Source organism: Symphalangus syndactylus, chromosome 17 (genome assembly GCF_028878055.3).
Source record: "Symphalangus syndactylus isolate Jambi chromosome 17, NHGRI_mSymSyn1-v2.1_pri, whole genome shotgun sequence".
Lineage (NCBI taxonomy): Eukaryota > Metazoa > Chordata > Mammalia > Primates > Hylobatidae > Symphalangus > Symphalangus syndactylus.
The window spans coordinates 69,606,516-69,750,694 of NC_072439.2; the positions used below are offsets into that span (position 1 = coordinate 69,606,516).

A 144,179-nucleotide genomic window follows, 5' to 3' on the forward strand; every position below is an offset into this window, starting at 1 on the left:
AGAAAAAAAAAATATACTCTTCTCCATCCCAAGTGAATGCAAACTATTTCTGATTGTCTTCCAGATAGGGCTGGAAAACAATGTATCACCAGGTCACTGGCAGCATACAACACACCTCAGGCCAGTAATTCTGCTCTGGCAAAGATAACACATTTAGCACAGTTCACTCTCATCCTTCAGAATTTGTCTGGTTTAAAGAGAATATGGTAGGAATCACCAATTCTGCATTCTTAAGTATTTAAGGGCAACTCTAATCCCTGCTAATCCCCAATGGGACATAAAAAATGTAGTAATTTACTGCTTTGGGATGGGTAGGGGAGCAGTTTTAACTCTTATTCCACAGACCAAGGAATCACTGTGGAGGATTTGCCAACTACTCTGTATGTCTATTGTAATTATTCATTTAGGAGTGGGAAAATGACAACCTGTGGTTCTCTGGATCACTATGAGGCAGGACCTGGGCCAAGAGTTTATTTATTACCCAACCCTTCAACCATACCCACTATAATAGGGGCATTACGTTGCTACTTTGTAGCCAGTTCCCAAAGGGCAATGTGAAAAGGGTTAGATAGTGCCTGAACATGCAGCAGAGTTTAGCAAACAAGAGTATTTTTTTAAATTTCAACTTTTATTTTAGATACAGAGGGTACATGTGCAGATTTGTTACATGGGAATATTTCCTGATGGACCTGAGTCTTTTACAATGGGCAATAAGCATGCCTGCCCTTTGCTCTGTGGGAGGATACTGTCTCAGTCCTCCAAGACTGTTGGTTACACAAACATCCTTGAATAGATAGTTTATACAAAGGGCAGTCAGCACCTCACTTCTCAAAATGTGGAGAAACATAACAGACTCATGGAGAATTGTGTCTGAAAACTGACAACATACACTTTAAAGATTCATGATATTTGTTCAATTAAATATGTAGGATCTGTAGAAAAGTTACAGTGTTGGTCCAGGGAAGTAAAACCTTGATGAAAGAATCACAGTGTTTATTCAGGGTAGTAATTTGTTAACGACTACTTTGTTAATTGAGATTTGTAACTTATGGATTATGTGATTTGAAGCCTTGTTTATTATGGAGAGGTTAATTTCCTTGATTCTATCTGAAATTATATTTCATTGAATCTAAGATCTCATAGATGTAATGTGTACCATTATTCTATTTACCACTAAGAAAAAATTGTCTAATAACTAAATGTTGCAATGCTTTATCACATTCAATGTAAAATGTATAATTATTTTACAGGCATTAAATTATGAAATATATACATGTCTTCAATTAAATATAAAAGAAGACATACATATGGCCAATGGGAATATAAAAAATGCTCAACATCACTAAACATCAGGGAAATGCCAATTAAAACCACAATGAGATATCACCTCAAATCTGTTAAAATGGCTGTTGTCAAAAAGACAAAAGGTAAGTGCTGTCGAGGATGTGGAGATAAGGAAACTCTCGTACACTGTTAATGAAAATGTAAATTAGTACAGCCATATAGAAAACAGCATAGAAGTTCCCATAAAACTAAAAATAGAACTACCATATGATCTAACATTTCTACTTCTAGATATATATTCAAAGGAAGTGAAGTCAGCATGTCAAAGAGATATCTGCACTCCCGTGTTCATTGCAGCATTATTTACAATAGCCAAAATATGGAATCAACCTGTGTCCACCAATGTATGAATGGATAAAGAAAATGTGCTCTATATATACAATGGAATACTACTCAGCTATTAAACAGTAAGGAAATCCTGCCATTTGAACGACATGAGTGAACTTGGAGGACATTATGCTCAGTGAAATAAGCCAGGCACAGAATGACAAACACTGCATTATTTCACTTATATATGGAATCAAAAAAGTTGAACTTTAGCAGAGAGTGAAATGGTGAGTGCCCAGGGGCTGGGTTGGGAGAAAGGGGGTGATGTGGATATGTTGATCAAAGTTACAAAGTTTCAGTCAGACAAGAGGAGTAAGTTCTGGAGATGTATTGTATAGCATGGTAACTACAGTTAATGTGCACTTGAAAATTGCTAAGACAGTAGGCCTAAAATGTTCTCACCACAAAAAATGATAAGTATGTGAGGTGAAGTATCTGTTAATTAGCTTAATTCAATTATTGTACAATGTATACACATATCAAAACATCACATTGTACACTATATGTTTGTCAATTAAATCTCAATAAAGCTGGAAAAAATCAATAAAATATGTATTTGTTTATTGCCTTTTTCAACTAGAATGTAAGGTCAAGAAAGGTAGGAATTTTGTTGACATTAGTCATTAATATATGCCTGGTGCCTAGCACAGTGTCTGGCACATAAAGAATATTCATGAAATATTTACTAAATTAATATAGGAAAAATTGTAGGCTCTATCTCCCTCCTTGTTTCCTTTCTCCGCACCCCCGACTTTGGTCTATAATAGTAGTTCTCAATTCTACCAACATATAGAATCATCTGGGGAGCTTTAAAAGTGTACCAATTCCTGAGCCTCATCCAGACTAATTAGATCAGAATTTCTTGGAGCAAGGCCAGACACAGGTGGACTGTAAAAGCTGCCCAGGTGAATCTAATGCACATTAAGACATTCAGAATCACTGATCCATGCTGTTCCATTAGTAGCATATATATGTGCAGCAGCCAGGTATCTCCACATTGCATCTTCTCCTCCGTATGTAGATACTTGGTCACTTGCTCAGTAAGAAAACGCTTTCTAAAGGAAATTATTGATATTCCCTCAAAGGATAATAATCCAGTATGATTGCATAAGACATCCATATTAACTATACCCTCAAACAGTCAAGTGAGGAGGGTAGGGCAAATATTATATACTAAAATTAGAATCTGAATCTCAATGATTTGCTCAAGGGAAAAGGAAGAGTACACTTTTCTCCTCTTTTGTTTTACGATTAAAAAATTGTTCTAAATTATCATTTTATCTCAGTATTGAAACAGCATTTCAGATCTGATTACTGTGAGCCATTCATTCATTTAACAACTACTCATTGAATAGTGACTGGTTTGTTGAGTGCCTACAATGTTCCAGCTGTTATTCTAAGGTAAATTGAGCTTTCCTTTTAACATTTACTCCGTCCAAGCGACCTGTACCTTTTCTCACTCTCCTATCTCTCACCACCTTGACCTTCTTTAACCTACCCTGATTTACGCCAGTGCTTTAGATCAGCAAATAATACAAGTCTATTAACAATTGTTAACTTATGGTGTCCTGCTGTCTTCACGCGTTATTTCACAATTCTCATCTCTTTTCTTTCCCTTGATAGATTTTAATCAGCGAGTTTGGGGCCTCTTGAAAACAGATTAAAGAATGCTAAGAATAATATCCTATTAACCATTGGAGGATTAACGCTTGAAAACTGGGGTCAATTTTGGTTTTTGTCTTTCCAGAGAAAGCAAAGTCTCTATATCTCAAATGTGCTGGAAACCATTTTTCCTCAAGGGTGAAGTGAACCATTAAACTCTCATTATCATTTTACAAAGTAGGAAACATTCCCCAGCAACAGGGGAATTTGTACTTAAATGATCTTATGTCCATAAATGAATAAGACTTACAATAAAGCATTTTCCTGAAACAACCATTAAAGACTCTTAAAATCAAAAGTCCTCATGATGAAGATGTAGGCAAAACAGGCAGACTGTTCTAATGATCTTTAGGGGCAGACCTAATTTTCTTCTGTGGTATTATAGCATTATTAAAAAGTTAATGAGATATCAGCCATCCTTAAAAACCTTTAATCCCAAGGATGTATATTACACAATTAAGGTCCTCATTAAAGAATCTAACATCATCCATAGACATTTGAATTTATATGGAAATGATAATGCCTTCTTTTGATTTTTATGTGGTTTCCTTTAAAATTTGAAATGAGGGGGAATGTACAAAATCCATGATTTCTAAGTACATATCTAAAACCAACATTTCACAAACACTTTTAAATACAGACCTTCGACATATTCCACATATATTTTGGGGAGATGGTATATACTATTTTCTTCCCAAGCAAATGTTTATTATCATTTTAAAGATTCTAACATGACATACAATGAATTGGGTGACCATACTTCCATAGTTGCCTGGAACAATCTGATTAATGCTTCCCCTGGCATAATATCGATAGTGCTCCCTTTTACTCTCTCTAAATTATCCCAGTTTGGACAATAGATCATGTGGTCACTCTCCCAATCTTAGTTTAGCATAATATAACCTAACATTTCCCAGTCTTACTTTTCTGTGGAAGCATTTCTCCTGTAGTACTTATCAACTTCTCAGGGAAATACTATTTTACAGATTTCCTACTCAATATCTGACATTAGTTTAAATTTACAAAAATTTCTTCTCCCTTTTTGGGTAGCAACTGTAAAAGTAACTTACAGGAAGCAGATGGGGTAGAAGAAAAAGAAGACACATTGAGGCATGTGGGAAGAAGAATGCAGTGTGCACTCTACCCTTTTCAGGTTGAGGACATTGTTAAATTGTAGCTGTGGAACAGCGAGTGGTGGAACCAGGCCTATTGCAGGTTTCCCAACTCAGTTGAACCATAACAAATACACTTGGTGGAATACAGCTGCAATCTGTAGCCAGCAGGTTTCTTCATGTCCTCACCTTAATTACCCAAATGTATTTCCTCCCACTAGCTGCAGCCTATTAGCCCCCTTAAAATATCATTCATCCATATTAAAAAAAAAAAAAAAAAGTACTGCTCAGTAGCCAGTAGTGAAGTTGTACTCAGAAGCTTTGTGATTATCCAGCCTCCATTCAATTCCCACTCTAGACTTGGTTGGTTTGGGGAAAGAAAACATCAGAATCAGAGTAATTCAACTGCTTTCCATGGTATGGTTTTGTCTGTGGCAGTAGATATCCAAGGAAGTGTGGTTGTCCTGAGAAGTCAACAGCGGCAAAGGACTCCTCTTTGGAGACAGGAACGAACACGAGACCAAGGTATGTTCAAGGTGAGTATTCAATCTCCTTCTATATGTCTTTTCCTATGGGGTGCAAGCGAGAGAGTTTCATAACCATTGTCACAGGACCTCACAGGGGGAACCGTTCAAACCCACATAGGTCAAAAAAACACACCAATAGCATTCAAATTCTTCAAATATTTTAAGTTTTTCCACCTGATTTACATTTAACAGCAAACTCAACACCAGAATAAATCATTACATTCTCCAAGTAAAAACCAATCATTACATTGAAATAGACAAATGATACCTGCCAATAAAAAAAGCAATTGCTATCTCAAATAACTTGTTTATAACCACCAAGTTACCCAGTGTTTATTGGAAACCATTTTCTGGAGATTATTTGAATTTAAAGACTTTAAATATTGTCCCACGCCATTATTAAATATCTATATGCATTAATTTCCCTTGTAGCCATAGCTATCACACAAAGGTTTATGCATCTAGGTACCATTCTAAACACATTTCATGCATATAGTCATTTAATCCTTCTAGCAATGATCTGAGATAGATAGAAATGTTACTGACCCCATTTATAGATGAGGAAACCAAGATGCAGAGAAATTTACTAACCTGCCCATGGTTATCTGGCTAATAAGTAGCAGTTTGTCTTTTCCTCACCAACTGCCTCTTTCTCTTTATATTTTATAAAAATGCAGTATATTTTTATTTTAAAGCTTTTGAGGAAAAGTACTATTTCTTCTTTGTGTTTGTTTTCAATATCTCATGCCCTTCTTTGGATATTGCAATCAATCAAAAATGAATATGATAAATATTTCTATCAATAGTAATCTTGTTTTAGATAAATGAAAGACCAATATTCTATGAAGTGCCTTGGGCGTAGTAAATGTTCAATAAATATTTGTTGATTCTTTCTGCTAAGGTATATGAAGACTATGCAAACATTTTCTAAAATAGCAATTATTATTATTCCCCAATTCTTTAGTTTGATAAAATTTAACAAAAATTAAACAATGTATTTCCCAAATGTAATTGTTATCTACCAGTTCACAATATGAACACCAAAAATGTATTTTGGGCAGTTTTTTTAAAGAGTCAATTGTTCTTTGCAAAAGATACAACATTGTGCTTTGTTGAATAGTGTCCCCCAAAATTTGTGTTCACCCAGACACTCAAAATATTATCTTATTTGGAAACAGGGTATCTGCAGATGTAATTAGTTAAGATGACCTCATACTGGATTCAATTGGACTCTAAACCCAATGACTGCTGTGCTAATTAGAAGGCTCAGCTGGGTGCAGTAGCTCACGCTTGTAATCCCAGCACTTTGGGAGGCTGAGGCAGGTGGATCACGAGGTCAGGAGTTCAAGATCAGCCTGGCAACATGGTGAAACCCCCGTCCCTACTAAAAATACAAAAATTCACCAGGTGTGGTGGTGGGTGCCTGTAATCCCAGCTACTCGGGAGGCTGAGGTAGAGAATTGCTTGAACCCAGGAAGTGGAGGTTGCAGTTAGCCAAGTTCACACTACTGCACTCCAGCCTGGTGACAGAGCGAGACTTCATCTAAAAAAAAAAAGAAGGCTCTGTGCCAACACAGAGACACAGAGGCATACAGAGAGAACACCACGTGATAATAGAGACAGAGATTGAAGTGATTCAGCTGCAAGTCAAGGAACATTAAGCGTTGTCAGCAACTACCAGTGCCAGGAGAGAGGCATGGGACACATTCTCCTTCAGCCCTCCAAACGGAATCAATCTTGCTCACACATTGATTTCAGGCTTCTAGTCCCCCAGAACCGTAAGAGTATAAATTCTTACTGTTCTAAGGCACCAAGTTTGTGATAAGTTTCCCAGGTAGCCCTGGGAAACTAATGTAGACACTAATGTAAAATTCTAATATTCGCTCATTGTTAGATAGAAATTTGCTGATACTTCAATTGCCTAGACATCAGCAAGAAAAAATATTCTATAAATATTATTCTTGATTTTTAAATATATGTTTTTTAATTTATCTAAAATGATCACTTTTCAAAGCAGTATTTAAATACCTTCTTTAAGCTTTTAAATAAGCTTAATCTCTACCAGTTAATTATTATTGCTATATAGTGATATGAAACTAGAGTTATATTTTCTCTGTTAACATCTATTATGGTTTGTTTTATTTCTACCTCATAGGTAATGTTTTTAGATTCTCATATTGTACAATTAATTTCATAGAGCCCTTGGTAGAGGGCAATTCAAACCTACTCCCATGGTCTTTTCAAAGCAGATAACCTTCCTTGCCTTCTTGGTTATTCATGAAAATAATACAATAGCTTTGGAAATAATTTCAAAAGCTACCTTTAAACTATTCATTAATTAACTGTGAATAATAAATGTGTCAACTACTTTTTAAGTTGACAAAAAAATTACTAAAGTCAATTCTAATTATATTAAGCCATTTTGTAATTATACAAAATGTTGTAATTACACAAAATGGCTTAATAATTTGTTTTATTTGCTCACAGCAACCCTTCCTTTTTTGTCACCCTGAGAATGTTTACTTTGAAACAAGGACAAAAAATATTACTCATATTTACATTTTGCTTTCGATGCGACTTGGCAACTGCATTAAATTCTGAAAATATAACTCAAAGATACTTTAGATAATGACAATGTCAATTGGAATCTAGAGCTATAAGTTATGTTTTAATTATAGTAATTTCTTGGTTTTCTAAGAAATACCACTTAAGAGGCTAAGGGTATTTCCAGGCAACAGGAAGAAATATGTGATTTTCAGTTGGTACAAAAGTAATATTTACCTTTGGAATTTTTTTCCAAATTTTGCATTTGGGACTTAAGTGTGTTTGAATCACTGGACAAGTTTCTGGCTCTTTGGTATCACTTACAGATTTAAAGATACACCAGAACTGTATCCTTAGGGAAATAACAGAGAAAAAGAAAGGAGAGAGGATTGTGAGTTGAAGGTGCTGACTAGTTCTTTATTCTAGTCATAAAAATACAAATGACAGTTTATTAATTTTTCATATGTAAGGTAAAGATATGATCATAGTTTCTAACCTGAAAAAAATGTGCTTAAAGAGGCAGTATAAAATCTCATGATTTCTTTTCAAATGTCGGGCTGGGAAACACATACAAGTAAATGTTGTAGTCCCTCTTAATTCATCGGTTCTATATATGGATAAGGATACTCAGATCAGTTACTTCTTCATTAAAACTGATCATACATTCATATCAGAGTCTCAGCTACACATCAAATTCGTACTATACTATTCAGTTTCCATTAGTAATGCCTATGACATTCTTTAATGGCTATTGAACAGTCTATGCTAAATGAGAAAATTCTCTCTATCGTAGATATCATATAAAATCAGTAGTACCATCAAGCCATAGAATGTCTGCTTTTCTAAGCTATCAAGAAACCTGAATTAGCATTAAGATTCCTCCCAGAAGTCAATCCCTGGCATAATGTAGACTTTGTCTTGTTATCCTTATGACATCAAATATTTTAAAAATAAATAAGGTCAGGAAACTATGCGATGTTGGCTGGTGGCTAGTTGATCCTCCACACTGAACTTTGGCTCACAGCATCTTGACGTCACCAGCCTGATAGTGCAAGGAGAATGAATGGTAGAGTGAGGAGGAAGGAAGCAAAGCCAAGCTTATCTATCCACAGGTAGCACACATCAATTCAAGGGCTGAGCACAGGCCACAGGGAAACACCAAAAGGATTAAAGTGCATATATTCCTCTGCTCTATGTGCATACAAACAGGCATTTATTAATTCAGCTGTTCTGTCCTCAAAAACCAGGAATATTTCCAGGTGTGGGGCTAACAGAGGAAAAAGCGGAGGAGAAGGATGGGAATCACAGTCTTTATTCTATTAACCTCTACTGTGCCCATGTGCCTTCTTACAGCTCTGAGGAAATGGAAGCTGAGATACTATAAAAAGAGAAGATAGCAGAAACTCCCAGGCGCTGTTAACACCCACTCCAAAGTAGGGATGCAGAATAAAGCTTCGAAAGCATTTGAAAAATCAGGGTCAGCGATCTGTTGGGATGAAAGTAAGAGAGTTTGCAAAGAGCCAAAATCTTTAAACTGTAATGCAAAATATTTTTATTACTTTACTCGTAGCTAGGGACAAACAGGGTTGGCAGCTTTAGGCACATGAGTCTTCAGTCCTCTGTCTTCATTCTCCCACCTCTTGGCAGCCAGGATCCTCTGGCTCTTTACGCAGCGGCACCCCAGCTCCAAATTACAATGGTTCAATGGTATGCATTTTAGTTACCTGAGATTCTGTGGAGATGAATAACCTGCCTCATCCAGACAGCACACTATGTCAACACGTTCATCCCTGATTGAAGACTTCAAGTCTTCGAGTCTTAGTGTTCAGTTAAGAAAATTTTAAATATTGGTAGGCTGGTTAGCAAACAAAGAAATAAAAACAGGAAAAACTAAACAGGAAATAAAAAGTGGGGAGGCAGAACAACTGGGGAGCACCTGCTATGGTTCATTGAGTTTTATACAGCCCTGTGAGATATTGCACTGGTAAGGCTTAGGGAGGATGAGGAGGTGGTTCCCAGGACTTTCAGACAAAGATGCTTCCAACCCTGGCTATGGTATGGCCTAACCAACTCTCCACAGAGACTGCATGACCATTTCCTTAGCTAGGATAGTCATCTTATTTTCCTAATGTATTATTAATTTTTTGTTAGTTAAATCCATGAAAGTGAAACTTTCTTGCTTAAAGTAAGGCTGTGGATGGTCAGGTCAGTTTGGATTATTGCTCAACCCTCTTTGGCCAGAGCAACTGCTTAATGTATTAATCTGTCTCCAGCCAGAGTGTCCAAATCACTGAAGATTAAAGGATGTTTACTGTGGTTGAGATCACTAAATAGTTCATATATTGAAAGCTCTGATATGTCCTAGCTACCACATGACATCATTCAACGAGAAAAGATGATAAATCCGGATTTAGTCTTCTGGCCTCCAATGTAAGAAATAGTACAGAGCTTCCATTTCCAGTCTCTTTCTCATTGAGTCTTAAATGTAAAGGAAGAAAAGAGGAAGAGGAACTTAGGAATTGATGGAGTCACATGATCCAGTGATTCCAAAAACAACCTGAACATTTTTACAATTATTCTTATTTGCAAGTGAGAAAGTGGAGACACAGAAAGATCGAGAAGCTCGTCTAACTTCCGGAAGCTAGTGAATGGTATAGCCATGGGTCAAATTCCTATCTGTCTCCTTATGTCACAGCAGGGAGAAGCATAAATGCCTGGGTCTATTATTCCAGAGTAGAACCTGGTTCTAGTGTCCAGTCAACTGTAATTGGCTCACCATCAGGGAAGCATGATGTCATGATCAACACGCCATTGAAACACAATAAAATAGGAAAGGCCTGCCTATGTTTCTTGAAACTTTTATTTTATTTAGACAATATATACACATATATTCATACACGTTGTTTCATGATACATTTATTTCTTCCTGTGGTCTCAGTTAGAAATAAAACTAATTAAACTGCCAAACGGCTCTCCTATTGGGATTCTGCGTTATTCTATAAAAGCCAGAGTTAATAGGTTTGAGAAACATTGTTTTGAGGGAGAGCAACCATACTAGTAGCTTTTTCGCTAAGAGCAGAGATTAATAAAACTACTGACACATGCAATTTCCCATTGCCATACTCTGAAATTCCTCAGTGCGAATCTAATCTGTGAAAGACAGCTGTATCTCACTTTTATATAATATTTGTAATTATTAAAAAACTACTTCACCATAGACAATGCAGCGTGCCTACAAACAAGGGTATGGGCATGTGTGTGGTTAGTGGTTAGAGGATAGTCAACTTAGGAGGTTAATATTGGCGGCGCCTAATTATGAATACACACCCGAGCAATGGCTGACCAGCTCTTAAAAGAATCTAATACAGTGACTCAATCCTGGCTCTACATTGAGATCATCAGAGGGCTCTCAAAAATATTTTAGCAGTTATAGTGTTTTATTTTTAAATTATCATACAATAAAATCAATATTTTATTTATTTGTTGTACAGTTTAATATTTTATTTTGTTGTACAGCATAGTTCTTTTGTTGTACAGTATAATATTTTATTTCTTTTGTTGTACAGTTCAATGAGTTTTAATACATGTGTAGATTTGTATAACTACCCCCACAACCCAAACACCATTTTACTACCCCCAAAAATTCACCTGTGTGTTCTACCCCTTCAGAGTCCCAATCTTCTCATAACTATTACCCCATCAATCATAAGTTGTTGAGAAGCTTTTAAAAAATATTAATGTCAAGCTCTGCTCTCAGAGCTTCTGATTTAATTAGACTGGGGTGGGGTCTGGAGGTCTTTTTTAAAAATGTAACACACAGCCAGTGTTGAGAAACTAGTGCTCTCATCGAAGTCCGCATTCTGAAGGCTGCTACCATAAATGCTTCCACTATCTTTATCTCAATTCAGCATTAAGTGTTTCATTGGCCAGCACTATGGATATTAAAGACTTCTTTTCATTGGGGAAATATTGTTCAAAATATGTGAATGAGTTGTAGGAAGTATGGTACAGGCACCTCTACCCTCTCACAAAGAGGTATGAGGATCTGATAACTCCAACACCCATTGCAGAAGAACATATGCCTCTTAAGGGAAGGCGTGGGCACAGGATGTAACTAGAGGTTTAACAGAATTCTGCTCCTGAAATATTATAGGATTTGTCCTGAGCAAATCCTTCATGCCTCATGCCTGTCTAGAAAGCCTGAAAAGATTGGGAACTATAATTTCATTGGGGCTTCAGAAAAGTTTAGATATCTGTTTTGACTTGCCTGTAAATATTTGCTTTGCAGATTTGGTCTGAGACTTGCTTTCGTTGTAATTTGCCATCTGGTAGAGAAATGTTGAGGTGGGAAGCTTACTCTTTCCAACTCCTAACTTACAAAGCAGTAGTTCTCAATCTTGGCTGCCATTAAAATCACCTAGGGAAATTTAAAAATCCTGATGCTCAGACTGCAATGCAGAGCAATTAATTCAGAGTCTCTGGGAATGGGATCCAGGCATCATAATTTTAAAACTTTCCAGGTTTGTAGCCAAGGTTGAAAGGTTACTAATATCTGCCAAAATATTATCTAATAATTTTGAACATATAAATTGGCTTAAATTTATTCAGCTCATTAAGCTGAATTCCATCTTCCTTCACCAACACATCTAAACCTGTCTTCCAGCAGAGCAGCTGGCTGGCTGCCCAGTAACACCATACAGCTGCAGATCATCTTTACCCCTGACCTCTCCCTTTTGAGTCATAAATTCTGCCTAGAAGATATATCAGTTATCTATTGTTGTGTAACCAATTACTCCCAAACCTAAAAGAATAAACATTTATTTTCACATAGTTTGTGTGGGCCAGAAGTCTGGGATAACTTATCTGGGTGGTTCTGGCTCAGGGTTTCTAAAATGGCTGCAGTCATGTTGCAGTCATCTGAAGGCTTGACTGGGGCTGGAGGATCTGCTCCATGCTCACTCACGGCTGTTGGCAGGAAGCCTCAGCTCCTCACAGGCTGTTGGCTAAAGGCCTCAATTCCTTGCCACATGAATGAAGGTCACATTACAAGGCTGTTTGAATAGCCTTATAACATGGTAGCTGGCTTCCTTCAGAGTCAGTGATCCAACAGAGATAACATGGAGGAAACTAAATTGGCTTTTGTGACTGGATCTCTGAGTCATACATGGTCACTTTCCTTCAGTTTTATTTGTTTGAAGCCAGAAACTAAGTCTAGCCTATGCTCAAGGGAAAGGGAACTAGGCTCTATTTCTTGAAGGGAAGACTATAAAAGATTTTGTGAACCAATTTTAAAACCATTACAGAAGATAATTGACCAGGTTTTATGGAATATAAAATGTATTTTGACTCTCTTTATGAAATAGAGTCTAATTCTACCAGGGTATATAAACTTAACAGGAATTAGATACCCACAGAACCCAAAACACTCAGAGCTAAGACCACAAATTTGAATTTAATGTATTAATACACAGCTATTGTAATTGGTATCCATACTTTAAATTTTGAAAGAAGAAAGGACACACCAGATCAAAAGATATCATCTCATCTCGTACAAGCCCATGTTCCAATGAACCAGTTCTTTAAAAGACGTGTACTTTATGAGACATGCTATGTATGTGTTAATAACAGATAAACAGAAATGACACTGAATTTCCAGCTCCATTAGTAACATACAGGGAATGGGGAGAACAAGCTCGGCCAAGATGGTAAAGGACAAAAGGATTTCATTTCCAATTACTTAAAATAGTGAATGTAGCAACAAAGATAATGTTGAGTGCTTGCCAAGTTAAAATGGAAGGGATTATAACAAAGAACCAGAAAGCCTTAATAGCTGATGATCTCAAAATCTTCTATTGTCTATAGAAATAACTGTTTTTACAACAAATATTTGGACCATGTAGACCAGGTGTTTACAGTCTGAAGACCAAACCTGACCTGCTTTCTGTTTATGTAAATAAAGTTTTATTGGCACACAGCCATGCTTATTCCTTTACGTATTGTTTCTGACTGCTTTCACAGTACAAAGGCAGAACCGAGTAATTTCAAAAAAGGCTTCATGGCCTGAAAAGACTAAGAGATTCACTGTCTGTCTTTTACGGAAGAAGTTTGCCAATTTTTGATGTAGACGAAAGAATGGGGATACAAGAGCACTCATAACTTCATTAACGATAATCCTTAAAGCTTTTATCACAGATCCTCTGTGCCTCAAAGACAGATCCAAGAAGAAAAAAAGATTTTTTTTTAAATAACCATGTCATTATTTATTAAAACTTACTACATTTGAGGCCAAAGGACTAAAAGTTAATCAAAATATTTCCTTTGTCACGCTAATATTGTTCTGCTTCATAAAATACATAATGCTGAAGTAAGTCAGTTTTCTTTAGTTTGGTCAGTTTAAGATCAAACTAGTTAAGTTATAAAAAGGAGGGAGATATACTGGCAAATAAAATCACAGGAAGGCAGAACATGGGAATTTGAACACCATTTACTTTCTTTGTGCCTTTTTCTGACTCTCTCCTTTTCCTGCCTTCTCCTGTCTCCTCCTTCACTCCATTCCAACTCCTTTTTATGTATTGGCATCATTCTTTTTTGCTGCAACTTGGTTTTCTCCACGTGATGAGGACTATGACTCCTGCAATCTCCTGGTGTATGTGTTTCCCGCCATCTCCAAAGCATCTAGACAGCATTTGTCTTATTCAGCCTCAGTGCAGAAATCTCAGACTGAGAAATTGAAGGGCTACTTTGGGACATGCTTGCTTTCCTCCATCAATCACTGTGGTCTAGAAGATGGGGTCTAGAAGAAGATCAGGTTTTGGCCTACTCCTGTGGTTACAAGACCTGCTACAAACGAGGGGCAGAAGTGATAGTGTGGAGACAAAAGGCCAACCAGTGGATGAGTACATATCCTATTCCACCATAACAACTGGCCCTCCCATCACAGTCACAAGACCCAAGGAACGTCTCGCAGATATAGCATCTATTCCTCAGCTTAGGCAGGCCTCTTAGCAATCACAATTAATTATTAAACATATTCTAATCTGAAAACCTCTCTAGATTTCACAGATTCATTCACTTGTTTCTCAAGAAATTCTTTGTTCTTTATGCTACAATTGATGATTCAAAGAAGACAGACATACAATGTTATTTCTTTCTTTGACTATCTCTTTCTTAGATCAAGTAATTCCAATTTATTTGCTCCTCCTCCAGAGCCTGTGGCTGAGACTTCTTTCATTTTTCGACCCTCTTAGTACTTGTTATTGCAGAATTTAATATATACCTTCTTAATATATGAAACTCAGAATGTGACAATGGACAATGATCCAAACAATCCTTGATATATTTGAAATTAACAGTGGAATCAGATTGAGCTAGGAAGAATTCCTAGCTCTGCCATTTATTAATATGTGTCATATGGTCTTGAAATAATCAATATTTCCTTTTTACAGATGAGGACTCTAAGCTATCAATTTAAAAAATATTTATTGAAAATTTACTATATGCCAGTGCTTGGGATACAATAATGACAAGAGAAATATGGTCTCTACTCTCAGAACATACATGTCAAGGAGAGTATAGACAAATGTATAGACTGCTTCCATGCACTGTGATATCATATGGATAACATGGGTGCTATAGAACAGAAGGGTATGCATCCCAGACTTAAGAGTCAGAAGAGTGGGAGGTAGACTCTTCCCAGAGGAATTGGTATCTAAGATGACACCCAAAGCAACCAGCCAGGCAAAAGAGAGGAGAGCAAATAAGGGTTGAACAGTGTTTCTGGGGAGGGTAGGTGGCAAATATATCATGATATAAGAGAACATGATGCTTTAAAGGAACTGAATGTAATTCAGGTATTAGTCAAAAATCTTCAGGTGGCAAGTGACAGAAATGCAACTAGGTCAAATGAAACAGTAGATTTTATTAGATCATTAACTAACCTATAGAGAGATTTGGCTGGCATCAGGGATGGCAAGATATAGGGACTGGAAAAAATGCCACAACTCTCTCGTCATCTCTGCCTCTAACTTTTGCATCTCTTTATAGGTAAAATTTGTTGTCTGCTTTTATAGACTATTTTTTTTCCCACATAACAAAGTAAATGAACACCACAAGCCCTGATTTCATGACATAGTAGTTTTACCATTAGGAGAGAAAACAGAGCTGCTCTTTTCTATCGGTCACAGCCTGCAAAAATGCCAATGATTGTGCAGAGTATGAGATTTTGTCCACCTTACAACTAACAAGTTTGCCTGCTACAGTTTCGTGGATGTTGGCAGAAGGAACTACACTGCTGGGTCAGAGACAAAGGACTCCATTTCTCATGATCCAGCAGCAGTCGTGAGCTTCATGATCACATCAGTTCCCCTTAGTCTCCGGGTGTCATGAGGTCAATGCAGAGCAGCCCAAGTGGATGTTGCACACACAGTGGGCATCTGTCATAGCTGAGGATCCCTGATCTTAGGAAACCCTCATCTTACAAAGAAGCTGCTGTCAAACCTGTCTAAACTTTTTCCCAAAGGAAGACATCATCTTTATTATTCAAGTCAAGAAACAAATCTGCCCTCCGACCCAGAAGGAGATACTGTCTCTAGCTTCCAATGCTTTTTGCTGTGCACATATCATTGAAAACACAGTCTAGGATAAAAACTGTCACAAGCTGCGTAGGAACTCCATGGAGGGATTGCCTTCCAACAAAAAATTCCAGGGAAGGAATTGAATTGATGTATTTTAGGTCAAGTGCCTGTCCTCTATCAAGCACTTTGTCCAAGGAGATGGGGTAGTATTACTAGCTCTGCAAAAGTCAATTTCCCATCCACACATGGGTTAAGGTCAGACACCAAGACATTAGGAGACGAATGTGCTTGACAAAGATTAATCACATTTATTATGATTCAGTATTAGAAGGGATAAGATGGGGCCAGATCATAAAGAATTATGTAGGTTATGTTAATTAGTTTGGATTTTTTCCTATGAGCAATAGCAATTTGTTAAATTTTATAATGGGGTAGGTGTGGTATCCTTAGAAAAATCACACTGGTACAGATTTTAGGGATTGGCAGTAGAGAGTAAATGAAGAAATGAGTTAGAGAACAGTTATATTAGTCCATGTAAAAGGTAACAGGGGTCCGAACCAGAATAGTGAGTATGCAGAGAAGTGGGCAAAGCTGAGGATATTTTTGGTATCAGTCAAAAGGAGAGAAGACAGAATCAAGGACAACCATCATGTTTTTGTTTTGGGAAACATCATGAGTTGAGACACAAAGCCTAGAAAGACAAGCACGTTTTAACAAGGCAAATTCAGTTTTGAAACTTACGTATTTTACATAGGATGGGACACAGAAAACTAGGCTAAGGAAATGGATTCAAGACATTTGTATAACACACGGATGGGAAGAAGATTGAACAGAAAAAATACCTCTAGTACAAAACCTAAGGAACACTAATATTGAAAGGGCAGGCATTAGAAGAGGAACCTGTAAAAAAGATAATGTCGTCAGTATGCTAGGAAAAAAACAGGAAAAAACAGGAAAACAGAAGCCACAGAAGGTGATTTAGAAATAGAATTAACTCACTCTTTTTAATGGCTGTGTAAGATGCCATAGTATAGATGTACCATAAAGTAATAGAACTAAAAACAAAACTAAGCATTAAAAGAAGTTAAATGTTAAGTGCTTTGGAAGACAAGGTTCTTCAGTTGTGAGAAGGGGATTCCATTAATCTTACAGGAATACTGTGGGAATTAAAGTGGATCCTATTCACATACTTCTTACACTATGAAGGCATTCAATACACATCAACAGTTTTCCTTTGTAAAATTAAGTCACTGGCACATGTGGCTAAGATTATGCTTTTACTCCTAGATCTCTTCCAAATCACTCTTGCAAATAACCAGTCATTGCATGTGTACTAGTTTTGTTGTGCCCCATTATACTCATTGCTAATAAACGTGCCTTCCTCCCACAACCCCCACCCCCACCCTGACTATATGCCTGGTACCAAATCCTTTGATTTATTGCTTGCACCAGTCACAGACTAACTGGCAGGATAAATACTGGTGACATTTTATTTCTTGTCACCTCATTAACGTAGATCAGCTCAGGCTGATTAGTTCTCCTCTAGACATTAGTTAGAATGGCCCTATAACTTGGTGCTGTACAGAGTAGAATGGTTTGTGATTGTTGCTTTCCTAGGGGGATTTAATAGTTTTTCATTTATTTTGTGTGTGTGCATGCACATGACACTCTCATACGTTCTACGCCCCCATTTCTTTTTTCTTCCCTCAGAACTAGCTCAAATAAAATAAACATCTTTAGCTCTTTCTTTAGAAAAAGAAGGGAAAATCACATGCCAATCCAAGTAGAGAAAGATACAGAAAACAGAAGCAGGTGGGAAAAGGCACTTTATAATTCATTAATTTATACTGGTATCTCTTAAAACTTTTCTTTTTATGAAAAAGAAGTGAAGAATGTTAGAAGGTCATAAACTAATAAGAGACCACATAGTTTAAAAGATTTGCCACTTTTTTTTAGCTTTATTGACTGTTACCAACTTTCGGTACGGTTCAAATAATTAAATACAGCAACTGGGACATTAAAAATACAAGCTAATTTACCAAAATAATTGTATTCTGAATATTATGTACAATATTATACATTTTACATTACATAATGGGTTTTTATACATAAAGGTAAGATTTCTGATTATTGGAAACACAAAGTACATCTGAACAAAACATTTCTATGTGTACATACACAATCACTCAACTGGAACAATCAAAACCATCTGTGTGGTTATTAAAAAATAAAATTACATTCATACAATGGTAGGAAATGAAATATTTTTATTAATTTGATTAATACAAAACCACACACATATGGATTATATAACCTAGTGCTATATATTTAAAAATCTTTATGCTTGCAACTGAAATGTCTCTACTCCAACGGAAGTTTCTGATTTTTAATTTTCTTATTTTAAGGAATCTATTATATTCACAATCATTAAAATGCCTTACACATAGGCAAAAAGCAGACCCAACCCCAGCAAACAAAAAAACCATAAGAGTCTATCGTATCACCATATGTTTCACCATATAGTTTTGAAAAATAATCCTATTTGCAGTTTGGTATGTCTTCATATTTATACTTATTATCAAAGTGATTGCATATTGAGGCACAGAGCTTAAAGAGGAAATATATATTACTTGTAGGGAACCAGACACTGAAACAAGAATATCAATCAATGGCTTCAGACAAAAAAAAAAAAAAAAAAAATCGAGAACGGGTGCTCGCATAGACAACACCACACACAAACACTCATTAGTTTTTAACCAAGTCACTGGTCCTTCAAAAAGGTGAATATGTTGATGTGTCCATACCTTGTTTGAATGCTGCAATATCTGATTAAGACCACAATACTGCCACATGAGTTTTAATACTCTCTCATTTTTAAATTCAATTCCTCTTAAACAGAACAGCTATGATTTTAAAGCAATGACAAACATTTTTCTAACTGATCTGAAAAGTCTGAAAAACAATGTCTTTACAACAAAAATGGATTTCCAATTGTATGTCACTTTGTACATAGATCTCACTCCAGAGATACATAGACTGGTGAAAAGTCTATCAGAACTATACATAAAGACATCTGAAGGGCAGCAATTAGTAAATGGGCCATTCTCTTTAAAGTCTGCATGGCATTTTGCAGTACTCTCTGTTCTTAAATCCTGTATTTTATCAAAGGCAAACAAAGAACACCTGGAAACTGGCAGCCAGAAAGGTAACACGCTGAAACATATACAAAATCAATGACCTTTCCAACATCACATAATCTATTAAAAAAATTGGGACTTGGGGGCTCAGGTTTACTTTATTGTTTTTCTTCTTTTTCATGTTTAGCTTGAATATAAAAGAAGCTCTAGACCTACGTTATCAAAATATATTCATATAAATGTATGCGCATTTCTAATACAAAAGTTTTTAAAAAGTCTAAGTTCTTAATTTTTGTAATTAAATATCCTAGAGTTCAGTAGGCGGATTTATGTTTGAGCAGCTTGAAAAGAATCCGTTGGCTGAGCGTTGTCTAGAAATTGGGCACAGCTACATTTCAGCTCTTCGATGCGATTTCTCAGCAACTGCAGCCCCGTCTTCTTCCTCCTCTTCTTCCTCCTCGTAGTGTTCCTCTCGGCCTTTGGGGCGGTTGTCATCTCGAACTTCTTGCTCTTCTCCATCATTGTTTTTATCATCAGGCTTAAAGTTAAAAGAAAAAAGAAAAACTAAGAGATAGTATAGTGATAAATAATTCTCTCTAAAAACTGGATGAAAAATTATTCAATTTTGGAGGAAAAAAACAAGGAAGAAAAATGATATGTAAGCAACAGTGCTGCTGTCTCTCCTACTTTTCATGTTGTCACAGCTTTTCCTAATTTCAGGTGGGCCTGTTAAATTCAGTGGTAATTCAGAGGTACCATTACCCACTGGTACCTATCCCAAATACATACATCTCTCCTATACACATGCACACCCACAAACACTCAAGTGCTCGATAGAAATAGGTATCCCAGACATACATTTTCATCATTTTCACCATAGGTCTCTTCAGCATTATGCTCTAGTTCCCTTTTTTTCTCTTCAGTCAAATCTTCCTGAACCTAAAACAAACCACAGATATCATTTACACACTTTTGTCTTTTAAGCACTTGCGACAACATATTTTGACACTGTTATCATTTAAACACTTGCAATAATATATTTTGATTTCCAAAAAGTTCGCTCAAAATAGCAGAAGCAAAATTAAATATACAATTGAAAAATATGTCAAGGATTTATCTACTAGGTGTGAAGAAATGTATAATACACCTATTACAAAAATCAATGTGATTGATCCTGACTGTAGGACTTTTCTGTTTGAATTTCTGATTTATTTGAATAATGGTTAAAATTCCAAATATAAAACATCTGAAGAAATTTAGCTTATAAAATCAAAAATTCTGGCCAGGCGTGGTGGCTCGCACCTATAATCCCAGCACTTTGTGGGACTGAGGCAAGAGGATCACTTGAGCCCAGGAATTTGAGTCCTGGGAAACAAAGTGAGACCCTGTCTCTACAAAAAAGAAAAATTTATAAAATTAGCTGGGCATAGTGGTGCACCCCTGTAGTCTCAGCTACTCGGGAGGCTGAGGCAGAGGATCACTTGAGCTCTGGAGGTCAAAGTTGCAGTAAGCTATGTTTGTGCCGCTGCACAACAGCCTCGATGACTCAGCAAGACCCTGTCTCCCCAAAAATAAAATAATAAAATTAAAATTCCCCTTTCTCCATGTGGGAGAACTGTAGAAATTTGAGAGCTGTGACACAAGGTAAGTTCTATGGAGGCAGGAACTGCCTGTCTTATTCAAGTCACTATCTAGATCAAGCTTGTCCAACCCGTGGCCTCTGTAAATCCTCTGTAAAGGCACAAAAAGTAGACACCACTGCCTACATACAATGTAGTAGAAATTTTATGTATCTGTTCTATACTTAAGAATATATTTCTCTGGCTAAAATATCTAGAAAATAATACAATCATTTCAATTTCTTCACGAAATAGTCTATTGAACTGCCTCAAAAATTCCTCTCTCTCTTCAGTATTCCAATACAGCCTTTCTGTTTTAAGTAGTTTTTATTTATGTGCACTATTATTACTGTGTAAATGATCCCAATATTTATCTCAAAATGTAAACTAAAGCAAGCATCCAAATATTTGTGCTAAATAGTCTCTATTTAATGATCATATCTCACAGAAATACAGGGTAGGGCATTTTCTAACTTGTTAACTATTTTGAAAACCATACATATGTCAAAATGTTTAAGTCACTCGAATGCATTTCAAAAAAACTGCTGAACATTGGTTAAGTATAATGCAGTCTCCTAATACCAAAGAAAGTCCGATCTGTTCTAGGATCAGAGAATAAGATCCTTGAATAACACAAAAATCACTTACTTTGGTGGGGGGAGTGGAGGAGACTGGGAAAAATCTAAGAAATGAACAAAGGAAGAAAAGTATACAGATGCTATAATTCAGAAGAAACAAATTACGTGCTGCTTGAAGGTGTACAGCCCAGGTGAGACAAGAATGAACTGCAGCCTCATAGAAGAGCTTTGGACAAAACTTGGCCTGTCGAGAGCCTACAAAGGTGACTCTTCAAAGATACCCTGGGCAGAGCCAAACCTTTGTGAACCTCTTCTAATCAGTCCAATGCCAGTTTGACCCACAGCCTCTAAACTAACCTGGTACCAAATAAATACATTTTGAGGACAAAGGCATTGAATATCTATTGTATTCATATTTCCTGGCGGAATGAGCTAAAGACACCTATCTTGTCTCACCTTATGGTTCTATCAGTGGTCCATAACATCTCCTCTGCCCATAGTCGTAGAACCTCATAGTAACATTCCACAGAACATTGGGATGAAAACAATGAAGCACTTACTTCAGGCTATCTTAAGGTCCGACTAATTGAAATGTCATTAAATTGCTGAAGTGTCCCTGTCAATTTTGATTAACAAAGACATGTCTTTCACTGCCTTAATAATGAAAATAAATTATTTATAAACATTAAAATGTTGTAGTTGAGACTGGGGAAAAAAACAGCCTTGAGTCTATGCCGTATGGCAGGAAGAATATCTAAATCAGAGATCAGCAAACTTTTTGTGTGAAGGGCTGGACAGCAAATATTTAGGCTTTCTTGGCCATAAGGTCTCTCACAATACAACTTGACCACTCTATGTAGCACAAAAAAAAAAAAAGAAAGAAAGAAAAGAAAACAAAAAACTATAGACAATATGTAAACAAGCAGACATGTTTGTGTTTCAATAAAACTTTACTTATGAACTAGGCTGCAGCCTGTAGTTTGCCAACTCCTAACATATACTATGGAGTCAGAAAGATCTGGACTAAAGCCTTGGCTCTGCAACTTTTCTGACTGTATAAATCATAAGGTCAATTGTTTTGGTTATGAAAATCTTCAAGCACATGCAAACAAAGAAAATCATTCAATAAACCCCTTAGAGCCACCACCAATGTTCAAAAGCTATTTCGATATTGCCACGCCTGCATCATCTATCACTTTTCTATTTTTTACAGTGAATTATTCTTAAAAATTCTAGATATCATGTAATTTTACCTTCACATATCACAGTATATATATCTAAAAACAATAAACAACTTATATAATCATAATGTGATTATCACACCTGATAAAATAATTCCATAGTAGCATCTGATGTCTCGTCCACACTTACATTTTTATGATTGTCTTAATGTCTGTTTACAGTTGGTATGTTCTAATCATGATTTAAAGGAAGAGAACACATAAGATGGGATTCACTCTCCCTTTTTCCCTACTGCTATGGATTTGCAGTCCCGTAAAATGACCCACATGCTGAATTTATTTGCTTCTTTATATCACTTAACTCATTTCTCTAGTCCCAACACTTCCTATAAATGGAAGTTAGCATAAAAGTTTGAATGAACTCAGGTTTGATTTTAAAAATAAGGGTATTTCAGAGGTGATGGTGTACATTTCATATATTTTTTAAATCACATCAGGAGGCACACACATTTATTTGTCCCACTTTTAGTAAGGCTAAGGTTGGCCAGTGAGCTCAGGTGGTGACAGCCTGATCCCTTCATGGTAAAGTTCTCTGACCTCTGTTCATCTAGTAACATCATTCATTGATGACTGTTGCTTAGATCAATTGCTTCAATTAGGGGTTACAAAAAAAATGGTCACTTTCTATTTCCATCATTCTGTCTATATTCACTAATTTCTGTAAAGAACTTCCCCATATCAGCTATATAGTTACTGTGCATGGTATACTTAATTATGGTAGCCTTTAAAATCAGACCTAGGTGAGCTCTAATCATGTTTCTAACAATAAATAAAAGCTACGCAACCTTCAAATTTTTAACTAACCCCTCTGAAGCCAAAATTTCTTATATGTAAAATAAAAGCATTGGGTGAAAAATCAATGATCCTTAATTTCCTGTATGTATGTGTGGTTGGGGAGTCATGGACCCTTTTAAGACTTTGGTTAGAAAGTCTTTAGCAAATGGGCATATATACACAGATAGGAGTTTCAGACTTCCCAGATGCCATCCACAACTGCCTGCCCTAGGACTACTTCTCTAAACAGTATGATCCTGAGCCGTCAGAATCAGCTGGTGGTGGGTGGGTGAAGGGGCACTTGTGAAGAACTCTGCTTTCTAGGTTCCATAACAGATACGATCAAAATCTCAAGGGTAAGGGTCTGGTCCAGAAATCTATGTATGCCACAAACTCTTCAAGGTGATCCTTATTCACAGCAAAGACAAAGAACTATTTCCTTGAGTAACGATGGATGCTAAGTTATCTCATTAGTCTCTGGAGATGGGCTATGGAAAATTTAACTTGTTTACCGGTTGTCAGTATAATCTTATTTAGAGACCACTGATTTCAACAACTCTTTAGGGAATCCACAAATGAAAATTTTCTAATTTTCCACACATATAGAGAACAGACTCTTAGTTAAATACACATTATTATTCTAGTAACATATTACTGATATTTGGGGCAAAAGCAATGCAAACTCATCTTAAAGGCAGTAATGCCTTTAAGTAATGCTTCTCAGTAATGTAAAGGAACAAAATGATATGGAGGTTCTAACTGATCTTTAAAATATGACTAGAATAATAAGCAGAAGCCAAATGATACTCTTTTATAATGTAGACATACAGATTATGTCTCCCACAACTGGCCCTCTTAGTATCCTGCTAAAGCTGTCACAATGCTTTGTCAGATTTCCCAAACAATGCTTCTTTTTACTTATTTTTATCTACTGAAATATGTTTTAGGCATTTTAGAAATGAGCCTTATCTGATGACACAAAGTTTAATAAACGGCCAAAGCCAAAATAAAACAGGTCCACTGAAAAGAGTTTGAAATGGGCTTTGGCTAGATACCCTCTCTTGGTGTCTATTAATACCTTTCTTTTACATATTGAGGATATTATGGGTGCGCCAGGGCAGAGAGCTGAGCCTCAAGTAGGTAAGAACAGTAGGATCCAAAGAGATAGATAGAATGTGATGAACAAAAGGCCTTCAAGCAACATTAGCTATAGTGACGAACACCCTGCTTTAACAACAGAGTTTCTCCCAACTGAAAAGCTTCTTGGCCAGACATGGTGGCTCACGCCTGCAATCCCAGCACTTTGGGAGGCAGAGGTGGGAGGATCACCTGAGGTCAGGAGTTCAAGACTAGCCTGGCCAGCATGGTGAAATCCCGTCTCTACTAAAAATACAAAAATTAGCCGGGTATGGTGGCAGATGTCTGTAATGCCAGCTACTCGGGAGGCTGAGGCAGGAGAATTGCTTGAACCCGGAAGGCAGAGGTTGCAGTGAGCCGAGATCACCTCATTGCACTCCAGCCTGGGTGACAGTCAGATTCCGTCTCAAAAAACAAAACAAAAAAAAAAAAGAAAAGCTTCTTGACACGGTGATTCACAGGCCGGTAGTCTCATGTAGGTGTATGTACATATTTGGCCAGTGAAGGTGAACAAATGCCTTGTACTTGTTCTCTTCTGCACGTTCAGATTAATCTGTTTTCAGTTACATTGAGGGAAATTAAAGTATTCTGATTTTTTGGTCATTTAATCTATATATTTTTGAACATGTAAATAATTTTAAAGCATACACAGCACTTTTTGGCAATGCCATAAATTGTCTTGTTTGCTTACAAGGTGATAAAACGTTTGGAATGTAAGCAACGTAAGGAAGGGATCATGCCTTCCACTCAAACAATCCCAAACAAGAAACAAGAAATGCTTGTAAGTAATAATAATTTTTATGTCTTAGAAAGGTAACACTACTGCACTAAGATAAAAGAAGGCAGGGTAGTATAAATTTCCTAAAATCATACTTCTTTTGGGTCCTCTGAGAGGCCAAGTCTGTAAGTTTGATGGGCTACACCTCTGAACAGGTGTGGCTCAGGCAAGATGCAATTCTTCCCCAGGAGGAAATGCTGACAGGAGGAAATGCTGACAGTTTGTGTGCTGTAGGGGAAGGGAAGTGATGGCAGCCATAGGCCTTGCATTCTAGTGGTTAGCTGGGGCAGCTGCAAGACTCTAAGGTTTAACGGAGATTAAAAAACAAAAACCAAAAAACAAAAAACAAAAACAATGCACAGTTCCGTAACATTTCATGAGTTTTCTGAGTGCTTCCACCAATGAGGTTTCATACACATATGCACTTATAAACAATGCAATATGTGTTTCCATATTCTATGTTCCCCTTTATTTTTCTCATTTTGCCATGGTCTGACAAGAACTTTGTCTCTATCACTAGTGCTTAAATGGTATTTGGGAACCACTCTTCTCCTCTCTCAAGGGAAGACCTGGGAACGATGGACAGAAGTGGGAAGATGCAAACATTAATCATCTCATAACCACAAAAATACAGCACAGCATGAACAAGGGACACTCGGGGGCAGAGAGGAAAGTTCACACTGGGAAGAAAAAAAGGCACGTGGGACTTCCACTAAGAGCACATGGAACAACAGTTCTCAGTGACGGGGTGGTAACCTGGAGCACATGCCAGAGGAGGCCTGAACACTGCTTTAAGAATTTTTGGCAGGGAACCAGGTAAACAGAATTAGGACCTGGGGCCAGGTACAGCAAGAGGAAGAGTCCTGTCAGTCCAGCAGATCTGAAGGGGATGATTGGCAGGATGGGGAGCAGTTGCTGAATTTAGGCAGTACTCAGCCAGGGCAACCTCCTCTGTCTTAGCACCATTTCTCCTTTCCTCTTGCTTCTTTCTTCTCTTTCTACTCTTGATTCCTCTTGGATCTCAGGATTTCTCTCCTCTAACTTAACTGATCATAATATAAAATTGAAAAGGAATCAGTAAACACTGATTAAAATTTTATGTTTAACCTTCTGAATTTTTAAAAAGAAGCCAGGTAAACCTTTTCTCTTTTAATCCCTCAAAGATTCCTAGTATTGGACATAATAAAACAAAGTGGTATTAGTCTAGACATCCTGTTATATGAGAAGCCTGGATGAATATCTTTTTCTTGCCAAATGTCTTAACATTCAAGGTCGCTATTTTCTCTGCTGCTCTCTTTCTGACAAGACAGCCAAGGGTCCTGATTAGGATGAGAAACCAAAGAACAAAAAGATCAAGCCAGTTAAAGTGCATGTTATTAGTGATGTTGCCAGTGACCTTAAAGAGCAACATCCTTTTCTGTTTTCCTGGTATAAGCACAAATTTTATCAACAGCTCTGAAAAGCTTACAAAATCAGTAAGAACAAGAAAGCAGACCTAGTCGAGGGAACTGTGTGTGTGAGAGCACAGCTCATGATTTCTGCACGGGATCTCCAGTGGTGGGGTGTGTCTGTTTAGTCTGCCATATGTCCATCCTCCCATGGGGTTCCGCTTAGGGATAAAACCACACATTTGCAAGACACCTGGCTGAGAAGCAGCTCTGAACCAGGGTTTTAATTTGGGAACTACTTACTGGTCCATAATGAGACTAAACACAGGGTCTTGGCCTAATTTGTATCAGACTCTTAAATACTGCAGTTGTTTATGCAGCGGAATGCTGTGATAAAATGGCTACAACAAACAGCATTCACCAATTACACCACGTGTAGCACCACAATAAATCAATTACACCATAAGTAGCACCACAATAAATGCTACTTATATCTAATTAACAACAAGATGCCCGAAGTTTACAATGAAAAGCCAACTAAAATAAAATACTAAGAAACTCTATCCAAATGCCTTTTATTCATCAGAGCTCTTTACATCTTTTTCCTCCTCTTTATTGTTAAATTTAATTAAGACACTGAATTCTTACGAGGGAAGAGGCCAGAAGGAGAGACTGTAAAATTTACAAAAATGTTTGAAGGGTGTTAAGTGGATTCCGATAGACACTGTGGGGTATTCCTGTGAGGTAGGCACTGGGGAGATGCCTGAAGAGAAAGTTACAGGGGCAGTCCAGATTCCCTCAATGTGCAGAGGGAGACAGGAGAAAATATTCTTACAAAAGATCACACAAATCTAAGTCCACCGTTCCTGGAAAGCCAAATGCCATCTTATTTCAAAATTGCAGATGAGAGCCAAAGAGATGGATTCTATTACCCTGCCTTTGTTACCTTCTAACCAGAGGTCTCCGGTGCCATGATCCATTTTTGCTTTAAACCACCCTTTCTTATCCTGCTTAAATCTTTCTGAACATTTCTGTGGAAGGCATGTCAAAGTCGATACTGCTGAGGTTTGTTTAAGGTTAACGTGTGTGATAGACCAATCTGATCAGTCTCTGGGATTCAATTCTTACTACCTCCTCTTCTGCCTCTTCCTGGTACTGTTCATCAACATTATCCTCCTGCTGGTCTGGATTTCCGGCCATCTGTTGAAACAAAAGGGCAGGTTCACGTTACTGTACATCAGAGATGCCTTTTACACAGTACTCTGGGACAAAGGACAAGCATGCCACCATGAAAAGGGCACTTTCAAAGCATCTGTGGCCAGGAAATGATGAGTAATCACTTGCAATACAAAGCCCAGGATGTCCGTTACCCTCTCTCTCAGAGTACAGGCATATCATGTCATAAAGTGGCCTAAAAACCACCAAAGGGGCAAACCTTCCGTCAATGTAGAGTATGACTAACCTTTTACATAAACCAGATGTTTGTTAAAATAGCCCAGTTAAATCCACCCTTCCTCGTGGCATCTGCTTACCACCAAATGTTCCTCCACTTCTGTATTCTCTTGCTTTTGATTACTTTGTTTTTGCTCTTCATTTTCATCTGGCAAATTTTCTTCTCTCACTTGCTCGGCTTCTTCAAATTCATCCTCACCTTGATTATTAGGGTCATCTGCTGGGTTTATATCCTCTACAGCTGCCCTCTGTAAAATTTTAATAAAAAGCAACTATCACTTCAAAACTGAAGATCAAGTTTAATTTCATTTGAAAGGCTGCCCACTGGCAGAAAATGAAATTGTCCTTCCCTGAATTGTTCAGATCTATCCTTGCCAAGACTCACAAGAATCAAGCATCACACTGTCAAAAGAGAAAACTCCTGCTTTACTTGTCAAAGGCTTGATGAATCAGAATGAGGTTCAAATAGCACTTCTTTCCTGCAAGTAATTTCAAAATAGTCCTCAAAACTCTACGGACACAAGTAATGTGAACAGAACTGAATAAACAAGAAAATAATTAATAAAAGTCAGAGGACCAAGTGAGAAAAAAAAATACTAATTTAGGTGGGGGATTTAGATGGGCAATTAACTCCTTTCGCTGCTATGTTGATTTTTATACTAACTTCCCTGTTCAAGCAATTTTTAACATGTCAACAGGTGAAAAGCGGTTGATGGGAAAGAAGGCCCATACCAGAAAGGACCCATAAAAAGGATGCGAAAAGGAGACAAGACAAGAAAACAGCTAACTCAGAAGGAAATGGTCATTTTCTAGTATGGATCCAATTTCTTTATTAACAATCACTCCCATGAAACAGAGAGATGTTGAACCGGCAAGGGATGGGAGTAAAAAAGGGCTGAGCTACCTAACTGCCCAATAGGGCAATATATTATGAAAAATGTCCTCCCCAACTCATCTCCCAAATTACTGTGCTCAACAAAGGCCCTTCATATTATCAACTTTAGAATTATTTCAATTTTCCACTTAAGCTCCCAAAGCACCTTCCAAATAATACACATCCTAGTAAAGATTTAGATTTTAGAGCCTGAGATGGGGAGGAACAGTGATGCTTGTCATGAGCTTCCCCAATCACTCCCAGGTCATCAATAGGACACTTACTAAAGCTGTAAATGCTTCCAAGGGACAGTAAAGCCAAAGAGTAGGATTTGGCCTCTATCAGTCTTCTCCAGACAAGATTCCACTTCAGTTCACTTAGGAGTCTTGAACATGTTTGAGAGTTCACTGCCGTCTCAGCTGATCTATTATCTGCACATCCCTTGCCATGAATGTTATTCCAGTGCAAATGGCACTATTCTTGGGAATGTAGAAACTATCAAATTACCACCTTCATACTAAACTCTAATTACTCCACAATCTCTTGTCATATGGATTTTCTTTAGTGCACTATCAAAAATTTGTATGGAAATACAGGAAAAATGTAACATATTCTTTTCAGAAAAAAGTACCAAATATCTTTTGCAAACGTTCATAAAATTGACTAGCTCAACTCCGACCAAGTAAGAGGTATGAATTAGCAGGCACAGTTGTTACATTCAAATAAAACAGAAAAAGAGAGGAACAAGTGGGATTAACCATTTCTAATTAAAAGGAAGAATGGTACAAGGCCAGTGTTTCCCAGCATGTTCCCCAGAACAAATAAACAGATGACAGGAAAGTAAAGGATCATATAGTCAAGTAATCAAAGCCTACAGCAGTTCCCAAACAAGTGACTGAAATGCCCTTCCTCCCACCCCACGCACATTGGCAGGCCTTTGTACACTTGCTTTCTTGCTCTCTCATGGATAGTCTCTTGCTCTCTCATGTTTCTGCTCTCAAGTATTTGCTCTTTCCTGAAAATATTTCAGGACTAGGTTCCCTGGAACATATTTTCAGAAATCTTGATGCAAGAAATGCCAGGGAAAGGTCTTCTGCCACATCTCAGTGCAAGCTAAGTGGAAAAGCTGTTTCCAGCAAAAGGGCTTTAAGTAGCTAGCAGGATGACTTTCTTGACGATTAGCAAGGTCCTCCTTGTAATCCAATGGATCGATATAAACATGGCCTATGTGATAGCACAGACTGACTGTTATAAACACGGTAGTTGATCTATTAGCAAGAGATGACAGGGCAGCTAAAATAAGTTGTAAAAGTCATCTACACATACACACAGGAACAGGCTCACTAAACATTTGCTTGCTTTACTTGTAGGCAGGGCCAAGGATCTAGCCCACTCAGCTGAACTGGAGGTCTCAGTCTTTTTTGGTAAACACAAACAACAATGCTGGTTATTAGATGTCTACCTACTTATATTATAAATTTTCTCTACCATTGCATACCTGAACAACTCTTCATGTCTTAGACCACATATCCTTATCCATATATTTATTAAAATGGTCACTAGACTGCTAAGAGATTACAGAGAGTCACACAACATACCTAACACTAGCAGACTGCTCAACATGCTCCGGAAGGGTTAGCTTCCTTTCTCCGGTCCCATCTCCAATTTCCACACTTGCCTTTTATTCCTCCTATCTTTCAGAGTTACTACATATTTCAATGTCTCTCAATTTTGCTTTTCTAGGTTTTAGTTTTATTAATCTAAAAGTCATCAGAAAAAAAAATCCTGGTTTTGTTTTTTTTTTCCCCAGAACAACTTTTAAACCAGCTCATCACATACCCGTACACCATGGTTTACAGTTAAAAAGACTGCCCATATATAATTATGCAAGCCATTTTCCTTCTGGGCTGAGGATATAACAGAAATATCTGGGGCTGGAGGCTGGCATCAGGCAAGTTTTCAACTCTGTTTCCCACCTTATGAGTTTACATGTGTCAGGGACAGAAGAGAGGATACTTACATCTGCCTCAGATTCTGGGTTGGCTTCTCGGGGTCTTTGTTCATGAGGCTCATGTCTATTACCTGGATCTCCTTCTGCTTCATCTTGGTGCTGGTTGTCTCTTTCATAGGCTAGCAAAAAAAATCAAAGGAACTAAAATCAGCCCAAAATGAATCAAACAGGATTTCCCTTTCAACTCAAAGAAAAGCCACCAGTGGACTTTTCTACAGACTATAATACCTCCACCTCTGTTAACTCAACATAAGGCCTATGTCTTGGCTTTTCTGAATAAAGTTATGTTCTCTTCATAGACTGTGTGTCTAAAGAGATGATATGGGTCAGACACTTTTCTGCTAAAATAAATATTTGTCACAGGGGCTGTAATTTTTCCCCCATATGCAAGAAAACAACAACAATCAAAACTCTCTTAATAAAAGAAAGCCCAGTTGATTGGACACTGCTGAAGAAATCAACTAATGTTTGATAATATCAGAGGAAGTGGCTGGGCTCCAAAAGAAGAAATTGATAGTTTCAGGAAATGCAAGGAAGAACAGCCCCATCTGCGGAGCTCAGAAACAAATATAGCCCATCACATGTTTTCTGATATAGTAATGATGACGACCGCCACAGCCCAGAAACAGCACACATTCATACTCAGACATTTACTTGCTGCTTTTTGAAAAAATATTTAGATAAACAGAATTGTACGAGCACAAAAAGAGAAGAACGAATCACTTTTTAAAACAAGTACGATAGAAGAGGAAAGTTTAAGTATATGGAGTACACTAAGTCTAGAGAAAATAATGATACAGGGTAACTTACCATCAGGTTTCAAGTGCACAAAGGGGTTTACTACATAGAGAAGAGGACAAGCCATTCTCTAGTTTTACTGATATTAGAACAAAAAAGCTTAAAGTGCCACATGGGGGACATAAGAAAAACAATTTCTTGACTGTAAGAGCTGTAAAATATCACAACAGGCTATTGAGGGAGGTTGTATGTAATCATTTTCTTTTTGAGTTTTTAGAAAAAGATACACATCTAAGTGTTAGTGGTGCCAGAGAGACAGTTAGTTACATTCTGGTTCTATTATAACAGTAAGCAATATTAGATAAATTACATATTAAGTGCTTATCATAAATGAAAGCTACTATTGACTTAATTTGAAAACATTTTAAGGCAATGATGTAAGCACTTCCAAGGTAAGGAGAAAATGTAGATGTTTCCCAAAGCATAATAATCCTATAATAATTTGTCCGAAATATTATAAATATTTAGTATACAAAAAGCTTAAACTACAGGGAAAATGATAGAGAGGAAACAGATTATCTTGAGCATTTTTCACTACCAGCATATACTGTTTAAGAGGATTAAGAAAAAGACACGATTCACAAAACTCCTTTGCACTTAGGTATGCATATAGCTCACTGATGTTATATAATATTGGCTCATTGATAATATACAACGTTATCAAGTAATTTATTAAAACATTCATCCTCTAGGAAGTCTCACCACCTCCTTCCTCTTCTTGGATTCCCTGGTCCTCTGCTCCCTGAACAATATCATTATCCATAGCATCATAATGAGCTTGCTGCCTACGAGAGACACAAACACGATAAATCCAGTGAGACAAATTCAGAGGCACAGTTTGACATAGGTCATTTATCTTTAAAGACAGTAATAAGTAATATTTCTCAACATTTTTAAGAAGCCATGAAAAATTTTTAAAAACCTCTTATGTATGCAATTAGGTATAATAAAAATTCCAGATACACTTTCAAAGGTATCTTAAAAAGATAAAATATCTTTTAATGATAAAATAAAATAAAGTTGGCACAAAGCCTGCAAGGCTATTTGGAGACCTAACCTACCACTTTTTAGCAGAAAAAAATATTATTTTTAAAATTAAATATTTGGTATTTAATTTTCAAGTAGCTGTCCTGCCTTGGCTATTTGAGCAATATGAGCCCCTTAACTTCATGAATCACAAATGCACAAAACTGTTTTTAATTTGCGTATGAAAACTGGAGCAGAGGCTGTCTTCGTTCATTGAGGAAGGGGAAGGCTACCGGAGCTGCTCTTGGTGCTGCGGCCGGCCCTCCTCAAGCTCAGCCTGCCTCTGCAGGGCCATCTCTCTTGCCAGCTGCTGCTGCTGCTGCTGCTGCTGCTGTTGCTGCTGCCATAATAAGTGCCCCTGCAGCCTCTGCTGGTGCAAAGCTTCTTGGTGTTCCCGCAGCTGCTGGGCCTCCTCCGCCTGCTGCACTGCCAGTCTCTGCTGTTCCAACTGCTCCTCATAGGGTGATTGGAATTTGATCATTGGCTTAGCTGAAGGGTACACCTAGGGTGAAAAAGAGTTGGTGCAGAGCAAGAGGGGTTAGCTCCTCTGGGTCTTCTCTTCGTTTGTTTCTCCTGACAAACTCGGGAGGCAGAGCTGGTTTATTAATGACTATTTGTCAGGTGAACTGTGATTATACATGAAGTCCAAAAACTCCTATTTCCCAACTTTCTCTGAATCACCCTTGGCTTCTTTAACAGCTGATATTTCCAACTGCTGCTATTAAGGCAGATTTTCAATGTGCTCTCTTCTCAAATGGAACAGAAGGCACAACAGAAGACAACAATTTCAAACTGTAAAATTTATGTTCACAAGGCTCTGATAAAAACAAGTAGTTGGTAACTTTGGTAACTTCACATTAACTGGGCAATCTATGACCTGATGCTATGCCTAAGGCTTTTTCCGTGAACAGTTAAAGACGAAGGGATGCTAATTAACTCTAGTAATGTATATACCAATCCCAGGCTAAGCATAGCCAAAAAAAAAAAAAAAAAAAGCCACATTCCAGATAACAGTGGAAAAGCAGATATTCCATTTTTTTTCAAAGAATCTAAGAATGGCTGAGAAGATGGTGCCTTCTGATTAAAGGGAAATCTGATAGAGCAATTCTTAAAACTCTGCTTCCCTGAGATATTATCTCACCCCAGTTATAATGACTTTTATCAAAAAGGCAACAACGAACGCTAGTGAGGATGTGGAGAAAGGGGAACCCTCGTACACTATTGGTAAGAATGTAAATTAGTATAGCCAATATGAAAAACAGTATGGAGGTTCCTCAAAAAGCTAAAAATAGAACCACCATATGATCCAGCAATCCTATGACTGGGCACAAATCCAAAAGAAAGGAAATTGCTATACTGAAGAGATACCTGCACTCTCAGGTTTATTGCAGCATTACTCACAATGGCTAAAACATGAAATCAACCTAAGCATCCATCAACGGATGAATGGATAAAGAAAATGTGGTACATATACACAGTCATAAAAAAGAATGAAATCCTGTCATATGCAGCGACATGGATGGAACTGGAGGCCATTATGTTAAGTGAAAAAATACAAGCACAGAAAGACATACATTGCATATTCTCATTCATGTGGGAGCTTAAAAAAGGGATCTTGATAAGATAGAGTGGATTGGTGGTTACCAGAAGCTGGGAAGGGGGATGAAGAGAGACTGATGAATGGTACAAACATATAGTTAGAGAGAAGGAATAAGACCTAATGTTTGGTAGTTCAGTAGGGTGACTACGGTTAACAATAATCTATCTTATATTTCAAAACAGCTAGAAGAGAAGAATTTGAACGTTCCCAAAATAAAAAAGAGATAAATGTTTGATGTGATGGATATCCCAATTACCTAGATTTGATCATTATACATTATATGAATGTTTCAAAATATTGCACATACTCTGAAAATATATACATATATTATGCATCAATAAAAAGTGTCTGTACCCCATTGAGCTACTCCCCATCCTCCTTGCCATACCCCAACTAACAAAAGCACACAGAATTCTCACTAAAGGAAAGAGGTAGAGGGTTGGGAAGTAAAGCTGGTGGGGAATTACTTCCCCTATTGGGGAAGGACACAAGACTGGAAGAAGCTTTCTGAGGTTAAGTTTGCAACTACCTAAGAGGGCAACTACAGAGGTCTTCACACCTGCTTAGCCTAAAGCCTCAAGCAGCTTGAAGTCTCAGAAAATCTGAGGCCAAATAAAACTTTAGAGTTATAAATAGAAGGTGATCAGCATCCATGTAAAGGCCAGGTAACCTACTATTGAGAATCAGTTTAGAGACAGTAAAAGAAAGGCATCTAGCTGCACTAACTGCTGGTTTAAAAGAAGAAAGGGTAGAGTTTTCTTTTAAAGCATCATTTATAATCATCCTGGCCATTTTTTTTAAGAAAGGAAAAAGTCTTACGTGTAAGTGGCGTGCCTAGTAAGGGATCCTGAGCAGAGGCTGTCTAGATATGCTCACCTAGTAGAATATCTCCAAGTAGTAAAATCAGATTTTTGATAATAACCACCTTGAAGGTGAATACAAAAGGCAACATACTGACAATAAATGAACAGGGAGAGGAGGACGCCCAATCATAGAAAATGAGACTTTTCTCTGCCTCAAGATGCTCAAGACAAAACTTGGGTACAAACTGGGAAGGTGCCCCATCGGGTGCTCACCTGTTCTACTCCATTAAGGTGATGTGAGAATGAATCTCTGACTGTGTACAACTGACAAAAAGAAGAATGCACATATACAACAGCTGTGCTCTCTCATCACCAATCATCTAAGGTATGCGAATAGCTATGCTATTAATATTACAAGAGAAAACTTAAATATGAGCACATAATGTTAAGTAGAATCACTCACATTTCTATTTTAGAGATTGTGATATATTACCTTAATATGTAAAAATAAAGCCAGGTTTTCCATCCCAGTACACCATACCAGAAGCGGGTGACCTCATACCTCAGCACGTGCGTGTCCTTCCAGGAGGTTGGCTGCTTCTCGTTGCTCATGCTGCTCTTTCCACTCCCGATCCTGCTCCTCTGGTGATGGATCGTGTTCCTCCTCAAGATGTTCTGCTTGCCCGACTTGCTCCATTTCTTCCTCCTCCAGGGCCTTTCTGTGCTCCTCTTCCACCTGATGCTCCTCAGGTTCTCTGCGTTCCACTTCTTGTTGGATTGGCTCTGGGGGGGCCTGAAATTCTGCCTCCTTATGGGTGGGAGCATAGAGTTTTGTGTCTTCTGCTCTTCCAGGAATTGCTTCATGGTTGTGCCACACATCACTATTTCGAGACACCTAGGCCAAGCACATCACTGGGAATGACACTCTTCCATTTCAAAAGTAATGATGTAATTTCTTTATTTCCATGTCTATGCGGCATGGGGCTACAACAGAAGAAGGTGTCTAGAAATATATACAGTCCTGGCTTTATGGCTGCAATGGAGTCATTTAAGTTTCTTACTGTGTAATCTCACTTATAAAATAGAGATAATATAAGCAAAACTTCATCTGTGAAGAATACAGTAAATAACCTGGAAAATAAAACCTCCAAGTAACCAATATCTCAGAAGTACTCTAATTCCTATTTTCCCTTAGAATAAAAAGGAACAAAACCTCAAACTTCAAGTGATGAAATGTTTACGTAATTTTCTTCAATGTAAATTTTGTTTTCAATAATTATTTGAAAAGAGAAGGATAAGATAAAATTGAGGAGTTGGGTTTAGTTTTTACTAGTTTGGTTTACTAATTTAAAAAAGAATGCCATTACTAATGAACATCCATGTTAGTTCAACATAGTGCCTGTTAAACAAGATACAATAAAATATTTTTAATGTATTAAAGTAGTAATTCTTTGTAAACCAGCAGGAGTCTTTTGCAAACATTTTGTATTGCTAATATTGAAAACCCTGAGCAGAAAAAAAAGAAATGTCTTTTTCAGCATATCCCTCCTCTAAAATTAGTTGACTCAAATCAGTTCTCCCTGTAAGTTTCAGTGATCTCTATATGATCTGCACTACCTAGAAAGCGAGGAAGAGAATATAGTGTATCGACAGAAACAAACATCACCCTTTTTTTCTCTTTAACCTTCAGTATCAGCAACAAAACAAAACAAAACAAAAAAACATCTTCTTTGGTCAGATTGCTCTCCCAAAATTGAAATAAATGTGAAATCCTATTCTTAAATTAGCAGAGATATAATTATCAAATCTGAGAAATTGGACTGTATTAATAAACTGGGGAGAAAAGTCCTTTCTCAGACATTTGAGGACAACTGGAGTTGCACGTTCCACCAACATCCTCACATATCTGGCAAGTTTGATATAATACTGCCCCGGCTTCACAGAAAAATATTTCTCTAAAGAGCTCTAAGTACTTTCAAACACTTGTCATTTATCTTCACAATATCCTAGCGAGGAAGGTTAGTGCAGATAACTCCTATCTCCACCTCAGAGATGGAAAAACTGAAGATCTGAGTCACTGGAAGATTAATCCAGTAAACTGGCAGTCTGACAAGGGCAGAAAACAGAACCAACTGCCAGTGATCTGGTCATGCTCTCTTTAGTTATTAACATAAAAGCCTGAGAAAGAATAAGAGTCCATGAGGATACTGAACCTGTCTGTTGAAGGAATACCCTGAACAGAGTGAAAAGGCTCATATATGAAGTCTACTCATATCAACTTTATTATTTCCATAACTTGGAGGAAAGTTTTCCCAGTCTTCTCTTTAATGTTAAAAACCACTTTGTGAGCAAAGGACAAGAACAGACACTTTTCAAAAGAAGACACTGATATGGTTTGGCTGTGTCCCCACCGAAATCTCAATTTGAATTCCCACGTGTTGTGGGAAGAACCCAGTTAGAGGTAACTCAATCATGGGGTCAAGTCTTTCCTGTGCTGCTCTCACAATAGTGAACAAGTTTCACAAGATCTGATCATTTTAAAAAGAGGAGTTACCCAGCACAAGCTCTCTCTCTGCCTGCTGCCATCCATGGAAGATGGGACTTGCTCCTCCTGGCCTTCCACCACGATTGTGAGGCCTCCCCAGCCATGTGGAATTGTAAGTCCAATTAAACTTCTTTCTTTTTTAAATTACCCAGTCTAGGGTATGTCTTTATGAGCAGCATAAAAACGGACTAACACAAACATATATGTGGCCAACAATCATATGAAAAAAAAAACAACTCAGCATCACTGATCATTAGAGAAATGCAAATCAAAACCACAATGAGATATTATCTCACATCAGTCAGAAGAGCTATTATTAAAAAGTCAAAAATAACAGATTCTGGCGAGGTTATGAAGAAAAAGGAATGCTTATACACCGTTGGTGGGAGTGTAGATTAGTTCAACCATCATGAAAGACAGTGTGGAGACTGCTCCAAGACCTAAAGATATAAACACCATTTGGTTCAGCAAAATCCCATTACTGGGTACATGCCCAGCGGAATAGAAATCATTCTATTATAAAGACACATTCACTGCAACACTATTCAAAATAGCAAAGACATGGAATCAACCTAAACGCCCACCAATTACAGACTTTGATAAAGAAAAATGTGATATACACCATGGAATACTACGCAGTCATAAAAAAGAACAAGATCATGTCCTTTGCAGGGGCATGGATGGAGCTGGGAGTCACCATCTGTAGCAAACCAACACAGGAACAGAAAGCCAAATACTACATGTTCTCACTTATAAGTGGGAGCTAAATGATGAGACACACAGGCACATAGAGGGGAACACCACACTCCACGGCCTATCAGAGGGTGGAGGGAGAAGAGCAGGAATATAGCTAATGGATACTAGGCTAAATAGCTGGGTGATAAGATAAATCTTTACAACAAACTCCCATGACACAGTTTACCTACGTAACAAACCTGCTCATGTACCCCTGAACTTAAAAGTTTAAAACAACCACTTTGTCAGAAAGATAACCATATTGCCTATTTTATATTACAGATGATTGAGAAAAAAAAAACCTTTGTAGAAATTAATGGTAATGGTAACTACTACTAATGTCTCACTTATGAGATATTCTTAAGTAAGGCTTAATTTTTATAAAGAACAAGAATATAAAAAGGTGTATTGTTTGACTAGCACTCATAAGAGTGTCAAACAGGTCATTTAATTCAAAGTTTGACATGCTCTGTGTAGACCTAGCACTGCTCCAAGTTCAAATATATTCTTAACTTTAACATTTGAGTGGGTTGACTGTCACATGAAATCCTCATGATCATTTAACCTTCTCACCCTAACCCCCCCAAAATCCCCAACCTTGAAAAACTCAGATACTACAGCTCCTTGAAGACAAATAAACCTACATGAATAAAGACAAAGCCATTAAAGTCTTTCTCAGAAAATACTAGCAGCGGCCGGGTGCGGTGGCTCACGCCTATAATCCCAGCAATTTGGGAGGCCAAGGCGGGCAGGTCACCTGAGGTCAGGAGTTCGAGACCAGCCTGGCCAACATGGCGAAACTCTGTCTCTACTGAAAATACAAAAATTAGCCAGGCGTGGTGGCGGGCGCCTATAATCCCAGCTACTCGGGAGGCTGAGGCAGGGAGAACTGCTTGAACCCAGGAGGTGGAAGTTGCAGTGAGCCAAGATTGTGCCACTGCACTCCAGCCTGGACGACGTGGCATGACTCCGTCTCGGAAAAAAAAAAAAAAAAAAAAGAAAGAAAGAAAATACTAGCAGCAGTTCTCAAAGTGTGCTACTCAGACCGGCTAAATCAGTTAGAAATGCAAATCTTTAGGCCTCACTCCAAATTAACTAAATCAGAAACTCTGGGCCTGGGGCCCAGTAATCTGTGTTTTATCAAGCCCTACTGGCGATTCTGATATACTAAAATTTGAGAACTACTGCTCTCTGAGAAAAGTTGGCAATATTAAAAGCAGGTCCCCTCTTGGCAGCTTGACAGAGAAAGTGACCTAACCATAGATTACCAGTTCACGCCTCTTACCTCCTGCACCTCTCGGGTTGGCTTCTCCCTTGCTGTGTTATAACCTTGTGGAGAATGTGCCACCTGGGTCACATTTTGCTGTTCTGCTGGATCAGGTTTTCGAAGGCTTGGAATCCTATTCAGAGTATCTTTCAGTTGTTTATATTCTGCAACTTGAGTCTGCATATAAATTGCACAATTTGAGGAGGGAATCTATGAATGCCCATTCATAGATGGGCATTTGGGTACACTGTAAAACTAGACAAAAATATTGTACCTAAATACAAGTTAGAAAAATATACAGATTGTTTCCATGCATTCACTATTCTTACTTGGGCATGCTTAATCATTTTTGAGCACATGCAAATTAGAAACAGAGCTGAAGGAAACAGAAAAAATATCTAAGACAGATGTTAGTTTCCCATACTACATTGAAGTCAGAACTTTTGTAAATAATTTACTAATATAAATATCACTATTAAAAGACCATTATGTGATGTTTTATCACATTAAAAAATCCATTAAAAACTCACACAATTATAAAAACACAAGTGCAGATACCTTTTACTAATATGCTCTGAGTAAAATCTTTCAGTAGAAAGGAGTCATAGGTTTAAAATAAATTTTAAATACACACACACACACACACACACAAACACACACACGTATAAATTACTCAGGCTACCATTTTCCCCCTCAGTTAATTTGTGCTCAAATAGAATCCCTTATTGGCTAGAACGTTTCCTACACTGTGCTCTGTGGTTTCTGGAAAACAGTGGCACAGCTGTGATATAGACTGGATTTTTTATCCTTGATTGTGAATGATCTTTTCTTCTAAAGTGACAAAGGTACTAACACAGGTACAGGACTAGAATCTGCTCATACAGCTGCATCTGTGTGTACATGGGGTGGGATGTGTGGATGTCTATGTAATATTTTTAATACAAGGAGCTAGAAAAATCAGAAAAAAATCAATTACTTTAATTAACAAAATCAAGAGACATTGTGTATACTTTGCTCATTCTATACACCCACACTGTTATCCTGAAAACAGAAATGCTGTGTGTGTAAACAGACATATAAACACATGCAGAGAATACAGAAGTCTTTTTCTCAACAAGCTTCCCAGACAGGGCCACCTCCTCAGTGTGTGGGGCACAGCAGGTGAGTGGAGCCAGAACCCACCAGCATTCCTGCTGCCATAGCTATGCACCATGGCACACTGCTCTTCCACTCCAAGAGTGAGGTGCTTTTTTTTGCGTCTTTCTAATATACACTAGGGTAATGAAGTTTGCTTGCTAAATAATTCCCAGGGCACTGCCTTTTAATAATTTTGTACAAAGGTGCACCACATGATTAGCAATGGCCTTTATCTGAGAAATCTAAATATTTGCAAACCAACTTTGGAGGTAAAAAATAAATGACATCCACATAGCAATGCTTTTAATATTTTAAGATAAATATGCAACAATACACAAAACTCAATTCTACTCCTTCTTTCTCCTAGATACATAATCTTTGAAGGCAGAAATTGTGTGTTGCACAATTAGGGACCATATTTAAAATGTAGGTTCCTGGTCCCCTACTCTTGAAATTATAATTCAACAGGTCTAGGGCAAGGCCCAGGTACCTGTGATGCAGGAAGTCTCAAAAAATATCACTTCAGAGTTGAGCATGATTTCAAAGTCAGGATAACCTGAGCTTCAACCTTGGTTCTGGTCATTGATTTTGGGCCAGCTACTTTACTTCCCTTTTCATCTCAGTTTATTTAGTTACAAAAGGGTACAATATTATATAACTCACAAGGTTGTGAGGATTAAATAAAATACTCAACTACATTTAAAAATCAGGTTGTCAAGGCAGAATCTCCTAAGATGATTTACATGAGAAATGCAGATGCCTGAAACAGCATTTTTTTTTTCAAAGGAGATTTGGGGAAAGTCTTAATACGGTATTACAGACTGAATGTTTGTGTCCTCTCAAAATTCATATGTTAAAATCCTAACCTCCAATGTAATGGATCAGGAGGCAGGGCCTTTGGGAGGTAATTAGGTCATAAGGGTGAAGCCCTCCAGAATGGGATTAGTGCCCTTGTAAAGGGACCCAGGAGAGCCTTCTTGGTCTCTTTCTGCTACGTGAAGATACAAGGAAAATTCAACAGTCTGCAGCCTGGAAGAAGTGGGCCCTCACCAGAATCTGACCATGCTGGCACCCTGATCTAGGACTTCCAGTCTCCAGAACTGTGAGAAATACATTTCCATAGTTTATAAGACACCCAGTCTAGGGTGTTTTGTTACAGCAGCCCAAAGTAACTAACACATATGGCTCTAATTAAGGATTGCACCTAGTTCTGACACTTTTTTTAAAGGCAGGACAAACCTTGAGCATCCTCCCCAAAAAAGATATTTCAATAAATAGAAAACTGTAACCACAGGTTAAGTTAAGAAAAAAAAATTTTTTTTTTTTTTTTTGAGATGGAGTCTTGCTCTGTCACCCAGGCTGGAGTGCAGTGGTGCAATCTCGGTTCACTGCAGCCTCCACCCCGCTGGGTTCCAGCAACTCTCCTGCCTCAGCCTCCTGGGTAGCTGGGATTACAGGTGCACACCACCACGCCTGACTAATTTTTGTATTTTTAGTAGAGAAGGGGTTTCACCATGTTGGCCAGGCTGGTCTCAAACTCCTGACCTCAGGTGATCCACCCGCCTCGGCCTCCCAAAGTGCTGGGATTACATGCATGAGCCACCATGCCCAGCCAAAATTTTTTTTTCTATTATAAAACCCTGTCAGTAATACTGTCAGAGTGCTACTCCAGAATTTGGTTTTGGTCATCAAATAAATGATTTTACTTATCTTTCTATGGATTTTCAAATTGTTGCTTAGTCCAACATTTATGGCCGTTACAGCACACAGAGCACTCAAATCAGTTTGTCACATTTATAGTATGAAGAACAGCCTCATATAAAATAATACTTGACAAAAATTTTTATAAAGAAGATGTGAAATGAAATGATCCCTGATGTCAATTTCATTTATACACATGTAAAAAATCACTACACAGCTACAACTTAGGAGGAGACACCTAATCAACGACTGTCTAGAAAAGGAATCTCACAAACACAGATGCTACAGCCTCTGAGATGGGTCAGGGACAGAAAATTAAACCTTTTAATAATTTTATAAAAAAAAAGAAAACCAACATGGGTTTCCTGATGAGCATAGATAGTTTACCTTTGCTCTTTTATCATAATTCTTCCAGTAAGAATAAAAGTGAAGATCTAGTTTACAGCAGCAACTAAACTAGCCATTTCTGTTTCCTTCCTTCTACTAGAAATCTGCATAACACTTAGCATGAAATCACTTTAATAAGCTCTCCAACACTTGTATTTGTTCCCTTGTTCATTCAGTAAATACATACTGAGGGCCTGCCTTGTGCCAGGGGCTGTTCTAGGTTTGAACAAATGGAGCTTATGACTCTTATTTTTCCTTCTCTGTTGACTCTTCTACTTTTCTATAATTTGACCAACAACCCATAAGCCTCGTTCCAAAAGGAGGGTGTGTAGGCTGGAATGCTGGGAGCAAGGCAGGCACAGAAGAAAAAGTCTGACAATAGTTTATTTAGGTAGCTAGTAGCATAAAATCCTACAGATACTACACCAAGAGTCAACACAGATCAGATAGTTGCAAAAGACCATGTATGTGAGATCATTTCTGTGATTTAAACAAGTATTAGACTACTGCACGTAGGGACTAGAGTGGAAAGAAATGATCATTTATGTACCGCACAACCAGTGCAAAAAATAATCAAAAGTTTAATATTTTATTGATTGAATTTTGAAAGCATGCACGATCCTCAGGATTAGGATAGCTCTGTCCTAAGGAACTCACTGAAGATTGGCTTGTAAGAGACTACATGCATAAAGGAATTGAGAAATGTTAAGCAGACTTGTAAAAGAACCCACAGAGGCTGCTACCCTTCTAACCTGTGCAGCAGCTAGTGCACTCTTGTGGTCTTCCAAAGTCACTACAAGTTGTTCATGCTCGGAGAGTAAATTCTTATGCTGTTGCTACACAAAAAAGAATTTTACATGTTGAGCTTTAACATTCTACGACAAATTCTTCTTTGGCTGATCGTGACATGGCTACCCAAACGTTACTTGCTTGTTTATTTGTTGCTGTAGCAGCATGTGTTAAGTTTAAAAATCAACGTAGAGAGAACACTACGCTTTATGTAGTATTCCAAAATCTAAAACGTGCTACCCAAATATCATAATCATTTATTTACAATGAAATCAAAACCAAAGAAACAAATCTCTCACTATTAGTAAACTTTTATAAAGAAAAAACTTATTAATGTGTAACTATTTAGCATGAGAATAACTTCAGTACTAATGAGAATATTCAGATTTTCAGACCATCTTTTAGCTTACAATGCTGAAGTGGTAAAAATATTAGGTACACTCTAGTTAATGCAAAGCCCACAATAACAACATGGATTTGTAAAGCAGGCCAATTAGGGAATGACTTTCAAAGTCATTCTACCAAATAAAGCAGGCAAACACTAAATAGTGAAACGTTTGGTTTTCTTTTACCTTGACATCTTGAAGCTGTGTATGTATGTCTTGGTGTGCCTTCCTTAGTTGTCTATTCTCTTCTCTCAAATTGTATACAGTTTCTATTTTAGAAAAAGAAGGATCACACATAAAGCCTTGAAACTTTCAGGATTCTGTTTCTATTATTTTCATATCTAAAGCCGCCTATAACTTATTTTAGAATTTATTTTGAGCTCAGACAATATAATATTCAAAATCAACAAAAACTATATTGTATTGGGATGTAGCATGGTTTTAGCTGGACATCTCAATCCACTCTGGTTCAGTACTTTAAATGCTTTTAAACAACTTTTGCATTATAGACAAAAGATAAGGAATTTTTGTTACCTAGGAATTAAAAATGAGGTGTTAATGTCAATAAGCATACCCTTAGGAATAAAATATAATGGGTAGGTGTACTCAGATTTGAGTCTCTTCACAAATTAAAAACAAAGCTTCAGCATTTCAGTCAAATTTTAAAAAATAATTTAAAATTTTAAAAATATATAAAAATAAAATAATCAGAAAGTATAGACCCTTGACCCTTAACCCTTTGTAGTACTGCCTCAAGACTATGTAACTCCTGCATGACTTTTTGTTGTAACTTACTTTTTTTGAAATGCTGTATTATAGAGAAATGCTGCAAAAAACGTATAGAGTGGTCCTAAGAACCCGACACCCAGTTTCCCATCATGATGACATCTTATATAAATACAGTACATTACCAAAACCAGGAAACTGTTTGGGTCAGTACAGTGAACTAGACTACAAACTTTATTTGGACTTGACCACTGTTTTTGCATGCACCATATGCCTCTTAAAACCAATTATCTCACTTTAAACTTATTTAGCACCTATTTTTTTTTTTTTTTTTTTTTGACAGAGTCTCTCTCTGTCACCCAGGCTGGAGTGCAGTGCAATGCCCCAGCAATGCATTTAATTTTAGTGTGATCTTGGCTCACTGGGAGAACCTCCGTCTCCCAGGTTCAAGCAATTCTCCTGCCTTGGCCTCCCGAATAGCTGAGATGACAGGCATGCGCCACCATGCCCAGCTAAATTTTGTATTTTTAGTAGAGACGGGGTTTCGCCATGTTGGCCAGGCTGGTCTCGAACTCCTGACCTCAAGTGATCCACCCACCTTGGCCTCCCAAAGTGCTAGGTGGCGTGAGCCACCGTCCCGGGTAGAAAGTGGGGAAGACGTGTGTCTTGTGATTAATCTGGAGTTCACCTAAATATTTGATTGCAGAATGCACTGGTTTCTTTCTCCAGGACTCACATGCACTCAGAAAAGTGACATATTTTGTTCCATATTACTATGAAAATATCTGACACAGATGTTGATGGGTAGCAAACTTATGAGCAACTATTCTAGATGCTTTATGTAAATTACTTCTTACACCAATTCTACAAGGTTGATATTTTTATGATTATCTCAATTTTACAGATAAAACAATGAAGCCCACAGTTGTCACACAACTTACCCGTGGTCACATAGCTAGTGAAGAAGCCAAGATTCACCTGGGCAGTCTGACTGTAGAACTTGAGTTTTTTTCAGTTACTATTGGCAATCAACAGCAAGTCTCGGCTCCCTTGGAGATTTTTAGAAATATATGGAGCAATTTTTGATTGTGGCAATAACTGAGAAGCATTATAGCATTTAGTGGGTAAGGATCAGAGATGCTGTATGTCTCGCAACCCAGTTAAGAGAAGAATCATCTTGCCCAACAGGGCCATGTGCCCTACTGAGATACAAGAGAATATGCTACGATACAACAGAATACACAACATATTCTATTCTGCTTCCCTAAACAAACCCAAATAGATGAAGACACATGTGTTACAAAGAAAAAGTGGCTGGTAAAGGACCACACGATAAATGTAAATCAATCACCACTCAAAACAACAGTCTATAGTTGCACTGAAACATTAATATCAGTACTTATTTAGAGATAAACTGGCTAATCAGATTTCCAAATACCTTTTAGCTTAGAAAGTTCTTGTTCTTTTTCTTGTTGGAGCTGCAAGTATTTTTGCTTATGGTCATTAAATGTTCTACTGAAGTCTTCCCCTTGTTTGCGATGTTCCTCTTCCAAGTCACTATGCTGTTTCTTTAGCTCCTCGTGTTGGCTCTGCAAAGATGAAAACTTGAGTAGAAATATACGTTCTCTGAATTATATGAGAGTCTATTTCTTGACAGCACAGTAAACAAAAACAAATGAAAGCAAGAAAGCACAAACACATGAAGAAATAGGCTTCATTTTTCTCAAGTTGCTTTAATTTGTGCAGCTTCCCTCCATTTCCCCTGGATTTCAAATGAACAGTTGGGATCACAGCCAAAAATAATTTTCCTCTTAATTTTTAAGACGTTAGCATGAGAGATGGAAAGGGGAAAAATGTGGGAAAATTTCCAGGGACACATATTACTGTGGAAACAAGGTAAAGCTAATGGCAAAATTATCCCTCCCTGGGTATTGTGGATTTCCTCTTTCGATCTGATGTTTTCCCAGCAATGCATTTAATTTTTCTTCTTTGGTATTTCAGCCTTTCTGGTAACTCAGTTTAAAAGAGAGAGAGTAAATGAGACTTTTCCCTTTGGGAACAGTAATCAACTGTTTAGAGAATTGTCTTTTATTTACCTTATTTCTGATTATAATCCTACAATGTAATCATGATCTAGATAAACACTACAGTCTCCAAGTGCTTAATGTGAAAGCATGGTTTGCTTTAATTCATTTACTGCTCTCTTGATAATAAGAAAAGATTCCAGTTTCAATAAAAAGTGCATGCCCTACTGATATTAGAGGGAAAGACAATAGCAAACAAAAATCGAGGGGGAGGCACGGTGGGGTGGAGATGCTGGCATGATCTGCATCCTGCGAGAAGGGCATAACTGCATGCTGCCCGGTCTCTTCCAGCTTGACAGAAACAATGATCCTCTTCCTGACACACAATAATGAGTTTTGCTCAAGGACCAAGGAAGGAGAATCTTTAAATAATAAATTGTGTTCCTGTGGTAAGTAAAAGGACATTTATTAAATATTAGTAACAAGAAGGAAGCATTTTAATAGTTCTACAGCCTTCAGTCTGTGTAAGATAAAAGAAAATGTCTAAGGAAAACCACTGTGAGAAAGTAAACGAACATAAAACCCTAATGGATACAGAGAAGAAGAAAATTAAAAATGAGGTAACCGAGAGCCTGACTTATAAGAAAATGTGTAATAATTAAAATGTTCTATGTAATCGAGTGATAAATATGATGAGCTATTACAACTATATATAATTTTTAGTCAAATATGATTTTAATATGCCATATTACAATACAAATCAACTTCTGTAAACTTTCTTTAATCATTTTAAAGGCCATTAGTCAGTTCAAGTATTAGTTAATCCTTTCTTTTATTCATAAATAACAACTTTAGATTACTCACTTTCAACATCTGATGTTGGACATTCAGTGCACTGTATCTGCTATTGGAATCTTGCTGTAAATAAAAAAAAAAAGAAAACACAAAGATAAATATGGCTCTCTTGTTAAATACAGCTTAAAGCACTTTAAAATATAACTTTATTTATTTCACTCGTGTACAGTAAAATGAATTCTACATTTGAACCAAGATGTCGCTGGAGCCATCGATTTAACACAGAAATGAAGTTTTAACAATCCCCTTAGTTTGCTAGATTTTAGAATAAAAAAGCAGGATATGAAATCATAAAACGGTAGCTTGAAAGAACCCTTAGAGATGATTTCCTTCCACTTTCATATTCAGAAGAACTGGAGCCCAGACACACGAACTTGTCCTGAGACACAGAGTCACCGCACAGGGCTAATATATGCGCTGGGTGCTTGAGGTAAGAGGGAAGAAGAAATAAACCGATGCGGAGCGGGCCTCACAAGCTGAGCATGGCTTAAAGGGGGAAGAGAAAAGGCACTTTCTTTCCCTGAACTTCAGTGGGTAAGAAATTCTACATACATGATTTTACCCCAGTGAAGCTCTATTTTGCAGAGTGAGAAACTGAGTAAAGATTAGGAACCCGCCAAGAGCAAATATTTCATTAAGTAGCAGAGCCGGGATTGAAACTTGAGCCTAAGTCTCTGGCTGAACTGCATGTCCTGAGCTCCAGGTTCCAGGGGTATATCTTTGTGCTCCTATGGGGCATCTTCACATATGGACCCAACGGTCCCGGGTGGCCATAACCAGTCAGTATGCAAAAGACACCTGATTGTTTTCCCTCCCTATGCTATGTTGTCCGTTTAGGTACCATATCCCTCACTTTACCCTGCCAGCACAAGTATACACTCATGCATTTTTTTCATATTTTTATTAAAAACTTCTAAAATGAACTGCATTTTTGCTTCCTCACTTTACTGCTTTAATTTGTAAGGAAATTACAAGTGCACACAGCTTTGGTTAGTGCTGTTAAAAGCAAGCAACAGTTGAAAGCTGATGGCCTCCTGGGCTATCCAAAGAAGTAACTCTTCTCAGTTTTTTTATTTTGAGATAGGGTCTGCCCTGTTGTCCAGGCTGGAGTAGAGTGGTGGGATCATAGCTCATTGAAGCTTTAAACTCCTAGGCTCAAGTGATCTTCTGCCTCAGCTCTCAAGTAGCTGGGAATAGAGGCATGTGTACCATCACGCCCAGCTAATATTTTGTACTTTGAAGTCTTGCTATTTTGCACGGGCTGGTCTCAAACTCCTGGCCTCAGGCAATCCTCCTGCCTCAGCCTCCCAAAGTTTTGGGATTACAGATGTGAGCCAACTCGCTTGGCTTCTTCTTAGTTTTAATACCCCAAAATGTCAATGTTTTTCAATTAATGCTTATATACTTTTCTTAGAGTAAGAAAAAGAGTAGCTTTTATCCAGTTAATTTGGACTTTAAAATATTTTTAAATGCCAGTATCATTCATCCCTTCACCCATTCCACAAATGTTCTTAAATGCAAACTCTAGGCCAGGTCCTGTGTTGGATGTTACACATGTGAAGGCAAACCAAAACAAATCTTACATTCTATAAAAAAAAGAGAGACTGCAAACAAATAAATGAAATAATCTTCTTTTTATAGTTGAACATTAAGGTTATTCCCAGTTTATCCCTATTATCAACAATGTGATAAGCAAAGGTAAGTTTAAAGTCTTCCTCTTAGAATTTTTTGGCAGTCAAAAAAAAAAAAAAGATGTCAGTCCTATAATCCCAGGGATCAAAAAGTAAAAGAGTTTGCAACTGTATTTCTCTCTCTTTCAAGTTTTATGAAAACAAATTAAGGAAAACAAACAACAACAACAAAAAAACAAAACTTACCCTTCCTTTATTTAATGTTTCTTGTGCTTCTAACTTATAAACAAGAAAATCTAGAAAATACAAGATGGAAAAAAACAGTGATAATTCACTACACAGATTTTAAACATCTAAAGAAATACACGCAAACTTTACTCATGCTTGCAAAAGTGTTTTAGGTTTAAAACAATCTACTTGGTGATTTACATACTTTATTTTGGCTCTCATTGCTTTAGAAAGAATTGGAAAAAACATACAGCTTCCTCTTTACCTTACAGCTGTAAATCTTGCATCCACAAAATCCAAATTATAGCCAATTGATTAAAAGTGCTTTTAGAATATCTCTGTGATTAACTCTCCTTGAAATTTAGGAGGGAAAAAATGGAGCATATCTGAAGACAAAGGTGATTTATTGCTATCCACTAGATGGCACACTAAAATCATTCAGTTCCTGAAAACAGAAATCAAGCCAGCCAAGCCATCTTTAATGCTTTGAAAACCTTATTATCCACTAGATGGCTCTATAAAATCACTCTGCATTTGAAGACAAGGAGAATCCAAATCTTATCAAAGCATTTTAATGATGTTGAATTTCTATTCTTCACACAGGCTCAATCCAAGGGTTAGTAAAACATCCTAACCAATACTGCCCCTCCTCTGCTATCCTCTTCCTTCCCACCAAGGTAGGCAGACAGAATATGTAACTTAAATTTCAAGATTTATCATAAAACATGAATAAATAAATATCAGAATGCAGATAACTTCAAATCATCAGCTGTATAAGGCCTGTGTTTTATGGAAAAATTTGAATAAAAATTGACAGCATTGCCTAGTGGCTGTCCTAAATGTTAACTTTCAAACTGAATCAACTGATGTGTCAATAAAAACTTTCATAAGGTAAAAACACGTGCATAACTTAAAATATAATGGACAATGGGATCAATTCATTATGGTATAAATATATATGTATGTGTATAAAATTTGTCATATTCTGGACAATGCATCCTGTTACTTCCCCCCAACCCCAGCCCCCTCAATATCTGTGGACAGAAGTTCCAGGTGTAAGTAATATACCTGTTTAATACTCAGATGAAAAATTATATAGTATTCCTGAAATAATAAGTGTAACCAATATATGAGCTATCACAAGGTGGCATAAACTGAATACAATATTCTAAATCCAATCTTGTATAGGGATTCTTGCACAATGCATAATATATTACTTGACATGTCTTTCTCTGTCCACCTATCTGACTTTGGGTTGATTTGAGAACTATCTTAGCCAAAAAAAAAAAAAAAAAATTGTAAACCAAGTATATGATATGTCAAAGAAGAGTACTGGAAAAACACAGAACACAAATTATGTATTTACTTACCTTCCTTTGCTTTTTTATGTTCAAGTCTTTCCTTTTGCAAGGATTTCTCTAATCTTGATCTGTGTTCATATACAACTGGAAAAAAAGAGTTAACATTTTTGTCTTCAAAGAATTAGAAATTTAAAAGTAAAATTAACATCAATTTTTAAAACAGGAAGAAAACAGTGTAGAGTCTTTACACAATTTAAATAAAAACATATGTGTTTTAAGTTCCCCTTTCCAGGTAAAGAACAGACATACTAACAGGCATTATTCTGGGCTGGCTCCCATCCAGCCTGCCCTTTTCTAAAGCCAATACTCTGAATGATGCTTCCACCTTCTTTGCCCGCTCCATTTCCTTCTAGGCCTCTTAAATGCAAGTGTCTTTTTGAGATCTTTTTCTCCTGTCTTCCTGGGCAACTTTGCTCAATCTCATGACTTTTTAACTATCATCTGCACAGCAGTTACCCCCACATCTACACTTCCACCTCTGGCTTCTCTCTGACTCTAGAAGGGTATTTTCTCCTAAATATTCCATAAGTACTACAAAGTCAACATGATCTGCATCTGAATTAAGGCTGCCTGGATCCATAAGGAGACCTCAGCAGCACACCAGTGGAATGAAAGAGGAGGTGTATCTCCTCCTTCCTCCTACGTCAATGAAAACAGACTAGAGAAGCACAGAAATAGAGAAGGAAGGGACTTTCCAAAGCATTTATAAAAGGGTCCACGAAAGAACTAGTCAGGTTCACCATCAGCCACAGCCAGATGAAACCAGCGGCAAACCGATGTTCAGTTCTGTAAGACCTTTCTGCCCTTTATCTTCCCTCCCCACCCAGTCTACTCTGAAGAATCCAGAGTCGCCTGGTGAGTAGGGGAGGAAGAGTAGACATGTTTGGGAGACAACTAGGGAGAAGAAGCATACCACAAAGCTCCTTCCCGCTGCAGGCTCCACACCTACAGCAAGCAGAAGCTGGACAGGAGGGAAAAGGCTTACCTTTGAATGAACTGTCCTGGACTAGACCAGACATAACAATTAATGAACCAAGACTGTGTGTTTATGAATACAAGTTTTGAACTATTTTTTTGCTTTTAATCTGAGAGAAGTTAGTGAAGCAAACAAGTTTGTCTAAGATTTCATCCAGGAACAGAAAACTCAGCTCCACAGAACGGTTTGAATAAGCACCAAGGGAGAGGAGAACAGAGTAAATTATAATTCTGATCTACCCTTTGAATCCTGTTTGTTCAGCGTTATGGTCAAATATGATCTCATTCTTGGCAGGCTAAGCCAAACGTGTTACTCCATTCTTTGGCCAGTCACAAGCTCCCCATGACTACATGCAATTTAAGCATCAATCACTGGCTGACCATATACAATTCACAGAACAGCCCCAACACTACTGGCTGCTGTCAAAGTCATCAGGGTCCCAGAAAACTCCCTTTCCCCATCCCTGCAGCAACCCCTTGCTGCTTAAGGGATTCCCTGCCTCTCTTCTTGCCCTTTCTCCATTGTTATGGTGGCCAACAACCACCACTGTCCTCCTTCCAGGTTGGCCATCATCTCCTGAGTTCTATACCTTCTCCCCACACTGTGTCTTTGTCATCCCATATAAAACTTCCATTCTCAGGACTCCATCTACTATCACCATAGACCCTACCTCTATTCACACCTCTGCTAACATCTCTGTCTCTAACTCCTAGAATGCCTGTGACCACTCAAATTGGTATGGTGTGGTCCTCTGATGACATGCATACCCCAATCTCAACTTTCCCCTCATCCGTAGGCAGTCATTGCAATAATCCCTGCCCCATCCCCTTCCTCTACCAGGGTTCCTTTCCCATTCACTAGATGATCCTTCCCCCTGCATTATTATTATTATAAAGGAATTCAGTATAACTCTATATTTATGGCATCTCTACTATGTACCCGGACAGAAGTGTAAAACTGGGATAAAAATAGTTGTGTTCCAAAAAGTTTGGTTGCAAGTTCACTGCTAAGAAGTAATATTTTTTTCAAACATATACATGTATGTGTATATCTTCGGCCAATTGGACAAATGTTTGCCCCTTGGACAATTACTAAAATCCTTTCAAAACTAAGAGGTTCCTTGGATTACTACTAATACCCCATCTTAAATTAAGTTTGGAAAAAGGAAGGGAAAGCGTAATATTAGCCCTATAGAACATCACAAAGCCAAGCCCTGAACTGTGCACTCACAGTCTTTGAGAATTTCACTGAGGTGGGGGAGACATATAGGGAAAGAGCTAAATTACAATACTATCATGATAAAACAGAGGCAAGAATAGGACGCTCAGGAACACATAAGCTCCCCAGCTGGAAGGAAAAATACTCCCTTCACTGCCAATCCACTGGCCAAAGTTCTTACAGTCTGGGTAGAAAGTTAAAAGGGCATAAATGTGCCAGTTAAAAGGGAATCTGATTGCACTAATGGACATATTGTAGACTGAACTTCAGCAATCATGCAAAACTTTCAAAGAAAGGAACAGGTGAACTATCCAAGATCCTACAGCAGCAAAGTCCTCAGTATAGGCGGAAACAATTCTAACCTAGCAACACCTATAATAATAATAAGAAGAATAAAACCTAGCAGCATAGTCAAGAAAAACATACAAGGCAGACTGTTCATCACCCATCCCACTCACCTCAGACTAAATATTAAACATTATTGTAGAAGGTTAAGGATAGAGGGGAAAAAAGCTGAATTTACAAATTACAATCTGGTGGAATTGTTGTTTACTTAATACAATGCAGCAGCAATCAGGGTAAACTCACTTTTGCAAACTTAATATTGTGTGGTACCAGATAATCAGGTCATAATTATCTTCGGCTTAGGAAGGATAGAAGTCATCAGCATGATTTCATCTTCAGTAAGAGAATGGAGGCTCTGCTAGATGAAACCAAGTAGAGAGGGAGTGTGGGGGATACGGGTGAAGAGTGCTGGGTGCAGGATGGTATTCCATTCTTTATTCTCTTCCCTGGGATTCAGTCAGGAAAATAATGCCCTGACAGCTGGCCCAAAGCACCCATTTATCAAACTGAATCATACAACTGTCTGACAGTTCCACACTAAATGGAAATTTACACATTCAACATATTAACAGCAGTGTGTCTCAAGAGCCAGGAGATCATAGGACACAGTTATAAACTTTCATAAATAACCTAAATAAATCCTATAAAATGTCCACAGAAAGGCAAGCGTGTTTGTGAATTATTGTTAAACTTCAAAGGTCTTAGAAAAGCTGAGAAATATTCATGACTACACAGCATGGCATCATAATAGCAAACTGTTAACACAAGAAGAATGTATTTTTGCAAATACAGGAGAGAAAAGATGTGGCAAACAGGAATAGAGTATATATATGCAGAAACTATGAGGTAATTGTGCTATTAATACTATCTTACTCAGAACTGGACAAGCCATCATTATAACAGCAGCTTCTAATCCTGATGTAATATAACTTAAGAATTCAGAAATGGTTTGAAGCCTGGAGAATATCACCAAGGAGCAGGAGGGTGAAAGAATGGAGCAGCAGTGACGGATGGAGACATGGAGAAGGGTTGTTCTTCACCAGGCTCAAGAAAAGAATAAAGGAAAACAAACTGAAAAAGCCTTAAACTATAGGCTGAAGAAACCACATCAGGTAAAGGGAAGTCAGAGTGAAAACTGGCCCTTCGAACTGAAAAATCTAGAAAGAAGAGGAGGAGAGGGAGAGAGGCAGGTGCTAATATAAGGGCTGAAGGCACAGCCTTGATGCCTGGGTTAAAATCCCAGCTTCATTTCTCATGAGGTGAGCTGCTGAACTTCTGTGAACTTCAGTTTCCTTGTACGGTTTGTGGGGATAATAATAGATGTATCTCTTTGGCTGAATGTCAGAGTTAAATGAGTTCATATATATAAAGTGCTTAGAACACTGCCTGGCACAGAGTAAACACTATTAAAATGCTTAAATAGCTTAAAAGTGCCAGAGAAAAAAATCAGGTGATCTCCCCTGAGCCCTTCCAACCCTACAGTTAGTCTAATAACAAAGTAATTATATGTGTGTGTATATATGCATATATGTGCATATATATATATATATACACATACACACACTCTCTCACACACACAGATGTATACACACACATATATCTGACTTAAAAAGGCAATGACATTGGTCTCAGTTTTCTTTTACTTAAAAAATTTCTTTAAATAAAAGAAAAAGCAAATAATAATTCCATAGGTTATTTAAACCCTTAAGTTTTTAAAAATAAAAACTGAAAGCCAGTAGAACAGACCAGACAGAATTTTTGTGCTTGTACCTCTTTTAGAAAACTTCACTATTAAGCACATACACACACATACGCACTACCTTTATTTCCTTTACTATGCATTCTCCAGGCTTTTGAGCTGTGATTTATCTAGCTAGGTTTACTGTTTCACTTAGAATGAGGATAGCTAATCAATCCTTGTCACCTATCTCTATTTTTCTATTTATACTCTGAAGTCAAGGGCATCAGTCAAGATGAACTAATGCTGCTAAAATCTCTGCAACAAAAAGCTATATATTGAATATTCTCATAGCACCAAACAAGTTTAAGGAAAAATAAGTATGAAAATAATGGTTCAATCTCAGCAGTCAAGATCTTTAATGCAGAATAACACTGCAACAGGAATAGGATTTGAATCACAAGAACTCAGGAGGAAAAGATGAAAATCCATAATACTCATCTCATCTCCTGCTTACTTAAAAGGGGTTTAATATTTTCCATGCAACCACGAATGGAAAGAGGTTTTATTCCCCCCAAAACCACTCAGGAGTTTAAAAACGTGCCAGCTTCCTATAGCAATTTTCCATTTTAACTCTGACTTCCATCTGAAAGTCACACGAGAAATCAGCTGTATACATTCACTTATGGGCAAAATGCATATCTATGCAATTTCAAGGCAAATTGCTCCAATTCAGAATCAGAAAGCAACACTCCAAAATTAGGCAGAAAATATTGCTAAGTGTTTTGACATCTTAAACCAAGACAGGGCAATGTTTCTTTGGCAGAAGAAATAGCCTGTGAAATTTTGTTTTTGGTCCTGACTGTAACATAATGTTTTATTTTTAAAAAACAAACAACAAACAACAGAAGCTTGGTATGAAAGTCACACAATTCAACTTGTGAAAACATTTAGATTTGCAAGTACCTCTATCTTCTTATATATAAAACAAAAATTAAAATGAACAAAGTATGCTTTTGATCATTGTGACTGAAGAATGTTTAAGCATAATAGTAAGAAAGGTGACACAAAAAGGAGAATAAATTGAAATTAATATAGGTCTCAGACTTCAATACTTTTGAGGGTTTCTTTGGGGCTAACGTCATAGAAATTAAGAGTCTTTATGTAACAGTTTTTGGTTGTAATTCTAAATCACCAGAGGTGGGGTGGAAGCCAGCCACCTGCCCACCCCATTCCTCCATGAAAGAATGAGTTGATGGGTCAACACAAAGTCAACATCATGCATTCTTCCAATTACTTTTCCTTCCTTCTTCCATAATTTTACCTTACAAGAAGTCTAAGAAAGAATACTGGAGATCTCCTAGAAAACAACCCCCATAAAAGAAATAAATAAAAAGAAAAAGGAGGTGGACCACTATTACCATTTTAAGGCTCACACAGGACTCTCCCTCCAGTGCCCAGGAGTAGGGAAGGGCATCGCTAGGGCACAGACTTTGGTTCCTCCTCGTTTCCTTCAAAAACGTCTCCTCAGAGTTCTGCATCCATCTTCAAAATTTAACTACAACCTCTCACAGATGACTCCCAAACCATGAAGCCCAGATTTTACTTCTCACTCAATTCCAGTTTCATTCCTTCAATAAAATTCAATCTTTTGAGTCTGCTTCATAATTTATGGCTGAATTTAATTTTTAATAAGCCCTTTCCTACACATTCAAGGCCCAGGCCTGGGGGGCAAAACCTCCCAGTGGCTCCTCACCACATTGGGAGTGAAACCCCACAAGGCCCTCACAGGGCCTTACCCCATCGTTCATCCTGCCCGATCCCAGCAGCCTCCCCGTTAGGCCTGAACATGCCAGACACGCTTTCCCCTCAGCTCCTCCTACTGCCTTTCCTTGAGCCTCACTGCTCTTTCTCCAGGTATCTGAGCAACTAGCTCCCTTACTTCCTTCAAATCCTCACTAGAAAGATGCATTCACACCCAGAACATCCTGTCTAAAATTGCAACTAGCTTCCTGCCCTCAGTACTTCCAGTCTCCTTTCCTACGTTATTTTTCTCTTTAGTGCTGATCATTGTGCACTACTTTATTTTTACTTATCAATTTCCTGTCTATCACAAAAGAACAGAACCTCAATTGAGGGCAAGAATTTCTGAATTACTTTATTTCATTATTGTATCCCTGTGATATGGTTTGGCTGTGTCCCCACCCAAATCTCATCTTGAATTCTCACATGTGGTGGGAGGGACTCGGTGGGAGATAATTTAATCATGGGGCAGGTTTTTCCTGTACTGTTCTTGTGAGAGTGAATAAGTCTCGTGAGATCTGATGGTTTTAAAAAGGGGAGTTTCCCTGCGCAAGTTCTCTTCTTTTGTCTGCTGCCATGTGAGACATACCTTTGACCTTCTGCCATGATTGTGAGGCCTCCCAAGCCATGTGGAACTGTAAGTCCAATAAACTGCTTTCTTTTGTAAATTGCCCAGTCTGGAGTATGTTTTTTTCAGCAGCACGAAAACAAACTAACACAGTAAATTGGTACCAGTAGAGTGGGGTGCTGCTGTAAAGATACCCAAAAATGTAGAAAGACTTTGGAACTGGGTAACAAGCAGAGGCTGTAACAGCTTGGAGGCTCAGAAGAAGACAGAAAGATGTGGGACAGTTTGGAACTCCCTAGAGACTTGTTGAATGGCTTTGAGCAAAATGCTGATAATGATATGGACAGTGAAATCCAGTCTGAGCTGGTCTCAAATGGAGATGAGAAACTTGTTGGGAACTGGAGCAAAGGTGGCTTTTGTTACATTTTAGCAAAGAGATTGACAGCATTTTGCTTCTGACCTAGAGATTTGTGGAACTTTGTACTTGAGAAAGATGATTTAGGGTATCTGGTGGAAGAAATTTCTAAGCAGCAAAGCATTCAAGAGGTGACTCAGGGCCGGGCGCAGTGGTTCATGCCTGTAATCCCAGCACTTTGGGAGGCCAAGACGGAGGGATCATGAGGTCAGGGGATTGAGACCATCCTGGCTAACATGGTAAAACCCCGTTTCTACGAAAAATACAAAAAAAAATTAGCCGGGCGTGATGGTAGGCACCTGTAGTCCCAGCTACTCAGGAAGCTGAGGCAGGAGAATGGTGTGAACCCAGGAGGCGGAGCTTGCAGTGAGTAGAGATCGTGCCACTGCACTCCAGCCTGGGCAACAGAGCAAGACTCTGTCTCAACAACAAAAAAAAAAGAGGTGACTCAGGTGCTGTTAAAGGCATTCAGTATTAAAAGGGAAGCAGAACATAAAAGTTCAGAAAATTTGCAGCCTGACCATGCGACAGAAAAGAAAATCCCATTTTCTGAGGATAAATCCAAGCTGGCTGCAAAAATTTGCATAAGTAACGAGGAGCTGAATGTTAATGCCCAAGACAATTGGTAAAATGTCTCCAGGGCATGTCAGAGGTCTTCACAGCAGCCCCTCCTATCACAGGCCCAGGGGCCTAGGAGGAAAAAGCGGTTTCATGGGCCAGGCCCAGGGTCCCTGTGCTGTGTGCATCCTAGGGACTTGGTGCCCTGTGTCCCAGCTGCTCCAGCCATGGCTGAAAGGCACCAACAAAGAGCTCGGGCTATGGCTTCAGAAGGTGCAAGTCCCAAGCCTTGGCAGCTTCCACAGGGTGCTGAGCCTGCAGGTACACAGAAGTTAAGAATTGAGGTTTGGGAACCTCTATCTAGATTTCAGAAGATGTATAGAAAAGCCTGGATGCCCAGGCAAAAGTTTGCTGCAGGGGCAGGGCTCTCATGGAGAACCTCTGCTAGGGCAGTGTAGAAGGGAAATGTGGAGTTAGAGCTCCCACATGGAGTGCCTACTGGGGCACTGCCTAGTGGAGCTGTGAGAAGAGGGCCACTGTCCTCCGACCCCAGAACAGTAGATCCACCAACAGCTTGCACCATGCACCTGAAAAAGCCACAGACACTCAACACAAGCCCATGAAAGCAGCTGGGAGGGAGGCTGTACCCTGCAAAGCCAAAGGAATGGAGCTGCCCAAGACCATGTGAACCCACCTCTTGCAATAGCATGACCTGGATGTGAGACATGGAATCAAAGGAGATAGTTCTGGAGCTTTAAGGTTTGACTGTCCTGCTGGATTTTGGACTTGCGTGGGGCCCACAGCCCTTTTGTTTTGGCCAATTTCTCCTATTTGGAATGACTGTATTTACTCAATGCTTGTACCCTCATTGTATCTAGGAAGTAATTAACTTGCTTTTGATTTTACAACTTTATAAACAGAAAGGACTTGCCTTGTCTCAGATAAGACTTTGGACTGTGAACTTTTGAGTTAATGCTGAAATGAGATACGACTTTGCGGGACTGTTGGGAAGGCATAATTGGTTTTGAAATGTGAGGACATGAGATGTGGGAGGGGTCGGGGTGGAATGATATGGTTTGGCTGTGCCCCCACCCAAATCTCATCTTGAATTCCCATATGTTGTGGGGGGGACCCGGTGGGAGGTAACTGAATCATGTGGCAGGTCTTTCCTGTGCTGTTCTCATGACGGTGAATAAGTCTAACGAGAGCTGATGGTTTTTAAAAAGGGAGTTTCCCTGCACAAGTTCTCCTGTCTGCTGTCAAGTGAGATGTGCCTTTCACCTTCCACCATGATTGTGAGGCCTCCCCAGACATGTGCAACTGTAAGTCCAATAAACCTCTTTCTTTTATAAACTGCCCAGTCTTGGGTATGCCTTTATCAGCAGCATGAAAACGAAATAATACACCCTGGTACACTGAATTGCAGCCATGTATTAGTTTATTCTCATACTGCTACACAGATACTACCTGAGACTGGGTAACTTATGAACAAAAGAGGTTTAATTGACTCACAGTTCCACATGGCTAGGGAGGCCTCAGGAAATTTACAATCATGATGGAAGATGAAGGGGAAGCAAGGCACCTCTTACAAGGGGCAAGTGCCACTTTTAAACCATCATATCTTGTAAGAACTCCCTCACTATTACGAGAACAGCATGGGGAAACCACCCCCATGATCCAATCACCTCCCACCAGGTCCCTCCCTCAACACATGGGGATTACAATTCTAGATGAGATTTGGGTGGGGACACAGAGCCACACCATATCAAGGCATTCAATAGATACTGCATGAATAAATTAATGAGTGAGTGAGTGAAGTAATGAGCAACTAAGTACCTTGAAGGTTGGGACTAGCCACCTTTTTCCTTTTCATCTATATCCTAGCCCCTCACTACCACTTCAGTCTCAATCCCTCCATTCCTAATATCTGGTGATATTAGACAGCACTTGTTCAATGATTGAAATGCATTTGGAAGATATTTCATTCTTTTCCTCCTTTGCCTGCCATCTTTTATGCCTCAGCACTTTTTTAACTGAATTCCCAAATAGATAGGCTCATTAGTACCACATGTCCCAGAAAACAGACAGATAATAGAGATTAAATTTATATGTTGGTATGTAGGCTCACACTATTAGCATTAGTTAAATAATAGTCCTGAAATATAGACACTTTCAGAATGCTGAGAAAAAAAAGAACAGTCAGATTAAGTATTTTTTTACTGCCTGGCAATTGCAGTATTTTTTTTACTATACAATAAAGTTCCTGTAATAGTTCACACAAGTGTCTGTTTTTAAGTTTGCTAATGCATACAGTTTGTAAAGTAGCTTATATGGAAATTTTAACCATGACTTGAATTGGTGCTTAACTGCCTTTTCTTTTGTGGATAAAACTATATCCAGGCTTTTCCTCATGCCACTAATTGAGATTTGGCTTTTTCAAATAAGTATTGTATGAGCCGACTTAACATACCTTTCTTCATGCTGTTCTTTTTGGCATTCTTTCAAGTGCTGAGCTACTAATGATCATTCTCATTATCAGATGATCAGATGAAGTCTATTCACTTCTCATGAAAGGATTCTTCTCTTAGCTGCCCTATTATGTTATAACCCAGCAATGGTCTAGGCACCTTGGGAAACACCAAAGTATAGGAGTTACGCTTATACAAAAGCTTATAATGAATAAATACACGTTGTGAGAAGAGGCTAAGACAGGTAAAACATAAGACAATTAGAGATCACCAAAGGTTAGCCAGGCTAGGATGACATAATGAACTGCTGAGTCAGCAGATTCTTAAACAGACTCTTTTTGAGAGCTGAAAGGAATAATATCCTCCTCTTCCATAAAAAGGCTGCATTCTACAAAGCAAATATTATATTCTCAAAGACATGTATAAGTGTACATACATATATATTGGAAACTTAAGGACTCACAGTAATAGAAATAAAAGTTATTCTAAAATTAGATGTCTATAAATAGAACCTGTACAGGTTCTCTCACCTAGCAGTCAGATTGCAGCTGGACAGCATCACAGTATTTCAGAAAATTATGCACAAGAGAAAAAGAGAGGCAGAGAGGAAGCAAGAGAAGAGGGGGCTGTTTCTTGCTCCCAAAATTGATACAAACGTGTAAGAATGCCCTTAAGATGGATAAAATATGCAAAAGCACATTGCTTTTAAAATGCAACTATGAATAGTTTTCAAAATCAATGTGCTTGAAACAAACCTAAAAGACATCTAATTTCATAAGTTGTCTGATTTTTTAATAGGAACTTGCCTTTATGGACGCTGCAAGTAATGCTAGCAAAAAGGAAACAACCTAAAATCCAGTACTCAAGTATTAACCCCTAAAAGTTTTATGTCATATTGCAGAGAATACCCTCAACTAGATTGGAATGAGCCTAACTACCACCATCTTCTTCAAATCAATGTAGCAGTACACACAAGTTAACTCACCTTCATTCAAACTTCCAATTTCAAGTTCTACTTCAAAATAAAAATATGCAACATATCTTGGAAAAGATTTCATAAAAGTAAGGCTTGTAAAAAGATGCTATTTGAGATCTCTTAATCTTATTTAAGGTTGCTACTGCATCCCAAATATTTCATTCAACAAATCAAACAAATATTAATTGGGCCCCTACTATATGCCAAGCAATGTTCAGATATTTGGGGACATACTGTAAGTAAAACATAAAAAACAATTTGCCTTTGGGAGGATTTTATTCTGACAGAGAGCTATAGATGATAAATAATAAATAGAATATATAATATGTTAGCAGGTAATTATTGCCACAAAACAAGAAGGAAGTAGAGTAAAAGAGATTGAAAGAGACTGGAGGCATGGGGAGAATGGGCCAGGCTTCATTTTAAAATAGAGTGATGAGGGCAGGCCTCACTGAGAAGGATATTTCAGTGAGGACATGTGAGCCAAGGCTTGAAAGACTGAAGGGGTCAGTCAGTACTACAGATATCTAGGGGGAGACTGTTCCAAGATAGAGGGAGTAGCCCATAGGAAAGCTGTACAGTGCAAGCACACTGGGATGTCCTAAGAGAAGCAGACAGGCTAGAGTGACTCAGGCAGGGTGAGCCTGGAAGGTCAAAGCATAAGGGAAGGGGAGGGGGCAGAGTGCAATGGTCACAGGGCCCACTGAGAACTTGGGATTTTACTCTCGGAGAAATTGAGAACCATTAGAGAGTTCTTTTTTTTTTCTTAGAGATGGGGTCTCACTATGTTGCCTAGGCTGGACATGAACTCTTAGGCTTTAGCAATCCTCCTGCCTCAGCCTCCCAAGTAGCTGGGACTACAGGTGCATACCACCATGCCAGCTCCGGTGCAGAGATCTGAGCAGAAATGATGTTGACTTAGGTTTTAAAATATTGAGCTCTCTAGTCAGACTGCATGGGTACAAGATGCAAGCGGGGAAACTACTTCTGCAGTAATTGAGGCATGAGGGTAATGGAAGAAGAGGACCAGTGTGCACGCTGTGGAGGTCATATGATATTTAGATTCTACATTTATTCCGAAGATCAAACTACTGCATGTTATCAGCTGAGATGGGGAAGGCCAATGACGTAATAGTTTTGTGAGGAAGATCAGAAGTAAGATCTGATTATAGAGTGATGTGCTCAGCCTGGAAGAGTCAAGTTAGACTCCCAGAGGTTACATTTGGTTGGGTGTTGACAGATGACAATGGAGGAAGGATAGAGAAAAATCCAGACATTGGAGAGGGAATGTGTGGGAACACTGAAACAAAATAAAAAATAATCTGTGGCATTCCTCAAACTTTCCTAAAATAAAAATGTGGAGTGCTTGTTACTGGCACAGATTCCCAGGGCCCAACTCAAATCTACTGAATCCGAATCTACTTGCAATCTGAAAGTTTAGTAAGAGTGCCTCACCCACTCCCCATGAGCTTTTATAGGGGAGTTTTGTCAGTACTATATCTAGCATAGGATTGATGGAAAGGTGGATAATAACAGCAGGGAAGAATGAATGAGACAGGGCTAAAAAGAACTTAATCACATCTGCATGATTGTAAAATTAACTTTATATGTGTAGAAGATAGAGCATCTGAGAGAGAGTAGAGGTTAATGGATTCATTAGCAGGTCATCGCAGCAACCTAAAAAAAGTATGATGGAGGTTAAACTTACATATTGTTTGAATATAACATGACCTTCAGTTTTGCCAATAAAGCAAGCATATTAAAGAGTTGACTTTTTTTGCCAAATATACAAGATTTTAGAGAAGCAAAAAAAAAAAAAAATGGGGCAAAGAATAGGAACTGCCACTTAAATATATCCTACTGGCCAAGAAATATATGAAAAAGTGCTCAGCTAAATTAGTTATTAGGGAAATGCAAATTATAATCATAGTGCAGTACTACTATTCTCCCATCAAAACAGCTAATATAGAAAAAGACGCAAAATACCAATAGTTGGCAAGAATGTCGAGGAAAGAACTCTTCTACTTTGCTAATGGATGTGAAAAAGGTACAACCATTTCAGAAAACTGATAGTGTTAACTAAAGCTGATGAAGGCATATCCTAAGACCTATAAATCCCACTCCTAGGTATGTACCCAACCCAGTACTTGAAATTTATTCACCAAAAGTCATACAGGAGAGTTTCAATTGCAGCGCTACTCATAATAGCCCCAAACTGAAACCATCACAAATATCTATCATAGTAACATGGATAAGCTGTGGTTGTTCAAAATGTAAAATATCATTCAGCAATGTGAACAAACTAAATAATTCATAGATGAATTTCACAAACATGAGGAAAGGAGCCAGACAGCAAAGTGGTACTTACTGAATGATTACATTTATAAAAAGTTCAAAAACAAGCACAAGCGAAACTAATCTCTGATGACAGAAGACAAGATACTATTCACACGGTGCACGTGGGGGCGGCGGTCAGGCAATAACTGGAAGAGAGTAAGAGGGAGCATTTGTGAGTGTCAGTGATGTTCTGATTCTCATGCTGGTGGTGTTGTGATTCTTGGTCTGAGAGCTCGCTACACTGTTTGCTTTGTGAAAATTCATTGAGCTGTTTACTTACTCATGTACTTTTGTGAATGTATAATTCAATAACATTTACCAAAAATTTACAGACTGTATGAAAGAGCTACCTGTTTATATCACATCATGCATTTGTTATTTTTAGTTACATAAATAAAATAGTGAAATATGCAAGAAATGTAGATATGTCACTTTTTTCTATATCCACATCTCCCAAAACACTTTGGTCCAAACTCTGCACATGCATGTCTGACATCTGTGTCTGTATCAACTCAAGTTAGGTTTTTAGCCTCGGACAGTTTTCCGAAGCATACCCATCATCACCTGAAGTAAAGCATTAGTGGAATCTCTGCCTGGTGCCATCACTGGAAATCTTGTCCTAAGCCTGAGATAGGATTTGGTAAAAATCAGGATGGTTGCCATTTCCATTTGTAATGTAGGAACACATTCATGCTTTCTATATCCCTAATTTGAATGTATTGGGGCTTTTTTTAGTGGAAAGGTTTGTTTATAAAGATACTTTGTATTCACAACTGTGAGGACACATCCCTAAGAATAAATTCCCACACTATTTTCAAAGCTGCCATACCCTTTTTAAAAAAGATTTTGTCAGGTGCCCTCCATAATACCTAACCGCATTTAACAGGGTCATGTGGGGCTAATGTGTCTTCCTCACAAATGCTCTATTTAAAATAAGGCCTTACAGAAAGCACCCAGTAATAGCAGAGGCTTTGCACTGACTCCACTTCAAGACTCCCTCTTCGCTGAGGAGTAATTTTGCAGGGAAAGGGAAACCTCACCTCATACTCAAGCACACGTGGTAATCATTGACAGAGGGTGAGGAATGCACTGAAGCAAACTATATTTAGGAAATAGAATCAAAATGCCTGAGTGATTGATTCAAAGTGTACTACGAAAGTAGCTCTGACAACAGTGCCGATATTTCCGGCTTAACTAATGTGTGAAATGCGGATCCAGGTCCAAGGCGGAGGGAGTGAGAGTACACCGTGCCTTCCGTTTTAGACATGTCTGATGTTTGATAGAGTTATCAAGATCGAAACAGAAGTTTAGATCATTTAATCTTAGAAAGTTAATCTTAGATCATTTAAGAAACAGGTTGCTGGTAGCTAGAGGTCACAGCTGGAATCCTGCTTTCACCACCACCTGCATGTCTAAGGCCTAACACAAGTTCTCCTCCGAAATAACCCCCTGCCCACCCACCACTGCCACCTCTAACTCTTCCTAGAATTTTATTTCCCAACACCACCAAACTACTTAACTTCTTACATTTGCCACTGAGGAAACTTAAAAAGATGTTACTCCTAAAGACCATGAAGACAAAGTCAACACTGGGGATAAGGACAACACGAGACATCTAAAATCTGCTTCCCCAGTTTGACTAGAATTCTTAGTGATATCCTACATTTTCTTTTCACTTTCAGATACTTCAAGCTCTCCTTTGGGATGAAAGTGAAAGTATACTTTTTTAAGATTTTATTTTTTTAATAGCACTTTTAGGTTCACAACAAAATTGAAAGAAAGGTACAGAGATTTGCCCATATACTTCCTTTCTTCATATTGGTTACAGAAATGAATATTTTCCTGGTGATTTGCTATGAAGAATACATGTGACTCTGAATAGGGTATCTTCCCCACTGAGATATTAGGCACTGCCTGATTTGGGGGAAGAGGGAACATTTTAATCACTATCACTGCATAGCATGTAAAAGCCTTCAAGAGTAGAAGGCTGAGATCACTGGGTGAGACCCTCAAAGGTCAAATATAAGAGTTATCCTTTCTTCATCCTTTAAGAAAGGACAGGAGAGTGGGGGAGGGGGTGGGAGAGCATCAAGAGGCATAGCTAATGGATGCTGGACTTAATGCCCAGGTGATGAGTTGATCTGTGCAGTAAACCACCATGGCACATTTTTACCCATGTAACAAACCTGCACATTCTGCACATGTACCCCCAAACCTAAAAGTTGAAGGAAAAAAAAAGAAGCGGCATAGTATTTATGGAAGTGTGGGTTTTAGGTGGATAGCAGGAGACTTCTGAGATGATGTGACATAAAGAGGATTTGGAGGATTTTGTGAAAGTTTATTCTGGCAAGCAGGCCTTGAGATACTTCCACTATACCGCCCTGCATCATGTAAATCATATCACCCAAGATGGTAAAGGTGAGATTGGCATTTGCCCTCACCATGGTCCCGGGAGGCTTCCCCGGGCAGTGTGGATGTTCCTGGATGTCCAGTTTAAATATCCTATGAGATATTCTCCCATAGGCCATAGGCATATCTCTGTCCACAGTCTTTTTATAATACTTTAGGTAGAGATTTGTCACTCCCACTACTACATTGTGGGGCTACTTATGAGAAAGTCAGCTTCTTTATGATCTGCAAATTGTCATCTCCTCGAGTCTGGTACAATGTGGTTACCTGCTGAATGTTTGTTAAATGACTGAATTACACAAACAAATAAATCCAAGACAGCACATAATGTTAACAATGTACTTTTCCTATCAATTATTTCATGAAATTTACATAAGAAAAGCGTTAATGGTTACATACCAAGATAAACTTTTGAGTCCGTTATAAGAAGAGTTGAATTTGATAGCCTGACTTACACCAATATATGCATAGGAATTCATTGGCAACCTCTAAAGTTTTTACATGAAAATCAGAGAATACATCTGTACTGTTTAACAAAATACTTGGGGATTTTTTTTTTTTAAGAGACAGGGTCTTGCTACATTGCCCAGGCTGGTCTCAAACTCCTGGCCTGAAATGATCCTCCCACCTCGCCCTCCTGAGTCGCTGGGACTACAGGCAAAATCTATGCCTGGCTTCATGGGAAACTTTTAAAGCAGCACAGTAAAATCAATAAACAGTCCAGATCTGTGGAAAGGTGCATGACTGGATGCTAAAGAAAAGAAAGAAAAAGAAATCTTTGATGATACATATAAGTATTCTAATTAGACTTCCAGATTTTTCTTTTCAACCCCGTTTCACAGAATTTAGATTAAGGCTATTGAATATAACTTAAATAGGACTGAGACGGTTTAGCCCAGAAGGAAAAAAAAAAAGGGAGAGAAAAAAAGACACAGAGAAACAGATGGTGCCAAGAGATAATTTAATGAGGATTTCTCAAGTAGTTTGGGGAAAATAACACAGGCCCAAGAATCCTGACCTCCTGGCTGCCTGACACTAACAAATTCAGTGTTCACAACTAAGAAACTTCACCTTCTTTTTCCTCAGTAATAAAATGAAGCTGTTGTAGAGTTAAGTCACCGATGTCCTCCTCATGTTAAAATTCTGTGATTTTAAATATTCATGTTTATAGTAAAGGAGAAGAGTAGTGGCATCAGCTATACATAATTCATTTTAAATTGGTTTTGAATACGCTCAGTGACTTAAGTTTAAGTAAGAGAGGAAAGATTCAGTTTAGCACAATGCTAAGAAAGGCTCTGATTTTTCAGGAAAAGCCTTTTGGCAAAAGAAGACTATTTTTTATTTATCTGTCACCTATGATTTTCAATAACTTGAAAAATATTATACATAAACTAAGACCCTGCCCATGCTTAAGGTGTCCTACAGTGAGGCTCTCTTTTTCTGTATGTATGACTATGTAAAATGCGAACACATTATCCTTTTCTGACACTGAATAAATAATAAGGCAGTAAATGCATACAACTGCCACTCTAATTGCAAACGGGTCTAATGAGATGCTTGCTTGGTTTTCCTTGTCTTGTATATGACTTTCCATTCACTTTTCCCATAATAACTCTTCCACATACTGGGACATAAACAAGCATATCTGGTGGACAACCTGGACACAGAGGTGGAAGAATCCAACCTTCAGGTTCCTCCATGGACTCAGCAGAGCTCTGCATGTCTGCTTGCATGTTTCTGTAAACAACATGTCATACAAAAACCGGCCAGAGGCTAGAGGTCCAGAGATCTGGTTTAATTTTTAATCTGAAAAGTATTTCATACCTAATATTTCATCATTAGTAAAATAAAAGAGCTTATCAACTGATTTCTAAAGCTTCTTTCTGCTGTAACATCCTCTGATTCTCTGATCTGGTTTAGAAGACAAGGATACAGAATCAGAATTGTGAGTGACCTGAATAAATGTTTAAGATCTTAGAACATAATAGTGATGTTCAGAAAGAATACTGACCTGACTAGACAGAAGGACTCAGCAGGGATACAAAAGACGACAAGAAGAGAAGGGGTAACATCTTTTTAGCTGAAGGACTTATGGCCCTTGACTAGGGCTGAAGGGCTTAAGATCTTTTTTTTTTTCTGCAAAGTATCTGAAAATGATTAAAATTATTTTGACAGCTGCAAGTAATTGGGAAGTAGGTGAAAACAGGAAGTTCAGGCACAGAATAACCTCACTAGTTCCAGATTCCACCAATAATTCAGTATTCATGGTAATTTGAACATGAGTAGCTGATGTTTATTATTATATTACATATTCATTTTCAAGCAATAGAGAATAAAACTATAACTATCCTTTTCAAGTAAGACCCATTAGAATAGTAGACATTTTACCTTTATTTGCTGTTATTTTCTCACTGACAAAATGTAAATAAGAATTTCTCAGGGAGAACAGTTATTCCACTAAAGATCTTGGTTCTATCTTTTATCACCTTGCAGATAAACCTGTCACTATGAGGTAAAGTATACTTGTAGATGAATGTTCATCTATTCAGAAAAAAAAAGTGTCCTTTAATACCTACTTTAGTATCAATCATAACAAACTATACTTTTATAGTCCTTTACAGTTTATATACAAAGAACTTATACATCCAATTCACATGTACTTTGTGGGTGAACAAGTGAGGTGCTGATTAAAAATTACTAGTATCTATTCATTAGAAGATCTAGTGACCTTTTTGTAGCCTTAGTTTATCTCACATGCACAGTGCTTAAAATGCATTAACTTAAAAAACATTAAACTTTTTTGGTGATTTAGTATGGTCTTCTTTCAATGTTCTGAATTTCTGAAGAATTACTTCATAAGAAAAATAAATCACTTAACATGGTAGTTTTCGTGTCATTCAAGACACTATGAGAAACACACTGGTATCTTGAAATTTACTTTTAAATCCTTTATACAACGTATCCTCCTACCCTCCATAAAGCTGCATGAATACAAGTAACTAAGATAATTAAGACAATTTTTAGTCAGTATTCATGCTTAGTTCTTTCACTTTTGCTTTAGAATCTTGAAAAAACACTGGGTAAATGTTTTGTTTAAAAATTTAAAGTGCCCACTATTATATGCCGCTCCTAATGAGCATAATTTTGTGACAACTTTATTAGTTATTCAGTGATGGAATAAAAACTACCATACTTACAACTAGTCCATCTCTTCATATACCACAAATTTCTGAATGAAGAATACTAGCCCTTGACTCAAAGCAACAAACTTAGGAATACACATTAAGCAGTTATCTAAATGGATACATAATTAGCAGTATATGTAGGCAAACAAAAAACAGAGAGGTTATTAGCTTTTCCTCAGAGGCCATCAAACGCACACACACACACCACAATACAAAAGAGCAAAAAACAACAAAAACTCTTCTGATCTAAAAGTAGTTGCCTTTAATTCAAAAAAAAAAAAAAAACACACACACACACAAAACTATCTTTTTGTTAAAAAAAAAACAAAAAAACACGAGATAGAATGGCGTATTTTATTCTGTGTATTTTGTTTTTCATTGTTTATTTAAAACTCAATATTTTTCTAAACTGAAACACACTAAATGTTATAGTAGTTAATAAAAGTAATTATAGAGAATGTAAATGAATGAATGAATGAATGTAGTTGCCAAAGTACTGACAGAACCCAGCAAATCATTCCCATATTAACTGCATCAAAGAATACAACATAGCCATTTGAAAAAAAAAACAAGGCCAGGATTCATTAAAAATTCCCATAAGGCAGAAAGAACAACAACCCTATATTATCAATATGCAAAATATACATGATATTTATTGTGTGGGGCAGAAAGTATTTCCATCATCTTTTCTTTCAGAGTTTTTTTTTTAAATGAATCTGAACAGAAACAAAATATAACCAGAGTATATTAATATTTTCTGGGCTGGTGTTTCACTAGGAATATACAAAATAATTTTACACATTTTTAACTTCAGAACTGAAAAATAAAAAAATGCTAGGAGCTTAATTTCTCATTCTGAATTTAAATTAATGTATACAATATCACCATATATTTGATGGAAATATATATGTGATACTACTGCACTATAGAATTAAAATAACTTTCACAAGATTTCAACAAAACAGATCAGTAGGTCATCTATGTAAGATAAAACAAATATTGAAAATTCATGGATGCATTTTTCTGTTAGGCTTGCATTCCTTATTGTGACAAAAATAACTGAAAGTAAACCAACATAAAAATCATTGTGACAAATACTGCTTATTCAACACTTTGTGTAAGAAAATAAAATTTAAAAAAAATCTCTTAAAATGTGGCTTCTGAATAGTCACATTTTTTAAAGCAATTTTTTTCTGAATTTTAAAAAACAGGTATGCAACTTACTGTTTATATGTCAACTTCCTGCAGGATAAAAATATGTTTAAAAACAATCTGTTCTTTTTTTATGCATATCCAATAAGATACCGCAATGTTAACTTAAGGATAGTTTTTTTTAATACTAAAAAGGGAAGTTTCTTATCTGTTCATCTATTTTTTTCTTATTTCTCTAAAATTTAAAATAGAAATAAGAATACATAAAAAGCAAAACAAAACAACTTAGATTTTAAAAAAGAGTTGCATACCCATTTGCCATTGATTCTGTAAATGAAGAATAAACACTAAAATTTTATAGAGATTCCTTTGTCAATTACGAATGCCTTATTTTACCTCGTAAAACTTTTCTGCACTTTAATTTTTTTTTTTTTTTTTTTTTTTTTTTGAGACAGTTTCACTCTTGTCGCCCAGGCTGAAGCTCAATGGCGCGATCTCGGCTCACCGCAACCTCTACCTCCCGGGTTCAAGCGATTCTCCTGCCTCAGCCTCCTGAGTAGCTGGGATTACAGGAGAATGCCACCATGTCCAACTAATTTTTGTATTATTAGTAGAGATGGGGTTTCACCATGTTGGCTAGGCTGGTCTTGAAATCCTGATGCCAGGTGATCCGCTCACCTCAGCCTCTCAAACTGCTGGGATTACAGGTGTGAGCCACCATGCCCAGACTGCACTTTTAAAATCGCTACACAAACTATCTGTTTAAGTTTATATCATACCAATTAATATGCTGATTTTCTTTTCACTAAATGATGCTCATTTAAAATAAGTGGAGTTTTATTTCACACTCAATTTTTGGAAGAAAGCGAAAGATAAAAAGGTACTCATATGACCACAGCATTGCTAGGCCCAAGGGACAATACACATTTTAGTTGAATCTTCCCATCTGATCTTTATTACCAGTACTGGAAGAGCATTAATGTTTCCAACGATGAACATTTTTACCAATGAAGTCAAGCAATTAATATAGTTTGAAATGCTTTTCAGTAATATAATTTAAAACAAGAAGTTTCTTTAATTGATTTTCCTTCATTTTTCTAGGAAAAAAAATTAGCAGAGATTTTAATAAAAACTCAAATTCAGTGGAATGATTTAAATACAGAGACCAGAAGCCATATGGATAGAGAAGGTAATAAGTTTTCTATTTAACATTGCCACCTAAATTCACCAGAATATTTCATTTCCTGACTATTCCACTTAATTGAGTTTTGCTGCTTTGATGTTCTGTCTTTGAATAAAATGAATTAACTATGGAAACGGCAGCCTTTCAAAGAGCATTCAAAATATACTGCATAAGAGAAATAAAAATGCCTGTTAAAAAGTATCTTGTAATATGCTAAACTAATTTTCCTTAAAGGAAATCTTAAAAGGGGATCATTAGTGATTTATGTCACTTCTATTTTTATTTCCTTAGTGTTACATAAAATCATTAATATAGTTAATTTTCAACTATGAAGTCTTTGTATAGAAAGATGGTGCTACTAATTCACCATTAGTAAGGTAAATACTTTAAGTTGTTTTCCTAGAAGTTGTAACTTACCATTACACACATGACTCCAGAAAACATAATCCTTATTTTACTAGGCAATGACAAAGGCCAAGTAGCTAGGTAACTTACCAAAGGTCATCCAGGTATTTAATTATAAAATCCAGGCCTGTGCGGTGGCTCATACCGGTAATCCCAGCACTTTGGGAGGACTAGGTGGGCGGATCACAAGGTCAGAAGATCGAGACTATCTTGGCTAACATGGTGAAACCCCATCACTACTAAAAATACAAAAAATTAGATTGGCGTGGTGGCATGCACCTGTAGTCCTAGCTACTCAGGAGGCTGAGGCAGGAGAATCACTTGAACCCGGGAGGCGGAGGTTGCAGTAAGCCAAGATTGCACCACTGCACTCCAGCCTGGGCAACAGAGTGAGACTCCTTCTCAAAAACAAAACAAACAAACAAACAAACAAAAAATCCAAATTTTATAGACCTGAACTCAGGTCTACACCATTCCAAATTGGGAAAATACATAGTTTCTTCATCTTCCTGAGTTGGGTGTTCACACTATGGCATCATTAAAGTCTCTAAAGTAACCTTCTATCTGGTGAAATACAGACTCAAAGGTAAAGTAAAATTGTACATTATAAAACCCAAATGAATTGTTTTTACTATTCTCTTCCAATAATACAATTAATCAATAATTGCCAATGGTTTCAACCCATGGAAACTACCTTAATTTTCATTAAGGTTATTAAAGAAGTTCAAACAAAAAAGAAAGAAATATTAAATTCTGTGAACTTCCTAGAAGAGGGTTGTTGCTTTTTAGCTTGAAAGAGAAAGGTTATTTATTCAATGTAATGCCTCTGTGATTAAAGATCAAATCCATATCTTAAAAAACAAGTCAGAGGTGAGTTCCTCAACTTCTATACCTTCAATAATAAGTTCGCTCTTCTTTGTTAGTGGAGGTTTTCTACTCTAAATTGCTAAGTCTATTCTAAGATTAGTCCTTTTTAATTCAAAGGTGATAGCTTTTTTTGTGTATTCTACAAGCCAGGGGCTGGAAATTCAGAGTCAAACTGGGCCCAGAGAATAGTACCTGGGACACACTGATTACAGCAGTCACCTGAGCCTGGGAGGGAGGATATCAGTGGTACAGGCTCAAGCACGACTTAATGAAGGCTTCCAGCTCACATCCCATCATCAGTGATGTTTAACCTCTTGGCACGCATGCAGGAAAGGGGAGTCATGCTAAAGTACAGAGAAAACTGAATTTTGAGTCAACAGATTTACATTCGAATTCCTTCTCTTTTACTACCTTTGTCATTTTGGACACATAAACTTTCTTAGCCTCATTTTTTTTTAATCCATAATGTTAAATATAAGGGCCTAATTCAGTGCATGGCACATAATAGATACTCAATGAATTTCAGCTGAATTTAAAAGAAGAAAAGGACAGAATCTTAGCACTGCTCTCTAGGCAGGAATGATGAATGAATACAATAAATACAACATTAAGAAGACAGCAACCTGGAGTGAAGAAGCTGGCTGTCATGGCAAGTTCTTGATGGTAGGTGGAAACTGTCCCCCACTTTCCCCGGCGCCCCCCTACCTCCAAGAAAAGCAAGGAAACATGGCAACAGAAAGAGGGCCAAACTGAAAAGAGATTTTCTGGGGCAGACCAGACAATCTAGTAGGCCAGAGAGATGACCCATTTTTGCTTGATGACTAAAAGAGAATGCCGACTTCACTGATTTTGCTACTGAATGAGTCACAAGGGTAGGTAACTTGAGAAAGTATGTGAGGGAGTGGAAAAATGTAGGTAATTAATGGATGCTGTAGAACTTACTTTAATTAAAAAATTCCTTACTCTGAATGTTTTGTTAACTTTAAGTATCTACAGTAACTGATACATCCCCCTATGAAACTCCCATCATCTTACTCTTTTCAAAGGCTGAAATGCCTGTGACGGAGTTCCCCTGTTGTAAACTCCAGGCAGGGAGTGAAATACAACACAGCACTTAAACCCGCTTCTGGGAATCAAATCTCGGAAGGATACCTAGAGAAAAAGTTTAATTTTATGGCCAGTCTTGGACTCTGGATTTCCCATAGGGCCAAATTCTGGTACCACTCTGTGGTGAAACTCAACTTGGATCATGTCCCAAATTGCACTGATGATCTTAGGAAACAAAAGTGCCTGCAGGAGTGGTCTTGGGCCAGCCCTACATTGCAGGAGATATACTGTGACATTTCTATGAAACTGGTATCCATTACGGATGCTGTTCACCAAGGCATTTGTCACTGGTCACTCAGTGATGGGGTGGGAAGTCAATTCAACCTAGTGAATGACTGCAGAAGGAAACAGACTGTCAAGTAACATTCTAGCCTTTAACATATTCATTGACTTTGTATACCAACTTTGTAAAGAAGATGTGATTTAAAAAAAAAAAAAAAAGGTTCTGAAAGACTCAACAACTTGCTTGACGACATAAAACTAAAACTTGGCAGAGCTATGAGGCATTCTGACTCCAAAGCCAACTACAATATATTGAACAGAGGCAAAAAGTTCAACAGAAAACTTAAGTAAAATAACACTGTTAAGAAAAGTTGTTAAAAGCATAGGTGAATATCAGACAGATGTAAAAATGGGCCATAAATAACTAAACTAAAAATAAAACCTCCCTAAAACTTAATTGAAAAGAAAACTTTTTGGAGGGGGTGTCTTTTATATTCTTATTATATATAATTTTATCCAGGTTGGTTATTTGGCTTTCAAGCCCACAGAAAAATTAGATGAAGCAACTTTAAGGAGAGGAAGGCAGAATTACTACAGTAAGAAGCTAACAACAGCAAATAATACTATAAAAAATAATCACTACTCAGATAACTTATTCTAAAGACACACTGATCTAGAGCTATTTAATGTATGAGCAAACTGCTCAATATATGATGATCATATATAATGAAACACAGTTTCATGTATTTTTAGTCATTTCAGTGAGGTGGTTGTTAAAAATATATAATTAAATAATTTCCATTTCTATAATACTTACGTAGACCAGGCTTCCTAATTTTGTTGTTGTTAAAAAAATATGGTTGTCTTCTTTCTTATATTCTGAGGATGTCAAAAGGAACACAGTATTCCAGGACAAAATAATAACTGTACTAACCCTAAAATATCAAGAAGGCATTCTATTGTGTAGCCCTCTCCAAGTTTCACACTTCCCCAGCCTTGCAATTTTACTTGTTCTCATATGATGCCTATCATAGTCTGCCATTCCTTACCAATAGGACTTCTTGAGGGTAGGGACCATGTCTTCTTTGTGTTTGTAACTTCAGAGTATCTAGCATAGCGCCTTCTATATAAGGTAAACCAGTAAATATGAGTTAAACTAATAACATTTATGTTTAGTAAACTCATTTAGAATATAGGAATGCATGTGGAAACACATCCATACAAAATGTCTAAAATAAAACTTCTGGAGCTTGAAAAGGCCAACTATCTAATCCATTTATCAAATAATCGATTACCTACTATATTTCAGGCATTGTTTTGAGTTCAAGGATTAGAATAGTGGGCATGGATATGAAATACCAGTTTTTGTATTAAAGGTCTTTATAATCTCATGGTGGAAGACAGACAAGATATATAATAAACAAGGAAATACAAAATGAGATTTCAGCTAATAAGTGCAAATATGAAAATAATGTAGGATAATGGGATAGACAGTACTTGGGTGGATGTACTATTATCATTTTTCTGTTTATATAGGGTATTTTCTTATACACAAAGGAAGAGGTATAACTTCTGTAGATTATTCAAAGGTGAAAATATAGAAGTCATAGGCTTGTTAAAAGCAGCTGTGAGATCTCCAGGGATGGCAGGGCTACCGTAGGAGCTAAGCTTCCAGATTGTCCCCAGTGACCTCTAGCACCTGGTACTCACATCCTGTGTACTCCCCTTCTACACGGTACCATAGTGGGGCTGGCTGACTAACAGCATATGTCCCAAGTGGTGTTATGTCACTACCAAGATGAGGTTATAAAAAAGTCTGTGGCTTCCATGTTGGGCTCCTCCTGTCTAGGATTCCTCACTCTGTGGGAAGCCAGCTGCCATGTTATGAGGACATGTAGGCAGCCCGAGGAGGGGCACACATGGGGAGAAACAGGTATCTGGCCAAAAGTGAGGAACAGCCACGTGAATGAGCTTGGAAGTGGATCCTCCCTGGAGACTGCAGCTTGATTACAACTTCCTGAGAAACCCAGGGCTAGCACCATCCAGATAAGCTGTTTCTGGATTCATGACTCTCAGGAAACTGTGAAATATGAAGTGTTTATGTTTGTTGATTTAAGGTGCTAGGTTTTTGGAGTTACTTGTTACACAACAAATAACTAGTCAACTTTTCAGAAAAAAGCCTTTCTAAATAGTTGAAATCTGAGCAGAGGACTGAATAAAGAGGAACCAGTGATGAACAGACATCAGGGAAGAACATTCCAGACAAAAATAAGGGCGGTTATAAAGATCATGAGAAAGGCATGAGCTGGAGAACAGCTAAAAAGCCCACATCACTGCAATCTTGTTACTGAAATATAACAAAGTAGTAAGAGAAGAGTTAAAATTTCCTTCAAAGACAGATGGGAAGTAACATTACTTAATTTATATGTTACAAAGAATCATCTTTGTAACCTACTGGGCTACTATGTGGAAGGTTGGGGTGAAAGCAGGAAAACCAAATGACAGCCTACATTAGTCGAGCCAAAAGATATAGCTGTCATGTCTAGTAATGCAGATGAGGACGTTAGAAATATTACAACTTGGGAAGATCCTAGATATGTATTTGGAAAACAGTGAACACAATTATATGAAAAACTTATCCATGTGGCCCCATATCATGCCAATAGGTTCTGTTTTTTGAGTGACCCAGTTACCACTGGAATAGTCCTAGACAGACAGGAAATTAGATGTGATCTAGTGAGACATAAATCAAAATTCAAGAAATAAATTGTAGGTGTTGTAGTTAAAAATTATAACTTCTTGTCATTAAAATGCTGTGGAGCCTAGAAAGGAGTTCTTTTCCTTTTATGAAAGAATTAAGTAGTCAGTAGAAATGTTCCTTTTGTTCTGATTGACGCCAACCAGACTGTTAAAGTAAGTGCTTAAGCAATCAACCAGTGAAGTTAAAAAAAAAAAAAATTAAGTAATAAAACAGAGATGAGAAAAAACAAAAATAAAGCTAATTTTCTTTCCATATAAACATATTTCTAAAGGGACAAAGTTAATGACAAGAAGTATTTCTTTAAGTTAGAAAACAAATACACTGGTAATTGGCGGAATATTCACTAGTTTTATAGAGCCTTTAGAGCTTCGTTTATTAGGCCTTAACAAGAATCTACATGTTCCTACTGTGGAAATTTTCTGAGCAAGCCCTGTTCTCAAAAAGATCATGTCAAAACACACCTGCTTTTCTTATTGCTTCTTCTATCATATGCACAAAAAGCATGTCAAGACGACTCACGGGAAATAGCCACTGACAAATCAAGTCTATGTTTGTGGACCTAAAGACCAGTTTTCAGTTTCTGACATTCTTAAGGGAACATGGAGAATCAAGTTTTAAAAGATAAAATATAAACAAATTGCTATTTGGTGATCTTCTAAAGAAGGCCAATATAATAAGTGACTAGTCACTTGCTCACTCTGACATATACACAAACATACATATATAATAATATACACATACATATATATATACACACACAAGCCTCAAATTAAATGGAAAAAATTAATGAATGTGCAACTTGAAAACGAGTGTTTAAAAGAAATGCTTACAATCAGATACACTGTTAAAAACAGAGAGACGACAGCTGCCTTTATAAATTTTCCACAACCTTTTCCCAAAGTCTTGGGTATGAACATTTATAGTTGCCATAGTAGGTGCTAAATCATTAAATATTACTGACATATTTTCACTTAATTTTTAAATAAAAGAATCAAAGTGAATATGCTAATTTTTTAAAAGTAAAGCATTACATATGTTCACCAGAAGTTTACATAAAATTTAAAATGCTCAAGCCTATCTGTGGGGCCATGCTCTAACTTGTTCTGGTTTTTTTTTTGTTTGTTTCTTTGGTTTTAATCCACATAAATTAGTATCTAAAAAATAAATCCTGGCCTGGCGTGGTGGCTCACGCCTGTAATCCCAGCACTTTGGGAGGCCAAGGAGGGAGGATCACGAGGTCAAGAGATAGAGACCACCCTGGCCAACATGGTGAAACCCTGTCTCTACTAAAAATACAAAAATTAGCTGGGCGTCATGGCGCACACCTGTAGTCCCAGCTACTCAGGAGGCTGAGGCAGAAGAATTGCTTGAACCTGGGAGGCAGAGGTTGCAGTGAGCCAAGATTGCACCACTACACTCCAGCCTGGGCGACAGAGTGAGACTCCATCTCAATAAATAAATAAATAAATAAATAAATAAATAAATAAAATGGTTAATCATATCACCTTTTGCTGCTAAAATCAACACATTAAATGTCAAAATACTTAAATAAAAATGTTCTACTTATTCTATGTCACTCAAAGAATAGTCATAAAAATCCAGTATGAAAGCTTTTAACAGACTACTTTATTTACATTCTATTACTTGACGGCAGCACTTGAATAACCAAATTTATATTATCCCAGAAAGCTATGGACACTAGGTGCTTCAGGAAGTTTGCTGAATTAAAGGGCAGATTTACTTATTGCCTTTTGTTTAGAATTTATGCTAAGTGCTTATTCATTATTAACTCATACCCTCTGCCTAAAAGTACACAAATGTGACTAAAATTATGTTGATGTTAATATTTTAAAAGTCTGTATCACTATAAAATGATTCTTCAAATAAGGAAGTTTTCTTCTTTTATTTCACACTGTACCTATTTTGAAGTTGACTGTGGTAGATGAACTCATCGTGCCAGATTCTTCATCCCTCACTACTGCAATGATACATCCACATTCTGCCATGCATTCTGCAGTGCTTACCACTCGGAGGGGCAGAGAATTCTTCACCACCCCATTAATGTTTGGCCAATGGAATGTGGACAGAAATAATGGTGTGCCCATTCCCAAGTGTTAACACTTGCCCTTTTGTGGTTCCTATGACCCGCCATCTGAAGAGCATCTCCAGGTAATGCAATCCTTTCAGCCCAGGTTGTAAAATGGAGGCATGTGGAGCTGACCTGAAACTGATCAAAGACCTGGTGTCCAGGCCCAGGCAAATCAGCCCCGGCCAAGCCCTGCCCACCATCACCAAACCACAGCCAAATTGCAGCCCTGTGAACACAATTATATTCATTATTGCAAGTTTGTTGTTGCAGGCCACTAAGATTCTGAAATTGACACACAACAAAAACTAATATATTGACTCTATATCTTTATATGGCTACTCATGTAACACGAGTTGCATCAAACTAAACCTTTTAAATTTACCTCTCCTCAACTAATAATAATTTTCTTTGGCTATATTGTATTTCAGAAAACAGAATGAGAATTTTTTTAATAAAGATTTAAGTTGTCACAGAAAGAAATTCATTCTATTGCTAAGGCCTTATTTCCAAAAATAAACTAAAATATACAGAATAAGCTACACTTAAACTCAACTTATAATTTGGTATCCTTAAATGTTTCTACAATTTACAGTCTTTCATATGAATTGAAAGTAACACACCTCCCTAAAATGTTTGATATACTCTAGATACATTTATTTATTGATTTATTGATTTATTGATTTATTTTTGAGCAGTTTACCTCCAAACTTCACAAGTATAACTAGTATTGGGAGGTGACAGTATGAATCTTGAATTCAAAAAATGTCACTAGGTACAACTTACTACTTTTGAATACCAATATTTTTAGGGTCTCCCTCAATTACTAGATAGGAATCCCCTGTTAATTATTTGAATATAATGAATAGACCTTTCCTTTTTATGTTGTTAAGTAATTTAGAACATTGTTATTTTAATAAAAAATTAAATAGGACATATTTTTGTTTACACAAATATTTTGTTAATTTTTTCTATCATAATTTGTATGGTAGCAAACTTTAGCCTAATGCAAGTTAAATTATCGCAAGTAATAAAAGTAAAATCAATTACATTTTTATATGTCAAAGATCACCATTGCCCTTTTGCCATTTATATATAATAAAGCAAGACTACTGAGAAAACAATGTATGTAATAAATTGCTGAATATGAGTCACTACAAGTAATTCTTATTCTCATCACTGTTCACTTCAGCTAGCACATCAGAATTTAAAAATCATAAAATTTTAACTTAGAAACGCTTTTACAGCTAGTTTAATGACTCACTAGATATTTGCGTTAACTCTGTAATATTCCTCTCAACTGCTCAGTTATATTCTGAATTTTTCCAGTGGTAGAATTTCTCAACCAGCATTTTCCAGAGGTAGCATTTCTAAGCCAGGGTTTTGTTAACTTGTTTCGGGAAACTGATTTAACAAAAGGCAATCGGTGGGTCTGTTGTTATTGTATTTTTATAATAAATAATCATTTTTAAAATGACCCCTTTAGAATATAGAAAGAGAAAAAGCACGTGCCCAGTAATCATGAATAATGGTTAACAAAGAACAGACAAGCCAGCTTATATGTCTAAGCAGTCCTCTGGGCAGCTTATCCCCTGGCTTAACAATGCTACAAATGCTTGTGTTTTGAACATTTAAGTTTTAGTTGTTTTTACTTTTGGTCATATTTAAAAATTTGTACTAACAGATCAGGACTTACAGTTGGGTTGTATGAGGATATTAAGTAACACTAGGAAAGGAGCAATAATAAGTTTTGTAAATGCACTCAAAATAGTCCTTACGTTGCATTATCTTAAAAGTCATCAATCATATCAAAAAGCTGCTAGTCCCTTTAAAAAAAAAAGTTAAAAGAACTAGAACATTCATAGTGGCAGCCATCAATATCCAAATGTCCATCAGTGGTAAATTGCATAAGTTTTGATAGGCTTACACAATGGTGATAATATAGTAATAGAAATGAGCAATCTACAACTACATGTAACAGTCTGCATGGATCTCACAATGTTAAGCAAAAGAAGCCAGACACAAGAGTATATATTGTTTGGTTTTATTTACACAAAGTACAAAAACAGGTGAAACTAATCCATGGTGCTTATTCTTCGAGGTTGGAAGACAATTTTTGAATGAGATGAGTGCAAGAGAGCTTCTGGGGTGCTGGTCTTGCCATGTGTTTTGATCTCATTGCTGGTTATACAGTTGTGTTTGTGAAGTCTCATCAAGCTGTTTGCTTATAATTTGTGCACTTTTATGTATGTAAGTTACAATTCAAAGTTGAATAAGTAAAATGTCAAAAACAATTTTATTTTATCTAAATTGTTATATTTGGTTGGGCTATACACATGCCCAATACTTTGTTAAGGGTTTTAATCTTTTTATCTTATCATTTAGATAACTAAAAATACAAAATTTATAAAAGGGAAAGTTTTCTTAGGTATAAAATATAAGAACTCAATATATTAAATGTAATAGTAATTTCTGTCTAGTTTTAAAACTACAATAAAATATATCATTAATTTTACACTATATTTTAATATATACCTGTTCCAAAATCAAACACAATGTCATTTTGAACATGCTGAAACTGTTTTCTTAAATGAATATTTCAGAGAAAATTGTCAGTCACTTAAAGTAAAAAAAAGTCTTTGTCATGAATATTAAGTTTAAAATTAATCTCTAAAATTATCTTTGTATTATTGTTGCTAATACATGATGCTAAATTTTCCTTTACATAAAATCTCTTTTCTGTCATGTGCTACGTAAAAATGAGGAAAAACCAATTCCTATGGAAGTATATAATAAGAAAAATTTCAAGAATTAGAAGAACAGTTGGGTAACATTTTAATAATGGAGAAAAAAATATGATTAGAGCTGCGGAGATCTTCTGACAAATTCCAGACCTGCCATTAACAAGCTGGGAGATTTCTGTCAGGTCACTGCTGTCCAACAGAAATACACTCTGAAATGTCTGTAACTCTTAAATATCTGGTAGCCCCATTTTAAAAAGTAGAAAGTAAATGTGCACCGTAATATATCAATAATATCTTGTAAGACACAACACAATTAAAATGAGAGTTGTGTTTAACAGAAAAGTATTTCATATTGCTATAGTTTTAAAATTGATATTTAAATTAATGAAAATTAAATAAAAATGCAAATCAAAACCACAATGAGATATCATCTCACACCAGTTAGAATGGCGATCATTAAAAAGTCAGGAAACAACAGGTGCTGGAGAGGATGTGGAGAAATAGGAACACTTTTACACTGTTGGTGGGACTGTAAACTAGTTCAACCATTGTGGAAGTCAGTGTGGCGATTCCTCAGGGATCTAGAACTAGAAATACCATTCGACCCAGCCATCCCATTACTGGGTATATACCCAAAGGAATATAAACCATGCTGCTATAAAGGCACATGCACATGTATGTTTATTGTGGCACTATTCACAATAGCAAAGACTTGGAACCAACCCAAATGTCCAACAACGATAGACTGGATTAAGAACATGTGGCACATATACACCATGGAATACTATGCAGCCATAAAAAATGATGAGTTCATGTCCTTTGTAGGGACATGGATGAAACTGGAAACCATCACTCTCAGTAAACTATCGCAAGGATAAAAAACCAAACACCGCATGTTCTCACTGATAGGTGGGAATTGAACAATGAGAACACATGGACACAGGAAGGGGAACATCACACTCCAGAGACTGTTGTGGGGTGGGGGGAGGGGGGAGGGACAGCATTAGGAGATATACCTAATGCTAAATGACAAGTTAATGGGTGCAGCACACCAACATGGCACATGTATACATATGTAACAAACCTGCACATTGTGCACATGTACCCGAAAACTTAAAGTATAATAATAATAATAATAAAGAAAAAAAAGAAAGAAAATGACATACATAGAAGAAAAAAAAAAGATTCAGCTCCTCAGTCACACTAGGAGTCACATTTCTATACAGGACCCTAGTGGCCACCGTATTAGATAGCACAGTTGTCAAGTTATTCCATCTCTTTGAGGCTTACTTTCTTCATTGATAAACTAAAAATGTTAGTCAAGATAAAGAATTTCAAACTTAGGTGCTTATATAGGCCAGGCCATTAATATAAATGACCAAATCAATGGCAGTGGGAGTTTTGGCCAACTGAAGCCCACACGCCCCATTCCAAATAGGCAGCAAGTCATTCACCTGACACAGAAATGCAGGTCCAGTGTTGCAAAAGGACTTTTCCCACAATGCTGGAAATCTAGATGTTTATATAAAATATTTTTCTTTTTCCATACGTAAACTACTGTGAACTTTTTCAAAGCACTGCGTGGGCTAAACCAAAACATACCCATATGCTGGTATGTGCAACCTGGGCTCTAAGAACTTTCTTTCCTGCTTTTACCAATCTCTGATTTATTTATAGAAGTGATTTGACTTTGACACCTGGAATCTAAAACACACAGCTGGAGACTCAGTTGAGTGGTGAGCATCAAACCACCCCACTGTGAAGTCAAGAAGACAAGCTAAAGATGCTACCAGGTAGCAGCCTGTGGTGAATGTTAGCAGGATTCCAGCATGAGATGAAGTCCTATTTACACCCCAGAATGCAGACGAGTCTGAAAAGAAATTATACTAAGGGAAGGGACAGCCCAATCCCCTAATTCTGGATCAAGAACAATGTGCCAGAGATATTAACATAAAGAAAGGGTAGTGAAGCTGAATTCTCCCCAGTGACTACTGCCCTTGTTACCCTGGGACCCAATCCTTACGGAGCCTGCCTGGATCCTCCAGCATATTGAGACTGACAGTGGAAAGCTGCAGAGGTGAAGCAGAAATTAGTAGCATGAGCAGCCATCAGCATCTTCCATGGACATAGTAGGCAGGGTTGGGAAGCGGGTAAGGGGTAGCAGATGGACTGGGAATATTCTTAGCTGTTTGGCAGAATCTAAAAAAAGGTAGAGTGCCCTCAGAGGTGGCAAAGTCAGAAACTCAGTTTTGTAAGTCCTGTTAAACCTATGTTTAGCTCCAGGGTAAGGAAGCCTTGGAAACTGAGGATTGTGTGAGTAAGAGCCCGGAGTTAAGATTCAAGTAAACTGAGCATTAATCCCACATGTGTCACTGTCTTGCTGTGTGACTTCTGTTTCCTTAAATTTAAAATGGTAATAACACAGTATATTGCTTTACTCTGTAACATAGGGTTGTTTTCAGGATCAAATAATATCATGAATACAAGACAATTCAGAAAGTACACATTTCTCATGTAATTGCAAGACCTTTTTATTTTACTAAGAAATTACTAATGGATTCTAGGAATGCAATTTATTAAAAGCCATTTAAGTGTCCAATCAGAATTATTCTTTAATTTGGGGATGGGAGGGGTTAATGGTCAGGGCTTAAGGGGAACAGCAGCAAACACACTGACTACTCCATTACAAACTCTGCCACTTACAGTCATGTCCAGAGGGGGTTCATGGAGTGGGACTAAGGGAGGTCAAATTCCAAGATGGACTTGAAAAGACCTCAGGAGGAATTTGCCCTAAAGCAGTGGTTCTTAACCTTTTTCAGGTCACTGATGCTTTGAGGAACTGATTAACGCTATGGCTTCTGTCTTGGAAAAAGACACATATACAAAATTGACATACATTTTCAGGACGTTCATGAACCCCCCCCAACCCCCACCCCAAGGATCCCAAATTGAAAATGCCACCCTTAAGGAAGACAGAATCACAGGAAAAACATTCGGTGTGGTCTTAGGCAATGAGCTGGTGCTGGATAGGAGGCAGTTCTAAGAACAGCTGGAAGCCAACAGTAAAGACGAAGCCGACTTTCTTTAAAGCTCAGCCCCTACTCAAAATATTGTTACTGTGAGACCCTTAGATGAAGATGTCTTAGAGTCTCTCTATAAAGGGCCACATATGTACTCACAAATACCACCATTCTAGGTAACTAGTAGCTTCTGCTTCCTTGGACAGTTTCAGCATAAGGGAGCATACTCTAGGCTCAGTCCACATGGACCCTGCTCGAACTCAGTGCAAAAGATACGACAGAAAAAACAATATGTAAGTCTCTCTAAGAACGACACGGCACATTATCAATACATTATAGAACATGCAGGGAATTTTCCTCATTTTGGTTTTGGCAAAGAGAATAGAGAAGAGAATACATGTTACAGAGAGGGTGACGGTGTCGATATGAATACCACCAAGAGCAGGAGTTCACAGCAACTTAGAATGCCAGTGAATATCATGGCAGAAACCTGGCACCCATACACACAGCAATAGGAAAGGAAGAGAAACACTGGTTCTACAGAAATTCAACAATGACTTCTCACTGACAAGAGCAGAACAATCTTTAATTCTTGAATGAAATACAGCCTCAAACACATTTTGACAAAATATAATCTATCCACTTCCCGATCCAATCTCTTACAGAAATATGTTTTGGAAAGTACAATGGAAGTCAAATAAAAAGAATATTTTTCTCATGTATTTGTAATAACTAAACTATGTTTAGGTGAATAAAGACATACTATGAACGTGGGATTATAACTGTTCAGAACACACTTAATGACCTTTTCATAGCATATTCTTATATTCTACTTTTGACTTTATTAATATCACAAAAGAATACTCATATATTGCAATTTTGAAATGACTTTCCAAGTAGGAGTGAATGAACAAGTTGAAATTACCAGTTACAATTAATGCTTTCTTTAAATCAAAAATATCTTGCTAAGACCAGTAAAAGTATCAAAAAAAATCTCCTATCAAATAAAAGAAAAGTTCACCAAGGACTGCAGTCTATAAAGTCAAAAGAACACACTGCAGTGCATTCCTATCTACTTGCCAAAGAAACAGTTTGCATATTATCAATGGGTTTTGAAACTCCCCAAGGACATGATGCCTTCCACTTGGGTATTTTACTTAATGAACTACCGACTGGGTTTATACTTCAGAGAGTCACGTGGATTTTTAATTTTTTCCCAGGTTCAAACGGTTTAAACACCAGGTAATTTCCCTGTGAAGCCATAATTTTAAATGCCACTTCTTGCTAATATATTTCCAGTTTAATGGTAAGTCACATTTTAGAATGTAGTAAAACATTTTTACAAAAGTATTGAGTCAGATAATCCAAGAAAATGATTTAGAACAGTGGTTGGTACCCAGCAAGTGCTCAATGAATGTTAGCTTATGACAACTTTGGGAATAATGATGTTGCGAACAATGACAATAATAATATTCAAAGAACTATACTCACTTTATGGTAGGCCGCTACGAAGGCTGCCCCCAATGATCTCCACTTTCTGTAATTCACAACCTCACTAAGCCCTTCCCTTGTGCTGAATTCGGCATGTGCCGAACATAGAGATTCAATTCTAATGAAGATAATATGGCAGAAGTGATGGGATACCACTTCCAAGATTAGGTTATTAAAACACCTTCACTTTTATCTTCAGTGCTTACACTGTTTATCAATCTCTTGGATCTCTTGCTGATATGGTTTAGCTCTGAGTTGTAATTCCCAATGTTGGGGCAGGGGCCTGGTGGGAGGTGACTGGATCATCGGGGTGGATTTCCCGCTTGCTGTTCTCATGATAGTGACTGAGTTCTCACAAGAACTGATAGTTTAAAGGTGTATGGCACCTCCCCCTTCACCCTCTCTCTCCTGCTCCATCAGAGTAAGACATGCTTGCTTCCCCTTTGCCCTCCACCATGATTGTAAGTTTCCTGAGGTCTCCCAGCCACGCTTCCTACACAGCCTGTGCAATTGTGAGTCAATTAAGCCTCTTTTCTATATAAACTACCCAGTCTCAGGTAGTTCTTTCTAGCAATGTGAGAACAGACTAATACACTTACCCTGGGGGTAACCAGTTATGATATTGTGACATATTCCTGTGGCAGGCCCCAGATGAGAGTGATTGGAAATGGATTTTCTAAGGCCTATCAACAACCACCTGAGTGAATTTTGAAGCAGATCCTTTAATCCCAATCAAGTTTTGAAGTGACTAAACACTGATCAACAGCTTGACTGCAACCTTGTGAGTGACCATGGCAGAGTCACCCAGTTAAGCCCAGATTCCTTTCCCACAGAAGTTGTGAGATAATGTTCATTGTTCTACGACAGTTAAGTTTTGAGATAATTTGCTATGCAACAAGATAACTGATACAGATTTTGAAGTGGGGTGCTGTCATAAAAATCTAAAGGTGGGAGTGGCTTTGGAACTGTGCAGTGGACCTTAATAAAAGTGTTAATGAGAATGTGCCTCGAACACACTGTACATAGAATTTTGGAATTTAAGAAGGCTGACGGAAGGGCTTAAATGAAAGTGAGAAAATGTTTATGGAAACTAAAAATTATGTAGTGGCTAAAGTTTAGCAACACCCATACTTAAGTGTAGTTAACGTGACTAACAGTCACTTATAGTTATATAGGAATTAAAAAAAATAAAATGTGCCAGATGAACTGAGTTAGCCAGTTAAGGACATTTACCAGCAAAGTGCTGAAGATGTCACCTGGTTTCTTCTTACTGTCTTATGGTAAACTATGAGAAAAAAGAGATACATTGGGGGAAGGACTGCTAAACAAAAAGGAGGCAGGACTTGAGTGTTATGAAAATTCTTAGCTTCTCTAGACAGCAAATAATGTTGAAATTAAGAAACAGCTTTTAAGAAAAGATCAATTCCAGGACTCTACCAGAAAAACATGGTCTAAATACAAAAGCGGAGGGTGTCCTATAAAATCGGTTTGTTAAAATCTTGGAAAGATCAAAAGTGATATCTCAGAGTACCATTTCATCAGATGACAGGACCTCCTAAGGGTTCCTCAGATCCTCATAATGAGCCTTTGGGAAATTTAAGGGCATGCAATGTCTCTCCCCGATCTTGGCACAAGCCCAAAGTACAGAAGACATCTCCAGGAGATACATGAATGTGGCTTTTGTCTAATGGAGAAAATTCAAAGAAGTTTCACAGGAGACCCATAAACTTTTTGAGAAGATTGTATCAGCAGAACCACTGCCTATTTGGACCAAAAGAGGTAGAAGCAGTACTAAATTTAAAAAGGCCACAGGTCCTTAAAATTCTACCGGTAGGAAGCAGGCTGAGAAAACCACTCAGCTGCAAACATATGCCACCTTTCACGAAAAAGGAAAGATGACTCAGAGTGGAGCCAAGAAACCAAACGGTACAGTCAAGAGCCATAGAGAACTATTCCCAGGCTTTGAGACCTACTACAAGAGCACTTGCCTTAACAGACTTCAAAATTCCTAGGGACAGGTAACTCCTATTTTTCTCACATTTCTGCATTTTTTTAACAGGAATATCCAGGTATTTTACACCTGTCCTACCACTGTATGGCTGTGTTGAGGGCAGGTAATTTGACTCTGGTTTCACAGATCTACAGATAAAGAGGAAGCATACTTGAAGAATTATAGTTAAAGATTGTATGGATACCTAAGGGGCCTCACCCACACCTGGACCAAATTTGGATGACGTCTAAATTTTGAGGTGATGACCGCCTATACAGTAAAAAAAATATTTTTCATATTTTAATAAAAGTGATGTTTGACATCAATACAATTTAACTTGTTTTATAGCATCCAAACCTCTAAATAAAATATAAAATACTTTAAAACATTTTCTGTCTGTTAAAAGATTGAGCTACTGATGCAGAAGGGCAAGCATCATAGATTTATAATATATTATTTATTAATAAATCTCACTAATATAAAACCTGATAAACTTCTCTAAACCAAATTAACCAATTATCAACTGCCAAATTTTAATCTGTTTATAATATTTGAGAGCATCATAGCTATCATCAAGAGAACACATAAGCAACATTAAAGCTGTCCTAAATATCTTGATTTGCAGATGATTTTTTCTGTTTGTAACAAAGATTCCAATTAAAGGAGGCATTTTAAATGAGATATGAACTGGAAAATGAAACGTTTGACCCTCCTAAAATGATTATAATTTTTTTAAATTCATTCACTCCCAAAGAAAAGCAAATAATATCATTCCAATGTTGTATAATGCCTATCCTTCAGAATGACAGCACATCTTGATTTTCTATTCACTATCATATTGTGACATTTTATATATGAAAAATAATTAAAGCAGTATATTTTAAAATGTCATACAGCTATAGAGAGCAATTTATTTCATGCCCATGTCCCTCTAGGCTATGAGCCTATTTAGTAAAGCTTATCAGTGAAGGACAATGACTGACATGTCTTCTGCATATGCACTCATGGGCCAATAAAAACAAAGAACACAAATATACCATTCAGAAATACACAGCATTGTTTAAAAATAGCAATGCCCATTTCTTCTCACAGAGAAGAGGGTCCTAGTCTACAGAGACAGCACAGGGCAGTGAAGGGGTATTATCTTGTACTGGGAGTCAGAATATGTGGGCTCTCAGCTTAGCTTAAGCCACCTGGTAAGTGACTTATCCACCTTAGAATTCAGTTAACTAACTGTAAAATTCAGTGTCTGTATCCAAGTTGATCAGTCAATGCATTCCTAAACTTCAGACATGCAGGCACCCCTCAGGCGAGTTCTTACCTTACTCATGCAAAACCTGTACAGTCTTTTTTGAATTTACCAAATATTCACTTAAATAAGTTTATTTTTCCTTAAAATAAACTTTAAACAGGAAACTTTAACGCCACTACTTTATAAATGAAAAATCTGATTTACATAGCATTAATGATTGGTAATAGATTTAATTTTAAAATTAAATACAATAATACAACAAAACAATTATTAAATTCTAGCTATCAAGTTGTTGGCTGCCTAACGTCTATTCTCTTTGGGAAAACAGAGAAGCAACTCTCTAGGAGAGAGATTCTAGCATCAAACTGAGAATTTCTCCATTACTTGTCAGGAAAGCACTGAAAGGAAATAAGTTTTTCATTATGTGATTCACTGTTATTTCAGGCAACATCTACATGCCACATAAAATCAACTCCAGTATCAACCAAAATCATCTTTCATACCAGCAGCAAATTTCTTGTACCCTGGAAATGCTGCATCAAATAGTACACCTGTTATTTCTGATTCTAAATTGTATCATGAATCCCCATATGACCCACCTAACCTACTTTCTTAAAACCATTAATACTGTCATGAGAGACACTAAAATAATTTTGAGGGCAATGATGCACCATGGAAAAAGTTACATTAGGGTTCTAAGCTTAGTTTCATTAGGCTAGATCTTGACACTGGCAAGTTAATTAACCTCTCTAGGCTTCATATTGCTCATTCAGATTAAAGTGCTAGTGTCACAGTTAAATGACATAATGCATGTAATAAGCTTAGCATTGAACCTGAACATGGTAGGTACTCAATAAATGTTATGGATTAAAAATAATTTAACTTCCTCAAGTAAGTTTTCAAAATTCTACTAAAATTCACTCTAAAGAACAGTGGCTAAAAAGAAAATATAGTTTATCATTTTTCTTTTATAATAAAGCTATATGATATATAACTTTCACTTCAAAACAAAGCTATAAAACCCATAAACCATCTACTGGCAAAAGTAGCAAAACCACTTTGTCCTTAATGATAAAAGAAGAACCCTTGGCTGTCAAAATGAAAAACAACAACTTTTAGTTGCTATCATGTAAAGCATTTTCAGGTTTTTTCTGCCCCAAAAATGGCTCAAAAGGGTAGAAAAGACAGAGTGAGAATATCTTAATCAAAAAGTTTCAGCCAAGTAGGGCACATAGTGAAAGGAGCCACTTTTAGGCCAGCACTAATAACACTCTTACCTACTAGATGTAGTAAAGGCTGGGCAAAATAAAAAGAAGCCCAATGTTAATTCAGCAACAGTAGTTCTAGTCACCTAATAAATGGTAGTAGTAATATTCTCCAGGACTCATACTAGTCACTTTAGATGCACGATTTCTAATCCATACAAGTTTGCAAGTTAGACATTGTTATCCCAAATTCAAATACGAAGAGGCTGAAGTTCAGAGGTTATTTGCCTGCTCAAGGTCACCCTGCTGGCAAATGCCTGAGTTGCAATGAAACCACATCTGATGCCCCAACCAGCTCTCCCATCACCATTTCCTGCTGCTTTTCTTCTAGGGCATAAAGGTGCGAACAAAACTCTTCCTCAGTACTTTGAAAAGTCACCAGTGATATGTGTCCCCTTTTCTCTCCCTGCCCTCTTCTGGTTTCTCTCCAATCCTTTGCTTTTTGATTCACACCATATTTAGTCAGTATTCATTTCCCCAACTCCAATTCACTTATTCCTTCAGCCATGGTAATGTGGTATTGTACCCCAGCCCTTTTGGAAACTGTCCTTCCTAAGATAAGAAAGAATAAAAAGAAATCAAGGCAAGGCTTCCAATCTACTTGGAACTTAAACTAAAGGCTCCCAGATAACAAGTAATTCTCTTACACAGCAACAAACTATTTACCTGGACACCAGTACTCTCATTAGAGTTGGCATGTTACATATTACAGGGATGACTAAGGTGGGCACAATGTGTGAAATCGATTATAGATTATGTACAAATCATACATATTCAAAAGAATGCTTCACTGAATCAGAGCTTCAAAAGGTATTTGGAAGCTTTTATCTTTTATTCAGGGAAGGAATTTACATACAAATAAAAATTACTGAACTTGAGAGTATTTTTGTTCCATATTCTAAATGGTACAGAATCAAGCAAAAAATGATAGTCTCTTCATTTAACTCTAAGTTGTACTTCAGTGAAGATGTCCATTTAATAGACAATGTCTAGTTCATGTTATAAGTTCTAACGTTGCACTTGAAAATTAGTACACCTACCACACATTTCCCACACTTGTGGTCTAAATTGCTGAGGTCTATGAACCACTCTGTTGTATATATGTTTCCTCAATCATCCAAAATGCAAGCTACACGCTTCTAAGCACTGCACATCAGCTAACACTATTGATCCTCATGATAATCTTTTGTAAGCACTATTATCCTGATTATTACATATGAATAGTCTGAGTCACAGAAAGTTTAAATAACTTGCCCATGACCACACAGCTAGTAAAATAAGATAGCAGGAAATCAAATCCAAGTACTCTGACGCCTCAGCCTGTATCCACTATACCTCACTGCCCACAATACCACCATATATATGCACATTAATAGGCCAAGAAAAAGTACTACATAGGTATAAACTATTTATTGAGCACCTACTATATGCCAGGTACCAGATGCTGGAGATGAAGGAATAAAAAAAGCCTGGTTCTGTGCTGAAGATGTTTCTCTTTTTTTTTTTTTTTTTTTTGAGACAGAGTCTTGCTCTGTTGCCCAGGCTGGAATGCAGCGGGGTGACTGGGCTCACTGCAACCTCTGTCTCCCAGGTTCAAGCAATTCTCATGCCTCAGCCTCCTAAATAGCTGGGATTATAAGCATGTGCCACCACACCTGGCTAATTTTTGTATTTTTAGTAGAGATGAGGTTTAGCCATGTTGGCCAGGCTGGTCTCAAACTCCTGACCTCAAGTGACCCACCCGCCTCAGCCTCCCAAAGTGCTGGGATTACAGGCGAGAGACAAGGTGCTTGGCCAACATTTCCTTTCTAAAAGTAGATTTAGGGAAGGTTGAAAACAAGAAGTAACCAATGACAAGATGTATTCATGCTTAGGCCAGTGGGCCATCCTAAGTGTTAGAGGAGCCCAGTGGAAAAAACACTTAACTTAAATAACAAATGTCTGCACATGGAAAGAAACAACAGAGTAAACAGACAGCCTGCAAAACAGGAAAAAATATCTGCAAAGTATGCATCTGACAAAGGGCTAATACCCAGAATCTACAAGGAACTCAAGCAGCTTGACAAGAAAAAAAAAAAAATTAAAAACTGGGCAGAGGACATGAAAAGACATTTTTAACAGGAAGCTAGACAAGAAGACAACAAACATAGGAAACAATGCTCACCATCACTAAGCATGAGAGAAACGCAAATTAAAATCACAGTGAGATACCATTTTACACTAGTCAGAATGGCTTTTATTAAAAAGTCAAAAAACAACAAATGTTGGCAAACATGCAAAGAAACAGGAATGCTTATACACTGTTGGTAGGAATGTAAATTAGTACAACCTTTCTGGAAAACAGCATCAGGATTTCTCAAATAACTAAAAATAGAGCTACCATTCACTCCAGCAATCCCAATACTAGGTATATACCCAAAGGGAAATAAATTAATTATATAAAAAAGATGCCTGCACTTGTATGTTTATTGCAGCACTGTTCACAATAGCAAAGATATGGAATCAACCTAAGCATCCATCAACAGGGAACTTGTAAAGAAAATGTGGTATATATACACCATGGAATACTACTCAGCCGTAACAAGGAATGAAATCATGTCTTTCGCAGCAACATGGATGGACCTGGAGGCCATTATCCTAAGGGAAATAACTCAGAAAAAGAAAAGTCGAAGACAGCACGTTCTCATTTACAAGTGGGAGCTATACAATGGGCACACATGGACATAGAGAGTGGAAGTGGAGACTACAAAAGGTGGGAGGCTAGCAGGGGGCTGAGAGTTGGAAATTTTCCTGCGGGGTAAACATGTCCATTCTTTGGGTGCACTGAAAGCCCAGACTTCACCACAACTCAATATACGCATGTGAGAAATCCACACTTGTAACTCTGCACTTCTACGGGTCACATTTGTGAACTTTTTAAAAAATTTTAAATAGTTTTAACATATTCATCTGGAATAGGAACATATAAACCTCACATAAACTTTTTATTGATGGTTTCTCCTTATCCCTGGAAGTCCAAAAGCATTGCAATACTGTGTTTTAGGAATGTCGGGCTCTTTGCCTCTATGCTAAATGCCTTTTATAAAAATTTAAATAGTTATATCTCTCTCCCAGATCTTACAGCACATAATTATTACCTTAGCAGTCACACCCTCTCCTAATCTGATATGATCCAGAACAGAGTTAATCAGTAACTATAGTCCAAGTTTAAATTGTCAAGGAAGGTCCTTTCTTCTGAGTAAAGTACAGTGGATGTTTGCATATTTCTTGATGTTCATTTAAGGTACAACAAAAGGAGGTGGTTAGCTACATAAACAAATTCTGCCAATTTCAAAATTTTTACCCATGACAAACCTGGCAAGAGAAAAAGGGATAAAAGAGCTTACCTCAAAGAGGGATTCTGATAACAGCTAACTTTTAAAGAGCAGTACCTACTATATGCCAAGTATGTGCTAAGAGCGCTACAGTCTATCATCTTCATTAATCCTCACAATACCTCTATAAAATAGGTTATTCTAATCTCTATTTTATAAATAAGAAAAACGTCGAGGTTCACACAAAAGGTTGTAGAACTAGAATTTGAATTACAGGCTAGAAACCAGTCTGCTTTTAATCACAGATAAAAAATTCAAGTGTCTCTGGGGCCAAACAAGTAAAGTAAATGCACAGAAAGGCTCAGTTTTAAGATTGCAGAGGTGTGGCTCTCAACCTTGGCTGCACACAGGAATCACCAGGGGAGCTTTAAAGACTACTGAAGCCTGGGTTCCACCTCCGCTAGACTGTTATTTAATTGGCCTGGGAGCCACCAGGTGATACTAATGGGCAGTCTAGGCTGAGAAACACTGCCTATAGATACAGACAATGGAGCATGGCTCACTTGAAAGCAGTTTAAAAAATTTAAAGGTTATATAAACACTGTGCTGGCCAAAGATTATTACCTTTGCCACCAGTATGTGACCTCTACCCCACTCCTCAGTATAATTAAGGTACCAGTATGGGAGATAAATAGATGACTGATTGCTAAGAGGGATAGATAAACAGGCAGACATAGATATTTTTATAGTGGAAGGGGTTTGCCTAGTCTCTGACCTTTCTGCATGCCATCCCCGCAATATTCTAGTTATGGGGCTCTTCTACAATAAAACTTGTAACTTGGGGTTACAAGTAACCCACTTTCAAAGGAATCTAAAGAGTATAATCTATTCTTAAACTGAAGGTGACCTAAATATGCTCACTTAACAAATGCAAATCATCAGGTTATAGGTCCAAACTACTGAAATTTTTTCAAGAGTCATTTTTTAAAAGACCACTCTTTTTAAAGTAATTAATTCTGATCTTAATCCAAGCCAGGTCAAGCAATCCCATCTAACTAAACAAGTATTAAGACTGGAAAGCCTGATGTCCTAAAAGCCCATCTATGCAGGTGGCACACAGTGCTGTTGAGTAAAATGTCATTTGTCTTGGAAAAGGGAAGTAAAAGGTGCATACCATCAGAAAACGTTCATTAAATGGCTTATACATGGGAAATCCAAAATAAATGCTACAGAAGTCAAAAGTGAATCCACAAAAAACAAACAAAAACTTTAGCCTGCTTGTGAAATAATTCTTCATGCACAATCATACTGCAAGTTTTGTAGCACCATAATTAAAGAGGGAATGACAAAACAATAAATTAAGAAATGGACTTTGAAGCCACTTATTAAAATTAGGTAGAACATTTCCATCTGCTGCAAAACAAAAGTTGTACATTTTAATGATCCTGTATTACCATTTACCACCTCTCTTCCCCACTACCACCACCACCAAAAAAAGGCAAATTAGAAAAGAAATTTCTAAAATTTCAAAATGAAATACTGCAAATAAAGGCCATTATTCAGAAATCAGGGCCTCAGTCAACAATGTCCATCATAGGCCATTGAAGCAAAGGAGCTACTTGAACAAAATATTTTCTTGTTGTTTTATTTGGCTTTCAAAAAGCAAAGACACAGAAGCGAAGTCTCAGAAAGACAAAAGTGCCTGGGATGAACTTACTTGCCACAGTTCAGAATAATTTTTGTTTGTTGTTTGAATAAACATGCACTGATTCCCCTAATGAGTGTCAGGCACAGTGTGGTGCTGAGGAGGTAATGGTGAAAACGACAGCCTTTGCCCTCATGAGACTCCTAAGAGACCAAGACACACACAACCTCATATAATCCACCATACATGCCCCTTCCAGCCATGTTTATGAACATCTAGTCCTGTTGTACTATTAGATAGTAAATTTTTCCCTTGGTCTAACTCCATGGAAATTCACAGGGAAGCTACTGATATCTCTAAATAAATAAGTAAACAAATATCCATATTTTCATACCAACAATAACTCATGGGTAAATTTCAATGAGTTTAAAGAAAATTTTTTGAACCTAAGAGTGTATCAAAACGGGTTTTACTTTTGAGCCAAGCCCAGCCATATATTTTCAATGCCTGTGGCTATGCAGCGTCAGTAAGCTAAAAATAGTTTTCTTTCTTCTAAGTTGGGAAGAGCAAGTTAAGTCCAAGCAATCAGATGTGTATCATTTTCTCTCATCTTAAATTTTTTACTAGAAAACACTCAGAATAACTGAAGCAAAGAAGAGGCATCTGTTTTATATCTGCACACACATACACAGAAACATCCCTCTAGCTTGCATCTATCTTCCTAGCAATATTAAATAAGCTATACTTGCATCATCAGCAAAGGCTGCCAACATTTCGCTACTTAACAGCTATTTATTATTATTTTTTGGTTGGGGAGAAAGCTGCATAAGTATTGAAAACTAACCACAAGTAAAAGCTTGCAAAAAAAAAAAATATGTATAGGATACGTCCTTAACAAGACGACATGGTGCTGACTTTGAGGTAATGTTTCTGAATTTACATTAAAAGTAAATTATGTTTGTGAAAATTACATTAAATTAGATTCTAAAATAGAAGGATACAAACTTTAAGTTCTTCTACAGGTCTTGTCCAAGTTGGGTTTGCTGTGCGTGGCAAAGTGAAAACCTGTGTTTCTCCTCTTTGACTTCCCGAAGCTAACTGTAAAATACATACATGCAGCTCTGTGATGAAGTAAAAGCTACTTAGGAAGACAAGTAAACCTTTTTTGAAAGAAATAAACTACTGCAGGATGGTGAATGGTATGTAGTGTGGACTTTTCCCACACATCCAGCTTCTCTAAAGACATCCTATTAAATTAAAAGAATAAGAACTAAGAAACTAGCAGGGCCAGATCTAGGTTCCTTCCATTCGACTGGACCATGGCTTTAATTAAGCTGCTGGGTCATGGCTTAATTTTCCCTTGAAAAACAGCACAGTTTGAGAAATCTCTGCCAAACTCTTCATTTTTTAAGCAACTGACAAAGTCAACAAGAAAGCAAATACCTAGAATCCACGGAACAATGCTCCTTAGAGCAGGGCTGGCAGAAGCGGCGGAGGGCTACTAGTTTCCCTACCCCGATTGCAGCTGGGCCTTTGACAAGCGCTCGGGTAAAGGATTCTCCGTGCACCCGCTCACCAAACGCCCAGTGGGACGATGGGCTGGTGCTACCAAGTTCTAAACCTAACCGCTGGGAGGAAGAAGCGGGAGGATGAGAATGTCATCTCCCCTGACACTCTGGGGCCGGCAGTCCTGAAACGCTCACCTCTGACGTCCCTGAAGGTCAGAGGTGGCAACCACAGTGCCAATAGCTCACCAAAGCCACTTTTCCTGCCCGGGTGGAGGCGCGGGGCAAAGTTGGCCACCGGCTGCGCGCGTCCCGTTAGCCGTACCTTGTAACTGGGCGGAAAGGGACTCCTGGTGCTGCTGGTACTTGAGCGCCACTGCCTCGGCTTTCCGCAGCTGCGTCTGCAGCTCGTAGTAGAGCATCGCGCCGTAGAGAAAGCCAAACACCACGGTCAGCAGCAGCAGCGTCTGGAAAATCCGCTTCTGCTTTCGGGAGCACATCCCGTTTCCCATAGTCCCGCCTGGACCCAAAGCCGCGGCCGCCCCCGCCGTCTCCTCCTCTTGGTCCGAGCGAGCGTCTCAGCAGCGGCCGCCGCAGGAGGTGGCCAGACGCAGCATGAGGAGGAGATGCCAGACACAAAAGCCGGCCCGGAGGGGAAGTGGCGCCCGCTCAGCCCCCGCGCGTCGCGGGGCGCGCAGCCATCGACGCCGCCCGGGCAGCTGCAGCCAAACTTCTGCGAGGCTCGTTCTCTGCGAATGCCCGGGGCCGGGAGAGGGCCCTCAGCATACTTCAGAGCCGGCTGCCCTCGCGCCTGTCCCCAGATGCCTCCTGCCTTTTTTCTTTCTTCCCACTTTTTGGCCCCGCTGCCCCCGGGCAGTTCTTGGAGTCCCGCCCTGGCCACTCCCCGCCCCCTCGCGGCGGCTCCCACTGCACGACTTTGTTGCCACCTAAGGGAGGGGGTGCGCGTCCAACAAAGGGACTAGGACTCCGGGCCGCGCCCCCGTGCGGCCCGCCCAATGGGTGGAAGGGTGGGGGCCAGCTGCCTCGGCTGGTTTTGGGGACGGCAGAGCGGTGTCACTGACGGGTCGGCTGCAGCCTCTGCCGCGCCGCCACCTCCTGCCCAACTTACGTGTCACCCACGGCCCCGCTATTCTGGCCAACGGGATTCCGGGAGGAAGTCCCACTCGGGCTCCTTGCTCATTGGGCCCGTCCGAGCAGACTCTCCCTCCCTTCGGGGAGGCAGTGCCGGGCTCGATTGGATGCCCGCTTTGTCTGTCCGACCCCAGGGCCGCGCCTTCCCTCCCAGTGCCGGGGCCGGCTAGGGGCTCTGTGGGCAGCGCGGCCGCCTGGCGCCGGGGTGCGCCCACGTGGAGTCGGAGAAGGTAGGAAGAGGCAGGCGGAAGGGCGAGGGGCGGGGAGCTTTGGGTGGGCGGGGGACTTGTCCGGGCCTGAGTCTGGGTGAGGTTCGGTGAACACGTGTGTGTGTGTGTGTGTGTATTTGAGTGTGTGTGTTTGTGATCCTGTTCTCGGAACGCACGTGGAGAGCGGAGTAAAATGTATGTGTGACGAAAGAATGGATGGCAGTAACTGTGTGCACTCTGCTGAGTACACTTTCTTTCCCTGCCCAATAAACAGATGCGGCAGACACATGGGATAGCTACATAGCACAATCCCGGTAGTCAAACCAGAGATGCCATGTCGACTGCCTTACCCCATCCAGTGTACTAGCCTAGATTGTGTGCCCACAGATGGCCCGGCAGGAGTTGGGAGACTTGAAACACGCTAGACTTAATGTTCAATTGTCCACGTGGGCTGGGGAAATCGGCTTGCCATTGGCAGAGAGGAAAGAAATGATCTCACATTTCTCCTCTAGCTGCAAATAGAATAATTTAAAAACAAATCGTACAGACTGAAGTGAGTATCCATTCATTTTGTCATATATATTTGTTTTATTGGTGGCAAAACACATCAGTTACATTTCTAAATTACATTTGAAAGAGCAACAAAGGTTCCCTATGTAAAAACTAGTACAGCACAGGAAAGGTAATAACCACAAACCTCTTCGAAGAAATGTATACTGCATTTATTTTTTCTGTGTACTTGAGGGGAAAAATTAAGGTTATGCACAAATGATAATTTTTGTTTCTGCTGTTGACCTGAATTCTAAGAAAAGTAAATTTTATCTGTCTCAATAGTGTGGGGTAATTTATGATACACTGCATAATTTTTATATTCTAACTGGACTTTAGTCGTTACCATTGCTAATGGGGGTGAGTGCTCAAAATGGGGGTAAATCTCTTTAGCTAAATGCCAACAGAAAGACAGTTCCTGGTGCAAAAGTTTTTTTAGGTGGACTCTGAAATTATAGGTTGCTAAAGCCATAAAATAAACTGAATTTATAAAGATGCTAGCCTGTGGCATTTATACCACTGTGAAAATAAAGTGTGTCTTGCATGTGCTTTTCCTTAATAAATAATAACTTGCATTATACTATTCAAAATGCTTTCGTGTACAGATACACTGTCTCACTGACCACAGCCAGGGTGTTAGACTTTCATGTTGGTAAAGAAGCCAAAGTTTATCAAAGTGACTGTGATAGCTCTAGGACCTTTTAGGTCTTGCATAAAGTTAGTTACTCAGCAAGATTAGAATCCAGATCCAAACCCTGCTGTATGTCTTTTTCTTCAATAGAAACAGTGTTCTCATTCTATTAAACAAGTTACAGTAAGAAATTGTATCTCCATTAACATGAGAATCTGATTGTAAAAGAAAACAATCTAAAGGAGTTTGGGAGTTTTGTTGTGTAAATACTACATAATCTTCCTTGTTATTAAATCTACCACTTTAAATTCCTCTTTTTCAGTTTGACTCTCAGAAATTAAGAATGGATAATTACTGGAATCCCTTTAAAATTCCTCATAACTAAACATTCCTTACTGTTGTCAGAGTACTTTGTTAAACAAACTCTTCCTCCAAAAACACTGTGCAAATTTAGGCTGGGCATGGTGGCTCACTCCTGTAATCCCAGCACTTTTGGGAGGTTAAGGCGAACAGATCGCCTAAGTTTGGGAGTTCGAGACCAGCCTGGGCAACATAGCAAAACCCCTCCTCTACAAAAAAAAAAAATATAAAAATGTAGCTGGGCGTGGTGGCGTGCACCTATAGTCCCAGCTACTCGGGAAACTGAGTTGGGAGGATCCCTTGAGCCTGGGAGGTAAAGGTTGCAGTGAGCCAAGATCACACCACTGCACTCCAGCCTGGGCGACAGAGGCGAGACTCTGTCTCAAAATAAATAAATAAAAAAAGTTTATGACAACAATCTTGCCCCATATTTGAAAAGAAAATTATCCTAGCCACAAAAGAAAAAGATGTTGTATAGAAGGTTGGAAAATTATTGCTCATATATTATACAATATGTATTTTAGAATCTTTGGAAAATTCTTATGTTTCCTGAATGTATGATTCATCTTAAACCTCTGATTCCTTTGCATCTGATTCCAGACTCCAAAGATGTTCTTTGCCTAAAGCTGCTGGCTGACTCTACAGAACATAATAAATGCAGGCCATAAAACACAACTCAATATTTTAGTCATAAAATTTGAAAGAGAGCAAAAATTATTACCTGAACTTATCCATTATTCAAATTCAAGAAGGGTATGTAGAAGTACATAAAATCACTAATGGTGGTATTTTTATAATATTACATTTCCAAGGTAAAGTATGCTGCTAGATTCCTGAAAATATCAGTATAGAGATTTTGAGCGGCCAACATGAGGAAGCTATCCAAGGCCTATAAATTGAATTTACATAACATTGCCTTTGGGTAGCAATTATAACATATGAGCTGTTTATACTGGTCTTGGAAGGTGTGTTGTTCATTCTATTTTATTTTCACTTCTTTGTTATTTTAAAAATAGTATATATAATTATATTTCTATATTCCATATATTTAACAATATATTTAACTTTAAATTGTAAACCGTGAAGAATTTTACTGATTTAGTATTTTATTTCTAAGGCAGGAAGAAATTAACTTAAAGATACTCAAGATCTTACATTTGAGAAGGGCAAATATAACATTTGGGAACATTAATTCTCTCTAACTTAAGTGAATTTGTCATTTTAATCAAATTTGTTCATTTTCAAAATGAGGGAAGGAAAAAATAAAAAGTTGAGAGAGACAGCTGACGTGTAATTTCTAAAAGTAAGATTTTAAATTAATAATATTTAGGATCCTAGAGTAAATAATTTCTATTGTCTAAATCTTTTATTTAAATTTCTTTACTACAAATGGAACTCAATATTTTGTAATTTGTAGGAGAAATCATCACCTAAGAAAAGGTGATGAATATTAAATAAAATTTAAAATAGCTTTTCAGTGTTAAACTAATTTTAACCTTTTTGTCTGACAATTACAGAAGTTATTTGTCCTATAAAACAATCTTCACTCTATGATGTCTTCACCTTTTTGCCACTTCATCAGTTTGCTGTCCCCTAATGAATACACTTGTCTTGCTGCTTGCGACCTTTACCTGACCTGTTTTGAGAGGTAAAGAAAGCTATGTTCAAGGTATTAAGTCTTTTTGAACATTTTGTGAGAGATGTTTTGAGAGTCCTTTTTCATAGCATTTTGATAATGACTTAGTAGTAATTTTTAGAAGATTAACAAATGAAAAAGTAGGTCTGTGGCTAAATGCATAACTGAGTAACTGAACCCCACTCAATGTATCTTTATGCCTTGCTTTCGTCTGTCACTACATTGCCACCTTTGTAGTTTTCAACTATGTCTGAAGAGGAGGACAGAGGAGAAAGTAGATGATTAGCTCTTATTTGTAAAAATGCTTTTCAATGAGAGAAACCTTACCATCAATATCACTAAGAAATACCTTTTGAGGCCGGGTGTGGTGGCTCACACCTGTAATCCCAGCACTTTGGGAGGCTGAGGCAGGCAGATCACAAGGTCAAGAGATCGAGACCATCCTGGCCAACATGGTGAAACCCCATCTCTACTAAAAATACAAAAATTAGCTGGGTGTGCTGGCGTGTGCCTGTAGTCCCAGCTGCTCGGGAGGCTGAGGCAGGAGAATTGCTTGAACCCAGGAGGCAGAGGTTGCAATGAGCCGAGATTGTGCCATTGCACTCCAGCCTGGCAACAGAGCGAGGCTCTGTCTCAAAAAAATAAATAAATAAAATAAAAATAAATAAATACCTTTGGAACACAGACTCCTAATAATGGACGTGATTTAGAAGTCCCTATTTGCCACAGGATGTGTAGCTAGTCTAAAGGAAGAGGAACTATCATTTCAAACCTCTAACAACATTCTAAAGCAGGATATCTAGCCAACCCTAAACGTTTCCAAATTCTAAGGCAGTACACGAAATCATTATGAATGTGTTGCTTAATGTTTGTTACAGCTAGCATATAATGAGCTAACTACCACATTATTTTTTTTCCGTTTAATTTCATAGGAAGTTAGAAAGAATGGAAAAGGAGCATATGTGAGCCTCAGAAGTGAACTTCCTAGATCTTCCAATGGCTCATCCAGCTTCTCACCAACTCACTGCCTTTAATAGTCAAAGACTTTAGATAAGCAGAGAGACCATGGAAAAGATCAGTGGCCAGTAAAACATGACATTTTTAATGTCCCCTCCCCCAAAATATTATAGTTTATTGGATTTATTTTTATGAAAGCTATACTTAGTTTACTCAAGACCATTTTATAAAATTGGCATTACAATTTTAATATGATATACCATATAGTAATTTTTTAATTGTGATGAGGGTGGCTGGTCGTATTTATAAAGTATCCAATGCCAAGTCCTGGGTCAGAAATTCAACATTTAATTTTAGAATTATTCCTAAGGGAAATAATAATCTGCTTCATAAATGTTATTTAAACTATAGTTTTCAGGAATATTTTGAGTCAGAACAAAATGACTACCAATATTTTTAGTTAGAAATAAAGTGGAACAAATTCTCAAACAAAATATAAGAAGAATTGAGTTATCACAGCATTAAATTCTGCCCAAATTAAAATTGTGCAATAGAAACATTTGTCTTGGATCACTCTTGCTCCTTTTCATTCTGCTCTCTAGTTCAACTCTTCAGCTCCTGGCATCCAATATTTTAGTTATCCCCTTTAGTTTTCCAGAATCTTAGACTATGACTATGCCCTTCTCTCCCAACCTCCCATTCCTCACTCACTCACATACACACACTTGGACTTGCCTTCTTCAAGACAAAGTAGCCTAATCTAAAATGACTCTTCCTTTCCTTTAACTAGCTGCTTAATCAGAGGAAAGAAAACTGGGTATGTTAACTAATAGGAAGATATTAAAACTGAATTACTAACTTAGTATTCTACCCAACAATTTTGAGAGAAACTATTAAATGAAAAGACTGAACTCCAATGGCACAATTCTAGACTGCCTGCAGGGCAGATGAGTGACAATTATGGCTTGACTTTTTGCTAGTTTGTCCCTGATTCTCCTGCCCAATTCTAACCAGCCTTAGAAGAATTTAGAAGATGATTCAAGATGTGTAGCATCAAGGCACAAATCCCATTGAAGTTACAAACGATCTGGAAGGTCAAGAGTAAGTAACTGTTGGTACCATTAATTCTTTCATCTGTAAAATGGAAAGGATAACCATAGCTCTCCTGCAAAGCTCAGAGAAAAATTGCCTAAGAAATTAACCCACAGCACTTGAGAAGCAAAACTTCTCACTTTAGGTAAAACTCAGTGCTGTAGTGGTACTTGTCTTTGTCCACCTAAAATGGATTGGACCATTTGCTTACCTTCAGAAAGTTTCCTACCTTTCAGAAAAACTACCATTTACTTTTTAAAATTAAGCTTCAGCTACCCAATTTAAAATGATAATTTTCCAATTATACTTGTCAAATGAGCTTCTTTAGTTGCTGAGAAAGGGTAAATTATGATTGCAAAACAAAGAAATGTTCTTGTGACACATTCATTCAGGACTGACTTCTATTTCTTGGGTTATAATTTATAATTAATTTTTAAATACACTTTAAATCTCAACATTTTTAAAAATAGTTACTGTGTGCAAGGCACAGTGCAAGGACAGAGTGCAAGATGGGTGATGCAGTGATGAATAAACAAGGGATCCTCATTTCAAAGAGCTTGCGGGCTTTGTATTTATTTGTTTAAAAACTATATTGAAGCTCTGGTTGGAAATTTAATTGCTCAGGGAAAGAGCAGAACAGGAAAAGAATAGGCCTATGGATGCAATCAAGATATTCCTACAGAAGGTAGCCTCTTGAGGTAATTGAGACAAGTGATTGGTTAATCAGTGAAGTCAGTTAAAGCCAAAAATTATAAAAGTGATGCGAAGACACCTTAAAACATATAAATGGGCCATACAGGCTCACGCCTGTAATCCCAGCACTTTGGGAGGCCAAAGCGGGCAGATTGCTTGAGTCCAGGAATTGGAGACCAGCCTGAGCAATATTGCAAAACCCTGTATCTACAAAAAAAAATACAAAAATTAGCCAGGCATTGTGGTTCACACCTGTAATCCCAGCTACTCAGAACAATGAGACGGGAGGATCACTTGAACCAGGGAGGTCCAGGCTGCAGTGAGCCATGATGGTGCCACTGCCCTTCAGCCTGGGTCACAAAGTGTGACCCTGTCTCAAAATAAATAAATAAGAATAAAAATAATAAAGAATAAAATAAGAAACATATTACTGTACTTTCACTGAATTCTCTTTTAATGTGGCACCAAGGCCTCTGCTTTATGTGTGGACCTGTTGTTGGTTAGAGCTTAGGTTTGTCTTTTAGCCGTAGAACACCATTCAGTTTCCAGTTTCAGCTTCATTGAGTGGTGAATGGTAAGATAATGTCAATGTAAAATGCATCTAAATGTAAAGGATTTTTTTTTTCTTGGTCTTGGTGCTCACCTAATTTGACTGCAATTTTTCTTTAAGCTATCAGCCATCATGGAGCTTTCCCAAAGCATTCACCTTAATTTTCATAGAAATAACTCTTTTTTAGCCTCATATTTCTGAGTTTGCATAATATTTGATTAAATTACATAATGAAAACAGCAAAAACAATTGCATAAACAGTCTTAGAATAAACCACTTGTCTCTGCTAAGCACACAGCTCAGTTGACATGTACATACCTATTCGAGATTAGCTTATGTGCCAGTCTTCAGCCCTGAAGTGTGGAGGGGAAGGACAGGGAGGCTTCTGTTGATCTGATTTACAGAGAAGAGGAGAGCCTCCTCTAATCCAGTGAGTTGCGTAAGTAACATTAATTGCTTCTACTATACATTCAAATGACTAGTAAGGTAAAAGGAGGAATTGTTGGTCGAGAAAAATTATGTGAAAAAAGTGACCAGGAAACCAAAGGAATCCAGAAGAGAGTTCTTCAAGAGAGGGGAGTGTTACTGATAGGACTACTGAGAGGGCAAGTAAAATAAAGCCAAATAGGCCATAGAGTTAACAGAGTAGGGATGAGGTAGAAAATTGCAAGAGTATGGCATATAAATGGGTAAAAGTAAATATGAAAAGAGGTGTGGTAAGGGTGAACTTTGGTGTTAATATGTTTGGCTGAGAAGGGAGATTAAATTGGGTGTAGCTTCAATAGAGGAAACCAGGTTAAAATAAAGTTTGCTTTTTGGTTTTGAGTCTTGGCTTCATTTGATTTTTGGTTTTTGGCTTGTTTGGATAGCATATACTTAACAGTGTTTGGAAAGGAACCAGTGGAGAGGGATAGGTTAAAGATGTGAAGTGCTACATTTAAGAATAGATTCTAAGAAACAAAGAAGGGTCTGCCTCAGTCACTAGAATGTATGGACCATTATTTCTTATGGCAATATCCTATCGCACAGTAGTTCATTTTCCATATTAAAGGCTCAATAAATTATTGAACAAATGATCTGAAGAGTTACTAAAAAGAAGGAATTTGAAAAGATTGCCTAGATAATTGAACAAGAAATTAGTTTGAGGGCCTAAGGTCTTGTGTGCTTGTATTAATTTACTTTCATTAAATGGGTACACTCAAAAAATAGGCATGAGTTTATGATAATATCCCCAATAGAGAATCTGCAAGACAATACCTATGCATAAATATTTAAGAAGAGAAACTATTTCTTCTTTGAAAAGAGTAATTGGGCCATTAAAATTCTTTTTATGTTAATTGTTAGATGTGATGCTTACTAAGTAGTTTATGACATATGCAAATATTTCATAATGTTAAATGGATTTAGAATGTAAAGTGGTATAAACAATATAATCACAAGAATGTTAAAATATTTATAGAAAAACTTTTAGTATATCTTACTACTTTTAGGTAATTAGATGAAGAGAGAAAAAAAGGTATTTTTTAGTAAACCATGATAATCAATTTATTCTCTTCAAGATAATGATGCTTTCTACTCATTTGCAGTCTTAACATTGTTGAGCATATCTATGATCATAAGATATGTTTTCTAGGAGAAGTGAGTTGATATCACACCATATCAAAGGAGGGCAAGATCCCTAGCACTAGAACTGCCATTGCACACATTTCTCCCATTCTCTTTCTCTTCCATCTTCAGTAATCAATTAAGTGCACTTTCTAGTTGATCTCAGATGTGACTAGCATGATGTGTTGTATTTGTATTTCTTTTGGTTTGAGAAATTTAAAAAGCTTCACAAACAACATCTAAAAAATCTCTTTGAAACACTTTAAAAAATAGACATCTCAACATTTTCTTTTCCTAATCATGTCTAGCACTGTGCCTGGTACATAGTAAACACTGAATAAATTTTTACTGAGTAAATGAATCAACTTGGCACCAAGATGGAATCTATTTTTCACCCCTGCCATATGTCAAAATAAAAAGCAGAGGAATTCATAAGATAAATGTTAGAAAGAGAGATAAGAAGAAAAAAATCTAGAGGAAAATATAGGATAACATTTATCTGATTTAAAATGTAGTACAACTTTCTAAGTAGAGAAGCATTAGAAAAAATGGCAAGAGAAAACAGATTGGACTACTTGAAAATTAAACTGTTGAATTTCAAACAATACTAAAAAATTTAAAAGCAAACACATAAGGAAATATTTATACAGATTAAATAGATTGCATAAATTACAACTTTAAATTAAGTAACTTTATGTACATTGTTGAAAACACTAAGATAATTAAAGAATTACAAAGTTCATAAACAGATAATTCATTAAGTAGAAACAACTGAAAACTATGTAAGAAAGTTTTCAATCTCATTAGCAATTAAAGAAATGGAAACACTACTAATAATCTTTTATCACTAATAAAATTAGCAAAGTTTTAAAAAAGTTTATATTAAAATTAATTCAATATGGTAAAAAATTTTAAAAGATATGCTGCAAAGAGAACTATACATTGATACACATTTTCTGGAAAGCAAATTGGCAATACGATCAAGAACCATAAAATGTTCATTCAGGCTCTTATTTAGTAATTTCCTTTCTAGGAATCTATCCATAGAAAGTAATCTAGATCCCAGAGAAACATTTTTTCATGCAAAGATTATCATTACAAATCTAGCTATTGTAGGAAAAATAAATAGAAACAACCTAAAGGTTGAACTATTGAAGAATAGTTAAGTTATGGTATAAAGAGTAGAATATTAACTGGCAATTTCAACTGGTTATGCTAGTGTGGGATCCTCAGAAATGGACCCGAAAGAAAGGATTAATGTGAAAAAGGATTATTAAGAGGAATTCCTATTTTAAAAAACAGTAAGGTGGTGGGAGGGATGGCAAACAAGCAAAATCCCTTAGAAAGTAACTTTTGCTCAATCTCTCAGAAGAGCTGTAGAGAAAGTATAGATCATAACTCAGAGTTGGTTCCATTAGGAGCAAGGAAGCTGCAGTATTGATATTCTTGTTCCATGAAGTCATTGATTAAGGGATAGGGCAAGGGGAGTAAATTCCCAGAAACTTCCCTACCATTTATGTGCAAACAGACTGAGGGTAGTCCTCCAAAAAAAGCCTGTTACTGGCTGTTGAGAATGAAAGCACACTGAAAGCCTGTGTGCAGGAAAATGGTAAAGGTGTTCAAGTGAATATGCATGGAGTGCTTACATTATTCACTAAACCAATGCTTTCAATGAATACTCAATAATATGCTGAATGCTGAGAAAAAAGTAGGTTCAAAATACTATATAGGGGGACCAGATTTACACTAGAGCCTGGAACAACTAAAAAACTGTACCAAACATATGAAACAATGATTTCAAACATTAGACAAAAAGCAAAAGTAATCCTAGAGAGACAGGAAACAAAAGCAGCAAAGCTTATGTTTGTTTTCTACCTACTTCCTGGAGTGGAGGATGCAGCATTTAAATGGGGGGATCCAGGTGGAGCATGGCAATCTCTCTAATAGAGGACATAACCTGGGAGAACAAAGAGACATTTTGCATTAGGGGAAGCTGGAGGAAGGGTGTACAGAAACTCTACTATTTCTGCAATTTTTCTGGAAGTCTAACATTACTTTAAACATTTAAAAGTTTTTAAACGTTTCCAAAAGAAAAGGAAAAAATGGCACATAATAACACAAATTCAAAGAAACATGGAGTGGCTATATTAATATCAAGGTAGATTGCAGAGAAAATAATATTATCAGAAATAAAGAAGGTCATTTCCTAACAATAAAGGGGTCAATTTATCAAAAGAACATAATAATACTAAAAGTGTATACATCTAATAGCAGGACTCCTGAATAAATGACGGAAAAACCAAGAGAACTAAGAGTTGAAGCTTATAGTTGAATCCACAGTTATAGTTGAAGCTTATAACATTCTTCTCTCTACCTAGTAAAACACATAGCCAGAAAATCTGTAAGGATATAAAAGACCTGGACAACACTGTCACTTAATATGACCTAATTCAGATTTGTAGAAAATTCTTCTCAACAGCAGAATGCACATTCTTTTAAAAGGCACATGGATCCTTTATCAAGATGGACCACATTATTGGCCATTAAATAAGTCCCAATATATTCAAACCATACCAAGTGCTAGTGAAGATGTGGAGCAACTGGAACTCTCATACACTGTTGGTGGGTATGTAACATGATGGCAACAAATTTGGAAAATAGCAGTTTCTTTTCTTTCTTTTGTTTGAGACAGTCTCGCTCTGTCACCCAGGCTAGAGTGCAGTGACACAATCTTGGCTCACTGCAACTTCCGCCTCTCAGTCTCAAGCAATTCTCCTGCCTCGGCCTCCCAAGTAGCTGGGATTACAGGTGTGTGCCACCATGCCCGACTAATTTTTGTATTTTTAGTAGAGACAGGGTTTTGCCATGTTGGCCAGGCTGGTCTTGAACTCCCATCCTCAAATGATCCACCTGCCTTGGCCTCCCAAAGTGCTAGGATTACAGGCATAAGCCACTGCACTCAGCCAAGTTTCTTAAGAAGTATACCTACTATGTGCCCTAGCCATTTCTCTTCTAGGTATTTACACAAAAAACAAAGAGTTATGCCCATGAAAAGACTGTACACAAATATTTATAGCAACTTTATTTGTAATAGCCAAAAACTTAAAATAACCCAAAAGTCCTTCATCAGGTGAATCAATAAACAAAGATTGGTATAGCTACACAATGGAATATTACTTAGCAACAAAAAAGGATGAACATATTCATACACAAAATAACATGAATGTATCTCAAAACAATTATGGCAAGTAAAGTAAGCCAGATAATAAAGAACTTATAGTTTATGGAAGTCATCCTAATAAGTTTATGTTTTTTCTTTAAAGCATTGGGAAGTTATTGACAAATATTGAACAGGGAGGGACATAATGTCTTTAATTTAGAATCTTTCCCTTGAGAGTGGTGTGAACACCAGATCTGAGAGCGGCAAAACCGGGGGGGGGGGGGTATTAGAACGTCATTAAACTTATACTGTCAATGACTAATAAGGATAGTGGCAGTGAGAATTGAGATGAAATGTGAGAGAAAAACTCCAGGTAGAAGTGAATTGATGATTCATTATATGGAATGTATTAGTCTGTGTTGAAACAATCTAAGGAATTGGCTCATGCAATTATAGAAGATGAGAAATCCAAGATCTGCAGTTGGAAGGTCAGAGACACAGTAGAGATGATATTTTACTTCCAGTTCAAACCTACAGGACTGAAAACTAGGAGAGATGATGGTGTAAGATCCAGTCTGAGTCCAAGTCCAAATGGTAGAGAAGACCAATATCTGTCTGAAGATTGATGTCTGTTTCAAGAAGTCAGGCAGTGCAAAAGAATTTCTCACTGGGTCTTCAATTCTATTCAGTTCTTGTACAACTTGGATGAGCCCCACAAACATTGGGGAGGGCAGTCTGCTTTTGCCAGTTCTAATGTTTACTAGTTTGCCAATTCTAATGTTAATCTCATACGGAAAGACCTTCACTGACACACCCAGAAATATGTGTAACCAAATATCTGGGAAGCCTGTGGCCTAGCCAAGTTGACACATAAAATAAATCATCACAAGTTCACTCCTTGTCAGTGTGGCACCCATAGGGATCTCCTTAAACATAGTTAATCTCCAAATATAGATAATAACAAGATTATAATTCAATTTACATGATAAAACTATCATGTGTACAACCAAAAGCGCGCTAACCTCTTCCCCAGAAGAGGAGGTAAAGTCCTTGAGTGATGTTTATTTTTCTCCTGATATTGCATAACTTAAATACATTAATATAAAATTAAAAATACTTAAATACTATGACATAAAGTCAATTCAACTTACGTTACATGATAAAGGAATAAGAGACAGAAGAAAATAAAGATGTTTATTATACATTTATGTGTGTATATATGTCCATGTTTATGTATATATGCATATTCATACACACAAACATAACAAAAGAAGTAGAAACACTCATAAGGACAATTTCAGTCCTCATGTCTGTAACTGGTCATGTGGTCATTGCTTGTTTTTAAGGCTACTTCCATTATCCATTTTGTATTTTTTTATTTGCTTTCAGCAAACATCAAGGCTGATCATGGTCCTTTACCTGGTAGAGTGGCCCAAACCTTCATTTCTGAAAGGTCTGATTCATTAGAAGTCTTGCCCGGACTGGGTTATTGTAGTTTTCCATTAACCTAAATCGCAAGTCATAGTAATTCTAAGAGATGCCCCAGGGGATCTCCAATATTCCAGACATTCTCTTACTTTTACCTCCATTGTGAAGTACTCTAATTCCCCTTGGTAGTCAAGATCAATCACCCCAGCCAGCCTAAAAACTCCCTTCTTATACTGTTGGTTCAGATGCATGAGGAGTTTAAACCGGCCGGAGAGCAGTCCTAACTTCCAGTTCAATAGAATCATTGTTTTGTTTCCTCGTGGAAAATTTTCTCCCTTTGGAACCAAGACCTTTAGGCCAGCAGAGCATAAGGGTGGGAACAGGAAGCAAAAATTTTGCCAATAGTCCAATAGTGATAATGGTGAGTGGTGCCACTTCCTTTCCACCACTTGATTCCCAGACTTTGGAATCCTAGCTATGGGAGAAGCTGATTCAGATAATATACAACGTTTTGGAAAATCTTGCTGCATCCCTGCAAGTTATTGCCACCTAACTAGCACTATTACTGATTCTTCAATAGCCATTCCACTGTTCTATCAAACAAACTGCTTCAGAATGGTGGGAAACATGATAAGACCAGTGAATTTCATGAACATGGGTGATTGCCACACTTCATTTCCTGTGAACTGAGTTTCTTGATTGTAAGAAATGCTGTGTGGAAGACCATTATGATGGATAAGGCATTCTTTAAGTTCATGAATTGCTGTTTTGGCAGAAGCATTGCATGCAAGCAAGAAAAAAATTGTACCCAGAATAAGTTTTTATTACACTGAGAACAAAATGCTGCCCATTCCATAATGAAAGCAGGCCAATGTAATCAAACTGACACATTACCTTCTCTCTCCTACTCTATATCTGTAGCATCCTAGAGAGTTCCCTATGATCAGTTGACAGAGGAGAAGACTCAGATGAACCTGAGCCAAAGTTTATTGATTACCTGACATCTATTGGCCTCTAATGTGACTGGTGGACCACAGTGATGTTTGAGTCTTCTAGAATTAGTGTCAGTTCAGAGCCAGTGTCCAGTAGTCCCCAAAGGTCTGATTATTTCCTTCTCCTCAGTGAATAGTTACCCTAATAAAAGACCATAGATCCCTTTGGGGAAGGCTGGGAGAAAGAGTAACAGTATAAATTTTTGGCAGTTTTCCTTTTATTAGTCAGGTTAGATTCTTGTCCACCTGACCTAAAACTTTTTGGCTTATACAGATCAAACAATAATTTAGTATGTTTCCTATTTTATTTTTAGGAACATCATGATTAACTATCCAATGTCATAGTCTGTGCAAGTCAGACTATTCTGATTGCTGCTTTGACTCTGCTGTTCATTACAGTAACCATATCCACTTTGCCTTTGGTGGTTGAGTGCTGTCACTTTGCCCCTGCCACCCTGGGATTGAATTATTCCTGTTGCATATAGATTTTTCAATTTAGTGACCACAGTCCCCACTATAGTGTTCGGCCTACAGAGAAGAATGATTACAGAGCTCTTCCAGGATGTCAGAGCTCCTTTTATGAAATTATTTCTCACAGTAGTGGTGAAGGGTTTGTCTTCTGGACCCTTCCAGGTGGGTGAGTAGGTATTAAATGACAAATTCACTCTACCGTTTCAATCTCCCTAAGCATTTGAATTCCTTATAATACATTAAACTAAGGCAGGTCTGGCATTTCTATTTCACTCATGATGGGTCCCATTTTGGTCCATGTTTTAGACAACCAACCGGACACACTGGTGGTAGAGCCTTTCCTCACTCCATGAGCTGCAATGTTAAATGGAGAATCTCTGCTTAGTGAGACCAAAATAAGTTCATACTGATCCAACTTCATGTTTCTATTATCATTATCCCACTTCCTCAATATTCATTCCTACACATGTTCCCCATATTTTTGTTGTGTAAATATAAAATAGTTCTTTTGGAATGTAGCATACTTCCTCATGAGATACAGCTTATATTTTCCTATTAGGGACTTACTAGGACTTGAGTCTAGTCTAGAAGCAAAGTGGGGTGTTGGTGGGGTCCTGAGGAGAGTCAGTATTATCTTTCATGGTAGCTGCTGCAGCAGAGGCCACTCCAGTTTCCTTAGGCAATGCAGGATTGATCCCCTCAGATTCAGGTGGAAAGGCCAAAAATATGAGGGATGGGAGTCACTAACCCCTGAGGGTAGGGAAGCCACTTTTACTAGAGAAGCTGTTTCTACAGTCTTCTGAAGAGAAGACTCATCAGAATTTAGGGAGTCAATGTCCCCAGCTTCATTAGGATCTTCTTTCCACATATGCACATTCCAACCGATAGAACCCCTGTTTTTCCTAATCAATGCCCTCACTTTAACAGTTGACACCCTTCAAGACTGGGAGTTCAACTTGTGTTGTAATTTAGCCAATCACAGGATGAAATTCTGCATTTGATTTTCAGCAATCTCAGCCCTGGAACTGTGAGATAAGAGTCTGCTTAGGGCACACATAGAAGCTTTTCAGATCATATAAATGCACCTGAGTTGAGAATTGGAATCCCTGAGCTCATCATTTTTTTTCACCACTTTGTCCAGCTGCATTAGGAATAATCAGTTAGCCTTATTATATCTGTTAGATTTCCAAAATGTTTGTAAGCATCATATACACAGTCACCTAGCTCCTTGCTTCTTGTGAGTAGTTGACTACGAGTATCCAATGGAGGTATGTTGCGTATCTCTGTTGCGAGATCATGTGAACTATCATCAATTACTTTACTACTGGACATGTTATATTTAAAATATTTAAATCTAATAATATTAGAGAGCTGTTTTAGTTCATTCAGGCTGCTATAACAAAAATACCTTAGACTGGGTAATTTATAAACAGCAGAAATTAACTGCTCACAGTTCTGTAGTCTGGGAAGTCCAAAACCAAGGCACCAACAGATTCAGTTTCTTGTGACAGCTTTCTCTCTACTTTAAAGATGGCGTCTTCTTGCTGCATCTTAACATAACATAGGAGAAAACACGTGCCTTTCAGTTCTTATCATGAGGGCACTAATCCTATTGATGGGGGTGGAACCCTCATGACTTAATCACTTTTTTCAAGTCCCTACCTCTTGATACTGTTACACTGAGGATTAAGTTTCTACATTTTGGGGTGATACATTCAGATCATAACAAGAGCCAACTCCAGAAAACCCAGAGCCAATTCAGAAAACTCATTCTTAAAATTCAATGCCTCTATAATCACTCTTGATACCAAAATCTGTGTTAGTCTGGGTTTTCCAAAGAAACAGAAGAAATAGGATATATATTTTTCCTTATGGAAATACATTTACTAGAAGGAATTGGCCCATGGGACTGTGGAGGCAGAAATGCCCAAGATCTGCAGTCTGCAAGCCGGATACCCAAGAGAGCAGATGGTATAGTTCCAGTCTGAGCTCAAAGGCTTGAGAATCAGGAAGGCTGATAACACAAGCTCCTGTCCAAGTCTAAGTGTGAAGGCAGAAGAGTGATGTCTTGTGTGAACACTGATATTCCAGTTTGAAGAAAGTCAGGCAGAAACACACCCAGAGAAATGTTTAATCAAATATCTGACTGACCTGTGGCTCAGTCAAATTGACACATAAAATTGACCATCACGTGGAGGATAAAAATGAAAGAAAGGATCAAAGACAGCTTTCTGTTTTCTACTTTAGATCCTTGCATGAATAGTGGCTCCATACTTTCTAAAGAGAGTATGGAAGGAAGAACAGATTTGAGGCACATCTAAGAAGTTAGGTGCTAGGCATGTTTTATGAAGCAGGTACAGGGAATCCAATTCTACATCTATGGCTTTAGATCTGGATTAAAGATATAGAATTGAGAGCTATTAGTATATAAGCTTTAGAGGGAGTGGATAAAATTTCTCAGAAAAAGTATGCATAATAAGAAGAGTAGACGGTGAAGAATGGAGCTCTGGAAAACTGTTAACATGAAAAGACAAGAAAGTTAATGGCACAGAGGCAAAATAAAGCAGAATGAGACCAGGAAGCCAAGGTAGGAGTTTTAAAAATGAGACAAAGGAAAATTGTATCATTCACTGCAGAGAGGTTATACATGGTAAATATTGAAAAGTGTTCAACAGACATAGCAAACAAGATTCCTGTTATATTCAGGGAGAGCAATTGCAGAGATGGAAAGGGTTGAGAAGTGACTTAGTGCAGAGGAGATAGAGACATGAAACATACACTACTCTGTCAGCAGCTTTGATGACAAGTGAAGAGATGACACAGGATGGAAATAGAGTCAAAGAAAGCTTTTAGAAAGCGCTGAGGTGAAGATCAGTGATAGGAAGAGGAATGACAAGGAACAGCTCCCTGGAGTGTTACAAGGAATAAAATCCAGGGCTTATAAAAAGGTGGGTTTTAGACATGCTGGGATCACTGCCCATTCATTTTTTTTCTCATCTAGATAAACATAGGTAAGTCTGTCATTACAATATTCTATTGTAGGTGATAACAATTTCTATTTTTTAGATATGTGACCCTTTTATATAAGCTTAGGAAATCGCTTTACTTCGTGATTTCAAAAATTATCTATATCCAAATGGGATAATATATTTGAAAACGCTGTAAAATGCAAAGAGTTATATAACTTCCAGCAGTATACTCACTGAGAGTGATTTGAAAAAATATATAATTTTGTCCTTTACTCTCTACCTAAATAATGATAATAGGTCCCAGGTTATGTGTTTCTTCTGTAAGACATTCACTCTGTTTGCCTTTCTTTCTCCTTCTATTTCTTCAAAATACCCTTCAAATCACTCTTGTGCTTTCTATCCTATGGCCCACTTTTTTCTGCACTACTCTAACAATCTTCTAACGGTTCTCTACTTTGCCAATTTCTGTCCCTAGAATCTACCCCCAATACTGTAGCCAAATTTAATTTTCTTGAAACACTAATTGTAACTTCACTATTCTATTCACAATTTCCCAGTGGCTTTCCCAAACTCTGCCCTGCATTAAACACAAGATAAAGTTCATATTTCTTAGCCTAACATTCAAGGTATTCTATAATCTAGTCTTCACTTCTCTCTTCAACCTTCTCTCCAACTTCTACATGGCATCTACCTATCTTCCACATTGGTCAAATTGGTGTGTTCTTTTTTTCTTGAAAGTCATATGGATGGGCCATATATTGTTTAAAAATTCAGGCACTGCACAATATTAGGAGACACCATTCAACTGCAATGTGATTGGTGCCCAGTAGGGTTGTGCACTGCACAAGCTGTATAAATGTAAGTCGTGGCCCCTATTTCACAGCAGAAATATTATAGCTTCTGTCCTTCTTTCACATCGTGACCTGCAGCTGAATTGTCATTTCCATTTTTTTTAAACCTGCATACAATAAAGTTGTAATAAAGAGATCAAATTTAAACTCATGAACCCAGGATTCAAAGCCTTCTTTAAGCTAACCTACTTCAACCATCTAATCTTATTCTCAACATAAATTATCCATTATAAGTGAGCCTACAATTAAGTCTCTGCAGATAGAATGCTTACCTCTAGACAATTTCATTCTCTTTCCTTCCTTCAATCATATTTTCTTCCCACCCTTTTCCAACAATTCAAAAACAATTCTTCCTTCTTTAATCAAAACAGCTTTCACTGTCTCCACAAAATCTTCAATGACTATTCTATTCCACAATCATTCTTTCTTTCTTGAGTTATTATTAAGGTTATAATCTGTGCTGAAATATTTAACACTTGGACGATATCATTTCTTAGATTCATTCGTTATGCCTTACATTTTGTCAACCACCAACTAGACCATGATTCCTCAGTGGTTGAAATGTCGGCTTTTCTATCGGTTGTATCTCTTGAACATAATACAAAGCCATGCAATACATGTTAGTTGATTTGATATTTTCACTGAGATTTAAAAAATTGTAAAGGTAACTCTTACATTAATCTGTGAAGGTCCTTAAAAAGTTAATTTAGTCTGTAATTTATAGTGTAATTTTATAGTTTTTTACTACAAAATCTATAAACTATAAACTATTATCATTTGTATTTGTATTTCATGGGAAAGTAGGCTCTCATTCTTTATCTGGTATGACTATATGAAATCCAAGCAGAGCCAATGACTGTCTTTCTTGGAATATGAGAGACGAGGTTGCTTTTGCCTTTCTTGACCACCATGTTAAAAATACCTTCTTGAAAAATGAAGTGAAATGGGTATAGAAAGAGTAGAGAGATGAAGAGAGAGGGAACTGTAAGGACATTCTTTGAGCTCCTCAATCTTTTTATACTTGAGATCAACTGCATCCCTAAACTATGCATTTATATGATCCAGTAAATTCCCCTTTTAGAGACTAAGCCAGCTTGGACTGCATTTCTGTTATTTTGCAACTGAGAGGGATCTGACTCATACCTATATAATATCATCCTATTATCCTGCATTTTGTATATAGAAGGCACTATGCTAGGTAGCATGAATGATACTCATCCATGTGGGCAAATGGCCCATATTCTGCCCTCAAGTTACTTACAATCTAATGAGATAGGATGTGTGCAGATAATAACATAGCACAATACATGATGGATGCCACATGGTAAGTACAAAGGGCTATGGAAATTTGGATAAAGGACCAATCCCTCTTGCCTGGAGGGGTCACAGAGGCTCCAGGTGACATTAGAAATGGTGCAAGGACAGTGCAAACCTTTCTCAACAAATGATGAAAGGTCTAATAATACAAGAATTTTGGTTTTGTAAAATGAGGATTAGAAATTAAGTTAGAAACATAAGTTAGGCCCAGAGAATGGATAAGGTTAACAACACTAAGATAAGGCATATGAGCTTCATTCATTAGGAAAAAAGGAGCCAAGATAGGAAAATGGTAAAAAAAAATTGTAAAATGCACATAATATTGAAAAAATAAAATTGGAGCTAGTGTGTAATTCCAGAACTTGGGAAAGGAAGGTTTGATAGGGTGAATTATAACATTTGTGAATGTTATGAACAAATCTCCTTTGTTTATGTTTTCTTATAAATATTTTCTTACTGATATTGATGTCAGTATCAACGTCTGTCAACAAAATATATTTCTAGAGAACTATACCCACAAATATGAAGAAATTTAAATTAGTATCTGCCTTGTAAAGATTTTAATTATGTATAGTATCTGTATTCTTCAAAGATTAATCCTTTGCCCCAAACCATAAAGCAATCAGTGCTTTGACTAAGTTTGGATCAGTTTTTAGTACTTTAAAATACGTTTGTAACTTTACCCATTTAACTCAATGGTGGAGATCATTACATTTACTTGGAATTTCCATAGGCTTGAAGGTAAAGCACATTCTTTGGGTTGTATTATTCAGGTATTTTTAGAAATAGATTATCTTATTTCATTCATTGTCCTTTATCCAGTTATACTTGGCACTCAGAAGACTTGGTTTTGCATTGTATGCACACACTTAGAAAGGAGCCAGGAGAAGTCCTCTTTCACAGCGTTGTGGGTAGTAAATGACATACTGTGCAGCAGCAGCCAAGTAAAGAAGCAAACTTACCACAGAATCATGAGACAGCCCCATCTGTAATTCTGGGTGTAGCTGTGGTCACATGCCAAGCCTTTGCTCTGGATGAGTTAAATAGGACTCCTTCCCAGAACTTCTGAGAACAGCCATATCAGGGCTCCACTTGTCCGTCCTGATGCTAAGTATTTGATGACCAGTGGCTCAGAGACTCAGAAAGATCTCTTCTACCTAGCAGCTGCTTTTTTGGCCCCAATTCACTTATCAACGGCCATGCTGCTCTGTGACAAAGAAATGTCTTCATATGGAGAACCAGGACCTGCTTTAATAATCCTGAGAAGAGAAGAATTAAATTACATTTTGTTTTCTCTACTGGTAGAGTCATGGAAACTTATTATATGCACTTTAGAAAGATTTCCACTTAAAGAATGTTAAAATTAAAGAAAAGTTTTGTGTGGAAAGGGTAACTGTCAGGTATCTGAGAAAGAAAAAAAAAAACAGCTGCTGCTAATCTTCTCTCCTTAAAGACTGACTGAATAAAAATCACCAAATAGGAATTTTTATATTGAATTTGTAATGCAAGCCTGAAAAGCTGAACATGTTTCAAATTTGAGAATCTTCATAAAGCAATTATATCTGACGTGAGTTCAGTGAATAACATATATTACTTACATCTTATTCTAATTTTCTGTTGTGACTTAAGATTATAGTTCACTTAGGATTACACTGAGGCTGGGAAAAAAAGCAATAGAGGGTGTGAAATTTTAGGGACAAGGTACCTGAGAGAGAATACTGTTTCTTAGGAGTGGTTCTTCAGGGAATAGTGGCTTTACTGTTGCTAGCAGGCCTAAAGGGCTTCTTCCTTTTGTTTATTTCTTTTATTTCCTGTGTACTCATCTGTGTTAGTATTAACGAATTACTCTTTGCTTAAGCACACCATGTAAGAGCCTATTTTCCCCATAGCCTGGAACATTGCCACCACTACCACAAGATGAAACAAGCATGAAAGATTGAGAAGTGCTGCAGTGAAGCAACATTCTTCTTCATTTTCTTTGCTCTTCAGATAATAATGACTCTGGGGAAGGGAGAGAAACTCCAGAATTACTTTGTTCTCTTCAAAGCCCAAGCCTCGGGAGAAAAAGTAAGACGACAAGACACCTCTCAAGCCAGGGGCCTCAAAACACACCAGCCCTGTGCTTGTGTCCTTATTTTATCATATTGATGATGCTGAGTTCAAAAATCTTTTACTTTTTTTTTTTTAAATAGCTATAAGCAATAGATAGAAAAAAAAGAACACTTAGGAAACAAACCCACTTTAACGGTGACATTTAAATCAAATGAACCTCCGTTCATTAAATTAAACAAACCTCAGTTCGTTTCACATACATTTTAAAGTACATTTTTTCTTGGACAATGCAGAATTTTAAGTGTACAAGAAAGAAATACTAATGAAAGGGAATGAAATATCTCTGGATTCTCATCAAGCAATCAAAAACTGTAAACAAAGGGAACATATCTTTGCAATTGTTGGATGTACATAGATAAGGAAAGGTTTTTCTAGGTTTTCCTGTTAGTTGGCCATCTGGTTTCTAGTAAACAAACAAATGTGGACCCTTCGGACTGTCAGTAAGAGCATATGGGTAGAGAACCTAAGGGCTGGTGATATACAAGCTGACAAGTACCTGGCCCACAGGAAGAAGACAGGAAATGGGGAAGGACTTTCTCCAGAAACATAAGCTTACCCACGTCAAGGCTCTCGTCCTATTCACGGACTCATCAGGATCTGGTCTGCCTAACTCCAACCAACTCTGCACACTTGGTGGCCTTGAATGAGTAATCTCGCCTTTCCTGTCCTTGTTTACTCACTTGTGAAATGAGAAAAATGAATTAGATCATCTCTTGTGTTTTTTTCAACACTAACATTTTATAATTGAAGTTAAGGGGTTGAAATGAAAAATTAGTTTGTGATATTTGTATCTCTTTTTTATGTTTTAGATATTTTTAACTTTTTAAAGATTTTTTAACTTTCTTTTAACCATTTTTTAACTTTTATTTTAGGTTTGGGCGTACCTGTGAAGGTTTGTTACATAGGTAAACATGTTTCATGGGGGTTTGTTGTACACGTTATTTCATCACCCAGGTATTAAGCCCAGTGCCCAATAGTTCTCTTTTCTGCTCCTCTCCCTCCTCCCACCCTCCTGCTTAAGTAGACCCCAGTGTCTGTTATTTGCTTCTTTGTGTTGATAGGTCCTTATCATTTAACTTCCACTTATAAGTGAGAACATGTGGTATTTGGTTTTCTGCTCCTGCATTAGCTTGCTAAGGATAATAGCCTCCAGCTCCACCCATGTTCCTGCAAAAGACTTGATCTTATTCTTTTTATGTATCTCTTTTTAGCTGAATATCTATGTGTGCATGTGAATATACAAAATTTTCAAGATCCTTCTAGATCTAGTAATTCCTCATGTGTTTGTTTTTGTTTTTGTGATAGGATCTCACTTTATCACCCAGGCTGGAGTGGAGTGATGTGATCTCAGCTCACTGTGGCCTCCACCTCCTGGGTACAAGCAATCTTGATGCCTTAGCCACCAAGTAGCTGGGGCTATAGGTGCACACCCCTGTGCCTGGCTAATTTATATATTTTTTTTTGCAGAGACAAAGTTTCACCATATTGCCCAGGCTGGTCTCAAACTCCTGAGCTCAAGGGATCCACTTGCCTCGTCCTCCCAAAGTGCTGGGATTACAGGCTTGATTGAGCCACCATGCCGGGCATTCTCATATTTTCTCTAACTGATCATATTCCCTTATGTACCTTTGTCATCTCTAAGTAGAACATACTAGCCCTTAAATTGTCTCTTACTGCTCAGTTCTATAATATCTTTCCCACAGTCAAACCATATTAACTCACTTCAGTTTTAGCTCAACAAGTCAACCCTATAAGAACTATCCTGGAGGTGTTAAAGAGAAGGGTCTGGTGTTTAGGCTATAATAGCAGAAAAGTTTCACAGCTATGGCTGGTTTCAGGACAACTTATGAATACAATTGTGAGATGGTTCAGAATAGATACAGTTAAATATTATTCATGCTACTATATTTCCCTTACAATTTTTTGATGCTGATTAAACTTATGAGCCTTGTTTGCCAGAATTCCCTCAGAGTCCATGAAACAAATCTCCTCTTGCTGATTAGGTAGTTTATTTTGAATTACTGCTGGCAAGGTTTGGAGATATGATTACTCTTCTTTGAATCTTGAACGGATTATTGCCAAGTTGAGCTTTTTTAAAAAAAAATAAAGTTTATATCATGAAAAAAATGTAGGTTGTGATATTAAAATCTTAATACACTAAGTTCTGTAATAGCTGGAGGTCTTTTTATTACAAACAATATTTAAAAAGAAACCTTAAAGCTTTGTGTATTATTTACACAAACACATACTATCATTATTTTAGCATTTATTCTTGTGTCTTTCTTTTTTTAACTTTGGGGGAAAAAGGGAGAGGGGAATTTATTGACTCATGAGGCTGGAAGTCCAAGAGTTAAGCCAGTGGATCCAGCTGCTCAAGGTGTGTGTCCAGAGCTCTTTCTCTGTTACTCTTTCCACATTCCAGCACAATCTTTTTTAGAAGACCAGTAGTAATGTAACTTTGTATGGGAATTTTACTACAGAGTAGCTGTATAGCTGATTTCCGAAAAAAAAAAAAAAAAAAAAAAAAAAAAGGCTCTACATCACTTCATAAAGTTTTAATGGGACAGCACTTATTCTTAGCTGCTCACATTTTTTTTTTTTTTTTTTTTTTTTTTGAGACGGAGTCTCGTTCTGTCACCCAGGCTGAAGTGCAGTGGCGCCATCTCGGCTCACTGCAAGCTCCGCCTCTCGGGTTCACGCCATTCTCCTGCCTCAGCTTCCCAAGTAGCTGGGACTACAGGCGCCCGCCACCACACCCGGCTAATTTTTTGTATTTTTGGTAGAGACGGGGTTTCACCGTGTTAGCCAGGATGGTCTCGATCTCCTGACCTCGTGATCCGCCTGTCTCGGCCTCCCAAAGTGCTGGGATTACAGGAGTGAGCCACTGCGCCCAGCCAGCTGCTCACTTTATGAGAGTTGGAAAGTCAAGCCATCTAACTGTGGAGGGAGTAGTCTTTCAAATGGCCGGGTGGTCTCAACAGAAATCAGAGGCTAACTCCTGAAAGATTTCCTAAGGAGGGTTTTTTACACTTTTATTTGTGCATATGTAGGTACCAGTGACTTGAACTTTCAAATATTCAGCTGCATGACTTACAAGATATTTCATATAACTTTTTCTCTTATGTTCTATTACATGTTTTGCCAATGTAACACCAGTAGCTACTTTACTTTCTCCTTGATATACCAAGTTTTTTTTATATCTACTACTTAATGAGTAAACATGGCTGTTCATATTATCTCTTTTTGGAGGAAAAAAAAAACACAATTATCAACCATCTCAATGACAATATATGATGGTGGGCTTTGGCTAAACTCTGAGGAATATAACCAGGTCTGCTTTGTTGAATGAGTAATGAATAAATTCATGAATTTCTCATATCCTGTCCCCTCTTATGATCATCCAAGGGTTTCTCCTTCCAGTCCTTTGAAATACCAGCAACCATTTTTTTAACCAAATATTTACCAGTTTGACCAGAGGGAACGAGAACATTGATTCTCATCAGTACATCTAATCCTACTTATAATAGCACCTTGGTTTGTATTTTGAGGTGCAAATGATAAAGTATATTCATATTCATCTCATTTAATCCTCAAAAAAAAATCCCCAAGCCTCACACTGTGCTTGACAAACAGTTACTACTCGATCAATACTTGTCAGATGAATGGATGAATTAAAGAATGAATGAAAGTTTTTAATCTCTATTTTATAGTTGAGAAAACAGACTCAGACCATCTGAGTAACTGGCCTGAATTCAAAGAGTTAAAAACAGGCTGAGTCAGGGCTCAAATTCTTCTAGACTTCAAGCCATTCCTTTCTCATCCTGCAGCTGCTAGACTTGGAGAGAAAGTACCACGAAAAGTTTCAAGAACAAATAGAATTGAGAGAAGCCAAATAGGAAGTAGGATATTGTGTCAGTTTCTTAGGGCTGAGATAACAATGTACCACAAACTAAGTGGCTTAAAACAACAGAAATTTATTCCCACATAGCTTTGCAGACTGTAAGTCCAAATCAAGATGTCATCCAGGCTGGTTCATTTCAGGGGGCTCAGGTAGAGAATCTGTTCTCTAGCTCTCTCCTGGCTTCTGGTTGTGGCCAGCAATCCTAGTGTTCCTTGGCTTGCAGCCACATCGCTCAGATCTCGCCTCTGTCATCACATGGCATTCTGCTCTGTGTGCCTCTGTGTCCTCTGTTCTAAGGACACCAGTGATTTTCTTATAAAAGCCCCCATGATTGGATTTAGAGCACACTCTAGTCCAGTATGACTTCTTAGTTTATGTCTTAATTACATCTGTAAAGACCCTATTGCCAAATAAGGTTACTTTCAACATATGGGGGGTTAAAACTTCAACATGTATTTTGGGGTTACACAATTCAACCCACAGCAGTGGGACTAATTTGTGAATAATTAAAAGATGAGTGAATTATTTCCACAGATAACATTTGCCATAACACTGAAATTATAGCTGTGTTAAATCACTAAATAAACCATTTCCTCAAATATGTTTCTTTGAACAGTAAGAGGCACTGCCTCAGGGGGAAAATGGTTTTATTATTATATAGTTTGAAGAAACAGTAGGTCAAAGAAAGTTAAAAAGACTACTTGCTGCAGGACATGTCAGAGCCTTTAAGATACAGTAAGTTTCCCAAACTTGTGTGATCATAGGCAAATTTAACTTAAGTGCTATCCCAGGGAGCACACTTTATGAAACCCTGACTTCCCGGGTAACAGTATATTGTAACTATTTGCAGATTTGTCTCTACTTATTAAGTTCTAAGTTCCTGAGAGGGAGAATCCATACTTCATGAATCTTTAAATCCCCAGGACACATGTAGTGTGTGGGAGCTACAGGCCCACTGGGTTGTACTGGACGCAAGTAAATGATTTTCCCTGAGCTAGTGCAACACAAAGGCACTGAACACATAGAGCAGGTATTACTGTTGACTGTTGAACAACATGAGGGTTAGGGTCACTGATGTTCCATGCACTGAAAATTTGTGTATAAATTTGACTCCCAAGAAACTTAACTACTAAGAGCCTACTGTTGACCAGAAGCCTTACTGATAACATAAACAGTTGATTAACATGCTTTTTATTTTATATGTATTACACACCATATTCTTACAATAAAGTAAGCTAGAGAAAGAAAATGTTGTTAAGGAAGTCATAAAGAAAAAATATTTTTACTATTTATTAAGTGGATGTGGATAATAATCAAGGTCTTCAGCCTCACCATCTTCATGTTGAGTAGGCTGAGGAGGAGGATGAAAAGGAGGGGTTGGTCTTGCTGTCTCTGGAGTAGCAGAGGCAAAAGAAAATCTACACATAATTCAACTTGTGCAGTTCAAACTTGTGTTGTTCAAGGGTCAACTATACATCACACGTATTTCTTTCAGCCACATGTCACAAATTCTGGCCACTCTTCCTTGAACATAAAGGGGGTTCTTCTTAAATAGTAGGATATCTGCAAGGAGGATGTCCAGAACCCAGGCACAGCTGCTCAAAAGAATCATCATTAAGGATGCAGATCATTCTATTTGTTGCTCCATCTCAATGTTATAGAATGGCTGTTTCGCAGCCAGCCCCTACTTCTCAGTGCCAGGCAGGAAAAAAAGATAAAGTCTTTTCTTTCTCTCTCTCCCTTTAGACCTCTCTCCCTTTCTTTTCTTTTCTTTCTTTTTTTTTTTTTTTTTTTTTTTTTTTAACATTCAGGAAAACAATAGCTTTCCTGGAAACCTCACTAAGAATTCAAACTGTCTTCTGCGTAAACACATGGTCACCCCCAGCTGCAAGGGAATCTAGAAGGGCATGGACTTTAAGGCTCATTGTCAAGTCAAAAAAATCGGTGCCTTGTTGGCAAAGCAAAGAAGAAAAGGCTTTTGAGTAGCTGTATCACCAATGGTGCTCAGTTTATTCTTCTATGTCATTATTGTCATTGTTAACTGTATTGGAGTTGTGGCTAGTGCTAGTCTATTGTATTTATAGGAAAAAATGAGTTACTTATTTTTACTTTGAAGTTTGGTAGATTTTAAATTTCATGGAGAAAAATGTTGTTTCAATAATCACTTAGGTTGTTAGGTTATATAACGTACTAGTAATAAACTATCTTGATGAAGGAGAAAACTGTTTTGGAGAGTATCCCAGGAGTTCTGGACCCAGAATAGTAGGCTCATTGAGTGATTATGCAACCCTTGAATAAACCCACAATACAACTGAACAAGAAATTAAATATATAACTTCAAAATACTCCATTGATTCATTGTGTTGGGAAGCCAATATTAACTTACTGCATCTTGCTGATTCAGTGTGATAAACACAGCATTTTAATAGGGACTTTGATTCCATAATGATTCAGTTTCTTACATATCTGGAAATTTTAAATCAGCCAGGAGAACAACTAGCAAGCCTTGAGCCATGCTGGTAAGATGTTTGCTTTACAAATTTGGTGCCCTTTCCCTCTGAGATACAGCCACACTCAATTAAAATCATGCAATGTTGGCTAAGTAACAGGGCAGCAACCAAGATTTAAATTGTGGAGAAAAAATTCCAAAGTGCGTCTGAATAATAGGAAGCAGAAACTCAAAAATAGAAACTGCTTTTTTTTCTGTGATCACACGACTGTAGCCGTTAGATATTTTTCCATTGACTTTGGGAGTGTAGGAGATGCAAATTAAAAATAAATAATTGTAGCAACATGGCCAGGACTTTTTTTCTGTTGCATTTAATTAATAGGAAATTTGGAAAAGTTAGAACTTTCATACAGATGTTTTATTTGTCTGTAGCTCTATTCTTAGGCTTCCTGTTCATATTTTAGTATAGATTTCTGCAATATAGTACTAGATCTTCAGCTATTTTCATTTAGTACTTACTAGCAAGACAATTAATTGAGGAACTTCTTGTGGTTAAACATGATACTATAACACTTCTGACTTCTCAAATATCAATCAAGTGTGACTAACTTCACTCTCCCTCAGATGTCATCTCATAAAACCCTATTTTGAGGAAGAGAATGCAGAAGCTTTTAGTTCTGTCGTATCTCCCACAGATTATGGAATTGGGAAGAGTGTACAACCTGGAGAAAACTCATTAAGATAAGACCTTGATGCTTTTTAAAATCTTAGTCCCTAAATTTGTGACATGTCCATTCACAGGAGATTCCTGACAGGCACAAGCACATTTTCCCTGCTTTTTTTTATTGTGCACATTTATGATGTACAATATTACATATATATAAATGATTGCTACAGGTAAGTGAATTAACATATCTGTTACTGCTCAGTTATGTTGTGTGTGTGTGTGTGTGTGTGTGCATGCATATGTGCACATGTGCATGTGTGGTAATAACAAACTTTCAGTATACAATACCATATTACTAACTATAGTCTTTTCTTCTGTACATTAGATCTCTAGACTATTCCTCCTATATAACTGCAACTTTGTACCCTTTTGACCCACATGTCCCCATTTCCTCGTCCTCCTTTACACCTGGTAAGCACTATTCTACTCTCTGTTTCTATGTATTTAATTTACTTTTAGATTCCACATGTAAGTGTGGTCATGTAATGTTTGTCTGTCTCGGTTATTTCACTTGGCATAAAGTCCTCCATGTTCGTCCACGTTGTTGCCTATCTCCACCATTTTTAAGGCTGATTAATATTCCCTTGTATTTATAAATTATTATTTCTTTATCCATTCATCTGTTGATGAACACTTAGGTTGTTTCCATAACTTGGCTATTCTGAATAATGCTCTCATGAACATGGGAGCGTGGATGTCACTACAAGGTGCTGATTTCATTTCCTATGGGTATATACACAGCAGAGGGATTGCTTGGTCATGAGATTCTATATTCAATTTTTTGAGGAACTTCTATATTGTTTTCCATAATGGCTGTACCAATTTACATTCACATCAACAGTGCACAGACGTTGGTTCCCTTTTTCCCACACCCTTGACAATATTTATTATCTCTTGTCTTTTTGATTATAGCTATCCTAACAGGTGTGAGGTGATATCTCATTGTGATTTTGATTGGCATTCCCTGATGATAAGAGATGTCAAGCACATTTTTATATGTGTGTTGGCTGTTTTTGCGTCTTTTTTGGGAAAATGTCTTTTCAGGTTCTTTGCCTATTTTTAAATTCTATTATCTGTGTGTGTGTGTGTGAGTGAGAGAGAGAGAGAGAGAGAGATTGAGCTGTGTGAATTCCCTATGTCTGTATTAATGTTTTATCAGATACACTGTTTGAAAATAGTTTCTCTTGATCTATAGGCTGACTTTTCATTTTGTTGATTGTTTCCTTTGCTGTACAGAAGCTTTTCAGTTTGATGTAGTTCAAAGAAGTTTAACGTTCTTTCAGGATATAAACTCTAAACAAAATATAGCTAGAAATTTTTTCTTCAACATAATAAAGGCCATTTATGAAAATCACATAGCTAATCTAATCAATAGGAAAAACTGAAAGTTTTTCTTTTAAAATCAGGGACCAGGCAAGGAGGCAAGGGTGCCCATTCTTGCCATTTCTATTCAACAAAGGGCTGAAGCATTAGCAAGAACAATAAGACAGGAAAAAAAAAGACATCCAAATTGGAAAGGAAAAAGTAAAACTATCCATTTTTGTCAATGACACATGTAGAAAACCCTAAAAGTAGCAGGATGCAGAATCAACATATAAAAAAAATTCGATTTCTTTTCATTAATAATCTGTCCATAAAAGAAATCAAATCAATAATCTCACTTTCAACAGCATCAAAAAATTAAAATGCTTAGAAATAAACTTAACCAAGAAAGTGTAATATCTGCATGTTAAAAGCTGTAAAATATTGATGAAAGAAGTTTAAGAAGATACACGAAAATGGAAAGATACCCTACGCTCATGGACAGGAAGTACTAATATTGTTAAAATGTCCATACTACCTAAAGCATTATACAGATTCAAAGCAACCTCTATCAAAATTTCAAGTGCATTTTTCATAGAAATAAAAAAATCAATTCTAAAATTTGTATGAAACCACAAAAGGCCCTGAAAATAATTTCCATAAAGAAAAACAAGGATAGAGGCATCATATTTTCTGATTTCAAATTATATTACTAAGCTATAGTAACCAAAACAGTATGATATTGACATTAAAACAGACACACAGACCAATTGGACAGAATAGAGAGCCTGGAAATAAACCCTAGCATATATGGGCAACTAATTTTTGACAAGGTCTGCAAGAAGACACAATGGGAAAAGAATAGTTTTTTCAATAAATGCTGCTTAGAAAACCGGATATTCACATACAAAAGAAAGAAACTAGACCCTTACCTCACACCATACACAAAAATCAGCCCAAAACAAGTTAAGGACATAAATGTAAGCCCCCAAACCATAAAACTACTAGAAGAAAACATAGGAAAATCTCTGTGATATCGGCCTTGCAACGATGTTTTGGATACTATATTAAAAATTCAGGCAACAAAAGCAAAAATAAGCAAATGGACTACCTTTTCACTGCTTTTGACTTTCTTCAAGTTTTTTTTATTTATTTTTATTTATTTATTTTTTTATTTTTTTATTTTTTTTGAGACGGAGTCTCGCTCTGTCGCCCAGGCTGGAGTGCAGTGGCGCAATCTCAGCTCACTGCAAGCTCTGCCTCCTGGGTTCACGCCATTCTCCTGCCTCAGCCTCTCCGAGTAGCTGGGACTTTAAATGCAACCCTGTGTATGATGCCAATGACATGCTCAGGACTTAGGCTCTATGGAGCTTCTCAAGGTCCTTATTTGATTTTTTTTCTACCTCATGGCCCTTACACAGTCTGCTCTTTTTGCCTAGAACACTCTTTTCTTCTACTATTTTCTTTTTTCTTACATTCCTTTCAGGTCTCATTTTAAATTTTATTTCCATACTGGATGAGTTTGCCTTAGTTCTGAGATCTTTATACTCCTCTCATTTTTAGCACGTATTATATATATATAAATACTTTGTAAAATGACTGGGCTAGTGCCTTACTTTTTTCCTTGGGTGTTGCAGACCTCAATTCCTGGTGGACTGAACAAAGGATGATGAATGTGGGAATAAAGATAAAGACAAAAGAGTATATTTGGAAGAAGGGGGTCAGGCGGGTCCTTGCTTCTAGTGAACAAAGGCCCTGAGCTTTTTCAGCCTTCTGTATTTATTAGGTAAAAGAGATAGCAAGAAGGGGGATGATTGTAGATCGGCAGTTTGACTTACAGCAGGCTTGCAAGACTGCATTTTTGAGAAATAGGCTCTAGATGTCCCAGTAGATAACCTCAAGAAGCGTGGCACCAGGGGGTGATTGCCTTCAGCAAACCTTCTGGCAGCTGGAGCAGATGTGATTTTGCCCACATCCTCCATTCTCATAATAAACAGTTTGCTGTTTGACCATATAGACTCCAGTGGAATGTTGGAGTTGGTCACGATCCCTTTGCCAGCTCTTTACACTTGGGTGCAACTTAATGGAGGCATGTTTGAGAGCTATGGGGAGGAGTAGAGAGCTGTGGAGCCACTCTAGCACTGTGATCCCCTCTCCATTGTCACCCTTATCACAGTATTATAATAGTCTTTTTAAAATAATGCTTGTTTACTATTAGATTGTTTGTGTCAAGCACTGAATACTTATATTCTGGCACTGGCTATTCCCATACTCTAGCAGCTGACAGTCTAGAATCTAGTCATCTATTCACTAAAAGTCATTAACTTTTCAAACCAGCATATGCAAAATACCAAACCAATTAACAATTGCCATAGACCTTACTGTCCATTATTGTAGCCATAAGCCACTTGTTGCTATGAGCATTTGAAATGTGACTAGTCTGAATTGAGATTTGTCATAAATACAAAATATACACCAGACATTAGAATGAAAAAAAGATGGGGCCCATTCCAAGATGTCTGAATAGGAACAGCTCCAGTCTGCATCTCCCAGCATGATTGATGCAGATGGGTGATTTCTGCATTTCCAACTGAGGTACCTGGTTCACCTAACTGGGACTTGTCAGAAAGTGAGTGCAGTCCACAGAGGGTGAGCCAAAGGGTGAGCCATCACCTCACCTGGGAAGGGCAAGAGGTCAGGGGATTTCATTTTCCTAGCCAAGGGAAGCTGTGACAGACTGTACCAGGAAAATCAGGACACTGCCGCCTAAACACTGCACTTTTCCAATGGTCTTAGCAAATGGCACACCAGGAGATTATATCCCATGCCTGGCTCAGCAGGTCCCACGCCCATGAAGCCTTGCTCACTGCTAGTCTGAGATGGAACGGCGAGGTGGCAAGCCTGGCTGGGGGAGGGGCATCTGCCATTGCTGAAGGTTGAGTAGGTAAACAAAGGAGCTGGGAAGTTCGAACTGGGTGGAACCCATGGCTGCTCAAGGAGGCCCGCCTGCCTCTGTAGATTCCACCTCTGGGGGCAGGGCATAGATGAACAAAAGGCAGCAGAATCTTCCACAGACTTAAACGTCCCTGTCTGACAGCTCTGAAGACAGCAATGGTTCTCCCAGCATGGTGTTTGAGCTCTGAGAACGGACAGACCGCCTCTTCAAGTGGGTCCCTAACCCCTGGGTAGCCTAACTTGGAGACACCTCCCAGTAGGGGCTGACTGACACCTCATACAGCTGGGTGCCCCTCTGAGATGAAGCTTCCAGAGGAAGGATCAGGCAGCAATATTTGCTGTTCTGCAATATTTGCTGTTCTGCAGCCTCCACTGGTGAAACCCAGGCAAACAGGGTCTGGAGTGGACCTCCAACAAACTCCAACAGACCTGCAGCTGAGGGTCCTGACTGTTAGAAGGAAAACTAACAAACAGAAAGGAATATCATCAACATCAACAAAAAGGACATCCACAACAAAACCCCACCTGTGGGTCACCATCATCAAAGACCAAAGGTAGATAAAACCTCAAAGATGGGGAGAAACCAAAGCAGAAAAGCTGAAAATTCTAAAAATCAGAGCACCCCTCTCCTCCAAAGGATTGCAGCTCCTCACCAGCAACAGAACAAAGCAGGACAGAGAATGACTTTGAGGTGCTGACAGAAGTAGGCTTCAGAAAGTCGGTAATAACAAATTTCTCTGAGCTAAAGGAGAGTGTTCAAACCCATTGCAAGGAAGCTAAAAACCTTGAAAAAAAGATTAGATGAATGGCTAAGTAGAATAAACAGTGTAGAGAAAACCTTAAATTACCTGATGGAGCTGAAAACCATGGCACAAGAACTATGTGACACATGCACAAGCTTCAGTAGCTGATTCCTTCAAGTGCAAGAAAGTGTATCGGTGATTGAAGATCAACTTAATGAAATTAAGTGAGAAGAGAAGTTTAGATAAAAAGGAGTAAAAAGAAATGAACAAAGCCTCCAAGAAATAAGGGACTATGTAAAAAGACCAAATCTACGTTTTATTGGTGTACCTGAAAGTGATGGGGAGAATGGAACCAAGCTGGAAAACACTCTTCAGGATATTATCCAGGAGAACTTCCCCAACCTAGCAAAGCAGGCCAACATTCAAATTCAGGAAATACAGAGACCACCACAAAGATACTCATCAAGAAGAGCAACCCCAAGACACATAATTGTCAGATTCACCAAGTTTGAAATGAAGGAAAAAATGCTAAGGGCAGCCAGAGATAAAGGTGAGGTTACCGACAAAAGGAAGCCCATCAGACAAACAGCAGATCTCTCAGCAGAAACCCTACAAGCCAGAAGAGAGTGGGGGCCAATATTCCACATTCTTAAAGAAAAGAATTTTCAACCCAGAATTTCATATCCAGCCAAATTGAGCTTCATAAATGAAGGAGAAATAAAATCCTCTACAGACAAGCAAATGCTTAGAGATTTTGTCACCACCAGGCCTGCCTTAAAAGAGCTCCTGAAGGAAGCACTAAACATGGAAAGGAACAACTGGTACCAGACACTGCAAAAACATGCCAAATTGCAAAGACCATTGATGCTAGGAAGAAACTGCATCAACTAATGGGCAAAATAACCAGCTAACATCATAATGACAGGATCAAATTCACACATAACAATATTAACTTTAAATATAAATGGGTTAAATGCTCCAATTAAAAGACACAGACTAGCAAATTGGATAAAGAGTCAAGACTCATCAGTGTGCTGTATTCAGGAGACCCATCTCACGTGCAGAGACACATATAGGCTCAAAATAAAGGGATGGAGGAAGATCTACCAAGCAAATGGAAAGCAAAAAAAAGCAGGGGTTGCAATCCTAGTCTCTCATAAAATAGAGTTTAAACCAACAAAGATCCAAAGAGACAAAGAAGGCCATTATATAATGGTAAAGGGATCAATTCAACAAGAAGAGCTAACTATCCTAAACATATATGCACCCAATACAGGAGCATCCAGATACATAAAGCAAGTCCTGAAAGACTTACAAAGAGACTTAGGCTCCCACACAATAATAATTGGAGACTTTAACACCCCACTGTCAATATTAGACAGATCAACAAGACAGAAGGTTAACAAGGATATCCAGGACTTGAACTCAGCTCTGCACCAAGCAGACCTAATATACATCTACAGAACTCTCCACCCCAAATCAACAGAATATACATTCTTCTCAGCACCACATCACACTTATTCCAAAGTTGACCACATAGTTGGAAGTAAAGCACTCCTCAGCAAATGTAAAAGAAGAGAAATCACAACAAACTGTCTCCCAGACCACAGTGAAATCAAATTAGAACTCAGGATTAAGAAACTCACTCAAAACTGCACAAGTACATGAAAACTGAACAACCTGCTCCTGAATGACTATGGGTAAATAACAAAATGAAGGCAGAAATAAAGATGTTCTTTGAAACCAATGAGAACAAAGACACAATGTACCAGAATCTCTGGGACACATTTAAAGCAGTGTGTAGAGGGAAATCTATTTCACTAAATGCTCACAAGAGAAGGCAGGAAAGATCTAAAATTGACACGCTAACATCACAATTAAAAGAACTAGAGAAGCAAGAGCAAACACATTCAAAAGCCAGCAAAGGCAAGAAATAACTAAGATCAGAGCCAAACTGAAGGAGATAGAGACACAAACATCCCTTCAAAAAAATCAATAAATCCAGGAGCTGGTTTTTTGAAAAGATCAACAAAATTGATAGACTGCTAGCAAGACTAATAAAGAAGAAAAGAGAGAAGAATCAAATGGAGGCAATAAAAAATGATAAAGAGGATATCATCACTGATCCCACAGAAACACAAACTACCATCAGAGAATACTATAAACACCTCTACGCAAATAAACTAGAAAATCTAGAAGAAATGGATATATTCCTGGATACATACGCCCTCCCAAGACTAACCCAGGAAGAAGCTGAATCCCTGAATAGACCAATAACAGGCTCTGAAATTGAGGAAATAATTAATAGCCTACCAATAAAAAAGGTCCAGGACCAGACGGATTCATAGCCAAATTCTACCAGAGGTACAAAGAGGAGCTGGTACCATTCCTTCTGAAACTATTCCAATAAATAGAAAAAGAAAGAATCCTCCCTAACTCATTTTATGAGGCCAGCATCATCCTGATACCAAAGCCTGGCAGAGACACAACAAAAGAAAAGAGAATTTTAGAACAATATCCCTGATGAACATCGGTGCAAAAATCTTCAATAAAATACTGGCAAACCGAATCCAGCAGCACATCAAAAAGCTTATCCACCAAGATCAAGTGGGCTTCATCCCTGGGATGCAAGGCTGGTTCAACATACACAAATCAATAAACATAATCCATCACATAAACAGAATCAAAGACAAAAACCACATGATTATCTCAATAGATGCAGAAAATGCCTTTGACAAAATTCAACAGCCCTTCATGCTAAAAACTCGGAATAAACTAGGCATTGATGGAATGTATCTCCAAATAATAAGAGCTATCTATGACAAACCCACAGCCAGTATCATACTGAATGGGCAAAAACTAGAAGCATTCCCTTTGAAAACTGGCACAAGACAGGGATGCCCTCTCTCACCACTCCTATTCAACATAGTGTTGGAAGTTCTGGCCAGGGCAATCAGGCAACAGAAAGAAACAAAATGTGTTAAATTAGGAAAAGATGAAGTCAAATTGTCCCTGTTTCCAGATGACATGATTGTATATTTAGAAAACCCCATCGTCTCAGCCCCAAATCTCCTTAAGCTGATAAGCAACTTCAACAGAGTCTCAGGATACAAAATCAATGTGCAAAAATCATAAGCATTCTTATACACCAATAACAGCCAAATCATGAGTGAACTCCCATTCACAATTGCTACAAAGAGAATAAAACACCTAGGAATCCAGCTTACAAGGGATGTGAAGGACCTCTTCAAGGGGAACCAGAAAACACTGCTCAACAAAATAAAAGAGGACACAAACAAATGGAAGAAAATTCCATGCTCATGGGTTGGAAGAATCAATATTGTGAAAATGGCCATACTGCCCAAGGTAATTTATACATTAAATGCCATCCCCATCAAGCTACCAATGACTTTCTTCACAGAATTGGAAAAAACTACTTTAAAGTTCATATGGAACCAAAAAAGAGCCTGCATTGCCAAGACAACCCTAAGCCAAAAGAACAAAGCTGGAGGCATCACGCTGCCTGACTTCAAACTATACTACAAGGCTACAGTAACCAAAACAGCATTATACTGGTACCAAAACAGAGATATAGACCAATGGAACAGAACAGAGGCCTCAGAAATTATGCCACACATATACGTCTACAACCATCTGATCTTTGACAAACCAGACAAAAACAAGCAATGGGGAAAGGATTCCCTATTTAATAAATGATGCCGGGAAAACTGGCTAGCCATATGTAAAAAGCTGAAACTGGATCCCTTCCTTACACCTTATACAAAAATTAATTCAAGATGGATTAAAGACTTAAATGTTAGACCTAAAACCATAAAAACCCTAGAAGAAAACCTAGGCAATATCACTCAGGACATATGCATGGGCAAGGACTTCATTACTAAAACACCAAAAGCAATGGCAACAAAAGCCAAAATAGGCAAATGGGATCTAATTAAACTAAAGAGCTTCTGCGCAGCAAAAGAAACTACCATCAGAGTGAACAGGCAACCTACAGAATGGGAGAAAATTTTTGCAATCTACCCATCTGACAAAGGGCTAATATCCAGAATCTACAATTAACTTAAACAAATTTACAAGAAAAAATCAAATAACCCCATCACCAAGTGGGCAAAGGATATGAATACACACTTCTCAAAAGAAGACATTTATGCAGCCAACAGACACATGAAAAAATGGTCATCAGAGAAATGGAAATCAAAACCATAAGATACCATCTCACACCAGTTAGAATGGCCATCATTAAAAAGTCAGGAAACAACAGGTGCTGGAGAGGATGTGGAGAAATAGGAATGCTTTTACACTGTTGGTGGGAGTGTAAACTAGTTCAACCATTGTGGAAGACAGTGTGGCGATTCCTCAGGGATCTAGAGCTAGAAATACCATTTCACCCAGCGATACCATTACTGGGTATACACCCAAAGGATTATAAATCATGCTACTATAAAGACACATGCACACATATGTTTATTGAAGCACTGTTTGCAATAGCAAAGACTTGGAACCAACCCAAATGTCCATCAATGATAGACTGGATTAACAAAATGTGGCACATATACACCATGGAATACTATGCAGCCATAAAAAAGGATAAGTTCATGTCCTGTGTGGGGACATGGATGAAGCTGGAAACCATCATTCTGAGAAAACTATCGCAAGGACAGAAAACTAAACACTGCATGTTCTCACTCATAGATGGGAATTGAACAATGAGAACACCTGGACATGGGGCAGGGAACATCACACACCAGGGCCTGTCGTGGGGTGGGGGGATTGGGGAGGGATTGCATTAGGTGAAATACTTAATGTAAATGACGAATTAATGGGTGTAGCACACCAACATGGCACGTGTATACATGTGTAACAAACCTGCACGTTGTGCACATGTATCCTAGAACTTAAAGTATAATTTTAAAAAATCATTCAATAAAAAAGAGATGTAAAAACATCTCATTAATGTTAATTTCATATTTAAATAATAATATTTTGGGTAAAATATAACCTAAAATTAATTTTATTTATTAAGTTTTACTTTTATAATGTGGTTTCTAAGAGCGTTAAATTAGATTCCTGTTCTACATTTGTGGCTTACGTTTTATTTCTATTTAACAAAGCTGCTATAGAATTTCAGAGGAAGTGTTTTCGTGGGTAGTGCTTAGGTACTTTTAATGAGTACTGAAGTGAAGCTGAAATGCAGTCGCCAAAGTTGGGAAAAACATTCTAGGCTTCTGTTAACTAAAATCAAACATAGAGATGCTTGAGCCTACAAAAGGAACATTGCATACTTATATGTCCAGGGATGAGGGGTCATGACCAGAAGAAGTTGTCTAGAAAGTTTCTGAGTAAACAAAGAAAGTCTTAGAGTAGATAGTGGAGAAAAGAGTGTGGAAGTTCTGTGGCAAGTTTTAATGTGATATGGTTTGGCTGTATCCTCGCCCAAATCTCATCTTGACTTGTAGCTCCCATAATTTCTACGTGTCATGGGAGGTAATTGAATCATGGGGGTGGGTCTTTCCCATGCCGTTCTTGGGATAGTAAGTCTCGTGAGATCTGATGGTTTTATAAAGGGGAGCTCCCCTGCACAAGCTCTCTTTCCTGCCTTCTGCCATGATTGTGAGGCCTCCCAGCCACGTGGAACTGTGAGTCAAAACTCTTTCCTTTATAAATTACCCAGTCTTAGGTATGTCTTTATAAGCAGCTGAGAATGGACTAATACATAATGTTTTGTAATAAAGAAGAATATTTATTTTCCATGGTTAAAGATAGCAGTCAAGGAGAAAGGCAAGAAGAGAAGCAGTTAAAGAGTTGAAATGCAAAGGAATGACCAGTATCAAGTGTAAGGAGGTTTAATTGCAAGGGTAAAAGGTGCAAGGATGAAAACAGTCCAGAATGAATAAATTGACATGAGTAAGAGAAAGTGATTCAGGACTAAATCTGTAATAGGATCACTTTTATTTAGCGTTAGTTGTGCAGTGTTGATGGAAGATGAGAAAATAGTGGGCTGTGTATGGCTTTCAATGTCAGACTAAAGACTTTGGATATAGAGTGGGGGAATTTGAAGGGTTTGAGTAGAAGAACGTCAAGGGATTTAAAATACTCTTTACAAAGATTCATCTGAAGGTAATGTGAATGAGTCTATTGATCAAGGTGGAGTTAGGGGACAAGAGACAAAATATCAAGTGTTTATGTAATAACTCAAAATTAGATAATATAGATAAGAGACAACTGAAGTAGAAGAAAGAAGAGGTTTATAAGGTAAACTGAAAAAGTTCACGAAGTTTAGGTATGGGATATGTATTGTAAACAGATAAAGGATCAAAGAAAACTCCAAGGTTTTGATCATAATTTATTGAGAGCACAACAACAGAAACACAGGATTTAGGAGAGAGATCTTTTTTAGAGGAAAAAATAAATTAGTTATTAGGCAAGTTGAATTTGAGAACTTGCTCAGGGTGTTCAAATGGAGATTCTCCATGGGCAGTTGGGAATACCACATAGGATGAAAGTCAACAAAAGAGCAGATGAAAATTTTGAAAGCATTTACAGAGACCTAGTGAAAATGGATGGATCACAGTGAGAGAGAAGTTCAAGAGTATAGCAGAAGGCCTTAGGTAAAAGCTATAATTATGGAAGCAGAGGAAGTGAGGCTAAAAAGAGAATCCAAAAGGATGGCCAAGACAAGGTATCACAGAAGGCAGGGGATGGGGCTTGTCAGCCTTGAAAGACAGTCAAACTTGAGGTCAATTTATTGCATGTGACCATCACTTTAGAGAGTTCAGTTTCAATACAGTGGAGAGGGGATATCTGGGGGGAAATTTTGATAGTAGCCCCCAAACTTCCCTAATTAAAAAATTATTCTGAGTATATCATCCATGAATGTTACTAATTCCTTCATAACTCTATTTATTTATTTATTCCCATAAAGATTTGAGGGAATCCTCTACTTGTAATTTGGATATATACCATCACTGCAGGACATTCAAGGGCAATATGCATCAATAGGGATAATGTTGGCAGCAAAATGAGATCAGAATTGGAGGTCCAGAGACTGTATCATAGTCTCAGATCTATCATTAATTGAATAGACGATCTTGAGGAAGCTGCTCAATTTCTCTGGGCCTAAATTTGTTTATCTAAAACTGTGGGTTTGGACAGTCTGCCAGATTTAGTGCTTCTAAATTTATCTCTAATTTATTTCTTCATGGTATGCCTTTTTCTTAAAAATTTTGAAAAGCAAATTTTTGTTGTTCCAAAAACCTTAAAACTAGGTATATTTTTCAATATTATTACACCTTTCTCAACAAACCCCTCACTGCCTATTTTATATTACATTCCTTATCCCTATTCCCTATAAGAGATGGGAAGCAACTTATTTATTTTATTTTTGAGACAGTTTCACTCTTTCGCCCAGGCTGGAGTGCAGTGGCACAATCTTGGATCACTGTAACTTCTGCCTCCTGGGTTCAAGCCATTCTCTTGCCTCAGCCACTCGAGTAGCTGGGATTACAGGCACCCACCACCATGCCCGGATAAATTTTTGTATTTTTAGTAGAGACGGAGTCTCACCATGTTGGCCAGGCTGGTCTCAACTCCTGACCTCAGGTGACCCACCTGCCTCGGCCTCCCAAAGTGCTGGGATTACAGGCATGAGCCACCGTGCCTGGCTGGAAGCAACTTATTTTGATAATCATTTTGTGGCCAGAAGAGGCAATGCATGAGAATAAAGGATGGCATACATCTATAAATATAAATTGAAATGCTCCCCCGTTTATAAATCATGTCAGAATGAAATTCTGCTCATTGGTTCAAGCAATGCCTCAGAATATTGAAGATGCATATACACAGTTAAAACTAGAGAGCTGAAATATTGTTAACAGGATGTGGAAGAGGAGCAAGACATGTTATTAATAAAAACGCACTATTTTTAGAACTTGCCTAGGGCATAGTCATGTCTCCCAATAATATATAAAAGTTCCTAAAATATTATTAGCTTCTGAATCTTGTAGTATGTGAATGAATTATCTACTTAAAAATAAAATTAAGAACAGAAAATGAAAAGAAAAATATAATATTAGTATGTTTTATTTTTAATTTTTGAATATTAACTAATACAACTTTTCAAGCTGATCATTGTACTCTTACAAGATAATTTTTAAAATTATAACCATATTTTAATAAATATATATTTCAAAGTTGGGCTTTAGGAAGCCAAGATAGAAATGGGAAGCTTATGTAACAATAAAGATGATGGAACCATAGCTAGTACATATATAAATTATATAGACATCACAGAGAACACAGTTATATAACTACTTCTCAGATAACTGGTTTTATGAAATTCTGCCATGATTCTGTAGCAGTTCTGATTTTTGTCAACATTGTTTTATAATCAAGAAGCTGTAGTTTTTTAATAGTCTTTCCCTTTGATGCATTTTATGTGCAGAATGTTCTTATTATTCCCTACCCTCAAATTAGTTTCCCATCCAATTATTTTTTAATAAAAAGGAAATTAACATCTTAGAAATTTCACTAGGACTAAAATGTTAGGAATGTGTCAGTTTTTATCATGAACCAAATGGATGCACATATTCCAGTCAGTGTTTTTACTTCAATGCTTGGTTGGTGTTAATGCATTCAATGAATGCCACCAAGTACATTAAGGTCAATTTATACAACAGCTATACTTTATAGTCAATAGATCAATATTAGTTACTAGATAAATCGTCCAAGTCCTCAAAATGAAAAAGTTGTTTCCTCTTGTGATATTGCAAAAGCACATTTTTCTTGAGATTCAATGACTTTAAATAGTTTTAAAAGCTGGGTCTGTTTTTGTTGCTAGTTTATGTTTTAAAATTGGTTAATTTCTTAACAATTATAGTTGAGTGGGAAGTTTTCTTTGCTTAAACAGATTGAGAATCATTTTAAGAGAAGACATTAAGTCTCTTACATTTGCTTTTGCATATTTGAAACATGGCTCTTAATTTGTTTGGCTCCTAACGTCATATGAGGATTTCAGAAAGGAATATGTTTGTTTGCCAAATCTCACTTTTGTAATGAAAACATGCAGGGAGCAAAATAATCATATACAATTGCACTTTGATTAGCCACACAGTTGGAAGTTTATGTAAATATAAAAGAGAGGGACATATTTTTAAAAATGTTCTATGTTGGTTACACATAGTCAAATATTGTTTATTAGTTCCTCTTTTTTTTTTTTCCTTTTTCTTTTTGGGACAGAGTTTCACTCTTGTTGCCCAGGCTGGAGTACAGAGCCATGATCTCGGCTCATTGAAATCTCTGCCTCCCAGGTTCAAGCAATTCTCCTGCCTCAGCCTCCTGAGTAGCTGGGATCACAGGTGTGTGCCACCATGCCTAGCTAATTTTTTGTATTTTTAGTAGAGACAGGGTTTCATCATGTTGACCAGGCTGGTCTTGAACTCCCGACCTCAGGTGATCCACCTGCCTTAGCCTCCCAAAGTGCAGGGATTACAGGCATGAGCCACTGTGCCCAGCCTATTAGTTCCTCTTTAACCTAGCATTCCTCTAAATAAAGATGTCTGTATGTTGGCAGTAATGAGATAACTCATGTTAAATGATATTCATTGTGCTGACCCCAGAAAACATTTAATATTTTAAAATACTTTCTTACTTATCAAAGAAAGATTACATTTTATTTACCAAATCATTTCAGTATTCAGGAAATGCTAATTTTTTAATAATATTTAATCTATATACTCTATCAATGACAATCATTTCTTTTTTTAAATACCTTACTCCTAGGCCATGTTAAAAGAAATCATAACTTGCAATCATTTTGCAATTTCAAGTCTTCTTTACAGCATATTTAGAATTTCTTCACATACTAAGACTAGTTATTATAGAATGTGACTTTTAGTTTCCTTTTACTCATATATTCTGTGAAAATATAAAGATAAAATTTAAAAAAATTTAGATAGCTTTCTGTTTAGGAAAGGTCACAATGTTAAAATGTTGGCAAGTTAACTGCACCCCTTAACACTATCATTATTAAAGATCTTCTCTCTTCTAATACAGGAACTTATAATTAAATAAGAAATAATTGGACATTTCTCAGTGTGAAAAATAGACTGAAAATTTAAATAGAGCTATGCTTTTTTCCTTTATAGTTCAATAAGAGGAACATATTGGGTTCAGTATTAAAAGTAGGTGATATAAGTAATGAATTTATATAAACTGGGATATAAAAAGAATCTTATAGCATAGTGAGATGTAAATTAAACCAATAGGCTACATTTTCTATTCTGTTTTGTTTAGAAATGAATAAGTAAATGGGTTGAACTTTAGGTTAACTAAATTTGGTGTATTAAATCAACCATCTTTCAAGACCCTGAATTAATTTTTCCCACTAACCTGCTTCACTTACCAAGGGCTCAGAGTTTCGATGGAATCATGAGTCAAAAGAGCAAAGGCAACTCAAGGATTAGAATTTTCAGTGAAGAAGCCAGGGATAGATCTCAGGCTACTGTAGGTTTTGTACTTTGAACTACCTAATGGGGCAGACATTCTTCCCCAGATATACAAAAGAAAGGAAAGTACATACCATGTTCCATCTGGCTGGGATCCACGGGAAATGTAAACCAAGCCCACAGGCTAGTAACAAGCCTGACAAACTTGTTTGAGTCCCAGGATTTACTCTTTCAATGAAAACTATTAAACGATGGAATGTATCTTTGGCACAATATATGCATTTCTACTTCATTTTGTTCTGGCTTATTATTTATTATATGACTTTAAGCTTGATTTAAACTTGAACTGGATCAAATCTGGAGGCTCATAACCCATAAATATATTCACCTACTATGTACTCACAAAAATTAAAAATTAAAAAAATTAGTAAAATTATCTCAAAATAAAAATATCTGAAGGTTCTTTCAAAGTTTGAGGAGATGGGACTAACTAGAGTCATATATAATTACATAGTATCATATAGTCATACAATGTCCACTAACAGTAGATTCAAATCCCAGCTCTGTCAAAACTAGGTCTGGCAAGTATAACCTTCTGACTCTCAGGTTCTCATCTGTAAAATGAGATTTGTAACACCTTCCACAGACTGTTACTGGATATTTAAGACTCAAATATATTTGAAACACTTGGCAGATACTGGGAACTCAAAAAGATTTTTTGGGGACATCTTTTATCTTTTTTCCTTTTTTCCTTCTTAAAGTGACACAATACTCCTAATAATGTTAGATTTTCTGGTTTGGGGATTTTTTTCTGCTTGCTGATCCTTATCGTTTTCTTCTTTTCTGAAGCTGAGTCCTATACTTGTTATTATTTTAGGTTGGG

General features: G+C 37.5%; 1 protein-coding gene across 4 annotated transcripts; it reads right to left on the bottom strand.

Annotated features, from left to right (window-relative positions):
* Positions 1 to 18,018: 18,018 nt before the first annotated feature.
* On the bottom strand, positions 18,019 to 99,388 carry GOLIM4 (golgi integral membrane protein 4). 4 transcript variants are annotated; one of them, XM_063621618.1, is made up of 16 exons: positions 98,348 to 99,169; positions 51,087 to 51,161; positions 49,735 to 49,784; positions 47,867 to 47,920; positions 46,417 to 46,567; positions 44,439 to 44,521; positions 43,830 to 43,913; positions 39,871 to 40,029; positions 35,868 to 36,200; positions 33,136 to 33,404; positions 32,582 to 32,661; positions 31,088 to 31,197; positions 28,274 to 28,441; positions 27,873 to 27,941; positions 20,085 to 20,165; positions 18,019 to 19,764 (listed from the first exon to the last, which is right to left on the bottom strand). In XM_063621618.1, exons 1-16 carry the CDS (start codon positions 98,532 to 98,534, stop codon positions 19,615 to 19,617), a joined length of 2,103 nt encoding a protein of 700 aa, XP_063477688.1. In that variant the 5' UTR covers positions 98,535 to 99,169; the 3' UTR covers positions 18,019 to 19,614. The 4 variants fall into 4 exon arrangements, with proteins under 4 accessions (XP_063477688.1, XP_063477687.1, XP_063477689.1 ...); XM_063621617.1 differs by having other exon boundaries at positions 32,579 to 32,661; XM_063621619.1 differs by lacking the exon at positions 43,830 to 43,913 and having other exon boundaries at positions 32,579 to 32,661; positions 98,348 to 99,388.
* Between the last annotated feature and the right edge of the window lie 44,791 nt (positions 99,389 to 144,179).

Coding starts and splice junctions, on each gene's coding strand:
- GOLIM4 (XM_063621617.1), bottom strand. CDS start 98,534: ATGGGAAACGGGATGTGCTCCCGAAAGCAGAAGCGGATTTTCCAGACG. Junction 32,662..33,135: donor CAGCACCAAGAGCAGCTCCG/GTAGCCTTCCCC, acceptor TGTCTCTCGTAG/GCAGCAAGCTCATTATGATG. Junction 31,198..32,578: donor CCAAGAAGAGGAAGGAGGTG/GTGAGACTTCCT, acceptor TTTTTTTGCTAG/CCTATGAAAGAGACAACCAG.